This window comes from Myotis daubentonii, chromosome 10, assembly GCF_963259705.1.
Source record: "Myotis daubentonii chromosome 10, mMyoDau2.1, whole genome shotgun sequence".
In the NCBI taxonomy this organism is placed as follows: Eukaryota; Metazoa; Chordata; class Mammalia; order Chiroptera; family Vespertilionidae; genus Myotis; species Myotis daubentonii.
Window position 1 is genome coordinate 80,566,228 of NC_081849.1, and position 141,531 is coordinate 80,707,758.

The window sequence follows — 141,531 nt, forward strand, 5'->3', positions numbered from 1 at the left end:
GACCCCCAAAAGAATTGGGGAAAGGTCTCAAAGAGGAAATTGTGCAGCTATGCTCATAGCAGCATTATTCAAATAGCCCCATAGTGGGTGCCATGTAAGCGTCCATCTGTGGATGGATGAACATGTGATCTGTACATACAGGGGAATATTGCTCAGCTGTAAAAAGGAAGTTTGACACATGGTGCTACCTGGATGGACCTTGGAGATGTTGTCTAACCGAAATAAGCCAGTCACAAAAGGACAGATCCTGTGTTTCCTCATCTAGGAGGTCCCTAGAGGAGCCACATTCACAGAGACAGGAAGTAGAATGGAGGATGCCAGGGGCCGGGAGGAGGGGAGGGGTGGGGAGTTAATGTTTAAGGGGACAGAGTTTCAGTTTTGGAAGATAAAGAGAAAGGTCTGGGGTGATGGTGCTGATGGTTGCACAACAGCGTGAATGCACTTCATGCCAATGACCTGGACACCTAACCCAGTCAACATGGTACATTTTATGTTATGTGTATTTTACCATAATTTTAAAAAAGAAGTTAGGCACTTTTACTAACCAAGGTTGGAGCCCCTCTCAGGTGGCTCAGGTCGTGTGGGTGGGGGCACCAAGGAAGACAGGGCCTCCCAGAATCCTGAGCAAGGATGGCTGTGGGTCAGGGGGGTGCTGCCTGCTGTCTGTTTGTCCTGGTCTCTCCTGTGCCCACTCTGTCCCAGGCCCCACAGGTCTGCCCTCCACACTGCTACTCCTGGCTACCCCCTGCCCCCCACCCTCCCATGCCCTCCCTACCCCACACTCTCTCCTCAGATGTTCCATTGTCTTCAGTCTCCCAGCCCACTGCCTTTTCTATCGTCCCCAGTTCCAATTTGAAGGAATCGGATCGGTCATCCAATTTTGGGAGAGCAGGTGTATTGTAAGTGTCTTGCAGTTCGCCGGCTGGTACCCCTGACCCATCAGCTCAGCCAGGTTAGCGGGTGGCCCGGGGCAGCCGGGCTCTGGCTGCCACCTCTCTGTAGGGGCTGTGCGTGGCGGGGACAATGGGTTCCGATGATGGGACTTCCTAGAACAGCAGTAACCTAATCGGAAACCACCAGACTGGCTGGTTCTATATTCATCCCAGTCAGCTGCTCCCTCCCTCCCTCGCCACAACCTTTCCACCGTTTGCTATTCTGTTGCTCATTTATTCCAGAAATAGCAAATGACGTGCAAGGTAAGGCCTGCCTTCTTTATTTTTATATTCCCGCATCCCCACATGGTCCCACTCAAATGTTTATTAATAAACTAATTAATGGGAAAGTGAAAATGTAGGAAGAGCACAGGGTTTGGGGCCTGAACATCCCAGTCCAGGCACACAAGGTCACTTTCTGTCTGGGCAACTTTTGACAGGGCATCTAATTTCTCGGGCCTCAGCCTCACAGTCTACAAAACAGACAGGCCAGAATGCATCCGTATCCTGAGGTACATTGCATTGCATCCCCCCAAAGGCCTTGAATGGGTGTCTTTCCAGCAGAATTTCTCAGTCTTCAAAACATTTTTTTAATATTTTTTTATATATCTATATATATAAAAGCCTAACTGTTACAACCAGTCGACTGAATGACCGGTCGACTTGTCGCTATGAAATGCACTGACCACCAGGGGGCAGACGCTCAACGCAGGAGCTTCCCTCTGGTGGTCAGTGCGCTCAGCCAGAAGCCAGGCTCATGGCTGGCAAGCACAGCGGCAGCAGGAGCAGTGGGGCCAGGATGAGCGGGAGTGGCATGGCGCCCGGCCCCGGCTTGGGCTCCTCCCCAGCTGCCTGCCACTTCGAGCACTGCTACATCCCCAGAGGGGTCCCAGGTTGCAAGCGGGCGCAGGCCAGGCTGAGGGACCTGCCGGTGCATGAATTTCATGCACCGGGCCTCTAGTAATTATATAATTGATTTCAGAGATGAAGAAAGAGAGAAATAGAAACATCAATGATAAGAGAGAATCATTGATTGACTGCCTCCTGCACGCCCCCTACTGGGGATCAAGCCTGCAACCCGGGAACGTGCTCTGACCAGGAATTGGTTTGCATGGCTCCCACTATGGGGCTATTTGAATAATGTTGCTATGAGCATAGCTGCACAATTTCCTCTTTGAGACCTTTTCCCAGTTCTTTTGGGGGTCAAGACACCAAGAACCCTGACCTCCTGGTTCACAGGCCGAAGCTCAACCACTGAGCTACCCTGGCCGAGGTCAAAGTCTTTAATACGGTCCTGGGCCTTATGAACTCTCCAGAGGGAGATTATACAGGCGCACACTCCCCAGGTCTGCTTGTCCACACAATCCTTAAACTTGGATCCCACTCTGTGGCGTGGCTGGGCCAGGTGACAGGCCTGTTTGGGATACACCCAGCTTCTCAGGGCTGCTTTAGCCGCGAAGCATCGCAGTGTACATGTGAGGGCACTTGCTGCTACCAGTTTCCTCGCCTGGGACAAGTGGCTTTGGGGTTTAGGTTCTCAGTGACCGTGGCTGGCTTTGTCTGCTTCCTGTCTAGTGTCCATTTCCTCGTGGTTGGCTGGGGTTCATGTCCCTCCATCTGCTTATCTGTGACCTGCAGGTAACCCCGGCCACTGCGTCAGATTCTACGAAGTCGCTCCTCCTTATCTCAGGACGATATGGTACCTCCTGTTACCAAGAAAGATAAGGCACCGCCCCACCGTGTCCCTGCTGCTGCCAATCCGTGGGAAGGCGTCCCTGTGGGCAGCCGCTGTCCAGGAGGTCCCCGAGTCGCCATTCCGCCACCAGATCAATATCTCAGCCACGCGATGACGGGGAGGCACAATCTAACTTGTGAGTTTATTGTCGGAAAGTTAAATATCTTTCCTGACTTTGATTAATGGCCAGATATTCTAACTGACTGGGGAGCAAGGAGCACTGTCAAGTCAGAATTTGGGGTGCTCGGGGCAACCAGAGGACAAGGGGAATACTCCCCTGCAGTGGTTTCCTGGCTAAAATCACAGGAATGTTTTCGCTTCCCCGTCCACAGGCCCAAGGCCTGAAATCAAGGTGTGGACAGGGCCTCTGAGGGCGGGCCCTTCCTCACTCTCTCTCTTCTGGACGCTCCAAGCGCTTCTTGGCTTGTGGCAGCATCACTCCCATCTCTGCCCCACCTTCCCGTGGCCGCCTTCCTGCTGAATGTGTCCGAGATTTCCTGGTGTATAAGTCGTACCGGGACAGGGGCCCATCTTAATGACTCCATCTTAACTCAGTTATGCAGGCAATGGGCCCGTTTCCAAAAAAGATCCATTCACAGGGAGCAGAGCCAGGACTTCAGCATATCCTTGGGGGACATGATTCCAACCATAACACCCTCCTGTCAAGGAGGAGCATGTGCGGTGCCAGAGGCGTGTAGCGTGTTGCCCGTGGCCTCGGAGCCCTGTCTGTGAGCAGTGATGACCGAATCTCGCCTTTCGGCGCCCATTCTTGGCTTTCAGAGACGAGTCCAGAGTTCAGGCACCTTTGGCACAAAAGGCAGAGTTTAGGGCCAGATGTCAAAGGCATTTGAGGCTCTATTTGCAGAGGAGAGGACACCCTTGAGTCAGCAGAATGCGGGGCTTAGAGCCAGCCGGACTTCCTGGAATCGTGCCCCCACCACTTGGTAGCTGCGTGATCCCGAGCCAAGCCCTCCGCCACTCTGAATTCTGGCTTTCTCACGCGTAGATGGGAAAGACACCAATCCCATCCCCGGGGTTCACACCTGGGGGAGGCTTTGACCCATTACCTCCCCCCTCCCCCTGTGAAGGTAGGTGGCAATTTCAGCAGATATTTTTGGTTTTTACAACTGAGGGGGTGCTCCTGGCCTGTGGCGGGTGCAGGCCATGGGTGCTGCTAAACATCTTATGATTCACAAGACAGTCCCACACCACCCAGAATGCTCTGGCCACAGAGGTCCACAGGGCCAAGTGTGAGGAACCCTGCCCAGCCTTAGGGAGTTGTCCTTATGGGGTTGATAATTAGCTTTGGAAAAGAGGCAGGCTCGGTGCCCTGACATTGAGTCTGCCCAATAAATGGAAAAGTAGGGAGATGGTGACAAGCCCATAAAAATATTCGAACACACTAGAATCTTCAGGGTGTGAAGAGGAGAAAGACTTGATGGATTCTGAGTGACCGAGAAACAGAAAGAATATGGAAATATAATTAGCAAATGCAGACAGTGAGGCATACAGAAGGGATAAAAATATTAATGAAAGCGCCTGTCATGTCACAGGCTGGACACTTTTACCAACTCACTTCATTTAATCTTCTTAGCGATGTTCTGAGATGAGGCTTTTTATTCCCATTTTATAGATGAGGAAACTGAGGCTCACAAGAGTTCAGTGTCTTGTCCCGGGGTTACGCACCTGTAAGTGGTAGAGCTGGTATTTGAGCCCAGGTCTCCCTGTCACTCCACCCTACTCACATGCAATTCCTGCAGCTGACAGACTTATTAGTCATGAACCAGCACGGGGTGTGGATCCGAGGGAGGCAGCCAGGAGTCAGGAACCTGGCGGAGGTGCCTCGGGCATGCCTACGGACAGGACCCCTACCCTCCCGAGGTCTGCTGTGCCCTTCACATTCCCTCTGGAGAGCCCGACAGCTGGGCCAGGCCTGCCCTCCAGGAACAATGCAAAATGTGGAAGAATGAGCCCAAGTACGTTCCTTCTTCTAGCTTCCCAGGGCAAGGCCTACCCTTCTGGGTAGCAGAGCACAGGAAACTGCACAGAAGAGAGCATCTAATTTAACCAGCGACCTGACGACACCAGCACGAAAGGGCAGCGGATAAACAGGTGTGCACCTTTGGAAGGTTCTTGCACATACACGAGGTGGGATGACCTCACGTGAAGGTTGATGGTGCTAAGTGAAGGATGTACATGAACCTACAACAACCACTAAAATAACGATACAAGATTTACAGCAAATAAGCCACCAAGGAGATAAAGTAGAATCATAAACAGAAACCAGTTCACCAAAGAAGATACACAAACGGCCAGTAGGCAGGGGACAAGGCAGCGCCTCCTTTCTGCCCTCCTGCTTCATCTCTCTCTCTCTCTCTCTCTCTCTCTCTCTCTCTCTCTCTCTCTCTCTCTCTCTTCCTTGGCTGCATTCGAACCTCAGGCCCTTCAATCCCCAGGCCGAAACTCTCTCCACTGAGCCAAACCAATCTGCACTCTCCTACTCTCTTTTTTTTTAGGGCCTAAAGTAGAGGGTTGCAATCACCTTCTTTTTCCTGCTAGACTAAGGGTTTCAATCACCTTCTTTTTTCTGGGAGATTCAACTAAGACCACTTGAGGTTGAAGCACTCACATTTGCCTCTGGTTGATCACTGAGAGAGAAAGAATGCTACAGGGCCCCTGTAGTTAAATTGTGAAATCCCTACATAAGGAGAGAGAAAAGGAGAATATGTCGTTTTTTCCCATGTCTCTAATATTCAGAAATATTCCCCGAGAAAATTAGGGAGAAGAGACAGGGGATGAGGTTATGTGTGCCTAGCTCCTGAGAAGCCTTCTCAAACTCTGAAAGAATCACAGGAGAACTCCCTGTGGACTAAAAGGCATCTCTGGTCACCCTTGGTCTTGAAGAAAGTCTTGGCTTAATAGTCCTTTTCCAGAGAGCAGGTTGCCTAACTTAGTGAAGAGGTTGCACCATGTGTATGTTTTTAAATCCATTCCTCTAACCTCATCCTCTTACATTTCTTCTCTGCAAAGCCAATTGAACAGTTGTATCTCGGACTCAGGCTCAAAAACCTCTCGGATGACTTGTCACACCTGCATACTACTATCACCGCACCCTAGCATAACCATGTGTACATATTTATCTAGATTAAAAGGTGGTGAGAACATCAAGAGAGCATATTTGGAGAGCTGTGGGTATACTGACTACTTATTATCTCATCCTAATCTCTAATTTATTATTGCAGTTCTTCCAGAGCAGTCCAAATAAGACCAGGTGGTGGTGATAGGTAAGAGAGATCATGGTGAACTGAAGTGGTGGGAGCAATAAGATAGAAGGAGTAGTGCACAGGTGTGGAAAGTACTTCTAAGGTAGAATTGATAGGTCTTGCTGATGGGTTGAATGATCTTTTACCCTCTCTGCATCCACCCCCTTGGGCATTTAACTTTGAAGTGTCCTCTGCCTCTGTCTCTGGACTTGACCATGTGCCTGGCTTTGGGTAATAGAATGAAGCAGAAGTGCAAGTATGTTGCTTGTAAGTCTACAACTCAAGAGGCCTTGCTCTTTCTTGTGTTTCTGTCATCTCCATGAGGACATTCCTGAGGTAGCTACTGGCATGGAACAAAAATGTGGCAGAGTCTTGAAGTGCCCAGTCAACCCAGTTGAGACTTGTCTAGAATCTCGCCGCTAACGCATCTTCAAACAGACAAACAGAACCTTAATGGGGATTTATTTTTTTTAACAATTCTTTGTATTTACTTTATTGTCACAGAATTGTTGTGGGTTGTTTTTTTTTTAACTCACTTTAAAAACATCATTAAGGGGGCGGGGAGCTTATGCATTTGACAGTTTGAATAGGCCTATGTCTCTTAAAGAAGTTGAATAAGTATGAATAACCTTCCAAAACAGAAGGCACCAGGCCCAGATGGCTTTACCGGTGAATTCTAAGGAAGAAAATAATACCAATTCTTGACAATTTCTTCCAGAAGAGAGAAGGAGAACGAATACTTCCTTAACTCATTCTATGAGACCAGCATTACCCTAATACCAAAACCAGACAAAAACATTATATTGTGTTATGCAAAGGAACATTTCTTTATAGTATGATGATGTCTGGTAAGTTGCAGTATCATTTTGAGACCAATCACTCAGAGTTGAAAGAAGAAAGAATTGAATATTCAAAGTGTTGACGTTACAAGCTTTTTAAGTCAAAATTATTATTACTTTTCAAACTAGGAATACAAGCCCACCAGAGCATCCTGTTTTTTTTTTAATTGTTTTATTGCTTAAAGTATTACAAAGAGTATTACATATGTCTCCTTTTTTTTTCTCCCCTTGACCCTCCCCTAGCCTCCCATGCCCCCCAGTGTCTTGTGTTCATTGGTTATGCTTATATGCATGCATACAAGTCCTTTGGTTGATCTCTTACCCACCCCCCTCCCACCCCCCAACCCTCCCCAGCCTTCCTGCTATAGTTTGACAGTCTGTTCAATGTTGTTCTGCCTCTGTATCTATTTTTGCTCATAAGTTTATAATGGTCTTTATTATCCATAAATGAGTGAGATCATGTGGTATTTTTCTTTCATTGACTGGCTTATTTCACTCAGCATAATGCTCTCCAGTTCCATCCATGCTGTCGCAAATGGTAAGAATTCCTTCTTTTTTACAGCAGTGTAGTATTCCATCGTGTAGATGTACCACAGTTTTCTAATCCATTTATCAGTTGATGGGCACTTAGGCTGTTTCCAGATCTTAGCTATGGTGAATTGTGCTGCTATGAACATAGGGGTGCATATATCCTTTCTGATTGGTGTTTCTGGTTTCTTGGGATATATTCCTAGAAGTGGGATCACTGGGTCGAATGGGAGTTCCATTTTTAGTTTTTTGAGGAAACTCCATACTGTCTTCCATAGTGGCTGCACCAGTCTGCATTCCCACCAGCAGTGCACAAGGGTTCCTTTTTCTCCACATCCTCTCCAGCACTTGTCGTTTGTTGATTTGTTGATGATAGCCAGTCTGACAGGTGCGAGATGGTACCTCATTGTTGTTTTGATTTGCATTTCTCGGATGATTAGTGACTTTGAGCATGTTTTCATATGTCTCTTGGCTTTCTGAATGTCCTCTTTTGAAAAGTGTCTATTTAGGTCCTTTGCCCATTTTTTGATTGGATTGTTTATCTACCTTTTGTTAAATTGTATGAGTTCCCTAAAAATGTTGGAGATTAAACCCTTATTGGTGATAACATTGGCAAATATATTCTCCCATGCAGTGGGCTTTCTTGTTGTTTTGTTGATGGTTTCTTTTGCTGTGCAGAAGCTTTTTATTTTGATGTAGTCCCATTTGTTTATTTTCTCTTTAGACTCCAATGCCCTAGGAGCTGTATCGGTGAAGAATTTGCTTCAACATATGTCTGAGATTTTGTTGCCTTTGGATTCCTCTAGTATTTTTATGGTTTCCCATCGTACATTTAAGTCCTTTATCCATTTTGAGTTTATTTTTGTGTATGGTGTAAGTTGGTGGTCTAGTTTCATTTTTTTGCATGTATCTGTCCAATTTTCCCAACACCATTTATTGAAGAGACTATCTTGACTCCATTGTATGTTCTTGCCTCCTTTGTCAAATATTAATTGAGCATATTGGTTCGGGTCGATTTCTGGGCTCTCTATTCTGTTCCATTGATCTATATGTCTGTTTTTGTGCCAGTACCAGGCACTTTTGAGAACAGCGGCTTTGTAATACAGCTTGATATCTGGTATTGAGGTCCCACCTATTTGGTTCTTCTTTCTCAGGATTGCTGCAGCTATTCAGGGTCTTTTTTTATTCCAGATGAATTTTTGGAGAGTTCGTTCTAGATCTGTGAAATATGCCGTTGGTATTTTAATGGGAAGTGCGTTGAATTTATAGATTGCTTTGGGTAGTATGGACATTTTAATGATGTTGATTCTACCAATCCATGAACATGGTATGTTCTTCCATCTGTTTATGTCTTCCTCTTTCTCTTTTTTCAACGTCCTGTAGTTTTCTGAGTAGAGGTCTTTTACCTCTTTAGTTAAGTTTATTCCTAGGTATCTTAATTTTTTTGGTGCAATGGTAAATAGGATTGATTTTTAGTCTCTCTTTCTGTAAGTTCACTATTGGTGTATAGAAATGCCATAGATTTCTTGACATTAATTTTGTATCCTGCTACATTGCCAAATTCATTTATTAAGTCTAATAGTTTTTTTTTTAATGGAGTCTTTAGGGTTTTTATGTATAATATCATGTCATCAGCGAATAAGGACAGTTTTACTTCTTCTTTTCCAATTTGGATGCCTCTTATTTCTTCTTCTTGCCTAATTGCAATGGCTAACACTTCCAGTACTATGTTGAACAGGAGTGGAGAGAGTGGGCATCCCTGTCTTATACCTATTCTTAGGGAAAAAGTTTTTAGTCTTTGTCCATTGAGTATGATGTTGGCTGTGGGCCTGTCATATATGGCTTTTATTATGTTGAGGTATGATCCTTCTATTCCCACCTTGCTGAGAGTTTTGATCAGAAATGGGTGTTGGATTTTGTCAAATGCTTTTTCTGCATCAATTGATATGACCATGTGTTTTTGTTCTTTCAATTTGTTTATGTGATTTATCACATTTATTGATTTGCGGATATTGTACCATCCTTGCATCCCTGGGATAAATCCTACTTGGTCATGGTGTATGATCTTTCTGATGTACTGCTGGATCCGATTTGCTAAGATTTTGTTGAGGATTTTGGCATCTATGTTCATGAGGGATATTGGCCTGTAATTCTCTTTCATTGTGTTGTCTTTGTCTGGTTTTGGTATTAGGGTGATGCTGGCTTCATAGAATGAGCTTGGAAGTGTTTCTTCCTCTTGAATTTTTTGTAGTAGTCTGAGGAGGATAGGTTTTAGTTCTTCCTTGAATGTTTGGTAAAACTTCCCTGTGAAGCCGTCTGGTCCTGGGCTTTTGTTTGCTGGAAGCTTTTTGATGACTGTTTCCATTTCTTCCATAGTTATTGGCCTGTTGAGATTTTTAGATTCTTCCTGATTGAGTTTTGGAATGTTGTATTTTTCTAGGAACATGTTTATTTCCTCCACGTTGTCTAGTTTGTTGGAATAGAGTTGTTTATAGTATTTTTTAATAATCATTTGTATTTCTGTGGGGCCTGTTGTTATTTCGCCTCTATCGTTTCTGATTTTGTTTATTTGGGTCCTCTCTCTTTGCTTCTTGGTGAGCCTGGCTAGAGGTTCATCAATCTTGTTTATCCTTTCAAAGAACCAGCTCTTGGTTTTGTTGATTTTATGTATTGTTTTTTTTGGTCTCTATGTCATTTATGTCTGCTCTGATCTTTATTATCCCCTTCCTTCTGCTCACTCTGGGCTTTTCTTGTTGCTCTCTTTCTAATTCTTTGAGATGTAGAGTTAGATGATTTACTACCATTTTTTCTTGTTTTTTGAGGTAGGCCTGCAGGGCTATAAATTTCCCTCTCAGGACTGCTTTCATTGTGTCCCATAGGTTTTGGATTGTTGTGTTTTCATTCTCATTAGTTTCCAGGATGTTTTAAATTTCTTCTTTGATCTCATTGGTAACCCAATCAATATTTAATAACATGCTATTCAGCTTCCAAATGTTTGAGTATTTTGGGTTGTTTTTATTGTAGTTCATTTCTAATATTATGCCATTGTGATCTGAGAAGATGCTTGATATGATTTCAATCTTCTTGAATTTGGGGATACTTTGCTTGTGACCCAATATGTGGTCTATTTTTGAAAATGTCCCATGTGCACTTGAGAAAAACATATATTCCGTGGCTTTGGGGTGAAATGTTCTGAAGATGTCAATTAAGTCCATCTGATCTAGTGAGTCATTTAGGATTGCTGTTTCTTTGCTGATCTAGAGGATTTATCCAGTGATGTCAGTGGCGTATTAAAGTCCCCTACTATGATTGTATTGTTGTCGATCTCTCCCTTGATATCTTCCAGGAGTTTTTTTATGTATTTGGGTGCTCCTGCATTGGGTGCATATATGTTTATCAGGGTTATATCTTCTTGTTGTATCGATCCCTTTTGTATTATGAAGTGGCCTTTTTTATCTCTTGTTATGGCCTTCACTTTGAGGTCTATTTTGTCTGATATAAGTATTGCTACCCCAGCTTTCTTTTTTATTTCTATTTGCCTGAAAGATAGTTTTCCATCCCTTCACTTTCAGTCTGTGTGAGTCCCTTAGTCTGAGGTGGGTCTCTTGTAGACAGCAAATATATGGGTCATGTTGTTTTATTCATTCAGCCACCCGATGTCTTTTGATTGGAGCATTTAGTCCATTTACATTTAAAGTTATTATTGAAAGGTACTTGTTTTAGCCATTTCTATATTTTGTGCCTGTTTTCTTTCTTAGCTTTTTATTTCTTCTTTTTACACCAGTCCCTTTAGCATTTCTTGCATTGCTGACTTGGTGGTGATAAACTCCCTTAACTTTTTTGTCTGTGGAGCTTCTTATTTCCCCTTCAATTTTGAATGATAGCCTTGCTGGATAGAGTATTCTTGGATTCAGTCCTTTGCTTTGCATCATTTTGTAAATTTCTGTCCATTCTTTTCTGGCCTGATGTGTTTCTGTTGAGGAATCATTTGATAATCTAATGGGAGATCCCTTGTATGTAACTTTCCGTCTCTCTCTTGCAGCCTTTAAGATTCTCTCTTTGTCCTGAACACTTGCCATGGTAATTATGATGTGTCTTGGCGTGGGTCTTTTCGGGTTCATCTTGTTTGGGACTCTCTGTGCTTGTGTGACTTTTTTCTTCCCCACCTCAGGGAAGTTTTCTGATATTATTTCTTCCAATAGGTTTTCTAACCCTTGTTCCTCTTTCTGTTGTTCTGGCACCCCTATTATTTGTATGTTATTTCGTTTCATGTTGTCCCATAGCTCCCTGAGGCTCTCCTCCTGTCTTTTAATTTTTTTCTCCAATTGCAGTACAGTTTGGGTGTGTTTTGTTTCCCTGTCTTCTAATTCGCTAATTCGGTCCTCCGCTTCTCCTAGTCTATTGTTGAAACTTTCAATGGTGTTTTTTATTGCAGCTATATCGCTCTTCATTTCTTCTTGGTTTTTGCATAAGTTTTTGATTTTTTCATTCATTTCTTTTTGATTCTTATATAAGTTGTTGATTTTTTTATCTGTTTCTTCTTGATTCTTGCATAACTTGTTGATTTTTTCCTCCATCTGGTTTATGCACTCTAGGACTGTTAATCTGAATTCTTTTTTTTTAAATTAAATCTTTATTGTTCAGATTATTACATTAGTTACTCTTTTTTCCCACCATAACTCCCCTCCACCCAGTTCCCACCCCACCCTACGCCCTCACTCCCCACCCACTATCCTCATCCATAGGTGCACGATTATTGTCCAATCTCTTCCCTCACCCCACACCCCTCCCCCCCCAAGAGTAGTCCATTCCCTTTCTATGTCCCTGATTCTATTACAATCGCCAGTTCATACTGTTCATCAGATTATTTATTCCCTTGATTTTTAGATTCACTTGTTAATAGATATGTATTTGTTATTCATAATTTGTATCTTTACCTTTTTCTTCTTCTTCCTCTTCTTAAAGGATACCTTTCAGCATTTCATATAATACTGGTTTGGTGGTGATAAACTCCTTTAGCTTTTTCTTATCTGTGAAGCTCTTTATCTGGCCTTCACTTCTGAATGATAGTTTTGCTGGATAAAGTAGTCTTGGTTGTAGGTTCTTGGTATTCATCACTTTGAATATTTCTTGCCACTCCCTTCTGGCCTGCAAAGTTTCTGTTGAGAAATCAGCTGACAGTCGTATGGGTACTCCCTTGTAGGTAACTGATTTTCTTTCTCTTGCTGCTTTTAAGATTCTCTCTTTGTCTTTTGCTCTTGGCATTTTAATTATGATGTGTCTTGGTGTGGTCCTCTTTGGATTCCTTTTGTTTGGGGTTCTCTGCACTTCCTGGACTTGTAAGTCTATTTCTTTCATCAGGTAGGGGAAGTTTTCTGTCATTGTTTCTTCAAATAGGTTTTCAGTATCTTGCTCTCTCTCTTCTTCTGGCACCCCTATAATTCGGATGTTGGAATGCTTGAAGCTGTCCCAGAGGCTCCTTACACTATCTTCGTATTTTTGGATTCTTTTTTCATTTTGCTTTTCCGGTTGGGTGTTTTTTGTTTCTTTGTATTTCAAATCTTTGACTTGATTCTTGCGATCCTCTGGTCTGTTGTTGGGAGTCTGTATAATGTTCTTTATTTCAGTCAGTGTATGCTTAATTTCTAGTTGGTCCTTTATCACAACATCGAGAGTCTCATTAGATTTCTTGAGGATCTCACTACATTTATTGGCGGTCTCACCAGTCTTTTCTAGGGCCTCATTAAGTTTATCGGCGGCTTCTAGACAGTTCTTTAAAGACCTTAAAAGTGTGATTTTGAACTCTATATCCAGCAGTTTGCTTTCCTCCAATTCTGTCGTTTGTGTCCTGTTTCTTTGTCTCAGCATTTTTCATGCTTTGTTGTGTCGATAGAGTTCCTTTCTGTGCTAAGTGTCCCAATTACCTGAGGTAGACACTCTTGGTGCACCCCCTTGTGGGCTTTGTGCACAGTCTTGTTGTAATTAAGCCTTGATTGTTGTAGTTTTCACTGTAAGGAATTGACCTCCAGGCCAATTGGCTGTGAGAATCAGCTGTGTCTGCAGTAGGAGAACTTCTGTGCTGGAGACATCCCTCTGGGGCTAGACTTGCTTCAATGGGGCTTTGGTGTTCACTGAGTCTTCCCCCTGAGTGTGTCTTTTACAGTTCCACAGAGCTGCAAACTGGATGGTCCCACTCTGACCTCTGGGCTTCCTGGCTCCTGGATCTCTAGGGAGGTGCTAATCTAGCCTTTGCCTGAGGCTATCCAGCAAAAGTCTCCCTGCAGGGCTTGGGCGGGGCAGGTCCCATGGGATCAACAGGGCGGGGTTAGCAATTATGGCTGCTCTCAGTCTTTCCCTCAGAGGCTCTGCTTCTCAGTGTCCCAGTAATTGCTGCACACCCCACGGAGAGAAAGCTGCCCTAGGGTTCTGAACGATGCCAGACAGTCCCGCTTCTCCCGTATGATTCTGGGTCCCTAGAGACTCGCCCGGAGCTGGAGCTCAGAGTCTGATATCCCTCCCGATTGAAAACAACAACCACGCCCTCAGCCGCCAGCCCGCTCCGCATGCACTCCGCACCTTAGTATTTTACTTCAGCACTGCGCCTCCTCTGAGTCTCGGTATGTTTTACTCTTTTCTCCTAGTTGTAGAACTTCCACTCAGCCAGCCTTCCTGTGGTTCTGGACGATATCCGTTCCGTCTTTTAGTTGTATTTTTGAAGTGGTTGTTCGAGGCAGCAAACTCCAGTGTTTACCTATGCCGCCATCTTGGTTTCTCCTCTTTTTCTGACATGTTGCATCCTCTGTTTCACTTAGCTGCTTTTCTGGTGAGTCCTCAACTTCTTTCCTTTGGGGGTTTCTTTGTCTACCCATGTTTGATCTCACCAACAGATCTAGATGTTGAGTCGTTCAGGGGCTGCCCCTTGGGTGGCTGTGGCTCCTTGGGCTGCAGTTGCTCCTCGGGTGGTTGTGGTAGCAGTTGCTCCTCAGTTGGCAGCAGCTCCTCTGGTGGGTGCTGTTCACAGCCATGGTGGCTCCTCTGGCTGGTGGGGGGAGGCTTCTCACACAGCTGCTGTTCCTCAGACAGAGGGTGTGCTGATCACGAGGCTGCTGTTCCTTGGATGGGGGCAGGCTACACACGCAGCTGCTACTCCTTGAACTGGGGCGGACTGCTCACATGGCTGCTGTTCCTTGAATGGGGACTGGCTGCATGCTGCTGTTGTTCCTCTGATGTGGTGGGCTGCTTGTGGGGCTACTGCTCCTTGGACTTGGACAGGTTGATTGCAAGTCTGCTGCTCCTTGGATTGGGGTGGGCTGCTTGCACGGCTGCTGCTCTTTGGACAGGAGTGAGCTGCACGTGTCGTTGCTCCTCCTCTCCAGGTGTCTGGTTATGTGGCTTGCTCTCTATCACTTTAGCCAGACAGGATAAAATTTACCTTAACAAGACATGACTGAAGGGGAACAAAGCATCAATCCTATGGTTTTAATTGCTAATAAGGAAAATATCGGTTTCTATAATCCACTGCAACACTGTGCTTTATAAAATATTTGGTTTTCATCCATAGTTGCTGGCTCACAACTCCCCAAACACTTGGAGTTTATGTGTTGAGAGTGATAAAGGTGTCTTTTATGTTAATGAGATGACTGTTGGACCCTTGTTAGCTCCAGACTCAACTTCTTGGGCATCCTTTGCTCCCTGTCAACCCCTCCTCTCCACTCTCAGTCACCTACTCCTCTCCAAAATAAATACATCTCTTTTTTTTTAGGCTCAAAGAGAATTCCTTTTTACTTTTTGAAGATTTTCCCCAACTTTATTGAGGTAAATTGAAGTATACCAAACCTCACATATTTAAGTGTACAATTCTATCAGTTTTGACATACTTATACCCATGAAACCATGACCTTGGAAACATTTCCATCTCCACCTCCCCTCCCCCAAATTTCCCATGTTCCTTTTCATCCAAGCCTCCCTCCATCACATCTCCAACCATCTGCTGATCTTCCTCTCTCTGCAGATTAGCTTGTATTTTCTGGAGTTTTGTATAAATGGAATCACACATTATGTTCTTTCTCTTTTCTCTTGGCCTGTCTTCTTTGACTCAGTATGATTTTGAGATTCTTCAGTGTTGTCTATATTAATAGTCTTCTTTATTGCTCCGTTGTACTCCATTGTACAGTGTTACCACAATTTGTGGTGGATTGGGGTTGTTTCTGGATTTTACCTCTAACAAGTAAATCTCCTAGGAACAGTCACGTACAAGTCTTTGAATTTCATGCTTTCCTTCCTCTTTGGCTAAGTATCTAGGAATGGAATGGTTGGATTGAATGGCGAATATATGTTTAACTTTTTAAGAAACTGCCAAACTGATTTCCAAAGTGGCTGTACCATCTTACACCCCCACTAGCAACGCATGAGAGTTTCAACTGCTCCACAACACTCGCTATGGCGTTTAAAATTTAACCCCTCATTGGGTTTTGTTTATTTGAATGCACAACAGTGGAGTTACCTCTTGGTTTCATTTCTACCAAAGGGAGTGAATGCTCAGCTTTACGGGGAATGTGACCAGACCATGCCTGTTGTGCCAGTGAAGTTAACAGTGGCCTTCTTACCCTGCAAAGCGTCCTGGTTTGGACATAAAATATGTGGTTTCTCTACTTCTAATCCAACTAGCCATGACCCCAGGCTGCCCACCCACAGCCACAAAAGCTCAGCACGGCATTCTGTTCCACAAAGACTTTTCCCTCCCCTAAAAGGGATTCTCCTGCTTGTCTTAATTTTTTTCTTACTTCAACCGAATTACAGGAGGAAGGGAGGGGCACCATGTAGTGTAGCATGGGGTGGGGTGGGGTGGGGCAAGTGGAAATTGATAGATGGAGGGGGTGGGAGCAGGTCCTGACGGCATCATTTGAGCTGGGTGCAGCCATGCTTGAGGAGGGATCTACTCCTTAACTTTTCCACGCAAGAACCAGGACACCCGCCTTTTGTGTCTAAGGTAGTGTGACTGGGATTTCTGTCACTTGCAGTTTAGAGTCCCTGCTAGTACGCACATTAGGGGACTGTACCTCAAAGGCAGTAGCATTTTGCCAGCCTTGGCTGCCTCTCCTTTCACATGTCTCCCTGAGGGTGACTGTTTCTGCTGACCTGGCCCTGGGACTTGAAAGCAGTGACACTGGTTGCGGATGAGACCGCCGAGAGCATTAAAGGACCAGGGTCAACGTTTTTAACGGCCACCACGCGGTTTGTTTAATTGAATACTCTAGTTTGGTGTGTCCAGTGTAATACAGCAGGACCTTTACTCTCTAACTCGCTGTCGTTTTGTGGTATGACCCCAAAACTTGTGAATTTTGGGAAGCAGCCTTCATTTCCAACGAGCATTTTCTTTCTAGCGGAAGAAAAGAGGCCGAAAGTGAGGGGACAGAAGTTAAAAAGATCACATCTAGCCCTAATCAGTTTGGCTCAGTGGATAGAATGTCGGCCTGCGGACTGAAGGGTCCCAGGTTCGATTCCAGTCAAGGGCATGTACCTTGGTTGCAGGCACATCCCCAGTAGGAGGTGTGCAGGAGGCAGCCGATCGATGTTTCTCTCTCATCGATGTTTCTAACTCTCTATCCCTCTCCCTTCCTCTCGGTGAAAAATCAATAAAATAAAATTTAAAAATCCCATCCAGTCCCCTCTGGAACATCCTCAGGTTTAACTGCAGGGAGTGCCCTGGCTCTGCCCCAAGCCCCAGAGAGAGCCGAACTCGGCAGGAGGCCAGGTAGTGTCCGTCCCTGGGCGCCCCTCTCCTTTGTGGGGCTCCGTCCGCCAAAAGCAGCCGCGGAGGCCTCACCTCGGGGAAGAGACTAAGCCTCCAACCCGCACAGCAGCCCTCGGACTAGGGTGGCAACCCCAAGTCAGGATCAGGAACTCCCCCTCTGCCCTCAGGTGACTCTTTGCAAACCACAGGGCGTAGGCCACGCCCCTCAGGCCCTAAGTCCCGCCCCGAGGCCCGCCCCTCTCGCCATAGCTCCGCCTCCGCACTCCGGAGTCCGGTCTCTAACCCCACACACGCTCGGCCAGCCCCCTCGCCCGTGGCCCCGCCCCCGCACTCAGAGCCCCGCCTCTCTCACTCCCGGGCTGCGCCCCGGGGTTCCGCGCTCCCCGCCCCCGCCGCGCGCGCTGGCCCCGCCCCCACGTGCCCTGGGAGTCCCGGGGAGGAGTTGCCGCGCGCGGGGAGGCGTGGCCGTGGTGCCGGCGGAGGCGCGGGCGGCGGGGCCCGGACTTTGGCTTTGACAAGGGCGGCGAGCGGAACCGGGCGCTGGTGCGGGACGCTGGATGCGGTTCTGGCGGATCCTGCGGGCGAGTGGAGCGCAGGACTTTTTTCTGGGATCAACGCAACTGCGGTGACGCCGCCAGCCCGGGTGCAGCCGCGAGACGGTGCAGCCGCGGGCGGCGGGCGGCGGGCGGATTTCGCTGCCTTCGCTGCCTCCCCGCAGCCCTGCATCTCCGCCGGCCCTAGGAGAGCGACTCGGAGAGTTTCTCCCGCAGAAGGAGCCGGGGCGCACGGCCCGCGGCGGCGTGGGAGGGATCCCGTGGCCCGGCCCCGAGTCGCACCCGCGCGGACGCCAGGGCTGAGGCAGGGCCCCAGCGCGGTCCGGGGCTGGGCTCCGGCCGTGGAGCCGCAGGTGGAAGAAGGACGCCCCAGGGGAGCGCCGAGAGGTGGGGCGCGGGGTAGGCGGCGGGTCTGGTGGGAGCCGATGAGCACCCCCGCGCCGCACGCACTAGTGCGGACGGAATTCAGGCAGGAGCAGGAGGTGTGGGCGGGCGGGATAGGTCTCTTCCCAAGAGAAAAGACTGGTGGCGTTTTGGGGTCCCAATGTGATAAAACCGGACCTCTCCAGAGGCAAACCCACGGCGGCCAGCCTCCGTGCGGGTTCGGGGTCCAAGGGCAGCCGGCAGCTGGGGCTCCTGGTGAAGACCTTCAGCTCTGGGTAGGGGAGCGAGTGCGCAAGGATGAACCGGTTCCGTTGACTTGTGTTGATGCATTTGTCTCCAGGTGGCCACGGGGCAGCTGCTGTTGGACGCCCTTCTGTGCCTGCCAGGTCTACTGGGCTTCCTTCCCGGGCAGAGAGTCCCTCTGCGGCGGCGGGGCGGCCTCCCGGGGCCCCTGGGCCGGGCCGGTCATGGGCAGTACCCTGGGCTGCCACCGCTCCATTCCCCGGGACCCCTCGGACCTGTCCCACAGCCGCAAGTTCAGCGCAGCCTGCAACTTCAGCAACATCCTGGTGAACCAGGAGCGGCTGAACATCAACACAGCCACGGAGGAGGAGCTGATGACCCTGCCGGGGGTGACTAGGGCCGTGGCGCGCAGCATCGTGGAGTACCGCGAGTACATCGGCGGCTTCAAGAAGGTGGAGGACTTGGCCCTGGTCAGCGGCGTGGGCGCCACCAAGCTCGAGCAGGTCAAGTTCGAGATCTGCGTGAGCAGCAAGGGCAGCTCGGCGCAGCACTCTCCCAGCTCCACGCGGCGGGACCTGCTGGCCGAGCAGCAGCCTCACCACCTGGCCACGGCCATGCCCCTCACCCCGCGCGTCAACATCAACACGGCCACCCCGGCTCAGCTCCTGAGCGTCCGAGGCCTCACGGAGAAGATGGCCGCCAGCATCGTGGACTACCGCCGGGAGCACGGGCCCTTCCGCAGCGTGGAGGACCTGGTGAAGACGGACGGCATCAACGCCGCCTTCCTGGACAGGATCCGGCACCAGGTGTTCGCGGAGCGGTCCCGGCCCCCGTCCACCCACACCAACGGGGGCCTGACCTTCACCGCCAAGCCTCACCCCAGCCCCACCTCCCTGAGCCTGCAGAGTGAGGACCTGGACCTGCCGCCCGGCGGGCCCACTCAGATCATCTCCATGCGGCCTTCGGTGGAGGCCTTTGGAGGCACCAGGGGCGGCCGGCCTGTGCTGAGGCTGGCTACGTGGAACTTGCAGGGCTGTTCCCTGGAAAAGGCCGACAACCCCGGGGTGCGAGAGGTGGTGTGCATGACGCTCCTGGAGAACAGGTGAGGGCCAGAACCGCACAGGTGCTGGGGTGCGTGCAGAGTGGACTTTGGGGGAGGGGGGTAGGAAGAGGGCAAGGGTATTTCATCAGTGACCTCGAGGCCCCAGACAGTATTGTTACCTGCCGTTGAGGTCTCCTTCTGCTCCATAGTTTTCAGAATACAGCTGCCTGGGCTTGTGGCGGGTTTCATGAATGTGGTATAGCTGAGGTCAATTCGTAGTTTGTGGGTGAGTGGAGGTCGTATTGGTGTTACTGCTTTGGAGTTTGACTCAAGTCTTCGTGGGTGTATGCCCACCAGGCCCTCAGAGCCTGGGGACGACAGCTCAGTTTTGCATGTGAGAAAGAGCTAGTTGGATTTTTTTTGTGTGTGTGTGAGCGGGAAAGCCATTTGTTTCCCTAAATAGGCCTATTTGTGTGCACAAAATCAGCTTAAACACCAGGTATTTGCAAACACATGCGTGATGTATATTTACCAAAATGCCATGAATGAATCACTCTTCATTCTTTCTCCTTATTTAGCCTGAAGCTGGCTTTCAGGCCCACAGTGGCGGCCCCAAACGTCTGCAACCTCTTCTGTCCCATAGTCGGCAGAGGTCACACGGACGTGGGGTGAATAGTTGCCACATTTTCCCACTTGACCCGCAGGAGAGGCTGGGGGGCGGGCTCTTGTCACAGAGCTGGCGGTATTCCCAGCAGAGTTCTCTGTAGGAACTTCCGCTAAGCCCCCATAAAACGAAACAATATTATTGTAGCAGTAACTCCTGCTGTTAATAAAATAGTGAACTGTATAATGCAATCAGCTTTGGGAAGGAAAGAGATGTTTTTAGGGTCCCTTCCAGGTCAGGACTCCTCCGGAGGTGGTGGCTGCTGGTGGGGGCTCGCTGCTCTCCTTTGCGCCGGTTGTGGGCGAGGCTGGCCCAGGACCGTTTGGTGACACGAAGTGAGTTGGGGCTGGGGGATGGGGATCACAGCGCACGGTGACAGAGTGTCAGGATACACGGGTGAGGAGAAACCAGGTCACAGCGTCTCACTGGCCCCGTCCCAGGGGCCCTCTCGCCACTGAGGATGGAGGGACCGTGCGCCGGCTCAGAGGCCTGGACCCCGGAGCCCCGAGCCGTCTTCCTGCGCCGCCCTGTCCTTGGCTTTGCAGCACGACTCACTCCTTTGGCAAAATCATCTTGTGCACAGGTGAGAGCCGGACTCGGTCCCGGGAAATATTTATCCGGCGTGGCTTGCTGTCGTCATCCACAGCAGCACGGATGTGTGGACGGGGCGGGAGCGGCGGAGGGCAGGTGGCAGCTCAGTTCCCATCAAGAGTTTCCCGAAGGCTCATGTTGGGGGTGGGGGGGTGGGGGAATCAGGATCTGAAGTCGCCCCAGTGAGAATGACAGCCTGGCAGCTCTGGCTCGTTTACCATGACAGTGATTTTTCAACTGCACGGGCACGGACCAGCGCTGGCATCCGAGACCGAATCGAAACCCTGGTGTCTGTGTTTTCTCACGCACTCCGGCCGGTTCTGGCGCACACTCAAGGCTGAGCCCGTTGGACCGTGTGCCCCGGGGGTGTGCTCTGTATAGCGCCTTCCCCGGTGCTGGCTCTTCTGACAAGAGCTTTCTCGGTACTGGTTTTATGTGTTATTATCTGTGGTTGTTCTGATCATCCCTGTATTTATCCACCCATATGATGGCCTTTGGTCAGAATGTGAAGGCGCTTCTCAGGCTTCTAGAATAGATGAATGTCAGGGTGGAAAATGGGAGGGAGCGCAGGGGACAGCCAGCCGGCCTCAGGGGGCTCCTCCCCACAGCGCAGACCTGGGCGCCGGCGCGTGAAGAGGAGCGTCAGCAGCTCTTGTCCGCGTGGCCGTGGCCGCATCTCTCATTTCTCACACCTGCCACACCTGCTGTCCTGTGGGGACGTGGTTCCTTTTGTCTCTTCACAATGTGTTCAGTGTTCTGGGCTCGCCAAGCACCTTGTTAGGGTCTGGTAAACATGAGGCAATAGTGTTAGGGCCTGTGTGACTGTCCTAGGGCACCGAGAGGGCTGACGGACCGCCAGTCACCTGTCATCAGACCAGCAGTGCGCATTCTGCTAGAGCTGATTCACAAAAATCCCTCGCATTCCAGCGGATCCTCTTCTTAGTAAGAGGAAATAGGGTTAGTGTGAGCAAGGGTAGCTGCAGGTAGGTTCCCGGGCGGCGCTTTTTCTCAGACACGTGTACGTACAAGGGCCACCTGGCTTCTGGATCGACTCTCCTGGTTTCCTACAGCTTCCCCGTTCGCCCGACTTCCCCAGTAGTTCTGAGAAGAAGGCAAGGCTTGCTTTGATTAATGATCTCCATCTCTGGGTGAGGAAACTAAAAGCAAAGAAGTTCCGTGATGAGCTCATCAGTGACTCAGCTGGGCTCGGACCCAGACCTTCCGACGGTAGACCTGTGTTCTTCGCACGCATGCCATGTTTGGTAAGCAAGTCACCTTTATCCACCTCTTGCTCAGGCATCCTACACTCTGCCTATTCAAGGACATGTGCCAAATTGTGTGCCAGTCACATTTTCTTACATTAAGTCCATTGTAGATACATTTAACACAAACAAACAAAAAACACCCTGGCTTCACCGCTTCTGTGTTAAATTGGTGACATTCCTTAAGCTCTCCAGGTCTCAGTTTTCCCATCTGTTAAATGGAGTGCAAGAAAAAATGAGGCACTTCTTCTGCAAAGGAAATAGCTAGCCCCTTCTTGTCCTTTCTGAGGGTTCGCTTTAGGAGGCCTTTTCTTAGATTAAAGGCACCCGGGTGGGACTCCACAGGTAGAGCCTTCCTTGCCCTGAGGTGTTGCCCCAGCGGAGAGGGGGCGGGGGGAGGGGGCGGGGAGCTCCAGGAAACCATGCTTTGCCTGCAAAGGCTGAGGCAGGACAGCAGAGAACTAGAGACTCACAGTCACCAGGAGCCTCCAGGGACACGCGACGCAGAACTGACAGGTTTCCTCAGATTCCGCTGCCAGGTCTGTCTTAGGCAATGCTTTTCCTCGCTCAGTTTTTATGGAGCAAGACTGACAGAGGAGTGCTTCTGCCAAATATCCTTGCAGAAATTTGGTGACAGCCAACATATGGAATGAAGATTGTTCAGTTGGGTTTTTTTTTTTTTTTTTCCTGAGGAGGAGTTCTTGTTTGAAAGAATGAGCCCCGGGAAACGGACAGATAATCTCCAAAAAACATTTAAAGAGGTTTAATGTTCCACTTACCCAGACCCCCCCATGGCCTCCCTCAGAAGGAGCCGTGTCGAAGTCCTGAGCTTGACAATGGTCTAAACGTGTGTTCTTGCCACATGTCTGTCTGTGGTATCAAAGGACAAAGGGAATGTGTGCCTGGCGATGCGTCCCAATTGCTAAACAAGGTTTTCGTTTATCCGACTTGATCGCTAGGATCACTATAGACACAACTCATCTTGTCATTTGATTCATTCATTGAAAAACTGTGTATTGAATGGCTGCCGTGGACGTGCGCTCGCTAAACTCCAGAGTCAGCGTGGCCCTGCACTTGCCAGAGTGAAGTGCATGCGAATCAGCTGGCACGGCCCAGCCTCAGAACCGTCCGGGAAACCCAGATGTATTTATTTATTTATTTATTTATTTATTTATTTATTTATTTATTTATTCATTCATTCATTTATTTTTAGAAAGCCACTGACTGTGACTGATATCTGGCTGGATTTTCCCCATATGAATATGGGGTTCCTTCATCCTAGGCCAGTGGTCAGCAAACGCATTAGTCAACAGAGCCAAATATCAACAGTACGATGATTGAAATTTCTTTTGAGAGCCAAATTTTTTAAACTTAAACTATATAGGTAGGTACATTGTTATTAACTTAATTAGGGTACTCCTAAGGCTTAGGAAGAGCCACACTCAAGGGGCCAAAGAGCCGCATGTGGCCTGCGAGCCGCAGTTTGCCGACCACGGTCCTAGGCGAATGGAGTGTGGGTAGATGTAGCCAGACATGGCAGCTGTGACATTTGTTCTGATAGCTGTGGACACGGAGGCTCAGACTGGTAGCAGCCCTGTGGCCTTCTGAGATAGAGATGTGGGAGTCAGGGTTTGAAGCCAGGCCGCTGTCTGATTGCAGAGCCAGGGAGCAGAGCTGTCTTTTCCCAAACTCCCTGTCCTTGGACTGACCCCTGGCCCACCTGCTGCTTCCTCCCTGTGCTGGGTCTCTGGCTGGACAGGCCTCACCTAGGCTCCTGGGCCCGCGGCAAGGCCCCGGAGGCCTCTGCTCTCTTCCTGTTTTTGTTCTGAAGGACCAGGCTGATGGCCAGAGGTAGAGCCATGCTGAGGGCTCAGGGTCCCTCCACCCGGCCCCTGAAATGTGAGGCTGTGACCTTGCTCGCCTCCAGGGTGGAGCTCTGGTTTTCTGAGCCAAGGAGCGCTGGGTCATTTCCAGAGAGAAAGGTGGTCAGGACTGAGACCTCCTGGCTGGGGCAGCAGGAGGAGGGGGTGTGGACGGAGAGAAGTCCTGGTGTGGGCATGACGTGGGGGTTGTTTCACTCGGGGGAAGGATGCTCCTTTTGTCTCTCAAGAGAGCTGGGCCCACTTGGGAGCTGGTTTGGGAGGTCTGATAGCACAGATGGTCCCGGGGATGTTCGTTGCTTTATTATTTACTCATTCATTCAACCGATGGTTTGGAGCTCTCACCAGGTGCCAGGTGCTGTGTCCAGCTCTGGTAATAAAGCAGAGAACAGGCCACAGTCCCTGCCCTCAGGGGACTTCCATGTTAGGCGGAGAGATAAACACGTCAGCATGTGGATATACAATTACAGACAGTGGCTGATGCTGAGGAGGATGGAGGGGAGGTGAAAAGAAGCCTGGAGGTCGATGGGGTCAGGGAGGCCCCAGCTAAAGGCTGATGGAGGAGCAGGGCCAGGCATGGAAACAGTGGGGGAAAGGGTGCCCCACTAGAGGAACCAGCAAGGGCCAAGGCCCTGGGTCTGTTCCGGACAGAAAGCCAGAGGTCGGGAGTGGCAGGTGGCCATGGTTGCAGGGAGAGGCAGGGCCAGTGGGTGGGGCCTCCAGGGCTCTCTGTTAACCACACATGGAAGCCACAGAGGATTAGCAGCAGAGGTGGATGAATTACCTGTTACCAGGTGGCTCTGGCTGCTGGGGCCCTGGGCGTGGGTCCTGGGAGTTGGTAGAGAGGCTGTTGCAGAGGAAAGGCTGAAGGCGATAGTGGCCGGGAGCTGGGGAAGTGGGTGGAGAAGAGAGGATCTTTCAGAGGTGAAAACTGCCAGGACGTGCCCATGTTTTGGACATGGCGGGGATTAACTGCTGGATTTCTAGGAGACAGGCTCAGAGGCGGTTAAGAATTCCCGGGGCGACTAGCGTGCCTCTGTGCTGTGTGGACACGATGCAGCTTGCCGACCTCACCCCTCCGCTCTGCTGTTGTCTAGCTCGGGACAGGCGTGGATCCTGGGCCATTGGGGGTGGAGGAAGAGCTACGCTCTCTGCAGGCTGGCGTCTGACTTTCTCTTTGGCATCAGTTCCCTAGAGAACAGGGCATATTTGGGAGGGGGCAGGACCTTAGTGACTATTTACATATATTTACATATATTTAATTCAGCGTTGGTTGAGCACCTACGCTGTGCCCACTGCCTGGTGAGGTCAGGGACACAGGGAGAAGGTACAGCTGAAGCACAGAGACCTGCTACCTGCCTGCCAGGTTCTGGAAGTGTGTGACCTCAGTGTCGGGAAGGTGAGGGACAGGACCAACTCAGGTGGCTGGGAGCGAGTTGGTCTGGAGGGGAGCCTGGTGGCCATCGGTGTGACAGCCACCCCCTGCCTCGCACAGCTGAGGAGTAGGACGCTGCAGTCAGTTCCCAGCACTGGGGGCCAGTGTGCCCACCGCCCAGGCTTATAGTGTGGGATGTTCCGACAGGGACCTGCAGGCTCCCACGCTCGGTGCCTCCCAGTAGAGAACAGCAGCGAGGTGTGTGCTATTCTTAATTCTAAATTGCCCCGCCTTACCGGAGATTTTATCCTAGATAGAATTCCTTAATAACGAACTCCGCCAGCACCAAGTCAAAGGATGCATTTCGCTAAAATGTTGTGTGCTCATCACTGACACGTGGTCTGTGAGGAGGCATGGACGGCTGACTGGAAATTCCCCACCAGTGACTTCTGGCGCCCAAACACCCAGGAGGGGCCACAGGGGTGCCTGGCCCCGCCTGCAGCTGCCAGCCCTCAGCAAAGATTTAGGGATCTCAGAAGCATCCTGACCCTGTGCCTCGTACACGGGCCTGGTCCCAACAACAGGTTTTAGTGTCATGGTTTGATTGACAGCTGTCAAACAGCTGGATTCCAGCAGCTGGGAACCCTGGGGCTCAGAGCAGGCATTTCCTTAGAAAGGAAAGCCCCGAATCCTCCGACGAAGCTCCTGATGAAGAAGCCCTGGGTTTTCTTCCCTGCGTACAGCTCCCGCACCCTGTTGCTTTGTTGTTTGCTTCCCACGAGCCCCTGTTTCCTGCGGATTCTATTTTGGTTCAGCCGTTACCTGATTAAGCTGTTCAGGGAGGCCTTCAATTGTTTTTCTCTCGAGGCCGCTGTCAACTCCAGAAATGCCGTGCTCTGCCCGGAGAATGTTGTTCCCCGTGTACACACTTAGGGTTGCGTGCGCTCGGGGTGTGGCTGTATCGCCTCTGGGGACCTGGATCCTGTTTGCTCACAAAAGCCGGAGGGTGAAATTGGGACTTTGTCTTCCTTGCCTTGGGCCGACAGGGAGGTCTTGGGTGATGGTGCTTTTACAAATACTGAGCCAGTCTTCTACTAAAACAAAACAAAACAAAAAGCAAACACCCAGAACTCCAGAATGCATTTTCTTTCTTTCCGCTTCCTTAGAATGTGATTTCAGGAAGCGCATCCAGTCTGCGCGCGGTGCTTTTGCGTCTCCCTTTTCTAAAATGGGGGCGAGTATACGTTTTGGGGGCCTCCGCGTGCAGATGATCGCCGCTGGGCCTCGGACCCTGTGGTGGGCGCTGGGCTTCCTCGCTTCGAGGGGAGGGGCCTCTGCAGCTTCAGGTCACTGTGTCGCTTTCTTGGTCCTTTTCAAAGGCGTCCCCAGTCATTTTTAATGGGAGGCATTGTATTTTCAGCGTCTAGTGGTTGTAGCTGTGCTGAGAACAAGAGCAGTCGTTAACACTGATAATGACCGTGGCTGAGGCCCAGAGCTCAGCAAGCAGGCTTACGGGTGGGGAGCGTTACTCGCCCTTTTACAGGTGCTGCCCCGGGGACAGATCCGGGCCCAGCGGCGGGGGTAAACTTCCCCAGGTCACACAGCCGTGAGTGCTCGACTGATCGCCCAGGCTCCCTGCGCTCACTACTCTCTCCACCTGTTTGTGTTTTATTCACACCCCAGCCTGCATGTTAGGCTAGCTTTCTCTCCACAGCTTGTTTTGCGTTCCCTAAGTCATGACTTTTCATAGGCATGCTGGTATGTCACAATGTGTGTGTGTGTGTGTGTGTGTGTTCTCATATTTGTCTCTTCAAAGTGGAGCAAGGATGTTTGCTGAGTGCAGTCATATTTTTATGACTATTCATTCTTTTACGACCCTCTTGCCCACAGCTATTTTGATAGCAGTTTCTGTAAACAACTTGCTTTTATAGGAGCTGCCAATTTTCATAGAAACAGCTTCTCCTGCTCACTCCTGGTTCTTCAGTTGAGGGCCTGTTTAGGAGACCAAAGTCATATGTACGTCTGGCATGAACAGGTCGGGCCACCGACGCAGGCGACCTGGCAAGCACATGGTGGGGGCCCCTGGAGGGTGGCAGTGCACCGCTGTCCGGCTGGGGGTGCTCGTGACCAGGGATTCCACCCCCCAGCAGGCTTTACGGAGACATGGGGGGCAGTCTGGTGGGCCCCTTGAGCAGAGGTTGGTTAGGAGAACATCTATCATGTTTGTAAATGAGCACATGGGCCTAAGTTATAGTGTTGATTCGTCTGGAGACAGCATTGCCGTCTGTGTGTATCGCACACCCGCAGTGACTGGAGGTGGTTACTGACCCACTGTTTTCTCCAGAAAATCGACTCAGAAATGGAACCATGTTGCGATAAGGCTAAGAGTTCATTGTCCCAATTACCCCTCCAGAAATTTCTTGCAAATGTTAGCGGTAGAGGAGGTGAAGGAGCAATGTTTGTTGCTTGTTCTGAGACCTGTGCTGGTCAGCGTTTCCTTCAGTGGCAGATGGAGAGCTTGCAGACTCCTGAACTGCAAGCTGGGGGAGGTGGGCAGGTGCACTGGCCTGGGTGGCCAATTAAAACCGTTCCAAGTCTGTGACTCTGCACCGTCTTTTTGAACTGTTCTGAGTTTGATTTTCAGGTTTGGATTTTGTTCATGTGAACTACATGGCCACACGTGTGAGATGTGCAGGAGACTGCTGTGTAGCTGTACCTATAAACTAAACTCAGTTAAGTTCAGGCAAGCCCTAGCTGGTTTGGCACAGTGGTTAGAGCATTGGCCTGTGGACTGAAGGGTTCTGGGTTCGATTCCAGTCAAGAGCATGTACCTCAGTTGCACGCTCCTTCCCGGCCTGGTCAGGGCTCGCGCAGGAGGCAACCAATTGATGTGTTTCTCTCACATTGATATGTTTGTCTCTGTTTTTCCCTTTCTTTTCACTCTCTAAAAATCAATGGAAAAATATCCTCAGGTGAGGGTTAAAAAAGAAAAAAATCCAGGCAAGACTGTTAGGAGTTGATGTTAACCTCAAATGAGGTTCGTTTTGATGCCTCCAACATTGATAATTATGTGAGTCGTTAGATATTGATCAACTTAGAACTAAAAGGTGCTTCTGCTTTTTTAAGCGTTGGGGTAAAGTTAATTGACGGGCATCGGAGATGATCTGATGGTGCTCACTGCGTTACCATTAGCAACCATTCGTGTGACCCTTGCAGTTAAGGAATGTCTCCTCATTGGTGGACAAAGCCAGGAGTAGCCATAAACGGGATGGTGAGTGAGAGCTCAGACCGCAGACACCCACGACCCCTGGTTTCAAATACAGTATTTGTGTTTGTCGAAATAGCTCTGGTATTTTTATTGATTGATGTGTTAGTAAAGGCTGGGTATTTAAATGTATACATTTCTTCTAAATCATAAAGGTCCCTTCCAACCCCGAAGCTTGTTCCACAGAGAGGGGAAATGACCACTATTTCCACCAAAAAGCCTTCGTTCTGCGAAGGGAAAGTGCTTGTTCCTAGAGGTAGGAGGTGTGTTAGTTTCCTAGGTGGCCATAGCCAAGTACCATAGCCTGGGTGGCTTACACCACAGAAATTTACTTCTCACGGCCTGGAGGCTGGAAGTCCAAGATCAAGGTGTCTGCAGAGCGGGTGCCTTCTGAGGCCTCTCTCCCTGGCTTGTCGATGGCCGCCTTCTCCCTGTTTTCCCATATGTCCCTCTGCCCCTCTGTCCTAATCTCTTCTTTTTTAAAAAATATATTTTATTAATTTTTTACAGAGAGGAAGGGATAGAGAGTTAGAAACATCGATGAGAGAGAAACATCGATCAGCTGCCTCCTGCACACCTCCTACTGGTGATGTGCCCGCAACCAAGGTACATGCCCTCGACCAGAATTGAACCTGGGACCTTTCAGTCCGCAGGCTGACGCTCTATCCACTGAGCCAAACCGATTAGGGCCTAATCTCTTCTTCTTATAAGGACACCAGCCATCGTGGACTGGGGCTACTCTCATGGCCTCCTTTTACCTTAATTACCCCTTTAAAGATGTTGTTTCAGCCCTAGCCGGTTTGGCTCAGTGGATAGAACGTCAGCCTGTGGACTGAAGGTTCCTGGTTCGATTCCGGTCAAGGGCACATGCCTGGGTTGCAGGCTCGATCCCCAGTAGGGGGTGTGCAGGAGGCAGCCAATTTATAATTCCCTCTCATCTTTAATCCCTCTCTCTCTCTCTCTCTCTCTCTCTCTCTCTCTCTCTCTCTTCTTCTCTGAAATCAAATGTATTTAAAAATAAATAAATAAAGATGCTGTTTCAAATACAGTCACATCCGGAGGGACTGGGGGTTAAGACCTCAACATATGAATTGGGGGTGAGGGTAGGAGTCACGATTCAACCCATAACCAGATGGTGTAAGAGAAACTGCCCTGGGACTTCCTTTGTGGCCGTGTGTGAAGCACCTACTCCTTCAGGTGTTTCCTGGAGAGACGATGATGCTTCACAGTGTAAATGCTAGAGAAACCCATGTCCGAGCTGGGGAGTGACAGTCTGCAGGCAAGAGGCATGGCTTTATGCGGGCCCCATCGAGTGTGGACTGGCTCTTAGGAGCTGGTTTTGCTTCCCTTGAACTTCTCTCCTGCCAACGTGCCAGCCCTTGGTGTTCTCCTGAAACCTCCGACCCGCCCCCACCAGGCAGCAGCTCCGCCCTGCCAAGCACCGCGCGTGCCCTTGGCCCCAGTAATGGTGACACATGATGTTTGTCTGCCCTTTAGAGTTCAGTGCCCTTTAGAGTTGCTGAGGAAGGTGAAGCTCAGAGGGACCCCTCAGAACTCACTCTGGCTCGGCTCCCCGGCTTCTTTGTGGGGCGCCCCAGCAGCCGTTCTGCAGTACCGGCCCGTGCGATGAGTCTGTACCCCTAGAGCCTAGACTACACTGATTAGCTATTTCCTTTGCCCCAAGTGCCGTGGCTAAGATTTTTATATTCATTAACTAACTTAATCTTCACCCCATCCCAGTGCGGCAGCTAAAATATCCCCACCTTACACATATTCATTCCTGCCCTCAAAAGGTGAGGAATAACATGGTAAAGGACACAGACGAGAAGCCCGACTGCTGTGGCTCAATGGTTGAGCGTTGACCTATGAACCAGGAGGCCATGGTTCTATCCTGGTCAGGGTGCATGCCTGGGTTGTGGGCTCGGTCCCCAGTCGGGGGTGTGCAGGACGCGGCCGATCAAGAATTCTCTCTCATTGTTGATGTTTCTCTCTCTCTCCCCCTCTCCCCTTTTCTCTGAAATCAATAAAAATATATTTAAAAAAAGAAAAAAAGAATGTGTAGTAAACTTGTCAGAAGTCCCAGCGTTGGCGAGTAGGGAACAGAGTCAGTGCCAGGCAGAATTACTCAGAGCCCAGACTCTCAGTTCAGAGGCAGCCCGTCCACGCCCCTGGAGAGGACCAGGAGGTTAAGAAGGGAGGGACAGTGTGGGCTAGCCTTTTCATATCTAGAACGTGTGAAAAGACCAGTTTTTTAAAGGGGGCACTCCCTGGAGTGGGCCCATCTGATAACCAGGACAGCTGCTAAATGACCAGTGGACAGGTCGAGTATGACCCTTTGCCTGTGATACGCTTTCTACAAGAGAAATTCTTGATTTTTGTTACAATCCAATTGATTAATTTCCCTTAGGTACTGCTTTGCAAATTTCATCTTACTCCAAGTTCACCCTTACCTTTTCTTCTTGGTTTTACATTTTCCTCTTAGCTTCTTATGTTTTTAACCTCTCTGGAGTCTACCTTTGTGTAGGAGCCAAGGGTACGATTTTATTTTTTTTGGAATTTTCACAGTATCATCTGTGAACAACTTATCTTTTCCCCACTGGTTGGGGCCGCCTCCTTTATCGTATGTGTCCATCAGGTTTAATGTTTTCCTGTGCCTTTTCCGTGTCTAATACCATGGCATCTGGTCAGGTGAGTCTCCTTCCTGTTCTTATGAAAAATCGTTTAACCGCGCACATTTTAGGCTCAGGTTGCATTTCTCAAACATCCTGCTGGAATTGTGATTGGAATTGCATTGACTTTACAGATGGAGCTTGGGAAAAGTTGACATCACTGCAGCGTCACCTCATCCTTTCCTTGAACATCCATAGCTCTTCATTGAGTTAAGCTTCTTTGGGAACTTTTAATAGAGCTCAACATGAAGGTTCTGTGCATTCTTTCTCGGGTTAAATCTTAGATCCTTTGTGTCCCTATGTTTAAAAATCCCCAGAAAATGAAGTTCCACAGTTTTGCTGTACTCACTTCAATGCGTGCCTGTCCCTATCACTCTGAGGCTCTTTCTCCACCCGCTGTATGTCTTTATTTGTCATTTGGGCCCGTGGTTCTCAATTGTTCCTCATAGAAGTAACAGTCAGCCTTCACAGCCTCTCTGTGTACTGGGGGCCGCAAGTTTAATCTCCTGCCATCTGCTAGTCTCACCCTGAGTAACTTTAGTTCACTTTGCTTTTCTCCATGATTCGTATTTTTCCAGCATAAATCATTTCCCTGGCTATACTCTCAGCCACAGACAGTCCTTCTTGTCTGAGTGGGTATACAAATATGAGTGGACCTAGTGGAAAAGCCTGAACAACAAAACCAAAAAAAAAAAAAAAATGTAGGGACCTCCAATGATAAATGTTTAAAATTAAAATTAATTTTTTGTGTGCAGAACAACTCTAGCCGCGAGTCAGACTTGATTGTAGGTCAAATTTGAGGTCACAGACCTTGGAATTATCATGTATAGTTTAGGCATCAGATCTTGAGTCTGGTTTTTTTTTAAATCTATTTTGTTTCTCATGAGTCCGTGGATTCCTGTGTGTGTGGCCACAGACATAGGTCTGAACATGCTTCCACCCCCAGAGTGTCGGGTTCTGCGTGCGTTATAAATATACCACGTTTTTAAATAGATCTTTATCTTTAGTGTCAGTTACTTCTCTGCTGCTCCCACCTTCTCCGTGCCCGGGCGGCTGTGGGAGGACTGGATGCAGTTGGCTGTACACGTCTCCTGAGCATGTATGAGCTCTCTCTCTGCTGTAGTTCCTTCCAGCCAAGCCCAACGGGACCAGGTGAATATTAGAAGTTTCTTTTTCTAGAACTGGTTTCCCAATGACCTGGTGCTGCTCAAGTCAGGGCCAGATGCCATGACCTCGCTCTTTTCAAGGGCTGGCTGTGGAGTTTGTTTTTGGTGTCCAAGTCAGGGCCTTTCATTTTGATGTGAAACATTTAAAACATACAAAGTGTATAAACCATACTTGGGCCCTCTCTTCCCTCTTGTCAGTGCGTTTTCCTTTCTTGAGGACCCAGAGCCCTCATGTCCACTGTCATTCTGTAGGCCCCTCCCACCCATCCCTCTGTGCCAGAGTCCACCACCCATGGGGACGCAGGAAATGCAAAAGCTCACTTTCCCAGCATCCTTTGCAGCTAGGGCCTGGGCTCTGCTGCTTGGTGGGTTTGTTCTACCCGCTGAGTTGGGTAGCAGTGACTGCACAGGGGCTCTGAGGAGCTCACTCCAGCCTGGGGACAGTTTACCCAGGACCAGGTCCCTGGGACAGAGGCAGTGTGGCTGGTGGCCACTTCCAAGAGCCTGACCTTCTCCACCTTTCCGATCACTTTCCGCAGGGAAGTGGCCATACACCTGGCCCTTGCCAGACCCTGCACAAGCGTGGACACCTGGACCAAGGGACATTTGTTACATGTCTCAGGGTCTTCCTCAAACACAATCCATTTTTAAGACAAAAAACATACCAGTCCATAAGCAGGAAGGGCTGAAATTGACCCTCACATGGAAAGGTGGGGGTCTCTCAACATTGGCAATTTTGACTTAAAAAAAAATTTGCACTTTTGAGATTATTATAGATTCACATTCTGTTGACATTTGGGGCCAGATAATGGGGCCAGGGCTGGCCTGTGCGTTGTAGGATGTTTAGCGACATCTCTGGCCTCTATGCACGTGACGCCAGGAGCACCCCCTCCCCCAGGTGTGACAGCCAAACATGTCTCCAGGCATCGCCAGGTGAGTGTGCCCAGGAGGCAGTATTGTCCCTGGCTGAGAGTCACTGCTCTGGAACCACTCATCAGAGAGGCGCAGAGCGTGTTGGCCACGATGGGGACCTGGCTCAGGTAGGAGAGTTTCTGTGGCTTCAGGAGAGGGCTGGACCCCGGGCCCGGGCTGGACAGGAAGGACGGAGCCATGGGGCTGACAGGGAGACCCCTTGGGCCGGTGAGGTTGAAGAGGAGCTGTGGGTGACTTCTTGCATCTGGTGGGGGGGGTGGATGGAGGCTGGCAGGCACTGTTTTAGCCATAGAGCGTGTGGGACGGATGGAGCTGGTGGGAACATGCGGAGTAGGAGGCAAGGCGGAGGAGGTGAGGCCCAGGGGCCCTCTGCGCCCCGCCCCTCTGTGGGACAACCAAGTGAAGGAGGAACTTGGGAGCCCGGATCTGCTCCACCGCCCTGATGAAGGTGAGCCTGGGAGGGGGCAGGGTTCAGATGCAGGAAGGGCAGGGTGCCAAGCCAAGCAAAGGCGCCGTGGAAGGAAAAGGCTTGGAGGGAGGAGGTGTCCACGCTTCCTGGGTGGCAGGTTGCTTTAGGAGCAGCCTGGACAGCATCCCCTCCTCACACAGCCGGGGCAGAGTGGAAATCTGGAAGGAGGGAGAGAGGGGTTAGTTATTCCTGGGCCTTGTTTTATGGTAGAAAAACCGGGTCTCATGGGAGCCTGGCGGATCCTACCAGTTCTGTTATGCGATGGCTATTTGGGTAAAATTATTTCCGTTCACATGCTAGGAGGTGCCATATATAGTGGCAAGCCTGCAGGTACAGTATTAGCAGGGCTCAGCATTCAGGGTATTAGGGTTCCTCCTTCTGTTGGGGAGACCCTGACACTTCCTTAGTAATGACCCCTTAAAATAAGAGGAAAACTTAGTCAAAGTAAAATAATAGTGTTGTACACAGAAGAACCTCTCAAATTAGAAAAAATAATTGCATTTGAGAAGTAAAATGTTTTTTTGTACAAAGAGAAACATCTCAAATTGGAAAATAGTTGTATTTTACTTTCGATCACAGTTTCTTGATATGTGCTCGACTCTATTATAAATCCTATCCTAAATAAACTGTTAATGCCCAAAAGCAGAATAAATCCTTTGCAGCGAGGAAAAGAAGTGGGAGGGGAAAGAGCATATGGTATACATTCTATATATAGGTGGAACCTAAAAATAAAGCCCCCTGGTTCTCCTCAAGTAGCTCATAGGTACTGTGAATGTCTTCAGGGGAAAGAGAAAGAATAAGAACAGAAATAATTAAATGTGCTTTGACTTAGAATGCTGTCGCCTAAATTTTTAGAGACAGAAAGTGGGTTGGTGGCTGGGGCCGGGGTGGGAGCAGGGATTGGCTGCAAATGGGCACCAGGAAATTTGGGGAGGCCTGAGTGTTCAGAAACGGGGCTGTGGTGATGATGGCCCCACGAGAAAGTTCCTAAAAAGTCACTGAACTGTGCACGTGCCAGGGGCGGCGTTTATGGTGTGTGAGTCTTACCTCACTGAAGCCATCAGCGTTGTTGCTCTGCGCCTTGGATGGTGTCTCATTGGACGTCTCAGTAGTGTTTATGTCTCTTTCTTTCATTTGTTCTTTCAACAAGTGTCTGACCTCCGGGGAATCATTTAAACTCTCCGGTCCTCGTATGCCTACACAGGTTGTTGGGACCAGCAACTGAATTAAGTGTAAAGCACTGACAACAGCCCTGGTTCCTCGTCTCGTGGTCACCACCACCATCATCGTCATCATATTCTTGGTTATTGTCATTTTCTTCTCTGTCTTGGCCTTGGCCTCTCTCTGGCCCAGGTCCTGCCTCTCCACGCTGCAGTTTATTTTTCTAAAAGAAAAACTTAATGTTCTGCCCTAACCGGTTTGGCTCAGTGGATAGAGCGTCGGCCTGTGGACTGCAGGGTCCCAGGTTCGATTCCGGTCAAGGGCATGTACCTTGGTTGTGGGCACATCCCCAGAGGGGGGTGTGCAGGAGGCAACTGATCGATATTTCTCTCTCATCGATGTTTCTAACTCTCTATTCCTCTCCCTTCCTCTCTATATAAAAAGCAATAAAATATATTTAAAAAAAAACACCTAATGTTCTGAAAATGCTGCTTACAGGTGGTTCCCTGTAGCACTTTAGATGGAATCCAGACCATCCTGTTCAAACAGAGAGCCCCCGTTACCCACACCCCCCACACACTCACACACTCTCACATTCACACACATATCACATACTCACACACACTCACATTTTCACATATACACTCACACACACTCACTCATACACTCTCACATTCACGCACATACTCTCATGCACTCACACACCCTCACTTACATTCTCACATATACACTCACACACACTCACACACCTCACACACACTCGCACACTTACACATACACTCACACTCTCACACACAGTCACACACATACACTGGGGCCTCTTTTGCTCCCCATCTGAAGCTCTCCAGCCACCGCCCAGCCCTCAATACTCGATGCTCCTTCCAGTGGGGATCCTCCCAGCTCCCCTCTGGGCTCCTCCTGACGGCCCCCTTCCCTTCTCCTCCTCCTCCTGTAGATGCCAGTGTCCAGTGATACCTGGGGCAGGTGCCCCTGTGAGGCCCTCAATTTGGTGTCCCCCACAGTCTCTCTGAATTGCCATTGCCGTAATTCCTCCTGCCCCCAGCACAAGCCCTTGGGTGGAGCGTGGCCTCCTGCTCCATGCTGGTCGCAGCCCCAGCAGTGCCTGCTCATGGTCCGCGGTCCCTGCAGACCCACTGGGCCTCTGAGTGCTGACTGACCTCTGTTTAATCACCCAGGGAACCAACTTGATCCAAGAGCGCATTCTGTTCACCTCAAAGAGCCTTCGGCCTGCACCTTGCCTCTCCCTGGGTTTTTATCCAACAGGAAGGTCTGTGTTGTCGTCCAGAGGTCTGACCTAAAGCAGAGAGGAGGTCATGGCCTTGGCATTCTGGGGTGGCACGTTCCCACGGGGGCACTCTTCCTCCCCCCAGCCTCTGATCCTACAGCCCTGGAGCTGGGAAGGCTTTCTCTGCGCAGGGTCAAAGGGTTACCCGTTACCCATCTGTCAATCTGCCGACCAACCTTAATCACACATTTTTTTTTAATTAAATCTTTATTGTTCAGATTATTACAGTTGTTCCTCTTTTCCCCCCCATAGCTCCCCTCCATCCGGTTCCCACCCCCCCTCCGCCTTCACCCTCCCCAACTGTCCTCATCCATAGGTGCACGATTTTTGTCCAGTCTCTTCCCGCATCCCCCACGCCCCTTTCCCCGCAAGAATAGTCAGTCCACTCCCTTTCAGTGTCCCTGATTCTATTATAATCACCAGTTCATTCTGTTCATCAGATTATTTATTCACTTGATTCTTAGATTCACTTGTTGATAGATGTGTATTTGTTGTTCATAATTTGTATCTTTACCTTTTTCTTCTTCTTCCTCTTCTTAAAGGATACCTTTCAGCATTTCCTATAATACTGGTTTAGTGGTGATGAACTCCTTTAGCTTTTCTTTATCTGTGAAGCTCTTTATCTGACCTTCAATTCTGAATGATAGTTTTGCTGGATAAAGTAATCTTGGTTGTAGGTTCTTGGCATTCATCACTTTGAATATTTCTTGCCACTCCCTTCTGGCCTGCAAAGTTTCTGTTGAGAAATCAGCTGACATTCGTATGGGTACTCCCTTGTAGGTAACTGACTGTCTTTCTCTTGCTGCTTTTAAGATTCTCTCTTTGTCTTTTGCTCTTGGCATTTTAATGATGATGTGTCTTGGTGTGGTCCTCTTTGGATTCCTTTTGTTTGGGGTTCTCTGCGCTTCCTGGACTTGTAAGTCTATTTCTTTCACCAGGAAGGGGAAGTTTTCTGTCATTATTTCTTCAAATAGGTTTTCAATATCTTGCTTTCTCTCTTCTTTTGGCACCCCTATAATTTGGATGTTGGTACATTTCAAGCTGTCCCAGAGGCTCCTTACACTATCTTTGTATTTTTGGATTCTTTTTTCTTCTTGTATTTCCGGTTGGGTGTTTTTTGCTTCTTCACATTTCAAATCTTTGACTTGATTCTTGTGATCCTCTAGTCTTCTGTAGGAACTCTGCATAATATCCTTTATTTCAGTCAGTGTATGCTTAAGTTCTTTATCATAACCTCGAGGGTTTCACTAGATTTCTTGAGGGTCTCACTACATTTATCGGCGGTCTTACCAGTCTTTTTGAGTGTCTTACTAAATTTATCAGCGGTTTCTAGAAAGTTCTTGAAAAACCTTAAAAGTGTGGTTTTGAACTCTATATCCAGTCGTTTGCTTTCCTCCATTTCTGTCATTTGTGACCTGTTTCTTTGTCTCCGCATTTTTTATGCTTCCCTGTGTTGGTAGAGTGGCTTTGTGTGCTAGGTGTCCTATAGGGCCCAATGGCTCAGCCTCCCCAATTACCTGAGGTGGACACTCTTGGTGCACCCCTTTGTGGGCTTTGTGCACAGTCTTGTTGTAGTTATGCCTTGATTGTTGTAGGTATCACTGGGAGGAATTGACCTCCAGGCCAATTGGCAGTGAGAATCAGCAGTGTCTACGGTGGGAGAACTACTGTACTGAGGACACCCTTATGAGGCAAGACTTGCTTCAGTGGGGCTTTGGTGCTCACTGAGTCGGCCCCCTGAGTGTGTCCCGTATGGATCTGAGGAGTTGTAATCTGGATGGTCCCACTCTGACCACTGGGTACACTGGCTCTTGGATGTAAGGAGGTGCTTATTTAGCCTCTGCCTGAGGCTACCCAGCAGGAGCTATGGAGAGATCTGCAGATTCCCCTTCCTTGTTTGGTGTTTGGAGGTGCCCAAATGAGGCCCAGCTGTGAAGCAATGCAAGCTGCTGTGGGGCCTTGGGCCTTCTCTTGGAAGTTCTGGGTCTGTCTGGCCCAGCTGCAGTTTATTAGGTAATTTTTAGATTGCAAAGGGCCAGGGCATTCATATGCAAAAGCCTCTGCTGCAGCTTGGGTGGGGCGGGGTCTCAGGGAATCAATAGGGTGGAGAAAGCAGCTATGGCTGATCCTCAGCCCTGCCCCCCCTCCCCTCCCCCCCTCCCCTCCCCACCTCTCCCCCTCTCCCCTACCCTTCCCTCCCCCTCTCTCTCTCTTCCTTGACTGGAATCTAACGTGAGACCCTTCAATCCACAGGCCAATGCTCTATCCACTGAGCCAAACCAATCTGCGCTCTTCTCCTCTCTTCTTTTTCCCGAGGCTTTGACTGAGGGGTTATTTTAAAGCAAATAGGTGAACCTGGTGAAAGGGGAAAAAAGAGTGAAGAGGGAGTGGGGAAAAGAGAGGCTTTGTAATGACTTCCATGTGAGGACAGCCCGGGACCCCTTTCTCCAACTTCATCTCCTTCCATTCTTTCTTTCACTTTATGGTTGGAACACATCATAATTCCCCAACTTGTACACTATTTCAAGCCTCTGGGGTCTTACTTGGACTGCTCTGTGTCCAAGTACAGTTCTTTATCCCTTCTTTTGGTACGGATTCAAAACCCTCTGGATAGAGCGTCGGCCTGCGGACTGAAGGGTCTCAGGTTCGGGCTGTCCTCACATGGAAGTCATTACAAAGCCTCTCTTTCCCACACTCCCTCTTCACTCTCTTTCTCCCTTTCACCAGGTCACCTATTTGCTTTAAAATAACCCCTCAATTGAAAATTGAAAACAATTCAGGCCTTCGTCAGGATTTTCACCTTTATCCTGAGAACAGTAGGGAACCATTTGGCAGACTTAATGAAATGAGTGGTAGCAGGTTTTCTTTTTTTAGTTTATTCTCGTTGCTGCATTGAGAATGGTCTGGGAAGGAATGGACAAGAAAGATTTGGACAGAGCAGTCAGGTGGTGATAGGTAAGAGAGATCATGGTGAACTGAAGTGGTGGGAGCAATAAGATAGAAGGAGTAGTGGACAGGTGTGGAAAGTACTTCTAAGGTAGAATTGATAGGTCTTGCTGATGGGTTGAATGATCTTTTACCCTCTCGGCATCCACCCCCTTGGGCATTTAACTTTGAAGTGTCCTCTGCCTCTGTCTCTGGACTTGACCATGTGCCTGGCTTTGGGTAAGAGAATGAAGCAGAAGTACAAGTATGCTGCTTGTAAGTCTACACATCAAGAGGCCTTGCTCTTTCTTGTGTTTCTGTCATCTCCATGAGGACATTCCTGAGGTAGCTACTGGCATGGAACAGAAATGTGGCAGAGTCTTGAAGTGCCCAGTCAGCCCAGTTGAGGTGCTTCTAGAATCTAGTGGTTGGCAAACTCATTAGTCAACAGAGCCAAATATCAACAGTGCAATGATTGAAATTTCTTTTGAGAGCCACATTTTTTAAACTTAAACTATATAGGTAGGTACATTGTTATTAACTTAATTAGGGTACTCCTAAGGCTTAGGAAGAGCCACACTCAAGGGGCCAAAGAGCCACATGTGGCTCGTGAGCCACAGTTTGCTGACCATAGGTCTAAGGGAAAGAGAATGATTTGAGGCAAGCAGTTAAAAGTCACTCAAAATACATGTGCAGTTTAGGACACATGGGTGTGCATTTGTGTGGGTGGAGGGGTAGGCAGGGTCATCGCCGTCGCTGGGGTGTATGCAAAATCTGGATTGTTTAAAATTTAGTTAAGCAAATCATTCTTTCAGTCATCTCAGGAACTATTGTTGGAAACGCTGAACACCAAACAGTTTTTGCTACAACACGTGAGTCGCACGGGGTCGGTCGGAGGCTGTGGTGACTGTCCCTGTGGGCAGATGCTGTATACCGTGAAGTCTGTGGTTGCTGCATATTCATCTTGGCAGTGGTGCGCCCATCCAGCTGGACTCTGCCAGCCATAGCCGAGCACAGGCCCGCTGCCCTTATTCCTAATGTGTTTGCTGCGTGCTCTGTTTCGGAGGAGGTTTTGCACGCTTCTCAGCTCTGTCATTGCAGGCCACCAGCCTGACCCCTCCCTCCACACTGCCTCCTCAGTCAGGCCACCATAGGTTTTAGAATTTTCTGTGAAGTCTTCTTTAAAAAAAAAAAATTTAAAATTGTGGTGTAACATACATAACATAAAACTTACCATTTTAACCACTTTTGAGTATATAGTTCGTTGGCATTAGGAACATTTACATTGGCCCGGCTAGCGTGGCTCAGTGGTTGAGCATCAACCTCTGAACTAGGAGGTCACGGTTCGATTCCCGGTCAGGGCACATGCCCAGGTTTCGGCTCAATCCCCAGTGTCGGTGTGTAGGAGGCAACCGATCAATGATTCTCTCTCATCATTGATATTTCTCTCTCTCCCTCTCCCTTCCTCTCTGAAACCAATAGAAATATATTTTAAAAAGAGAAAGAAAACTAATTAGTTAAAAAAAAATGCAAAAATAATTTACATTGCTGTGCAACCATCACCACCCGGCATCTCTAGAAGTTCTTTCATCTTCCCCAATTCAGACTCCATCCCCATTAAACACGAACTCCCATCCCCCTCTTTCCCCAGCTCCTGGCACCACCTTTACTTTCTGTCTCTGTGGTGTGACTACAAGACCCTCATGTAAGCGGGATTATACAGCCTTTGGCCTTTGAGACTGGCTGTCTCACTTCACATCATAGCCTCGGGCTCACCCATGCTGTGGCCCGTGTCCACAGTCCCTTCCTGTTTAAGGCTGAACAGTGCACCCCGTTTTGCTCCCCGTCCATCTGCCTGTAGGCACGTGGTTTCCGCCACTTGGCGGTTGCGAGTACTGCTGCTGTGAAGACAGGCATTTAAATATCTATCTGCCAGTCCCATTTCTCCGCTTGTTAGCAATTTAACTCGCTTTTAACTGTGCGGGTCGTTTTTAAAATTGTAATTGTTACTTGCTTTGTTAATCCGCTGGGTACAAATTTGTATCCGTTTCGTATGGTCTGTCGCTCCAATTTCTAAATAAGCCCTGTTATTTTTACCACAGGATGCGGACAGCTTCTTGATAATCATTTGGGCAATAACGATTGTGTTGGGTGACGAGGCCGGGAGGGGGCAGGAAGAGGCATTTTCTGTTCTCCCCACGTCAGTCATAAGGGTGTCATCTTATCGGTCCTTCCGTGTGTCTGGCACCTGCCCGCACAGCGTTGGGGTCAGCCTAGGGGGTGTAGTAATGGCCTTCGATTCCCCTGACACTGTTGACAGGTAGGACATTGCAGCTGGCAGCGTTGTGACTGCAGCTGAGATGGGGAGGCTGGGCAGCTGTCCTCCAGCCCTGTGGGAGGGAGGGAGGGAGCACCTGGCGATGCCACGGGCTGTGGCCAGTGATCAGTGTCAATAAAAACCAAAACATGCCTGGGCGGTGCGGCTCAATGGATTGAGCGTCATCACATCCACCAAGAGGGTTCAATTCCCGGTCAGGACACACCCCCGATTGTTGGCTCTATTCACAGTAGGGGGCATGCAGGAGGCAGTGGATCGATGTTTCTCTCTCATCGATGTTTCTGCCTCTCTTTCTCTCTCCCTCTCCCTTCTTCTCTGACTAAAATCAATAAAAACATATTTAAAAAATAAATAAATAAATAAATAAAAGGCAAAACTTCAACCGGGCCCTTCCCTCCCTCAGGTGAGATCTGCAGCCAACTGGTGGTGAGAGTTAAGGCCGTATTTTTCCTTGGCTGAAATGAGTGGTTTGCACTAAACACACACACACACACACACACACACACACACACACACACACACCGAGCTCTGAAATATGTAACTGGCTAATTACACATATTTATTTTTAAATATGTTTGGAAAATGAGATGAATGCCTAGGAGGCCCAGTGGTGACTTCCGATGTTTTATTATGCATGTTCCATGTTGTCGGGAGTTTCTGTAATTTCATATTTGGAAATGCTTTATAACAACTCGTTAGCAAATGCCGATTTCTGCATTGAGAAACTTTCCGTTGAATGCATGGCAGACAGAGTGTCATTCAGTGGCCTCAGCTGGACAGATGGTGTGGGAACCCTGGGCTGGCTGTTACGGTAACCGGTGCCCTGGCGGTACGCGCCCTCCTCCCGCCTCTGGGGTTGATGTGCGTAGGTGTCAGACCGTTTCCATCCTATCCGTCCCCAAGGGACGTGAGATGCAGCGGAGACAGCCAGGGGCTGAGGGGGAGGGACCTAGCCCAGTGCCTGGCACTGTGTGGTCCTCAAAAATATATGTACTGATCGGCCCACCCCACCTATGGAATCTCAAAGTGAGAGACTCTGAATTCTGAAGGATGGAACGCTTGTCTGGTTGAAAAGTAGGGATTTTTTTTAAATGCCAAGTCCTTGAAAAACATCAGTGGATGGTTCCTTTAGTCTTGAAATCCTAGTGCTGGTGTTGTTAACACGTTGTATGCGGAAGACGTATTTCTACGTTTTACGTTGACTGGTAGTAGAGCGCGGGACACGTATTAATACGTTTTTTATAGACCAGCGGTAGAATGCGGGTAACGTATAAATACGTTTATTTTTATACTTTTTTACTGCTCTAAAGGGATGCTAACATGCAGATATACGAATTCCAAAGGACAAAATTTGGGTCTCTAACACATACAATGGTGAATTATGTATGTACTTCCAAGTATAATGGTAATCAATCTATTCAACTGCAAAAATGGCCCACTCCACCTGTTAGCGCATGATAAAAACTACCCGCAAACAATGTGTTAAATGTGCAGGGACCATGGCCTCATGTCACACTTCTCTGTGTCATCAGTGGACACTGGTTTGGCTCAATGTTTTTGAAGTTCCCGGCTGTGTTATCTGCTTTGGAACGTGAGGATCTTGCTGTCGGTCGGTGTTTGTTGAGTCCCTGCGGTGGGTAGGGCTCCAGTTGGCTCAGTGCTTCGGGGAGAGAAGAAGGTGCTCGCCCTCCTGCTACCCCAGCTGACGGAGAGGCCGGGCTTCCGGGAATGAATGGCTCACCTTTCTTCCTGAGGCTGTTTACCTCACTGAGGCTCGGAGCAGAGGTCCTCAAGTGGACTTGGTTCAAATCCTGTGCCCTGTCCCTCGGTGTCAGGATTCACATCAGCTCCCTGTGCCTCAGTTTCCCCACTTATAAACTAAGAAAGGAACAGGAGCCTCTCAGACGTGGGTGAGATGCAGGTGAGAAATGCAGGCAGGGCTCCTGGGGTGGATGGAAAACGTGCAGCCAGCACCACCCTCTGTGTCCAGCTCAGCGACTCATGGCTTGGCCCCGGCTCTCTCTCCACCTTCAAGTCCCGTGACACCATGAGACAAGAATCAGTGTGCGCCTGACCAAGCAATGGTTCCTGCTTGGCTTTCCAAAGGCCGCGTGTCTCATTCATTCTTCGGCCCCAGCCCCACGTGGGGGGACCTGGGAGCAGGACCCAGCCCCCGGGTTGGCCTGCGTGGACTTGTGAGAACTTAGGACGCCTTCCACCTGCTTCCCCGTGCCTGAGGGTTCAGTTTGCTTCTCCGGTCTGATACCTGCAGGGAGCCTGGCACACAAACTAGCCCTGATCCCAGCCCAGATGTGAAGCAACTGCTCTGAGAGCACGGGTGGAGGGGGGGTGCCTGGCACTCCATCATCGGGTTATTTTTAGAGAGGAGAAGCCCACCCCCACGTCACCACATATCCTTCCTGGCCTCCGCCTTCTGGCGCTGGACCTGCTGGCTGAGCGTGACTTCCACCCACCACACCCAGAGGCCGGCTTCCTCATTCTGGTGTCCTGCCAGCCGTCCTCCCTGAAGTCACTGCCGGTCATTGACCTCTTCCCCAGAAAAATGCTCGGAGGGTTTGAACTTGAAACAGGTTCCCGTTCGCTTTGACTCAGAAACTTGACCCGGAGGCCTAACCTCGGGCGAGGCTGGAAGGACCAGGTGGGTGTCGGTAATGAAGTGCCAGTGGTCACCTGGGGCCGCTTGGGGAGGGTCCTAACATTAAACCCGTGCTGGGACCCGTGGATGAGTGAAGAGGACCAGGACCAGGACCTGGACCCGGGCTCAGCCACTGGGATGGCATTACTTCAGAACTGAAATCGAGGTTCCAGCCCCGACCCCCCAGCTGCATAGGTGAGCGTGGGAGAGGGTGGGAGAGCGTGCGGCACCGGGAGATGGGGACGGGCACTGGGCTAGCCCAGAAGCAGCTGCCGCCGGCCTGCTGAGTCCTCCGTCATGGCCGAGACCTAGGGTGGCGTCCGAGAGGCTGACGGCCACTCGCTTCCCACAGTGAGACCTTGGGCCCACACTCGGGAAGACTCTCAGCTGGGGATGCTCAGTGATGCCTCCAGGTCCCTGGGCCGTGGGAGCCATCCAAGGAGGGGGGACCTGGGCCCTCTGCTGAAACCAGACCCCGAGGCCCTGTCCATCCCAATGGCCACGCAGGCACGGACCACCCACGCTTCATTCTGGTCTTCACCGTGGGACTCAAGGTTGCTCTTTTTTTCTTTTTTTCTTTTTAAAATATATTTGTATTGATTTCAGAGAGGAAGGGGGAGAGGGAGAGAGAGAGAGACACATCAGTGATGAGAGAGAATCACTGATCGGCTACCTCCCAAACACCCCCTCCCTAAATCAAGCCCGCAGCCCAGACATGTGCCCTGACTGGGAATCGAACCAGGACCTCCTGGATCATAGTCGATGCTCAACCACTGAGCCACACCTGCTGGGCAAGGTTGCCCTTTTCTGTTAGTCGGGGGAGGGGGGGCTTCTCCTGATGACAGTGTGTAGCCAGAGGGCGCAGCCTCTTCTGGTTTGAGATCCTGAGGCTGTCGTGACCCCTGTCCCGTGCCCTGGAGAAGGCTGCCCTGGCAGCTGTGGGAGATCCAGGCTGGGGGCACCGAGACTCTCCCAGGTGTCGCAATCCTGCGGTTAGAGGGCCTCACCTGTGCCAGCTCCGCACAGCCCCAGGGGCACTGGGCACTGCCTTCCCGTCTCTGAAAGCGGGCGGGAGCTTTGCATTGCAGATGTGATGTTTATTTTTAAATGCAGGGACTGATGGTGTGCGAGCAATGACGCTTCAGCAGCCAGCTAATCTGTATTGTGTAAAAACACACAAACCACAGATTATTTTTAAAGAGGAAGAAAGCACACACGCAGATGCAGCTAACTCCTCGTGAGACGTGAATTGAGGGGAAACTCAGCCCTCGGCATCTCTGAGCAGCGGGGGGAGGTGGCGCGAGCAGACGAAGGGGCAGGGAATTCTGTCCTCTCCGGGGTTGCTGACACCTTCCCTTGTCTCTGATTTCCGGGGCACGGATGAAGTTCACCTGTAGGTGTGTGTATTCCTTCTCTCTCTTTTCTTTAAACGAATCTGAATAATTTCGTGTCCATCCCGAGAAGCACAGAAAACTGAATTACGGAGTTTGCGTCTGATCCCAGAGTGAATCAGCTGGGACTCGAGCCGTGGAACCTAACCCATCGCAGGCTGCATCCCAGCACAGGAGGGACAGCAGACCTGGCTTACCTGGTACCAACGTCCTGGGCTGTCAGGGAGCCCAGCTGCGGGGATGTGCACAGGGTTTCTCCTTTCACGGCCCAGCCCCAGCACGAGGGGCAGGTGGCAGCCTTTGTCTCTGGTGGGAACTGGAAAGCTGCACTGCCGACGGGAAGCCGGGACTGTGATCCCCACCCCGAGTGAGGTGGTGTCGGTTTTGAATTATGTATCTAACTTTTGAAAATGGGAACACATTCCCTCTGTGCGTAGGCCGCCCCGTCGGGGTGGGGAGTGAGCTGCACGCAGACACGCACTCTCTGGCTGCTAAGTATAAAGTTTCAGTGCCTCTGAGAAGGGGTGTTTTCTGCAAAGAGGGGACAGGGTAGCAAAGAGCGGCAAAGACAGAACCCATGGCTCTCTCTCTCTCTCTCTCTCTCTCTCTCTCTCTCTCTCTCGGGCACCGGGTAATGGGGCCACTGACCTAAATAAGGGCAGGAATCCGCCAGCACAATGAGCTCCTGTTGCCAGGATGGCGGAATCGAGGCCACGGTGCCCCGCGTTCACACGCTGGCCCTGTGTGCATTCAGGCCCAGACGACAGGCAGGCTGCTCTCCCAAGACGGCCGGCCACCCCCACCCGCCCACAGAGGGTTTCCTGGCACCAGGCGCCTGCTCGAAGGCTGGGTGGGTGGGAACCGGGCTAAATCCCTGGACAGAGCCACAGACAATGGAGTAGGATTTCATGGGGAGAATCCCAAGACGTGGAAACAACCCAAGTGTCCTTTGATGGGCGGCTGGATAAAGAAGATGTGCTAAATATATACAGTGGAATGTGCTCAGTCATAAGAAAGGATGGAATACCACCATTTGCGACAACATGGATGCATCTTAAGACTATGTCATGCTAAGCAAAAATAAGTCAGATGGGGAAAGTCAAGAACCATATGATTTCACTCATGTGTGGGATAGAAAACAGACAGCAACAAATGAATGAACAAAACACACTCATAGACACAGACAGCAGGACGGTGGTTACCGGAGGGAAGAAGGATAGGGTGGGGGATGGAGAGGGGGAAGGGGACCAAATACCTGGTGACAGGAAACGACTGGACTCGGGGTGGCGAGCACACAATGCCATATACAGAGGATGGGTCACAGAACGGTGCACCTGAAACTTATATAACCTCGTTAACCAATGTCACCCCAATTAATTTAACTTTTAAAAAGAAAAAAGCCAGATCCCAAGAAATGAGCAGACCTTGGCATTCATTTTTTTTTAAAATATCTGTTTGTTGATGTCAGAGCGGAAGGGAGAGGGAGAGAGAAACATCATGGATGAGAGAGAATCATGGATTGCTGCCTCCTGCATGCCCCACACTGGGGATGGAGCCCACAACCTGGGCATGTGCCTTTGACCAGAATTGAACCCGGGACCCTTCAGTCCACAGGCTGACGCTCTATCCACTGAGCCAAACCAGCTGGGGCTCATTTTAATATTGTTTACTTAACCCAATAGATCCAAAACACTAAGATTCACCATTTGATGCACATCATCAATATAGAAATTACTAATGAAACGTGTTACGTTCATTTTGGGTATTCTTCGAAATCCAGGGCGGGTTTCACCCTCCACAGCACCTCTCAGCTTGCACCCCTCACCGTGCAAGCGCCCCGTCACCGGGCGTGCCCAGGGCTGTGGTATCGGCGAGGGCAGGCCCAGCAGCTGGCTCCCTGGCGCCTCGTGGAGTCAGCCGGGAAGATGCCCGGGTGCTGTTTGGGCTCCTGGGATCGCTATAGGGCAGTGGTTCTCAACCTTGGCTGCACGTTAGAATCACCTGGGAATCTTTTTAAAATCCATTTCTGAAATCAGGATTTTAAAAAGATTCCCAGGTGATTCTAATGTGCAGCCAAGGTGGAGAACCACTGCTGTAGGGTCTTTAGAGCATTCTTCTGCTATTAAAGAAAAAGCTTCCAGCCTTCATAAATTATCAATAGTAGCTCTTCACACTCCCGTAGGGCTTTTCCGTGACAGGCTACTTTCAGGGTGTTGTTTTCCACACCTATAGCTGCGAGGGAGGCAGCAGGTCCCATCCCTTCGGCAGAAGTTAATCCAGGGTCTGCTGGGTGCCAGATCCTGGAGCTCAGATTCCAGCGGAGGAGAAAGCAAGTCCTGCGCCCACGTGGTCAGGACTGTAGCATGAGCAGGGGCTGCGGACACACATGAGAACGCCTCCCTCTGCCCCGGCGTCAGGGGACTCTCCCAAGGGGGGTCTCTGAGTGGACAGACGCGGAATGAGGGGACCTCTGCCAGGCAGATGGCCAGGGCGACGGGGAGACGCATTCCTAACCGGACGCGTTGGGTCAGAACTCGGGGCCTGGTTGTCCACTTCACAGCCCAGCCGGGCGAGGCCGCCTGCTTGAACCCTTCCCGGGTGCACAGGAGCAGGGCCCGAGCCCAGGAGCTGGGGTTGCTGTGCCCAGAGCAGCTCTTCATCTGGAAAGCGAGGGCCCGGGCAAGGTCTGTGGGAGACGGTGTGGGAGGGCGCTGCCCTGACACTGGGTGACCTGTGACCTCCGCTCCAGGCCCTGGCCTGCGACTCCGGTTTCCGTTTTGAGATCTGAAATAAGAGTGTTCTGCGTTCGGGCCTGTGTTGTCTCTGCGGGAAAGTCCCGTCGGCTGTGCTGTAAGTGCCGTGTGTGTGTCTCTGTTGTCGTATCAGGGAACCTGGGGGAGAAATCACCTTCCGGGTTTCCAGCCGCCCATCCGGAATCTCCATTCAGGACTTGAACCCGGACAGGGAGCGTCTCGCCCTTGTCCACACAGGGCCCTCGGCCATGGCTGGGCAGGACAGGCAGTGCCACACGCCCTCCAGGAATGGCGAGCCTGCTCTGCACTCAGCAGTTTGCATTTTGATCTCATCAGCGTGTTCCTCTTTATAAAGTGTGAATCCTAGTGACCCGAATGCGCTGTCGGCTGGGCCTGGACCAGCGGGACCGGGTTACTCCAGTTCAGAGAGGCCCCGGGCTGGGGTGGCAGCGACGGGGTTCCCTGTGTGGCTGCGTGGGGGCAGATGGGGCTTGCTCACCCTGGCCAGGGGCAGAAGGGCCCGCCAGACTGACAGGTTCTCAGACTGAGAAAGCATTATGCCTCAGGTGGACTGGGCCTGTATCCCTCCCTTACCCTCTTCCTAGCAGCCCTTTAATTTTTATTTATTTCTTTATTTTAGTTAATCCTCACCTGAGGATATTTTTCCATTGATTTTTAGAGAGAGTGGAAGAGAGGGGGAGAGACAGAGAGAAACACCAATTGGTTGCCTCCTGCACACGCCTGGAGCGGGACTGGGGATCGAGCCGGCCACCGAGGTACGTGCCCTTGACCGGAATTGATCCCCAGAACCCTTCAGTCTGTGGGCCGACACTCTATCCACTGAGCCAAACCAGCGAGGGCCCTAGCAGCCCTTCTAAAAGAACAAGCAGAGTTTGCAGAATTCGGATGTTAGTATTTAGAAACACAAATGCAGCGTGTGTAGCTCTCAGCATTTGGCTGGTGACAGAGTTCAGGCCCTCGGCTTTGGCGTCCACGCATGTTAGCTCCACTGAGGTTTTATCTGCGCTGGTGAGTGGGAGCAGCAGGTTTCACGCTCTGAGGCTGGGCTCCGGCGTGGGGTGTGCTCTTCCCCTGGAATTGAGTGGTCAGCGGCGGCTGCCCAGGCTCTAGTCTAGGGGATGACATGGTAGAGTTTTAGAAACAGACAGGCAGACCACCTGCCGGACCCTGTGGCCCCTACGCTGTGCCAGAGCCCGTGTTAAGCACGGTTCCTCGGTAGGTGTTTCCCACGTGGCTGAGGGAGCTTATCCTTGAAGCATTTTTCCTTCCTTAGGGAAGCGGTTCTCCAAGTATGGTCCCCCGACCAGCAGCAGCACCTGAGAGCCTATTAGAAATGCAGATGCTCGCCCTGGTCGGTGTGGCTCAGTGGATAGAGCGTCCCTCCATGGACTGAAGGGTCTCTGGTTTGATTCCCGTCCAGGGCACAGTTCTTGGTTGCAGGCTCAACCCCTGGCCCCGGTCGGGGCACATGCAGGAGGCAACCAATCGATGTGTCTCTCTCACATCGATGTTTCTCTTTGTGTGTCTCTCCCTTCATCCCTTCCACTCTCTCTTTAAAAAAAAAAAAAAATCAATGGAAAAATATCCTCAAGTAAAGAGGAACAAAAATGGAAAAAGAAGTGCAGATTCTCAGGCCACGCCCAGGAGCTCCGGCATGAGGACCTGGAGAGGGGCCATCTCTGTTTTCAAAGCCCCCCAGGCACCCAGACACACCCCGGCGCTTGGGAACCCCTCCTGAGAGGTGAGGGCACGGAGCTGCCCCGGCATAGGACGGGCAGATTGGACAGCCACTCTGTGCCTCAGTGTGCCCGTCTGCAGAGTGGGGTGCTAACAGGACCTGCTGCATGGGCCGTGTGGATTGCATTAGGTAACGAATGTCAAAACCGGGAGGCACACCCTAAGTGTTTGCTCTAGCTCGCTCAAGGTCTGCTGGCTTTGATCCCCGTCTGTTTGACCCCAAGGCCACTTCCTCATTTTACTGTAGAGCTGTCCCTTAGAAATCTAATTCATTCAGTTGTTAAACCATCTCATTCTGCAAAAAAATGTGGGCTGCTCCCTAGGTCCAGGCTAGCAAGGAGGGTTTCCTCCTCATCGCCAGCTCTGGTTCCTTCGTGGGAGTGGAGCTGCTCGGAGCCCAAGAGGGATTTTAAGGCCAACTCTGAGCTGGGCATGTGCATGCCATTATCGATTAGCGATGTCTGTCCGGATGCTGGGGGCGGGGGGCGGGGGTTCTTTCCTCCTGTTGGGGGTGGTTGTCAGGCAACTCAGTGAGGATTTCTGATGCTTTCCTACCACTGGGTTTCTGGGGAGGCTGAGTCACCACTGAAAACCGCAGGCCAGGGGTTGTGTGGGCTGCGTGATCAGGGCGGTTTGTGGGCCGAGCCTGCCCAGGAGGTAACGTGCCCCTGGCCTAGGGTGTCTCTTCTGGGACTTGGGGTGGCTGTGGCCATGGGGAAGGGCTGGTTAGGACCCGGACGGTCTGAACTCTGGTCACATGGCTTCCCGTCCATCATCACGACTAATAGGAGTTTTAGCCCCATTTGCAGTTCATGGAAAGGGCGGCCACACAACAGAAGTGTATCTTCTCAGAGTTTGGGGACCGGGAGTCTGAAGGCAAGGGGTCTGCAGGGTGGGTTTGTCCCGGGGCCTCCGTCCTTGGCTTGCAGAAGGCCGTCTTGTCCCTGTGTCTTCCCATGGTCTTCTCCTGTGCACGTCCGTATCCTGATCGCCTCTTACAAGGCCCCCTCATTGGGTTGGGCCACTCCAGTGGCCCGATTTTAACTTAATTACCTTTAACTCAATTACCAGGTCTCGATTACAGTCACACTTGGAGGTTCTGGGGGGTTAGGACTTCCACATGTGGATTTTAGGGGGGACACCATCTAGAGCAGCGGTTTTCAACCTGTGCATCGCGACCCCTTTGGCGGTCAAATGACCCTTTCACAGGGGTCGCCTAAGACCATCCTGCATATCAGATATTTACATTACAATGCATAACAGTAGCAACATTACAGTTATGATATAGCAACGAAAATAATTTTATGGTTGGGTCACAACATGAGGAACTGTATTTAAAGGGCCAGAAGGTTGAGAACCACTGATCTAGAGGTTCAGGAGAAGAGCCCAAGGGGGCAGCAGGCCCAGCACCAGTTTACTTGTGTGTGTGTGTGTGTGTGTGTGAATCCTCACCGAGAATATGTTTCCATCGGTTTTTAGCGAGAGTGGAAGGGAAAGGGAGAGACGGAGAGAGAAAAACATGGATGTGAGAGAGACACATCGATTGGTTGGCTCTAAAGTCTGCAACCGGGGTGCATGCCCTTGACCAGAAACAAGCCCGGGACCCCTCAATCCACAGGCCAACGTTCTGTCCACTGAGCCAAACCGGCCAGGCCCCAGCACCAGTCTGAATGGTTGGAGGTCGGGAAGGATGGGCCCGGGGAAGAGCAGTGGAGAGCAGTGTCAGCGGGGCGAGGAGAGGGGCGGGGTGTCTTTAAGAGGGGACTTGGCCTCAGGTCCTGGAGAGAGAGGAGCTCCGCCGAGCGGTAGGGACGCGCGAGCGTGGCACAGACGTGTCAGAGGGAGATGGACGCGTGGCTCAGGTCAGCTGGGCTGAGGCCTCTCGGTTGGTGACACTTGACCTTTGGCACAGAGTTTCCGCAGGAATCGATGTCTGGTTTGGGAAAGGCAAGTGGTACTGTCACCTGGCATCCCCACCAAGCCTCCAGAGTCTCCCCACCGAGCCCTGACCTGCAGGTCCGCTCGAGGAATTCCCCGACGTGTCCCATGTGAAGGTGGCCGGGGGTCAGTCTTCATGGACCTGGCACCTTAGTTAGCGGTCATACCCTCAGCCGGTGGTCGCAGAGTGGGGGTCCCGGGCTGGCCGCCTCTGCCGTCCTGGGAACGTGTTGGAAATGCCAGTTCTCAGGCCCGTGGCAGCCCTGCCTCAGGAGAAAACTCAGGGGTGGGTCACCCAGGTGATGCTCACTGACCCCCAGCCCAGAGCCAGTGTCCTCAGTCCAAAACACAGGCAGATGGTTGTGGGACAGGAACACGAGAGCCCCAGGCAGCCGCGTCCTTGCCTCCCGCCTGCTTCCCCGAAGGGCCTGTGTGGTTGTCACCTGGAGCCCTGAGCATGGAGAGCTGGCTGGCAGAGTTAGAGGTTCCCAGGCAGCTTGTGCTGGGGAGGCTGGGGGCGGGGACTGGGAAGGCAGGGGCCTCCTGGGTCCTGAATCAGTGTCTTAAATTGAAGAGAAGCCGGGGAAGGAGCAGAGGGGCCTGGCTTGCAGGCCGGAGGGTAAGGTTTCGCACACAGCAGCTGGAACTCATAGCAGTGGCGTCGGGGAACCTCTGGCTTTGAAGACCGAGATGCTGCCGCTTAACAAAAACCAGCCGCGGCCCACCCGCCACCGTCCGGGTCACCGAGCCCTCGTGCCCCTTGGGTGCCCCGGAGATCAAAGCGTGGCGGCGGCGGCTGCTGCTGCTTGTTGGGGGCTTGGCCCTGCGCTGCAGCTCGCGGTGTGCACACAGCAGCCAGCGTGCATGCTGCAGAGGCCAGGCTTTCTCCCCCTGGGAATTCGAGGGACAGACAGACATCCAGAGACCAGCCAGGTCCCCCATGTCTGGAGCTGACTCAAAAGCCTGAGGCTCTGGGCACAGAGCGGTGCCCGTTTGCCCCGCAGTGGGACCTCACTCACCTTCTGAGAGCCGTACTCACGGCGCTCGGGGGCCTTGCTGCCCGGGTCCGTGTTCGTCTGTTCTGTGCTGCTGAGCAGAACAGATCCTGGGCTGTGGGTGGCTGGGCCACAGGAGAAGTCTGGTCGAGGATCTGGACGTCGTGTCCTAGGGACCCAGGGCCGGCACTGTGCCCTGATGCTGGTCCTTCTGCCCTCGGGGAGAACCTCTGGGCCTCCTGGCAGACCGCAGTCCCGCGTCCGATAGACCGGGATTCCTTCGCAGTTCGCGTACCTGTGCAGGTGAGCCTTCCCGTGCTGCCCAAACCACAGGGAAGATGGAAACCTCGGCTCTGGCTCTGGTGCCCCCAAATGATTTGAGCCAATTGGTAAAGCTTCCCAGACACTCTTGGTTGTTTTTAATTTTTCTCTCCGGTGAGTAGCCTCTAATCATACTTCTTCCAGCTGGCAGGCCCCTACACAAAACTTTTTTGGGCAAAATATTGATAATTGTTATTTATCAAGACTGCGATAATGTAAAATTCCCATGCATACTGATCCAGTGTTTCCAGCGAATTCTATCCAATTAACAAAGGAGAGGGCCCTGCCAGTATTCTCGGTGGTTAGAGCGCAGCCCACGCACTGAAGAGTCAAGGGTTTGATTCCTGGTCAAGGGCATGTACCTGGATTGCAGGTTCGATCCCCAGCCCGTCTGGGGCTCGTGGGGGAGACAACCAATTGATGTGTCTCTCTCACGTCAATGTTTCTCTCTCTCTCTTCTCACTCTCTCGCTTTCTCTCTCTCTCTCTCTCTCCCTCTGTCCCTCCCTTTTTCCACTCTCTCCAAAAATCAGTGAAAAACATATCCTCTGATGAGGATTAACCAAAAAAGGGGGGGCGGGGAACGAAGGAGAGGAATGAGTAGCATGGTTGCAGAATGTCAGCTACGTCGCTGAGGTCCTGTTGGTCACTGCCCCGCCCCAGGCCACTTCCCTCCCCACCACCCACCCGCTCTGATGAAAGGATTGAAATTGGCCAATAAAAGTCCAGTTTCTCTAGTGGTCAAGTACATGTAAATTTAAACTGCATAATAATACCTTTCCACCCTTTGGGTTAGGGAGGATTAACAAAAATTACGCAGCTCGATCCCCAGCAGGGGGGCGTGCATGTAAGGGAGCCGGTCAGAGTGTCCAACGGCTGGTGGAAGTCCACTTCTACAAAGCAATTTTGCAAAAGTTCCTTAAAATCTTCAAAACGCACATTGCCGTGGCTGCCCGGAAATTCATTGTTTGAGACAATTAAAGGTATTCGAAAAGTAGTACATGCAGAGTTTTCCACTAAAGCAGTGGTTCTCAACCTTCCTAATGCTGCGACCCTTTCATACAGCTCTTCATGTTGTGGTGACCCCCAACCATAAAATTATTTTCGTTGCTACTTCATAACTGTAATGTTGCTACTGTTATGAATCATACTGTAAATATCTGATATGCAGGATGTATTATCATTGTTACAAATTGAACATAATTGAAGCATAGTGATTAATCACAAAAGCAATATGTAATTATATATGTGTTTTCCGATGGTCTTAGGTGACCCCTGTGAAAGGGTCGTTCGACCCCCGAAGGGTCTCGACCCACAGGTTGAGAACCGCTGCACTAAAGTGATCATTAGTGAAAAATTTCAAACAGCCTTAATGTCCGACAGATTATTCTAGCCTATAGTGATGCTTTTATCTACATATATATCTCCATTCAATTACATAAAAATACTTAATGAGATGGAATCGTGTCAATAATGACAATAATTTATAATTTAATGGCAGTTAAAATAATAGCATGAACAATATGAATTCAGTTTTATAAAGTGGATATATTTATTTTTATAGAGTCTAAAAGGATAGATATCAAAATGTTAATGGTATTTCTAGGCAGCAAGATTGTGCTAACGTTTCTTTCATTTCTGTGTGTGTGTGTGTGTGTGTGTGTGTTCTAAATTTTCTGCAGTGGCGGGTGCTCTGTGAAGACCTTCTTATGATAACTTAAAGGAGAGATTCCTGTGAAATGTGCCCTCTGGCTTGGGCCTTTAAACAGCTCCAGCCGGAGAGCCTCGCTGGCTGCTCTGTATTACAAGCCGGGGCGAATGTTTGCTTTCTGCTGATTAATGAGGCCGCCGCCTCTGACAAAACCCAGAGGTGCATTTCTTCTGGCCCGAAAGGAAGGGCAGCCTCACAAGAGGTGAAAGGTCGGCATCCAAAGCCAGATGAGGAATTCGGGCTGGAGCACGGAGTGGGGGCCGTGCACTGTGCGAGGTAACTGTCTGATTTTCAGCATGTCCTGAGAACAGGAACTTTTTGTCTCTCGCACGTTCAATCAATCGCTCTTACTCTTCCCCAGAAAACGAACATAAGTAAGTTCTTTAGACGGTGGCCATGAGCAGCTGAGAGCAGCAGGAATGGGCCTCGCTGGGCTTCTGGGACTCTCCTTGTTACAGAAAGTTGGGTGGTGGGCGGGAGGGGCCAAGGCAGGGCCAGGTCTCCGGGATCCCAGGCGAAGTTGAGCTTTAGGAATATGCATTTAATGGCGGCTTGACCGGCTTAGGAAACATGAAGGGGTGGGAGAGGAGGAGAGGGGAGCAAGAGGAGGGGAGACTGGTGATTCCATCCAGGTTAGAGGGGCTTCGGTAAGTGAGAGCTTAAGGGGGCGCCTGAGAGAAAGCCCTGGCGGAGAAGCATTTAGGGGGGCGGGAGGGTAGGTTGTAAGTAGCGCTGAGGGCGGGTTTCACGATGGGGTCGGGAATCTGCAGGATGTGGTTCGGTTGAAAAATCAGAGGCAGTGCTTTGAGGCCCGCCTTTGTGTGACGTCTCATCGGAAACCAGGTCTTGGGGCTGCTGCTTGCTTTGCAGCGAGTCCAGAAGATGCTGGGCTGGCGAGTGGCCAGGTGGCGATCGGGTGTGTTATCGCAAATGGGGTGAGATGCCAACAATGATGACGTGTAGGGGGTAGGTGGGGAGCTGTTCCCTGTATCGTTCCCTGCATTTTCCTGGAGGTTTGAAAATGTTCACGATTACAATATTGGGAGCAAAAAGACAGAGCAACTAGATGGCAAATCCTAAACTTGTGGACATTTATAGGGGAAAAAACAGTTGACCAGGAGTCCCCTGTGAATCCCAAAATACAAAAATACGGGGAGCAAAGAAAACCAAACTGCAACCCCAAACCCTTAATTATTGACTTGATAGCTGGTCAGCGTGCATAAAAACAAACAAAACAAAACGTGTGTTGCTTACTTTCATTCTCCCAGGATTTGATGCTCATAAAGAATTTTTACATAATGCAAAAGATTAGGATGTTGGAAGGAAGCCTGGTGAGTGGAATGGGAAGAAAAGACAAGGTCACCCCTGGAAGATCGCATCCCCCAGGGCTCTGAGCACCTTCCTACGGGAGGACCAGGGGCAAGTGGAGGTGCAGAGCGGATGGGGTCAGCCACAGTCTTCACCTGCGACCAGGTGAGGTCGTGCAGGAGGTGACACTGTCCCTGCAGTAGACGCAAAAGCTCATTTGACCTGGTGGTTTCTTCCACTTCCCCCAGGAAAGCCCCGGAGCAGCCAAAGAGGAGTCAGTGAAAGCCAGCGTGGCTCAGTGGTTGAGCATCAGCTCATGAACCAGGAGGTGAGGGTTTGATTCCGGGCAGGGCACATGCCCAGGTTGTGGGCTCGATCCCCAGTGTGGGGCGTGCAGGAGGCAGCCGGCAATGATTTTCTCTCATCATGGATGTTTCTATCTCCCTCTCCCTCTCTGAAATCAATAAAGATATATTTTTTTAAAAGTGGCACCAGGTGAGGAGTGTGTTGCTGACAAAGGGCGTGCAGTGTGGGGAAGTGTTCTCAGCCTCCAGCAGGAGCCAGGCTCACGTCCACATGGGGTCTGACCATCTTCTGCTGTTTCCTGTTAGTGTGGCCTTGTCACCTCTGACCAGTGGTTTGTGCTTGAAGAGATTTCCAGAAGAGGCTGCCCTGGTCCCACACGGAGGGTCTCCCTGGGAGCCGGGAGCTGGGGCGCCTGCCAGGGTCTCTGGAGCCTGGAGGCCGGCACTGTGGGGCCTGGAGGAGCAGGACCTGACTTGGAAACGGGTTCTCTTTGGGGTGCTTTTCCCACGTGCACAATGAAGAGTCTGCAGTGAGAGGAGGAGCCAGCCTTTCCATCTGTGCACAAGCCGCTGCTGAGAACAGCTCCTGCTCTTCCTCCCGCCCACCCTGCGCCTGCACCCCCGTACCTGTCCACTGAGGCCCCTTTCCAGGGAGCCTCTCCGCTTGGTGCAGAGGCTCACAGCACCTGCCTCCACCTCCTGGAGCGCCCTCGCCTGGCTGAGGCTGGGTTTGCTCCCACTGAATCCCCAGCGCCCACTTGTGCCTGTACATACCCTTACATACTAGTATTTTATCTGTGCGGTGACTGGACGGCTCCACATTGCATTGTCTGTGCAATTACTGTCGAATCTCATCCTCTAAAATGCATCACTTTGTAAATCAGTGACACTCAACGTGCCAGACAAGGGAGTAGAGATTGATCCTGACTCGGAGAGCGTGGGTGCAGGGGGGCGTGTCACCCTGTGGACATGTTTGCGGTACTCACAGGGCTACCTCCGCCTGCCTGGTCAGGGCCAGTGAGGTTCATTCAGCCTGGCCCCCGAAGCCCCCTTTGTCTTCTGCATCTTCGGCCTTACGGTGTTTCCTCCTGCCGTCGGGGTCGGGGCCTGCCACTTCTCCTTCTGTGTAGGCCTCACTGTGGCAGATGCCGCCCGCTGAGCAAGACCTCTGCCCTCAGTGCCTTTCCTCCTGTGGCTTGTCTAGCAGCCGTGACTGCACACCTTCTAGGTCTTTCTAAGCGATGCCCGTCTTGACTTTAGGACTGGCCCTGCCGTCGCCATCTTTCTAAGTAAATCACTGCTTCTGTGGGATTTGCCTCTCTTCTCAAAGTCCAGTGCAGACAAAGGCATTGCAACGCCATGCAGGAGCTGGGCTGTTCTCAGAGCGCGCTGGCCAAGCCCAGGGCACCGGCTGACATGCCCCGTGTCTCCCGGCTCTGCTGGTCTACGTGGGGACCCGGAGGGTCTCAGGGAGACAGGCCTCCCGGGCCAGGGCCCAGGCAGCATCCCGGCTCTGGCAGCCCTGTGGGAGCCCGGACCATGCGGTGCTCATCTTGGCCCCCCTGGCACCCGGCACCGTTTCTGACACTTAGTAGGACTCAGTGTGTTTGTGGAGTTAGCGAGAGGAGGGAGGAAGGAGAGGAGGAGCCGGATTGAAATGAGAGATGAGCTTCCTTTCCAGGGCGGGACATTAGAGGTGTCGAATGGCGTGTTTGGTGAATGGGTTTGCTGCTCCTTCACGTGTGAACTCCCTCCCAGGGGGTATCCGATGTGCTAGAAGAATCTGGTACCAGAGACGTGAAATAAAGACTCCCCGCTCGGATAGTCTCTAACCGGGTAAGAAATAACGTCAGGATATCATGTAACAGGACCCATCCGGACACATCTTCGCACTGCAGCTGCTGCGAGGAGGGAGAAAGCCGAAGCAAGCATGGCTGGGAGGGAGGGAGGGGAGGTCCGTGTGACCGAGCAGAGGGAGTGCCCTGCCAGGAGCCCTGAGGTCTGTGAACTGTTGCTGCTGCTAGTGGTGGTGACTTGAAACTTCCATTGCACTTCCTGGAGTTGCTCTTAAGTAACTCATTGCATTTGCTTGGCTGGTGCTTGCTGAGTTGTGCAGAGAGATCATTGTGCAGAGTCCTGTCAATTAAGGTGAATCTTATCGTGGATAGAACCCCTTGGGAGGGAGGCACGGGGTCCAGGAGGCTCCTTTCTTTCTGCTGCAGAGAGCCTGTGCAGAGAGCCCATTGGGGGTTGCGGGGGTGCGGCACAGGGACCAGCGACCATAAGCAGATGAGCAGGGGGAAGAGGGAGCTGGTGACACCATCAACAGCTGACCCCTCCCTCAGCACCCCGCCGAGCTCGCTGCGTCCTCCCTGCGTGGATCATGGCTGCCTGCTCACTGACCTGACCACTGCAGAAGCCACTCGACACAGAAGGGGAAGTACCTCCCCGATAAACCCCCATCCACTTCCGAAGTCTCTCACCGAGGTGCTGCCTGCGGCCTGGGCTCTGGCCCTGGACTGGAAACGGGTGGGCTGTGTCCCCCCTGCCCTCTCTCTCCCCTTGGCACCTGTGCCTTGGCTGGCCCTCTGTGGGGCGCCTTCGTCCCCGGCCCCTCCACCAGGAAGCCTTCCCTGACCTCAGCTGGGCCGGCTCCTCTCTGAGCCTCGGCCGTCCCCTTGGTGCACTGTACGTCATATTCTGTTCTGACTAAGGCCTCCCAGGGGCCATGAGCGCCTTGTGGGCGGGGAGCAAGTCAGAGTCAGCGTGTACCCCGGTTACCCCGCACAGTGGGGCTCGATCCAGGTGCAGTGAGCCAGCGGGCCCTGAGCAGGCCTCTGTAAGCAGTGGCCTCACTCTTTCTTGTCATCCTCCGAGGGCCGTCGGGGAAGATGGCCACTGATCATGGCCCCGGTGTCCTTTTCTGTATTCCTCCGACTTTATTCAGGTTCCTCACAGGAGGCGGCTGTCAGTTCCTTTCAGAATTTTTGGGGGTGAAATGTGCATGACATAAACTTCACTCTAACTGGCTCCGAATACGTGTACAGCTCAGCGGCATGAAGTGCACTCGCTTTGTTGTGCTCCCATCACACCATCCATCTTCAGGGCTGTGTCCTCATCTCAAACCAAGACTCGGTCCCCATGAACCACTAACTCCCACCCCCCACCCCCGCCCAGGGCCTGGGAACCTCCTCCACTTTCTGTCTCTGTGAATGTGACACTCTAGCCCAGTGGTCGGCGAACTCATTAATCCACAGAGCCAAATATCAACAGGACAACGACTGAAATTTCTTTTGAGAGCCAAATTTTTTAAACTTAAACTATATAGGTAGGTACACTGTTATTAACTTAATTAGGGTACTCCTAAGGCTTAGGAAGAGCCACACTCAAGGGGCCAAAGAGCCGCATGTGGCTCGAGAGCCGCAGTTTGCCGACCACGGCTCTAGGCACCTCGGAGGCGTGGGATCACCCGGGATTTGTCTTTTGTGTCTATGTAGCTCATTTCACCTCATAATGTCCTCAAGGTTCATCCATGTAGCACAGGCCAGAGTGTCCTTCCTGTTTTTGTTTTTGGGTGTTTTTTTCTGTTAATCCTCACCCGAGCGTATTTTTCCATTGATTTTGAGAGAGAGTGGAAGGGAGGGGGAGAGACAGAGAAAGAGAAACATCGATGTGAGAGAGACACATCGAGTGGTTGGTTGCCTCCCACACGTGCCAAGACTGGGGCTGGGATGGAGCCTGCCACCGAGGTATGTGCCCTTGACTGGCATCGAACCCGGGACTCTCAGTCCATGGGCCGACGCTCTATCCACTGAGCCAACCCGGCGAGGGCCCGAGTTGCCGTCTTTGTAAAGCTGAACGATATTCCACTGCGTATGTGCCCCCCGGATGGACGTTTGGTTGTTCCCGCCTGTTGACTGCTGTGAAAGGGGGTGCAGACACCTGCTCGAGTCCCGGCTTTCAGCCCTTCTGGGTACCTGCCAGAAGCGGAATTGCTGGATCCGACCGTAAAGTCGCTTCCCACCATTTAGAAACATGCTTAACAGCTCTGTAATGGTCATTTCAGTTCAAGCCCAAGGCCACCGTACGAGGGGAGGTGACGTAGAAATGCGGCTGAAATTTCAGCCTTTTGCCCTGTGACCTGCCTGATGCCCGCTGACATGAAATGGTTTGTTTTCAAGTGTGGTTTTAATTTTCTTACAGCATCAAGCTTCTCGCTGTGCAAGAACTCCTTGACAGAGAGGCCCTGGAAAAGGTAAATGTTTTGTTCTTCCTACCCCACACCCACACCAAAAAAACAAACCTGCAACTCCCTGTCATCAGAGAGGGAGTTGGCTGCAAGGCTGGGCTGTTACTTGTATCCTAACAGTCAGTGCATCACGAAAAATTGTAGTCAAAACCCCCCATGTTGCTCCTCTGCTGCTAACATGTGCTGACCGCGCCTTCGGGGCTGTGTGAGGGCAGAGGCTCCCGCGTGGGCCGTGCTCTGGGGCAGCCGCCGTGCTCCGGACCCCACCCGAGTGCCAGGGTCCGTGACAGCCACTCCCCTGCATCTCTGCTGTGCGTCATCCTCTGGGCTAGTGGATGACAAAACCGAGGCCCCGCGAGGCGACGAGCTGAGTGGCGGAGGAAGGAATTGAATCCTGTGGTTCCATTTCGAAAGCTGATGCTTTTTCTAATTCCTAGACCAGTTCGTGAGTTCGAGGCCCTTCTAAGGAATGGGGAACCCCCTCCCTGCCTCAAATCAAGGTTTGCACTATGCCCTGGAAGAGATACCCATGTACCTCGGCTTTTAGGTTTGTCAAGGCACAGCTGGGACCCTGGGCCGGTTGGGGGTTTGAGGTCTGTGTGTGAGGTGGGTGGGGCTCCCAAAAGCAGGCTGGGCAGGTGCCAAGGGGGTCAGGCTCTCCAGTGCCACTCACAGACCCCAGACACACACCCCGCTGCTCCCCTCGGGAGCTTAGGCCTCTTCTAACTATGTGATTACAGGTAGTAATTAGAAGACATAATGTCAACAGAAGAGGAAGTGGTTAGAGCCCAGCCAGCGTGGCTCGGTGGTTGGCGTCGACCTATGAACCAGGAGGTCATGGTTCGATTCCCAGTCAGGGCCCATGCAGGCTTGATCCCCAGTGGTGGGTGTGCGGGAAGCAGCCGATCAATGATTCTCTCCATCATTGATGTTTCTCTCTCTCTCTCTCCCTCTCCCTTCCTCTTTGAAAACAATAAAATTATTTTTTAAAGTGGTTAGAGAGATAAGCACTGAAGTGATATTTTATTCATAGAATTGTTTGGATTAGTGGTTGGATGGCAGGTTGACACTGAAGCAAATTAAGTTTTTAGGCATCAAGCCATGATGTGAGGGAGAGGGTGGGGGACCTGGGCTCAGGCTCTGAATCTCACGTCCCATCAGCCTCGTTTCCATTCTGGGTAGAGCAAGGAGCGTGCTGCCTGCCCGCGCTCAGAGGCGGCAGGACACCCGGATGAGTGGGTGTAGCGGAAGGGCTTTCTGGCTGCCAAGGCACTCAGGCTGTATTAATTCTTAATTACATATGAATTCTTAATGTGCACCCAGCCGTAAAGTGCACTAGGTCCAGGAGTGCATGAAGCCTCTCTGGGTGGGCTTGAAACTTTGAAAAAGTTACCTCTCCTAAAACAAGCCTCTTCTCAGTAGTCACTGCACTTCCTGGTTTTACTTCTGACTAAAAGCAAAAAAACACAACAACAGACTAAGCTGGTAAACACGCGGAGGCCGGAAAACACCGGCCAGGTCTTTGGAGCTGCGTTACTATCTGATCTGGGGGGCCGCACAGAGAAGCCCATCTGGGGAGCCAAGGGCTGCGGGGTCCGGCCAGGAGGGGGCTGCTTGGGGCGGGGCGCACAGTGTGGCTCAGACAGGCTCCTTCCTCACTGTGTTATTTTGGGGTTGCTAATCCTCTCTGTGCTTCGGTTTCCCAGTCTGTAGAGTGGAAATCCTTGTAATCCCCAGCCCACGGAGTCTTGAAAAGGCTAAGTAGACAGTCGACATGATCCCCCCTGGCGCTGACTGACCCCCCAAAGTTAGCTGCTCCTGTTGTGCCTTCTCCTTCCTCCTCCCCCTCCTCCCTCTTCCTCACCAGGTCTGGCCGTGGCTTTGTACTGTTCCCTGTCTCCATACGTGACCGGCAGACAGCTTTCCACGACGGTCTGAATGGGCACGGGCCCGCTTCCTTCTTCCTTCTTTTGTGTTGTGCGCGTCAGTTCAGTCGCGCGCACTGCTGGCCTCTGTGGCGCTCTCTGCGTGCCAGGCAGGTAGCAGACCCTTCAGAGAAGTCCAGAGGCAGCCAGTGGACATGCGGGCCGTGGCCAGCTGCATGTGAGTGGCAGGTGGAAGATGACAGGAACCTCAGGACTTACAGGTGCTTATCCACCTGGGCAAGTGGGGACCCACCAGGAAAAGCTCTTGGTAACTCGGAGAGCGTTGCTACCGGAGCCTGGCCTGCAGACCAGCAACCTCGGAAGCAGTTAGAAATGCAGACTCTCGGGCCCCGCCCAGACCCCCGCCTAGGAACCAGGAGGTCACAGTTCACTTCTCGGTCAGGGCACATGCCCAGGCTGCGGGCTTGATCCCCAGCAGGGAGCGTGCAGGAGGCAGCTGATCCATGATTCTTTCTCATCATTGATGTTTCTATCTCTTTCTCTCCTGCTCCCTTCCTCCCTGAAATCAATGAAAATATTTTAACAATAAGCTATAAACCCTGCAGCTAATCATCTTAAGTCTGTCTACCAATTTCTTGTTTAAAAAAATAAAACTTTTATTTTATTTTATTTTTTTTTAAATATATATTTTATTGATTTTTGTACAGAGAGGAAGGGAGAGGGATAGAGAGAAACATCGATCAGCTGCCTCCTGCACACCTCCCACTGGGGATGTGCCCACAACCAAGGTACATGCCCTTGACTGGAATCGAACCTGGGACCCTTCAGTCCGCAGGCCGACGCTCTATCCACTGAGCCAAACCAGTCAGGGCAAAAAAATAAAACTTTTAGACCCACAAGAGGGCGGTTTAAATTGCATAAATGTCAGGCCCCGTGGCATCCTCTGAGGAGGCCTTTTGGATCCGAAGGGCTTTTGTCAAACATCCCTCAGGTGCCGAGAGCAAGGACCTGCTCTGAGAAGGAAACTGCCCTCCGGCCGTTCTCTCTGCTTTAAGGGCAAGACGCTTTTGTTTTCCTGAACTGAAGTCACACAGACTTCGTTCCCAGGCTTTATAAACAGGCCCACCTAATGCCTTTCAAACAGGGCATTGCATGAAAGGAAATAAAAATATTGGTACAGCTTGATTTAGTAAGATCATTTTTCAACGGCCCTTTCAACCCTCTTCCTGCAAGCTGCAAACAATAGCTTGGCCGTGGCCTCCAGCTGGAGGCCACCCTCCCCCGAAGGGCCAGAGGGCAGAGCACTGGCCCACCCAGCCCTCAACCTGCCCGACTCATGGCCATTGCCTGTGCCACTCCCACCCCCAACCCCTCCAGGCTCCCCGGCCTCTGCAGGCCACTACTCAGCCGTCCATCAAAGCTGACCGCGTCCATCTCCGTCCTCTAGAACCCGGGCTCTGAGGCTGCACAGAGCAGGGTGAGGCCACTCTGCGGTCTCCTAGCTGTGGGACTTCCTCGGCGGGTTATTGCCAAGCCTCCGTTTCTTTATAGCATGGGGGTGGGAGGTGTCATAATGATACCTACTTCATGAGAATTAAGTGAGATAATGTATGAGCTAGAAGGGATTATGTATATGGTAAGCACCAGACCAATGGTGGCTAATTCTATTCCTACTACTGCTAATTTGCTGTGGTCATTGATCTCTTATATCATCATCATCACCATTGATAACTTCCTCCTCCTTCTCGCTTGAGGAGCCCAACTTGAGATTGATTTGTCGCCATTAGTGGATGTTAAAAAGGAGTCCCCCGCCCACCCCTCTTGCCAAATTGTCTAGGACAAATGCCTGCCGGTCTTTCATGCCTGCTGCCGCCAGATGTTTCTCCCAGACTTTCAGCTTTGATGTCTGGCTCTTAGTCTAGCCGTTCTGCAGGTGGAGCAGGGAATTAATTGCTAAGTCTTCTGGGGGCTTCATGCGTGAGATAAAGTGTGTGCACTTCACCAGCGAGCTGGACTGGACCCACTGAACTTGGTACTTGCACCCAGGAGCTGTGGTTCACTCAGTGGAGTTAGAAGTTAATAGATTTGAGGGTTTTGCAGAAGGAAACCGGAGGTACATAATTGTCATGTAGATGCGTGTGAAGAACCTAAAGATGCTTGTACCTGCGGTTGGTGATGGTGTTTCTGAGCATACACACCTGTACATACATGAGCACTGGCTCTGTGGTTGCGGTACACGCTTCCAGAATGTTTCCCGTGATTTGGACTCCATTTAACTTAGCCTGTGTGATGGTTGAATGCTGACTCTGGGCCTAAATTGCACTGCACACCAAGGGGGTGAAGCGATGGAGATGCATTTGAGTGGCATGGACAGGATCCCAGGATGTCGGAGCTGAGGGGACCGCCCAGACCATCCCATCAGAACTGTCATTTGCGTCCAGAAGGCAGAGGCCGGAGGAGTGGAAGTGTCCCCCTTGCCCAACCAGCTGAGCCGCCTGCCAGGGGAGTTCACATGTTCCGGAAGCTTCTCCATGGAGCTCTCAGGTTCCCAGCTCTGGGCACTGGTGGAGGTAGGATTCATTTCTCCACCCAGGAAAGCTGTCATAGCTTCAGTCCTCTACAGAACGTAGCCCCGTGCAGAAACATTCCTCAGAGAGGGACAGAGAGCCCAGGGACACCAGGAGTGCTCTGTGTGTGGTCAGGCCCAGTCGGTGTGAGACAACGCCACGCACGCCCCAGTGGTGCAGAAACCACAGCCCTCAGTTCCATTCTGTGACTGGGGTTTGATCCCATAGTGGCTGTTCCGAGGGGACATCTGGTGGGTAGAAGGTCTGCACCCCCGTTCTTCCAGCATCAGATCCTCCACTGGTGACTTCGGACGCATTTAGCCCAGAACCTGGAATGTGTCGCTACTTGTCCTACTTTCTCCTGTTGTGCTCTTTCTCTTCTCTCCAGAGCTTGTAGTTCTCTGAATGTGAATTCTCACCCTGCACGGCTGCCTGTAACTCCTGGGAGCTTGAAGTCGTCTGACTCCAATAAATCCTGGTTTACCTGAGCTGACCTCCAACCAAGCCCCAAACATTGTCATTGAAAAAAAATGTTGGCTTTCTATCATTAGAAATTATCATTAAATAATTTTACCTAGAAGTGAAAATTTATATGATGTAATTGCTCATTTTTTGTGTAATTGTTGTGTATTTGTTTTTATGATGAATACTTAATGAATTTAGGTTGGAAATATTTTTTAAAAATTTTTTGGAGGCGTTTAGAGACAATGCTGTGAATTTAGGAGTAGCCAGGAAAGAACTCACGCCTGGAACTTGTTTCATCCAGGTCTCTGCTGCACTCGGAGAGTCTGAATTGAGTGCCGTCTTCTCCATGGGAGGCCGTCGTTGGTGGTTTCATAACTTTGTCTTTGTTCTCTGAAAGTTCTGAGCGCTTTACTTTCTCAGTGGTTGCTCTAGAGTTTAACATATGCATCTTCACTCATCAGATTTACTCTCACTTATTTCAGTGAGCTATAGACACATGACTCCTAAGTGGTTCTATTCCCGCTTCCCCTTTTTCTGCTGTTGGTGCACATATTACATCTAAATATGCTACAGGCCTGACGATACATTGTTCTAGCCATTGCTTTACGTATCCTCCCGCCTTGTAAAGAAGGTGAGAGGAGAAAGGAGCACACATATATTTATAGAGTTGTCTGCATTAACCTTCTCATTTTCCATTTCTGGCTTTCCTTCTTTCTTTCTGTGGATTCCCGTTACCGTCTGGCATCACTTCCTTATTCTAATCCAGTTTTGCTCCTCCCCATCTCCTGTGGGCTGTTGTCCACTATATTCCATTTCTGTATGTTACATACCCAGTCATACAACGTGTGCATGTTGTTTATACAACACGAGGAAAGGAGGAAATATGCACGTATACTGCCTTGTATAATTGCATAATGACCTTTCCTGGTTCTCGTCATTTTTTCATGAGGATTTGAGTTGGTCCGGGGTTGCTTGCTTTCAGTCTAAAGAATGTTAATATTTCTTATAAGGAAGGTCTGCTAGCAACTAATTCTTACAGTTTTGTTCGTCTGGGAGTGCATTGCATCTTCCTTTTTGAAAGGTGGTTTTTCTGAACTTAACACATTGCGGACCAGTAGTTTTATTGCTAGCTTTACCCAGTAGCTAGATAAGTTTCTATTGAACGAGTACAAAAAACGTTTCACATAAATGTTAAAGACATGCTTTAAAATTAAACACCCATTGCATTTTGAAGTTATTTATTACATGTTCTTACAAGCTAATACCTTTTAAAAGAATTCTCATGATTGTCCACAAGCCTTAGAACAGAAAACACGTGAAGTCCCGTGATCCATCCGCCATGTATTCAGATTCTTGGGTGACAGCACTTTGAATATGTCATTCCACTGCCTTCTGGCCAATGTTGTGGATGCACGTTCAGCTGTTAATCGCATTGGGAGCAGGTGACTGGCAGGCTGGATGTATGCCTCGGCACCGTGTTTACTAAAGGGGTATTTTGTTTACTGGGTTTCTGAAGAGTGACTCACACTTACTCCATGTCCCAAAGCTGGTTTGAGGAAACTTTGAAGGCTTTTTCTACATAAAGTCCAACAAAACATTTCACATAATCTGGCAAAGAGAGAATGAAAAGGAGAGAGCATCATGTTATTCTTGTAAGACCAAGGACTTTGTACTAAGAAATACCGGATTTTGATTCTGAAATTATATGTTATTAAATCAATTCAGTAAATTGCAACTAGCATTTGTTTCATTATACATGTTTACGAATGGATGGGTGCATAGATGGATGCATGGATGGATGGATGAGTGGATAGATGGATGGGTAGGTAGATTGATATATATATGTATGTATGTATATCACACATATATACACACACACTAGAGGCCTGGTGCATGAAATCCTTGCATGGGTAGGGTCCCTAGGCCTGGCTGGCAATCAGGGCCAATTGGGGCCTTCCTTCCCCGGCTGCTGGCTGCTAGCCAGGGCCTTCCTTCATTCCGCGCTACCCCCTGGTGGTCAGCACATGTCATAGCAAGAAGTCGAATTCCGAGGGGATAATTTGCATATTAGCCTTTTATTATATAGGATACATACACACACATAGTTGGCAGGCAGACAGTTAACCAGATTGCCATATAAAAACTTTTTATTTCCATGAGTCATGGTCAAAATGTTTGAAAACTGCTGTCCTAGACTATTTATTGGCTTGGAAGAGGGGAAGGAGGGCTTGCCCTGGGTTTTTTCCAGTCCTGGACAGGCCCTGCTTGGCCATGGGTATATCCTAAGCACTTCTCCCTCCTGCCTTGTTAGTCTCTTGACTCTGTTTTGCTTTTCAACAGAAAGAAAATCTGTCCAACTCATTGCATTCCCTTTCAAAGTGCTGCATGTGGCCACCACCTCATGGAAATACCCACATTGCCATGGTGACAAGAGTTATTTGCAATTTCCTGTCTTGTTCGGTCCACCCTTAAATGCTTCTCTTATCAGGAAATGCTAACAATGAGTTGGTATGAGAGAACTTTCAATTCATTTTTTGACAGAATGCTGAGACTTTTCATGAATGATTCATTCATTTCTTGAGAGCACATCTTTGTGTTCAGCCAAGTGCGGGCTAATTTGTCATTTTAAACGACACAGAAGGGCAGGCAGGTACAACTGTTTGGCTCTATGACTGAAAACATTTATGCTGATGTTCTTTGCAGGTAAGATGACTGAGCTGGTCAGGAAGGCTTGCTTTGACAAAATTGATTCCATGGAGAGATCTATCAAATCGTTAGCTACCCATTTAGCATGCGTGATTCCTCCAGGTGATAAAAGACGGTGTGGGTGGCATTGAAAGGGTGAGTTGAGGCCTTAATGAGATTTGAAACTCCTGGGAAAGCATCCAACCTGCTTTCCGAGATTTTGATCTGTCTGCCTAGAAGTGCTGAAGTGTACTGACGCCCCTTGCGAACAGAATCCAAGACTCGTTTCGAGATCCTGGACGTGGTTTCCCTACAACACTCTGCCCTGGGCTACCTCCCTACTCCTTCCCTTGCCCTAAGCCTGTCCCATCGAACTCTTGTCATGAAATACAGACTGACTTTCCCATGCAGAATTAATGAGGTGGGGAAGGACAGCCAGGGACAGCAAAGCCGCTCCCCGTTTGTGAGTCCCTCCGGAATTACCTGCCTTCCCGGTTGCCTGTCCTGGCTTCCGACACCCCGGGCCAAGCAAGAGATTTGTCTAAGTGGCGGTATAGAAGCGCGATGAGTCACAAAGCACCCCTCTGATGTGTTCGGCTCCTGGAATCCACAGGGACGAGTGCCTGGGACTAAAGCAAGATCCTCAGCATTTGCCAGCTGAAGGGCTGGACCTGGAAAGAAAGGGACACGTTCTGGGGTTCTGCCTGAACCCCACCATTAACACCAGCTCTTGGGGGATCAGTAAAACCTTTACCCCAGATGATAAGGGTGTGAGACTGTAGTTTGTGTTAGTGCTCATCGTTTCTACCCAGCAAGCTTGGCCTGCCCCCCTGTCTCCACCTGGCCAGCACCCCGCTGAGGAATAGATTGCTGCATATCGATTGTTCATTTCGTGTCTTGTTATCCAGACACGCGTGTGGTGCAGTCAGTTTGAGTGGCTGCATTTGAGAATAAGAGGGGACGAAGAATCAAGTATTTTTAGGCATCGGTTCAAGATGTGGCAGGGACATTTTTTAATGTTGTTTTGGTCCTTAATCTATTTATGAGCAGCACTTAATCAGCTTTTACTTACGAAAAAGAATTAACTGTGTGTGTGTGCATGCACAAATGCATGTCTTCTACATGGATAAACTTCAAGCCAATTAATCAGTATTTATATTACAGCCAGAAAAGTGAAATTTCTAGAAAATGTGAAGGCAGAAAGAAAAATGAAATTACTATTTGGTCTCTGTGATTTACTTTTTTAAAAATGTATTTTTATTGATTTCAGAGAGGAAGGGAGAGGGAGAGAGAGACAGAAACATCAATGATGAAAGAGAATCATCGATCAGCTGCCTCCTGCACGCCCCCTACTGGGGATCACTCCCAAAACCCGGGCATGTGCCCTGACCAGGAATCGAACCATGACCTCCTGGTTCATAGGTCTACACTCAACCACTGAGCCACACCAGCTGGGCTCTGTGATTTACTTTTGTTGTCCAGTCCCTCCTTTATATCATGGCCAGAGTAACTCTTCTAAAACACAAGTCTGATCATATTGCTCCGTCACCTGGTGGGAATCTGAGTGGCAGAATGGAGTCAGATAGATTTGGGATTGGGGTCCTGGCTCGGCCACTTGGCTCTGGCTGATCTTAATCCCTCCGGCCCCGTGTTCCTCGTTTCTCCGGTGGGAATAATGCCTCCGTGGCAGGGCCCAGTGTGTGAGTCTCAGCAGCGACCTGTGTAAGAAGCGTGCACTAGTGCCTGGCATGCGGCCAGCCTCCTAGCGGACAGATAAACACTCTTGATCTGATTCATTCGTAATTTCTCATCCACTTGGTTTTGTGATACGTCCCTTCTTTCTGTCCTGTTTGCTTTCGTGCCACCTACTCCCAGAATGTTGGAAGGAGCCGGGAAAGCCTGTGAAACTAAGGTCAGGCAGGTTGGCTATTTTTAAATGCCTCTGGCAGAAATGTAATGGGAGAGGGCGGCTGCGGGAAGATAGCTGGGGGCTGGCTCTCCTTCTGCCGTCCGCACGGGATGTGTCCGCACACCCCGGGAAGAGGGCGCTGTTTCATGGCTGTCACTCCTGCCGCCATCAGGTGTCTGGGACAAAAAATCACAGTCCCCCCCTCCCCCCCAAATCCCTGGCTGCCTGCACAGAAAAGAACAACCAAGTCTGCTTGGTTTACTCCGAGATAAAGTAGGAAATCGCAGGCTTTCAAGACTAGGGTGTGGCATCATGCAACTCAAAATAAAACAAGGCATGAGTCCCTAACCCAGGCTCTGCAGGCGCTGTGTGCATGATGGTTGCCTCCGAGGAAGGCAGGCTGCGAAAGCGCCATTTAGAAGAGCCGACGGCGGGCAAACAGCCAGTTCCCGAGGGTCTGTACGCACCAGCTGTTCCATGGGACGGCTCCTAAGGAATTCGGGGTTCTTCGCAGAAACGCGGGGGAAATGCTGGGAGTCTTGCATTTGACGTGAGTCTGAGAGTGACCTCGTGTTTATGGGCTGAGAAGATCTGTGTCTGGGGTTTAAAACTATGCGGGTGTCCCCGTGGGAGGGGAGGGGCAGCTGATGGAAACGGCTGGCTTTGTTCTGCTCCTGCGTTGTTCTCTCCGAGACGTTTCCTACCCGAATGTGTTGGCCTCTCTCTCTCCTCCCGGTCCTCACCCTTTCTGTTGCCTCATCTGAAACCTCAGGGTCGAAATGCTCTGATTGATCACTGGCCCCGTGGGAGGCTTCATGTGGGGTCAGAGGCCCTTTCCCCTGTCTGCACCCACCTTACCTGTGCGTCAGCCTGCTCCCCTGGCGTTGTCAAAGAGGGAGAAGACTCTAGAAAAGCGAGCGTACGGTTGGCACAATCACTGCGGTTTGTCTCAGGAAATGAGTTACCGTCATCTGACGAGCGGGGTGACATGGGACATCTGCTTGCAGGTAAATGTGGCGTCCGTGCTTGGGTTCCCTGTGGGGTGTGTGAGCGTGTCATTAGGAAGAACCAATGAGAATCCGGCCCCTCTGCCTTCGCTGTTGGCACATTTCTCAAGCGACGTGAAAACATCGGCACCCGTGGAATGGCACGTGCGGCACCCCGGGGCCTCTGCTGGGATCGGGGCGCTGGGCTCTGCCTGCAGCTTTCCTACGCTCGCCGAAAATAGCCCCGAACCCTCCAAAACGCGCGGCTATTTTCAGACTTGCCTCCCCTTGGAATAATTAGTTTCAGTCATTACTCACAAGTTTATGCCTAATTTGGGAAGAAGCGCTTGTTTTATTTGTCCCCAAACTGTCTTTTTTGAGCTCTGAAAAGCCTACGTTCCAGAAATGACTGGGCTGCACATTCCCCTCCCAGGTGCTCGGTGACCGAGCGGAGGGAACGCTGGAATAAAGTGCCGGTGGCAGGTCCCCGAGGGAGTGGCACCGGCCCCTGCTCCCCGCCTGGCCCCGGGCCCCACGGCTGGAGCACCTGGAGTCTGTGTGTTGGATGGAAGGAGTGGCTCCTTTGCTTCGGCTTAAACATCGGGGCCATTGCCCAAGTCAGTTTTTTTGTTACTCTTCACTGGGGGTATTTTTTCCATTGGTTTTTAGAGAGAGTGGAAGAGAAGGAGGAAGAGAGAGAGAGAAAACCATGTGAGAGAGGCACATCGATGGGTTGCCTCCTGCACATGCCCCGACCAGGGCCAGGGATCAAGACTACAACCCAGGACGTGCAAAGGGCCTGTGCACCGAAGGGTCGCTAGTTCGATTCCCAGTCAGGGCACATGCCAGGTTTGTGGCTCGATCCCCAATCCGGGGCGTGCAGGCGGCAGCTGATTGATGTTTCTCTCTCATTGATGTTTCTCTCTCTCTCTTCCTCTCCCTTCTTCCCTCTCTAAAATCAATTTTAAAAACCATGTTTTTAAAAATAGGCTAAAAAGAATAAAGAGAAGGGGGAAAAGAGCACAACATTATCGTCACAGTCTTAACTCCCATCGAAGATTCAGCGTCTTAACATCCAAGGACTCAGAGAAGGAGAGCGACTGTGGGCACGTCCCTGGAGGGATGGCCAGGGTGGTGGCCACGTGGAGTGAATGTCACACGGCGTTCCGTGGCTCGTGCACCTCCGTCCCTGCTCTAACTTTCATCTCCACGGAATCTCTAACTTCCCCTTACTCTCCAGTGAGCAGTAGCCCTTGCGAAAGAAATGTTTTATTGCCCTTGAAAGTTCCCTCCCCCCACCCCCACCCCCCACCCCTGGCTTATTTCTAACCACCTCGTTCAGAAAACATAGGATGAGCGAGTCTGGGAAACACCAGCCCGTCTGTCGACAGGAGGGCCTGTGGTGTCACCACCTTGTCTGTAAAAGCAGCTACTGGTCAGCTGGCGGTGGTGGCCGAGGAAATGTCTCCTTGTTTGCTTTCCTTCTTCCTTGCACGATAAGAAGGCTTGGGCAAGGATACGTCACCCAGCTCCTTCTAGGTCCCCGTGGAAAGAGCGTGTTCTCGGAGCTGACCTCGAAGGGGGTGGTGGGCAGGGGCTTGAGGGGCTGCGAGCTCATCACTGCTCCCCAGGGATGAAAGCGGGCCTGGGCTTGGAGAGCAGGAGCTGCCCTACGAATCTGCAAACCCTTGGCTGTGTGCTCAGGCGCCCGGTCCTCACCAGGGGACATGCTAGAGGCAGTGCCACAGGCTGTAGTCCGCCGTGCTGGCCTCCCTGGGAGAGCTGTGTCCCCAGGACCTTGCAGCCGACACACCGATGAAGAAACTGACTCTGGCAGGTGATGGGTTCGCTCCAGAGAACCTAAAACATGTGATGCGGGTGGTGCAGTGACATCGGCTTGGTCGTGGGTTTGACTTGTGTTTCCTGAGCCAGAGTCTCTCCTAAGTGCACTGAGCATTAGACTTGGCCAAGCCTGGGCTTGCACCCTGCCTGGCCCACCTGCTGGCAGGGAGCGAGCTTGGCCTGTGACCTCTCAGGTCGTCATTAGGGTCGCCTGTGACCGGCTATGAGCCGTGCCTGGCACTCAATAGATGCTGGTTCCCCTCCCCCACCTCCCGCTCCGATCCTGTCGTTTAAAGATTCAGAAGCGAACCTGGTCATAGGTTGGCCACCAGTGTTTTCTGACTATTTTTGGATTTACCCAAACTTAATGGATTAATTTACTAGATCTTAAAAGTAAACTTGCCCTGGCCGGGTGGCTCAGTTGCTTGGGGGTTCAAGTCCCTGTCAGGGTGCATACGGGAGGCAGCTGATCCATGTTGTCTCTTATATGATGTTTCTCTCTTCCTCCCTTCTTCTCTCTCTCTCTCTCTCTCTCTCTCTCTCTCTCTCTCTCTCTCTCTCTCTCTCTCTCTCTCTCTCTCTCTCTCTCTCTCAAAAACCTTTTATTCCAGGCAGTTTTGCAAGAGTTCCTTCAGATGGAATCCTTCCTCATAGAGTTCACACAGCAATCATGACAGAGGAAGAGGGAGGAAAGATTTTAATGTTTGTGAGAATCTTGTATTTCCTTCCCCATTTTCCCACTTCTCCCACTCCTGACTTGGAGGCCCCTATGGCCACCCCAAAGGGTTGGGGGATTGGGTTCTGCCGTCTGCCCAGCTGGTTGTGGGCCAGGTGCTGTCACCCTCTCACGTCTAGCCCGTGGTCCTTCCTGTCACTTGTCCTGGGAGAGAGAAGCCGTGGAGAGGGACGCCCCTTTGAGTCATCTGTCTGCAGGTATCTGCGGCAGGCCTGCTGTGAGCCATCCGTGCCGGCTCCCTGACGCCTTACCGCACAGGTTGTCTTCGAAGAGCCAGAGGCAGAGTGTCTCGGGGTGCGGGGTGGGGCCAAGAGGTATTTGCTTGTGTTGAATAACCCAGGCTGTCTGTGCAGACCGCACACCAGCGGTCAGACAGCCGAGTCTAAGTCCGCGATGTCTGGCCTGGTCTGCAGCTCCTCCAACCCCAAAGGGCTGCTTGGGGAACCGTCATAGTGCACACCTTGGCTGGGCCCTCAGAGATTCCGGTTCTGTCAGGGACGGGCCCACAAACCTGTGGGTTTACCAACAAGAACCAGCGAGATTCTGCCGTTGTGGCGGCGGCAGGGAGTGGGTTAGCCGCCGGGGTTTTAGAGGCACAGCTGGTGTGGGGGGAGGGGGAGCGTCGGCGCGCTCAGGTGTGCAGGCCCCGGTTACCTGGGAGACTGTTTGCGGCCACACACGCCTCCCCCTTCCCATCTCCACCGCCTGCCCTGGTGAGCAGCCCAACTTCTAGAGCAGCATTTCTTCCCCTGCTGAGTGGGCGGGGAACCAGCTGTTCTGAATAAAGCCCGGGCGGCGGGGTTCAGATGGGGGGGCGCTCGGTGCCTTTGTTTTCCTTGGAGGTTCCAGCAGGAAGGACTGGGGACTGGTACAGGCCGGCTGGCCCACCCCTGTGAGGCAGAGGGCAGGAGGCGCACCTGGCTTCATCCCTCCCTCTGACTTCCAGCTGCGTGACCTTGACCTTAAACTCACACTTGGTCTTGGCTGTTCCCAGCGGCACTTGGCTCAGGGTGCTGGGCCCCACCCAGAGACCCTGTGGATTCCGTGGGTCCGGGCGGGGCCTGGGAATCTGCATGTCCCGTAAGTTCCCAGATGATCCTGACTGTACTCCAACCGGCCCCACCTGAGTTCCCCAAGACTGTCTTTGGGGGTGAACATGGGAAGCTGTGAGCCGGGGTCACCTCTCTCGTGGCCGCCCTCCGATCAAAGTGGCATCCCTGCGAAGGGGACTGTGGGTTGGGCTCGGGTATCCGGTGTGAACAGGGGAGCCACCTGTTGTCAGGTGTCCGCAGGTCCTGGCACGAAGCCGCCCACAACAGCAGGGCTTTCTCCGACGAAACCAGGGTGAACGGTGTGGTGGTCGGGAGGGAGCTGGGGTCGGTGTTTGCACCTCCTAGCCAAGCCTGGGAGAAAAGGCCACCGCGCAGCCACCCGCTCTCCCTGCATGGGTGCCGACCCGAGCCCTCCTGGGACCTCGGCTGCACTAGTTTTGCAAGGACACAAAGGCTGTGACGACGCGTTCTGCACTGTGTGTGCCCGAAGGCTACAAAAGACTCCCCTGGGGATCACTGCCTTCATAGACACACGGTCTGCTTTTCGAGGTGCGGTGCCTGGGTGTCGCCACCCGGGTCCTTGCACCGCGATGGAGCCCGCGTGGGGACGCTGCGTCAGACCCCGCACCGCTGGCTCCAGGCCCCCCGCCTCACTGACCGCTCTGCTCTGTCTTTGCAGTTCTGTGCGGAGCTCAACCAGCCGGTCCTGCCCAACATCCGCAGGTGGACGGGGCCGCGGGGATGCTGGAAGGCCGTGGTCGCCGACACGCCCTCGACTCAGCTCCAGAAGGTACCCTCCTCCCCCAAGCGGGCCTTTTCTTCGCATTGAACGGAAACGTCCTTTTCCCCTCATCACAGACCTTTAGTAATTTCCTTGGCCATCGTCCTGGATGTCGCTTTGTCTTTCTGCCTACTTTTCCCACTCATTTCTAAACGCCCGGTTCTAAGTCTGTGCTGAGATCAGAACGGACGGCTCCCCAGGCAGAAATGGAGTTTGGGGCGCTGGGAGGGGGCAGAAACCCTGTCTGGAGCTGAGGCACCAAATGGGGGGTTTCTGCCCTTTGTCCTCTGCTGAGCTTACGGAGAGCCGACTGCTCTGGACTAAAAACTTGGGAGCCACTTAATTCACTCGCCAAGGGCGCGCTCTGGGTGCTGGAAACTGAAAATGGTGGCAGCGCTCAGCGGGCTTTAATTTCCCATTGTCTTTCATTAGCGTCACCCACGTGGCTGTCTGTATACATCAGCACTCTTACACATCACATAGACGACCAGTTTTTGCTCACTTGGAAGGTTCGATATCTGTGGAGCTTTAGATTTTAACATAGACTTTTGTTAGTTAATCGTGGCTTGGAAACTGTGTCATCACATACTTTCCCTATAAATGCAGATGTTACCATGTTATCTCCAATAGAGCAAATGTGCTTATAAAGGACATAGGCATCGTCCTCCTGCGAGTGGCATTGAGATTCGGGGCTTTTGCATGATAACTGTGTGCTGGGTTACAGTTCCCAGCCTTTGCTGGCCATCAGCTCTCTTTTTAGCTACTACTTAAACACGTGCCATAAACCTCATTTCTCTGGGTTTTCTGTGTTGGGGTGGAGATGGTTACTGTGGGAGGCAGCCCTGTACGCTCACCGTAGGCTGGGAATAGCGCTGAATTGGATGGACTAGGTCTCGATTTTACCACTCTGGCCCATGGGTCTCCCTCCTCAGTCCACATAGAGATCATAGCACCTTGCTTTGTTGTTGTTGCTAATAGCACTTTACAGATATGCAGGTTCATGATGCTCTTACAGTCCCTTTAACACTCGGTAGTCATCCCTTCAACAAGTACCCCTCCCCGCCTACTGCCAGGGGTGACAAGGGCAGCCCCGAACACCGCATGCTGCCAACACGGCCCTGTCTGCCTGCCCCTTCCGGCCCTCACAGCGCCTGCTCCCGGCTGCAGACCCCGGGGTCCTGTCCACCTGTGAGGGCTTGACCGGTTCCTGCATTGGCACTGTTAGCCCCGACCCCCACTCACCTGTAAATATTTAGGGAGCGTCTACCAGGCGCCAGGCCCCGTGTGTTGTGAGCAGCAGGTAACCGGTCAGCACGCCCAGCCCTTGGAGTCTTCCTGTTTGGGTTCTCAGCATTGCCATCTACCAGCCGTGGGGTCTCGGGGAGTTACCCTCTCTGAGCAGCCTAGTCTGGCCTCCTCTGGCCCGTGGGGGAGGGAGTAGCCACCTCGCAGGATGGGGTGATTAGAAAGGCACCCCACCCACACCAGAGAAGCGCCCAGGCACTGGGCTGTCTGGAAAGCCCTGGGGATTAGGATATTGGTGGTATGAGACGCCTGGAGGGTAAGATTTGCTTCAGGAACAGCCCCTGAGTGTGTAACCCAGGACTTCCGACCTCGTCCCCCGGGTCCCCAGCCCCGAGACCCACCTCTCCAAACTAACGCCTCTCTTCTCCGCAGGGGGCCGGCTTCTCGGGGTTCCTGTGGGACGCGGGGGCCGGGGTGGAGCTGAGAGACGCCGCCTCGCAGGAGAGCTCTCCGGGCAATGGGCACGGGAAGCCCGCAGGCCCCAGCCCGTACCTGGCGCGCTTCAAGGTACCCGCTCCGCGTCACCGCGAAGGCCGCTTCTCCTAAAGGGGAATGTCCCTGTGAGTGGGAGCCAGGGAAGCCCGGCTGGCTGGCCTCCTGGGTTTCACTTGGCAGTGACCTTGCCCAGGGCAGGAATGGGGGGTTCGGGGGCACCCGGGCTCTGAGAATCCCCACATCTGGGCAGGAGGGATGGCAGGCGCTGGCCCCCAAACCTGACACACCAAATCCCCTGGGGAGACTTCCTCACACTCGGGGACTCCTGGACCCCGAGCCTTATGGGGTTTCCCTCCAGGACAGGGCCCAGGACTGGCCAGCTTCTCAAGCACCTCCCCGCCCCCCCCGCCCCCCCCCCCTCCCACACACACACAGAGCGCTGGGTCAGGGGCCGGCAGCCGAGGCCCTCCTCCTCCTTACCAGGCAGAAGGGGGCCCTCGGGGGATCATTTGGGTTTGGAGGGGGCTTGGGAGGGGCCTCTGGGGTGTGGGCCCAGGACAGCTGCAGATGCGCCCTCACCTGTGCGAGTGTCTGTCCCACCAGAGGCAAGAGCAGCCAGCAGACCTGGCGGAGCTGCCTCGCAGGTCCCGGATGCCGGGGCAGAGTTGATGGACGGCAGGCGGTCAGGTGCTGGGCGGCGGGGGGAGGAGAGGCCATCGGCCAGGACAGACCACGGAGTTGGCAGTCCATTGACCTGACCCCCACGGCACTGACCTGTGACTCACAGGGTCCAGCAGGTGGGGTCCCTCACTCAGAGCTGGCAGGACGCCTGCTGGGCGTCAGGGCCGCCCCTTCCATGGGCTGCAGAGCAGGTCCAGAGCCTGAGAGCTGCCCCACCCAGCAGTTTCTCCCTGGGCCCCGGGTCCACTGGCGGGTGGGCAGCCCTGCGTTGGGGGTGGGCTGCCCTGCGTTGGGGGTGGGCTGCCCTGCGTTGGGGGTGGGCAGCCCTGCATTGGGGGTGGGCTGCCCTGCAGTGGGGGTGGGCTGCCTGAGTTGGGGCTCATGCCCTTCTCCCACCTGTGGCTGTAGAGTTGCAGGGATTCCTGAGCACACACTTGGGGGTGCCTGGTGGGGTGCTGCTCATGGTACCGATGTGGAGATCAGCTGGTATCATCTTTAAACCCTCCTCACAACAGCAGATCCCTTTTCACGTTCAGTGGTTGTACCAGCTTCGGCCATGCGGGCGACACCAGCGCCCGCGGTGTCTGTGAGAGGCGGCCGTCCTTAATGGCCAGTGAGAAAATGCCCGCCTGTCGGAGCGATCGGCCCACATTCTCCAGATGGAGCGGCCCCAGTCAGCCGCTTCGGGCCCCATTCCAGGCCGGGCAGGCGCACGGGACAGAGGCGTGGCTTCTCTCCCCCCAGGCGGGGTTTCCCTGCCCACATGAAGAGGGGCCCCTGCGGTCAGAGCCACAGCTGCAGAAAGCTCCCGGCTGGGGGTGGGGGCAGGCCGGGCTCACATCTGTGAAACTGCCAGCCGTCACTTCCCGGGGCCCCAGCACACCCTCCCTTCCGATCAGTGTGTAGTGTGGTTGCCGTGACAGACGGAAGTCAGGATTGCCAAGCCCTAGCAGCCAAGCAACAGTGCGAGCTCAGGGACCAGCCCCACCTGCACCCCACGGCCCCTCCTGGGGACGCAGGACGGGGCAGAGCCTGTGCGGCAGGTGAAAGCGAACATCGGGGCGCGGGGCCTCCAGGGGGAAGAAGGCTCCTCGGTGGGGGATGCGTGGGGGAGGGGAAGGGGGGCCCACAGTGGGCCTGCAGAGGATCCAGGCAGCCCCCACCCGGAGGGGTGCCCTGCAGGGGGTGGGCGAGAGAACATACAGGGCTCACCCTGCAGGTGCTTCTGACCCGTCTCACAGGGACGCCTGCCTCGCCTCCTGCTGTCCACGTGGTGTATGAACTACGGCGAGTCGGTCCTCACGGGAACCGGGAATAGAAGCATCTAAGCCTGTCCTGTTGCTTTGTCTCCTCCTGTCCAGGTGGGAAGTCATGACTTGACTCTCGTGAACCTTCACCTGGCGACCCTGCCCCTCCCGGCGGGGGAGAACCCCAGCAGGAATCACAGCGACGGCCCCCGCGGGGCTGGCTTCGCCCAGGCCTTGCAGGAAACCCTGAGAGGTGGGAACTGCTCTTTCTCTGGGGCGCGGCCGAGGCTCCGGCTTCTGCGGGGCGGGCGGGGCGGGCTCTGCCAGCACCTCTGTCCTGCGGGCTGGTCCTTGGATGGGCAGGGTGCGTGGTGAGGGCACAGGAGGTGCACAAGGAGGTGGCCACGCCTGCACCTTCTGCAGCCGGCGCCCGTGCACAGGGACCTCCTTGTCTCTGCGTATCTAGCATGCGGGACCCACAGCATCGGGTGTGGCTCCGCCTGTCGGTGCTGGAAAGGGTTGGGGGGATCGATGACGCCGCTCGGCTGTGCCACCTGCTGGTGCCACCTGGGTCTCTACACCCGCTCATCTTGTGAAGGAGAGACGGCTGAGGGCCAGAGCTCTCGGAAAAGCTGCTTTTCATCTCAGTCCTTCAGCAGCTGCAGGGCCTCAGACACCTCGTCACACATCACCCGATGGGGACCCACAGTGCCGCCCTCAGTGCCTGGGGGCTCGCTGACTGTGAGAACCAAGCCCATCGGTGCTGGTGGACGGGAGTTGCCTCGGAAGATTCCAGAGGGATTGAAGCACATGAAGAGGCAGATCTGTGTGCGCTTTGCCGGGCGGCGAAGCCGGGATGTTTCAGCTGGGCTCGGGTTTTCGGGGTCGCTGGGCTCGGGTTTTCTGGGCGCTGGGCTCGGGTTTTCGGGGCGCCGGCCTTCTCTGGTGAGAGCTCGCAGTCTGGAATTCTCTTTCACGTTTTTGAGTTCTGACCAATATCCTCTAGCTTTCTCAGCATTTTTCTTGTTACTTTGGCCCCTCACAATGTAGTCAATTAATGAAGAAGCGACTACAAAAATAATTTGGCCAAACTCTACAGTCTTACATAGAGATTGTTTTGTTGCAGTAAAATGCACATAACATAAAATGTACCATCCTAGCCATTTTTAAGTGCGAGTGTCAGTGGCGTGAAGTACTTTCACTCGGTTGTGCGACCATCACCGCCCTCTGTCTGCAGAACTGTGTCATCATCCCAAACTGAGATTCTGTCCCCTGAACCACTAACTCTCCCTGCTCCCCTTACACCCCCCCTCCGCCCCCGCCCCAATGCCTGGGAACCTCCATCCATTTCTGTCTCTATTAGCTTTTCATCTTCATTAGTTTTGGATCTTTTTATGCATCTGGTGAAAGTGACTGCTCTAGGGACCTCTTAGAAGTAGAGTCTTAAAGTCTTTGCCCTTTTGTGTCTGGCTTATTTCATTCAGCCCAATGTCCTCAAGTTTCCTTTATGTTGTAGCACGTGCCAGGATTTCCTTCTTTTTAAAGCCAGATGCCATACCGTTGCATATAAGGTGAAGCAAAAGTAGGCTTATAGTTGTGGGTATTCGAAACACAGTTTATCCCTGTATGATTATGTGTTACTGAATTATTTCCCACACAAACAACTGTACACCTACTGCTGCCCCACCCTGGACATTTACTGCCTGCCCATCCCCCAGTTTGGTTTACCTGTCCATCCGCCAGTGGGCACGTGGGTTGTTTCCGTCTTCCGGCTACTATGAACATCAAAATGCGGCTTCCGTCCGGGGCCAGGATGTGCTGGGACCTGCGTTCTCCTGAAAAGATGAGTCTCTGGGCTGAGAAGGGAGCAGCTAGGTGGGAAACTGTTCGCCTATAGCTAGTCTGTGACCTATTCACAAGGATGGCTGGATGGCTTTTAGAATCTGTGGCCATTCCTATTGTTCTTGATCTCAAGCTTTTCCCTTTTTTTTTTAACGTGGAAACAGAGGAAACCCGCCAGGTCTCTGCTGCTCTGATAACCGCAGGCACTCCCCGTTTCTCTCTGGCACCAGGGAGTGGTCAGGTTTGCATCAGAAAGCCTGGGTGGGTTCATGCTCCAAGTCCCCAGCGGGCCGCTGACCCACAGCAGCGCGGCCTTGACGTGTCCGGGTGCGGGCGGTGACTCACGCTGCCGGTGTCCCCCCAGGACTCGGCCACCCGAGGACTCAGGAAGTGCCCCTGCCACGGGCGCAGCGGGCAAATACAGGCCCAGGCAGCTCAGCTGAAACAAAGGCCAGGCCTGGCTCCACAGGCTGTCAGAGCAAACAGCCATGGGTTAGCGGGCTCGGCCTTCCTGCCGATGTTGGAGGCTGTGCCAGGCTGGCATCAGTGGGGGCTGTGCCCGTCATCCGGTGGCATCTTCTCTCAGACCCTCCGGGGCAAGACCAAAGCCGGCACAGAGTAGCGTCCGGCATCTGCGTGGACGGCCCCGCCGCGGGGACCGGCACCTGCCATGTCACTGACGTTTTACATGCCTCGGGGCCGTCTAGGAAATCCGCCCGAGCATCCTCCCTTCCCTCCTGGGAGCCAAGGACGTGACCGGGGAGCCCAGCCGAGGCGATGCTCTCTGGGAGAATCCAGGCCTCTGCACCCTGAGATTCTCAGCGACAAGCAGTGTCTCGATGGCTTCCCCGCCGCCGTCACCTAAAGGAGAGGAGCCGTGAGGATCCCGGCGGGCGGCGCCTATGCGGAAAGAGCTGTGGCCTCCTACACGGAAGACAGAAGAGCGTGCCTTCCATCCTGCGGTCACAGAGCTGGGCCTGTGGAGCCTGCACACCCTGCACATCCAGCATCCCTCCTGGTCGAGAAGGGTCTTCCAGCCCCCTCTTCCTCAGGTCTGCCCCTCAGGGACACCTCTCACTGTGGGAACCTTCTGCCTCAGCCTGTTAGCACCTTTATTTTTCCTCCATCGTCAATACAGGCAGCCACCCCCTCTCCCTTCCTTTCCAACCTGAGCGGCACCTTAGTTCTGAGGGCTTCTCAGCCTTTCCCCTGTGTAGTCCATGTGCGTGTACTGAGGGTCTGCGTGCAGCAGGCCCTGTTCCAGGCACCGGGGGCTTGCGATGAGCCCCCACCCATGTCCACGTGGCTGTGTCACCCCAGCTCTATGGACGATCCTGGACTGGAGCGCTGGCTCAGTGCCTCACCTGCAGAGAGGGCCTGGCACAGGGCCAGGGCTCAGTGGATGGCTAACTGGCCAGGTTTGACTTGTTGTGAACATCGTCCTCAGGTCAGCTTTCCCACTGGAAGACAGGTCACTTCGATGGAGGCTGAGGGGCCATCTCTGCTTCCCTCTCATCCCCTTTTTGTCCCTCTTGCTCCTAGAGGAGGGTCCCCTGCGGTGCACGCGTGCCCTCTGCTGGTGGCTTGTGCCATTTCACTTTCGAGTCTTCCCCTAACAATGGTTATGAAGCAGATTTGGGTCAAGGAAAAGGATTTGGTGGGTATCCGGTACAGTGGGCTCTCGGCTACGAACTGCTTTCTTCAAAGCCTCAGTGATTGAGCATCAACCTATGAGCCAGGAGGTCACGGTTCGATTCCCAGTCAGGGCACATACCCGGATTGTGGGCTCCATCCCCAGTAGAGGTGTAAGTCATTGATGTTTCTATTCCTCTCTCTGAAATCAATAAAACATTTGTTAAAAGAAAGGTGTGACAGAAACACTGCGCCCTGAGAAGTCATGGCTCCCTGAAGGGAACCGGAGACAGGCGGCGATGGTCAGGCTGTCCATGAGACTCGCTGAGCCCAGCGGGGCCCACTGCCCTTTCAGAACGTCTGCTCACTTTGGACAGTTCTTCATAACTGTCCCACTCACTAGTATACATCAAACCGTGGGGGGAACGTTGAAAATGCTTTAGAGAGAAAAGCTCTCCAGGGCGGCTCTGTATTCGTCTGCTGGGGCTGCCGTAACAGAACACCACCGATGGCGGCTTGCACAACACATGCATTTTCTCCCAGTTCTGAGGCCAGAAGCCCAAGGCCAAGGTGTCAGCAGGGCTGGTTTCCCCTGAGGCCTCTGTCCTTGGCTTTCAGACGGCCATCTTCTCCCTGTATCTTCACATGGGCTTCTCCTCTGTCTTCAGGAAATGTTTCTTTGAACTTTTGTAAAATCTCTGGGCGAGACCCTTAGGCCTGCTTCTGCTGTGAGATTTGGAACACGAGCTGGACTAGGGGTGACCTCAGCACACACGGCCCCCCCCATTACCAAGTGTGTTACTAACCTCCTCTTGAAGGTTTGGGGGTTTTCGCACAAGGAATTTGGGGAAATTGGAAGAATGAGAACCACCGGCAGTCCTAACCCCTGGGGGCATCAAATCAGAGACTCGCGGTCCCACTTACAAATGGGCTGTGGTCAGCGCCCGGTGTCCTTCCCGCCACGACTTCTCCTGCTTTTCTTCCTTCCACTTCCAGGAGAAAAGGACGTGGTTGTCCTGGGGGACTTCGGCCAGGGCCCGGACAGCAGTGACCATGACCTCCTGCGGAAAGAAAGATTCCACCCCCTGGTCCCCGCGCACACCTTCACCAACATCAGCACCAAGAACCCGCAGGGCTCCAAGTCCCTGGACAACATCTGGATCAGTAAGAGCCTGAGGAAGGTTTTCACAGGTAAAGCCCGTCGCACCTCCTCTCCTGCTCGGGAAGGAAGTAAGCGAAAGCCGTCTGAACCGGCAGCGCCCATCCTCTGGGCTGAGCAGGAGGCAGGAGTTACCCACCTCCTCTGGGGGCAGTGATAGGGTTACAGTTCCAGTCACCATATAACTCATTCCAACTGAGCCACTTTTAAGAGTGAAGGTGGGTGTGAAAAAGAATGGAAAGGCATTCACTGACCAACAGCAAGGCACATGGAGTGTGTCCCGGGCAGACCTGGGGATGGGCTAGCAGAGACCGGCTCAGAGATGAACTGACACCTTACCCCAAGTCTAGGACGCCTAGCCACTCAGCCAGCATTTCTCCAGCCTGTCACATCCAGGGCTGTGTGTGGCCTGCGGTTACGCACACGCAATGCCCAGGAGCGCAGTCGGGGTGAGCAGAGTGTTGGGGTGACCGATAAGGCAGGAGAAGCACGTAGACAGGACCCCACCAGGACCAGGGTGTTGTGGGTAATTAGCACTGAAAAGCAGCCCACCCCAAAAACAGGAGCCTGCTGAGATGACTGGGGTCAGAAAACAATGACAAATGTGGAAGCCGTAGGCGCTTCTGCTGAGAGACAGGAACCGGGGTCTCTGTGCTGCCTGGAGGCTTTGGGACCCCAGCGGCTGCACAGAAACGTCAGTGAGACAGTCACAGGTGAGAGGGACCAGGCCTGGGCCGTTGGGGGACGGGGACACGCAGCCGGGCTGAGGTCCTCAGGGCCAGAAAGCCCAGCCTGGACACTGGTTTCCTGGGGGGCTGTGTCCTGAGGGGGAACGTGGGGCTCGGGGGGCCACCGAAGGCACTGTTCTCATCAAGCCAGCCTAGAGCCCAAGAACACAGGACCCTATGAAAGCCACCAGGCAGGTCACCTGTGCTGTGCTGCTCAGGTGTAGAAGCTGAGGCGCAGGGAGGAGATCCCACTGTGGGGAGAGGCCATGGCTCAGACCAGAGCGGCCTGGGCCTCTCACACTGGCCCACGTGGCTCCGCCCCAAGGCCACAGCCTCGCATTCCACTGCTCTGCATCGGCTTTTGGAGCTATTTCATTGTTTTCCTGCTTCATATATTTCTTAATCTTTATTTTTTAAATATTTACTGGCTCCTAAGTCTCTGTAACTTGCCCGTTGTTCCCCTTTTTATGGAACTGACCCCCCAGCAGCCTTGCGTTGGTCATCCCGGGAGACGTCTGTCCCTGTGTCAGACACTCCTGTTCTCAGATTAGAAGTGTGCGTGGCGAGGAGGCGGCCAACCATCGGCCGACGGGTGTGGGTGGGCAGGCGGCCTGGACGGCGGGCTTTCAGGGCCTAAATGACCAGCGTCACCTGTTCAGAATCAGAGTGGCCGGGGCATCTCAGTGGCAGGGCGCTCCAGGTAGCCGTGTGGGCGGGGCAGTTGTCTCCGCCCACCAGTTCGTGCCCCGCCCACCAGCCTGTGGTCCCGCCCACCAGCCTGTTGCCCTGCCAATCAGCCTGGTGCCCACCCATCAGCATGTGGCCCGCCCATCAGCATGTGGCCCCGCCCCACCAGTTCGTGCCCCGCCCACCAGCCTGTGGTCCCGCCCACCAGCCCGGGGCCCCGCCCACCAGCCCTGCGCCCCGCCCTGACTCTGGTCCCGCTCCCCCAGGTCACTGCGCGGTGCTGAGAGAAGGCCTCACGAACCCGTGGATCCCCGACAACTGGTCGTGGGGCGGCGTGGCGTCGGAGCACTGCCCCGTGCTGGCCGAGTTTTTCGTGGAAAAGGACGGGACCAAGAGGGAAGGCCCGCGGAGCGGCAGCGGGGTCGCCTTGGAGCGCAGCGAGGCCAACATCAAGCACGAGCGGTGATGACTCGGCGGTTTCCCGCTGTTCACCGCAGGGGCGCCGGCGGGAGGCAGCCCTTCCCGGGAGAGACGGGGTCGCACTGCCTCGTGGTCTTCGCCCCGCCGTCTGCGCTGGGCCCCGACCTGCCCGCCTTTTCGCGGACCTTTGAGGACCTCTCTGGGGAGGGAGGTGCCAGTGGCCAAACCAGAAACCCAGCGGGGAGCCGGAATGCCTTCTGCTCTCTGGCCCGCCAACCTCTGCAGACGCAGCCGTCCATCCCGCCTGGGTTGCAGCGCAGGGAACAGTCGTGGAGGCAGGAAGGGAGTGTGCAAAGCGTTCTGGGCTGCGAGGCCTGGCTGAGCAATGCCGGGAGCTCTCGTCTCTGACCGCCAGTCTGATGTTCTGGCTGCAAATTACATAAAGCTTCTAACTGTGACTGAGCGTTCTTCTCAAATATTCTGAGGGGTGGTGGTTAGTTTTGTTTTGAAATGTGAACAAATGAGGCTGCCTGGCTTCGGGGAGAGTCGGGGGCTGGGTCCCCAGCTGCGGGTGTTTGGTGCCCACTTTGGATGCCTCTGGGCGTGGTGAAGGGGAGGGGGGCTTGAGGGTCCTAAACACAGAGCAGCCCCTCCAGGGAGCTCCATGCCATCCCCTGCCCCGCTGAACGCCACCCCCTGCCCCAGACTCTCTGAAGTCTGCACGCCATCTCCTCCCTCCCGGCCTGTGCCTCACCATGGGGCCCCCTCTGCTAGGAGGTCTTTCATGATGGAGTGCTCCCCCTCCTCATCCCTCCTCCCCCCAACCCGTGGCAGCCACTGGTCTGTACTCTCTCCGTGGGCTTGCCTTTCCCAGTGTGTCCTATAGTTGGATTCACACTCAGATCGGCTTCTTCCCTAGCAACCCGCGTTTAAGCTCCTCTGGGTCTTGCGTGGCCCCACAGCTCACGCCTTGTCCGCGCTGAGTAATATCCCACCACTTCTATCTGCCCCTCTGTGGGTTGTTTCTAACCCCCACCCTCCTCCAGGTCCCCTGCCACCCGACCCCCCTGTCCATAGTGTGGCCTTTCTGCCGATTCCTCCCGCCCCTGCTGTCCTTCCTGCACCTGCCTCCCAGGACTGTAGATGGAAAGCACCAGAGAGAAGAGAAGAAAGGTGTGTTTCTACCCATTCAGCACACACTGTGCACCCGCCAGGCTAGGCCCTGGGGAAGGGCAGGGCCGAGGGCTCGCTCCAACGTGGTCCTGGACCTGGGTGGTGTCTGTCAGCAGCTGCAGGCCCCGGATGTGTGGGTCTCCTGTGCCCTCCGAGGGAGCCTGGGAGAAGGGGCTGCAGGGTCTCTGAAGAGGTGGCTGCAGGGATCCGAGTGCCAGGCCATTGGAAACCTTGCCTCTCCCTCCTGCCTCTGCAGCGCCTCCCGCAGCGGCCAGGCAACTCGATTCGATTGGTTCCTGCCTCTCCCATCCCCTGGGAGAAAACCCAGGCCCAGCTGGCGTGGCTCAGTGGCTGAGCATAGACATGTGAAGTCACTGTTTGATTCCCAGTCTGGGTACATGGCTGGATTGTGTTTTCAGCCCCAGTAGGGGCGTGCAGGAGGCAGCCAATCAGTGATTCTCTCTCATCATTGATGTTTCTATATCGCTCTCCCTTCCTTTCTAAGAAACACACACACAGGCCACCTAATGAAATCAAACCCGGAGACCTCAGGCTGGTGATCCCTGAGATGGTGTCCCGGCTAGAACACCCACCCACCCTCACCCCTGTTAGCTCTCCACCGGAGCCCCTCCCTGCTGCTGGCAACTGCCCCCTCATGGCTCCCACCCACCGCCCAGCTGAGCCTAGGCTGGGACAGGGAGGGGCAGCCTTCACCAAAGGCTTACGGAGGGAAGGAACCACCAGGGAGTCACGCAGCTGATTTATGTGGCCTGAAGGAGGACCCTCCTCATCTTCAGCTCATGGGGCAGACGGGGGTCTCCTGCCTGCCTCCTCCCCTCCCAGAGGCCAGCAGCCCTGCCTGTTGGGAAGGCCCTGGGGCAGGTCTGCACTAGCAGGAAGGGCAGCGAGAGGACATGACAGGGGAGCTCCCTGCCGGGCTGGGACTATCATATCAGCGGAGTTCACCTGCGGCACCTGCTCCCTTTCCCAGCAGCAAGGCCTCTGGCGTCTGTGTGCCCAGGAAGCGCCCGCCCCCACAGGTGCACGCCTACAGGTGGGCATCCTTAGCCTAAGGGGTCTTGGGAGCCCTGGTGCGGGGGGGTGGGGGGGGACGGATGCTGCCTGCCCGGAGTGCCCCGCCTGGGACTCACACAGCTGACCTGAGGACATTCTTTGAGGATTCGAGGCTGATGCATCGCCCCCATTTGACAGTAAGTGACCGCTGGTGAGTGACAAGGTCGGGATTCTGACAGCTCTGGTCCGAAGGCCATGGTTGAAATGCTCTTGAGGGGCCGGGCGCCGGTGAGGAGTGGACACGGGAATGCTTGTGGCTCGGAGGAGGGAGAGGGTGTTTCCCCGGGCAGATCCGAGGCGGCTTCATGGGGGAGGTGTCTCTGGAGCTGGGACTTGAGGTAGGACGAGGGGATGCGTGGCCGAGGGGGGATGTCATCGGGTCAGGGGAACGTGAGGGCAGGGGTGTGGGGGGAGGTAAGTGTCCAGCAGAGTTCCCTGTGGTGAAGGCTGACGGTGTGTTTTGGGGGAAAGACTAGTCGGAGCCAAAGGCCCGATCTTCAAAGTCAACAGGCTAAGGAAGAGGGAGGCTGTTCCGGCTGGGGGGGCGGGGGCCTTTCAGTGAGAGGAAGAGGCTGCAGCAGGGGCTCGGGGAGCCTGGCCCAGGAGGGCGGGTGGTGGGGTTTGCAGTGTCACTGTTGCTACCTGCGCCCTCCACTCAGGGGTCACAGAGCGGCGGGGGGGGGGGGGGGGGGAGCAGGCCCACCTGGGACAGCGGGAGCGAGTGCAGTGGGTTCCAGTGCCCACTGCCCTGACCAGCTGGGGCAGCCACTGAGGTGCGTGGCTCCCCCAGGCTCAGCTCCGCGGAGCTGGAGCCACGTGTGTGGGGTGATGCTGGTGGGCTGACTTGTCTGGAAGGGGGTCCGTTTATCAGCCTCAGGGATGCCCTGAGAAAATGGAGGTCACCCTTCAAAGCACCCGCGGGCTGAGCCAGCTGGCTTCTCTGCGTGGCCCGCGCTTCCACAGGTAGCACGGAGGTTTCCAGAACTCCATGTGTGTTAGGGCAGGAAGGCAGGAAGAGGGCTGGGCTTGGCATCTGGGCTGGACGGTGGCACCAGGCGGCTGCAGGACTGGTGTCCGGAGGCTGAGTCGGGCAGGGCCACCGGGATCCCTTCCAACAGGGCCGAGAGGAGGGGGGCGTCCTACTGTCTGGGCCAGTGATGGCGAACCTATGACACGCATGTCAGAGGTGACACGCGAACTCATTTCTTTGGTTGATTTTTCTTTGTTAAATGGCATTTAAATATATAAAATATCAAAAATATGTCTTTGTTTTACTATGATTGCAAAGATCAAAAAATTCCTATATGTGACCCGGCACCAGAGTTAAGTTAGGGTTTTTCAAAATGCTGACACACCGAGCCCAAAAGGTTCGCCATCGCCGGTCTGGGCGATGCCACTGAGTGGGCTGCTGTCCCACTGAGCGTGGCCAGTGGTGGCCCAGGTGCGCAACAGTCCCCGGCTCGGCTCAAGGAGTTCTGTGACGAACTCGTCAGGCGGAGACTGAAATCGGACCGAAGAGCAAACAGCTTTTGCCGCGGGCATGCAGGAGGCTTCAGGACCCCTTCTCTCCAGCCCGTTCAGGCGATGTCTTCCCCAGAAGAGCCGTGCTTGCTGAAAGGCAGGGTGCGGGTTTGGGACTGGCTCTGAGGTCAGCCAGCAGGATTGACCCGCTCCCAGGGCCTCCAGCCGAAAACAGAGGCAGAGCAGCCAGAATGAGGAAAGGGCTGGTGGTCCCTCTAGTGGGCGGTTGTGGAGCGGCACCAGCCGCTCACCCAGGCTGGCTGGAGCTCACAGGAAATCAGAGCTTCTGGCTGGAGGAGGGATCAGTCTTCCTAAATCCAGGAAGCCCGTTTACCTGGGAGAGCCAAGCTACTTGCTTTTCTTGGACATAATACAGTTATAAACTATAAATATTATTAGGGTTATTTTTAAAAGGCAAGAGAACCAAATATCTGGTTTATCTACATTTGAGATAGTAACACTTAGGTCCTTACATATGTGCTGCGCCTCAGGACTTAGATATATATGGTGATAGGGTTTTCTCAGGTTTAACTCATCCCCATTTGGGAAGGAAAACGGCTCCCGAGCCTCACAATCTCTTGAAATTGACAGCCACTGAAATTCCACCTGTTAGTTTTTTTTTAAGGACCCCCATAACTTTAAAGAGTTCATGTCATAGAATCATCTCCAAGATTAAATGTAAAATTCAAAATACGGAATAACGTGTAGCAATCTATCATTTGTGCTGGAAGTACAGCAGAGTCTTTGCATAAGCTATATCTGGAAGGACACACAACACACACACACAACTAGTGAAGTTGGTTGTCTTGTTTCCCCCCAGCTTTATTGAGCTACGGCTCACATATAACGCTGTTTAAGCTAAGGTGTGCGTGTGGTGATTTGATTCACGTATATTATGAAATAATTACCACCATAGTATTAGCTAATACATCTGTCACATCATATAATTACTACTTCTTTATTGTGGTCAGAACGTTTAAGATCCACTCCCTTGGCAATTTTCAATCTATAATACAGTATTGTTCACTCTATTCCCCATGCTGTCCATTAGATCTTCAAGAACTGAAAGTTTGTACCTTTTGACCATCTCCCCAGCCTCCCTGACCCCAGCCCCTGGCAACCATCATTCTCTCCTGTTTCTATGAGTTCATCCTTTTTAGATTCCCCATATAAGTGATGTCATACAATATTTGTCTTTCTCCGATTATCTCACTTAGTGTAGGGCCCTCGCGGCTCATCCACGTTGTCCAAACTGACAGGGTTCCCTTCCTTCTCAGGGCTTAATTCTGTTTCATTGTAGATACATACCACTTCTTCATCCATTCATCTGGTGACGAATGCTTAGGTTGTTTGCATGTCTTGGCTATTGTCATGCTTCAATAAATATGGGACTGTAGATATCAATTCGATATCCTGTTTTCATTTCCTTTGAATATATACCCAGTAGAATCGCTGGATCATATGGTAGTTCTATTTTTAATTTTTGGGGGATGTTCCATATTTTTCCCATACTTACTATAGCTACCTACATTCCCACCAACCGTGTACAAGGGTTTCCTTTTCTCCACATCCTCACCAACACTCAGTCTCATCTTTTTTATAATGGCCTCTCTCAGCTATTATACAATCTCATAGTTTTGATTTCCACTTATCTGTTTAGTGATTTTGAGCATCTTTTCATCTACATGTTGGCAATTTGTCTAATTTGGGAAAATATCTACTCAATTCTGCTCATTTTAAAATCAGATTGTTTTTTATGCTATTGAGTTTTAGGAGTTCCTTACATATTTTGGATATTAACTAATCAGATATATGATTTGTAAATATTTTCTTGCATTCCTTAGGTTGTCTTTTTGTGTTTTCTTTTGCTGTGTAGCAACTTCGTTGTTGTTGTTGTTGTTAATCCTCACCTGAGGATATATTTCCATTGATTTTTAGGGAGAATAGAAGAGAGAGGGAAAGACAGAGAGAAACATGGATGTGAGAGAAACACATTGATTGGTTGCCTCCTGTATGAGTCCTGACCAGGCCTGGGCTGGGGAGGAGCCTGCAACCAAGGTGTATGCCCTTGACCAGAATTGAACCTGGGACCCTTTGGTCCGCAGGCCGATGCTCTATCCACTGAGCCAAACTGGCTAGAGCTGATTCTCTCTCATTGATGTTTCTATCTCTCTCTCCCTTCTCTCTTCCTCTATCAATAAAAATTTAAACAAAATTTACTCAGTGAACAGGGCAGTAAATAAAGACAGAATGATCCCTCTCTCCTTTCCCAAGAGAATACAAGCTGCACTAACTGGGGCGAGGTGGAGGGTGGCAAATGTAACCTTTCTCTATAAATAAGGCTCAACGTGATCCACGCTCCTCTCAATAATCACCACACAGCAACCCAGAAATTCCACAGGAAAAATATAATTAGGTTCCAAAGGACAGAAGTTTGCATGCACATATAGTCACATACTCCACGAAGAACCTCAGTGCTCTTGTTTCTGTTATATCTAGACACAAAATGCCCAAAGATTTACAAAACCAGCCATACAAATTTTAAACATGTTTACAAAGGTGAAAATATAGAGAAATGAAGACTATGGAATTTTGCCAACAATTTCACTTTGAATCCTGTCTTGTGTGAAAACCAGACAGTGCATCAGAAAGTGTATTTGATACTATCTGCTAGAATTTCAGTAGACAACACTGATGAAATCCTAAGCATCAATAGTCTAGGACAAATAACTATTACAATTCTAAAATGTGATCTTCAATTATTCCCCTAGGTACTGCTGCTATAATTTTCTATTTATTAAACCTTTATTTAGGGAATAAAACTGACATTAGAATTCCATCTCAGGAAAGAGAATTACCTTAATTAAATCTCCAATCCCAACTTTTAAAGCTTAGCTTTTCTGCGCATCTGAAACTACTTTTGGTTCGCTAGCTTTTAAAATGTCCAAGACAGTCGGTGTGATTTAAAGTCGTTTTTGTCTGGATGGTGCTCATGTTTCTTGCTTTTATTGGAAGCCATAAGGCAGGAACATCTCCCTTCCCCAAACCAGACAGAGAATGTCACCCACTGAACACTCAGGCCGCCCACCCAGGAGCCGAGGGCTGCTGGGCCTTCCCCTGCAGCGGAATCGTCCGCAGGGGGAGCCGTGTCACTGCCCACAGATGCTCAGCTCACGAGCATTGAGCTGAAGTCGCAGGACACAGATCCTGCCGTTTCTGCCTATGCTTCTATTCCAGCTAATCAGACACTTTCCACAGTCACCTTGGAGAATTTTGACGATGAAATCAGAGACAAGACATGCAGCTGAGCCTGGAGGGCTCCGCTACAAGGGAGCAGTGCAGTGGGTCCACAGTGGTGCTGCCGTGTGTGTGAGGCCAGCGCACGGCCAGCCACGGAGATGTGCAGCCCCACCCCAGGCCGAGGGCTGGCCCCCGGCCCCCGAGGGGGAAGCAGGGCTCTGCGGGGCGCCAGGCACCAGCCACACCCTGCCTGCTGCAGCGATCTCCTTTAAGGCAAGCCCTCGTGGCCACGTGAAGGAGAACGATCACACACCAGCCTGCGGCCTGCGGGAGGGTGCCCAGTCTTTGCCAGCATGACGCCAGGCTGTCAGTGGGCACCCACCCATCGTAGCACCATATTTACGCCTGAAGTGAGGTAAACATAAACTCTCAGGTAGCTTTAGGAGAAATTTCAGTAGCAATTTTGTGTGGGTTACTTTTTTTGTGGGGTGGGGGGTCTTTATTCTTCAATTTTGTTACAATAGCAATTCTGAATGGGCTATCTACAGCAGTATTCTTTCTGATCATTAAAATAAGTTGTTTGAAGAGCCATTTGATCCCAAGTATGTATATGCAAGTATATATCAAAATAAATTACAAAGCCAGGTGGGTAAGCTTTTGGCAGGAGAAATGTAGCCAATTAGAACTCTCATTTTTGAAATTTAAACTATGTCACTGTTGGGTTCGGGGAAGCCAAAGGTTTTGATCAAGGACACAAGCCAATCACAGGGACGGTTCAGCCGATGGCAGGGCCCGGCAATGCCAGTTCTCAGAGCAAGGTCAGGTGCACTGTAGACGCTACCTGTCGACATCTGGCTCCGATGGGAAGTGGGTCAGCCTACCTGTCCTGTTTGTTGCTCCATTTAATGAGAAGGTGAGTAGCTTCTCTCTTCCCCAACTATTCCAATGTACGTAGACAAACCTCTCTGGAACCTGTACTTACCATTTCTATAAAGGAATAGAGAGGGGGAGACCCTAAACCTTGGTTAAAATTTACAAGGGGTATAATATGTTTCAGCAAATGAAAACAGAGTTTAGATAAGGGATAACTGGACACAATTCTCTAATTGAGTTCCTACAAACTGGTAAGGTGAAAAAATAAGATGTAAAGAAGTAATGAAACTTTTCAAATTGTCCCCACCCCCTTAACATTACTTAACATATAAGAGAAATAAGAAACCTTAGGTGGAGCTGTTCGGGGCATAAAAAACTAACTCTTCAGAGGAGAATAACGACCATCCTCGGAAAAGAAAGCGTCACCGCGGCGTGTGAACAGCCGGGGGCAGGCTCTGGCCGAAGCTGGTCTTGGTGCTCAGGCAGAAGCTCACCGCTCGGTCTGACCAAGATTCTCCAAAACGCTCATCAGTAGTGTTTTCATCTGACTCAGTGCATTGAGAATCGGATGGAATCAGATGAAAACAGGTCACTTCCCTTGCAGCCTGTAGAACCCGTTTTAGGAAACAGTTTCAGGTTTGTACTTATCCTAAACACTCCGCTGAATACTGCCGACCAGTCTGCAGAAACTCATGTAAACAGTCCTTTCTTTACAAATCCGCCAGTGCTGAGGCACCAAACGGGAAGATAGGGTACACTTTCGCGCTGCTCGCAAGGACACTAGTTAACAGATAAGGTCTCTGAGCTCCCGGTCGCTCAGCTCATTCACTTCCATGATCTTCTCCAAGTGCTCCATGTACCGCTCCTGGTCCAGCAGGAACTGCGGGACCCTCATGTTCTCAGTGACGCCCAGTCCCTTCAGGCGATCCACGTCTTCATAGGAGACCTGAGGAACGGAGGCGGGTCAGTTTTAAGTGTAACTATCAGTCACATTTAAAGAGCAATTTCTTCCCTGGGTAGTAAGTAAACTTTAAGTATGTGGACTATTTTTTTTTTAAAATATATTTTATTGATTTTTTACAGAAAGGAAGGGAGAGAGATAGAGAGTTAGAAACATCGATGAGAGAGAAACATCGATCAGCTGCCTCCTGCACATCTCCTACTGGGGATATGCTCGCAACCCAGGTACATGCCCTTGACCGGAATTGAACCTGGGACCTTTCAGTCCCCAGGCCGACGCTCTATCCACTGAGCCAAACCGGTTTCGGCAGGACTATTTTTTAAAAAATACATTTTTATTGATTTCAGAGAGGAAGGGAGAGGGAGAGATAGAAACATCAATGATGAGAGAGAATCATTGATTGGCTGCCTCCTGCACGCCCCCTACTGGGGACCTAGCCTGGAACCCAGGCATGTGCCCTTGACCGGAATCGAGCCCAGGACCCTTTTATTTGAGTTTAGAGAGAAAGAGGAAAGAGAAGAGGGAGGGAGGGAGAGGGAGAAAGAGAAGCATCGGTTTGTTGTTCACTTATTCATGCATTCATTGGTTCCTTCTTGTATGTGTGCCCAGGTGCAGGCTTAGTCCTCAGTGTGGGGCTTGTAGGAGGCAGCCAATCAATGATTCTCTCTCATCATTGATGTTTCTATCTCTCTCTCCCTCTCCCTACCTCTCTGTAATTAATAAAAATATATTTTAAAAGGGGGGGGGCGGTAGTGTTATACCTACAGACTGCTTTCAAATGTTTTAGAAAAAGATGTTATAGCCCTGATTGGTTTGGCCCAGTGGATAGAGCATCGGCCTGCGGACTGGAGGGTCCCGGGTTCGATTCCGGTCGAGGGCACGTACCTTGGTGCCGGGAGCCGGTCCATCCTTGCTGTTTCAAGGGACCTGGCATATATAGCATACGGTTCTTAATATGTTTGCTCCCCTTAGTGCTGTGTGTTTTAACCAAGGTCACCTCTCCGAGAAAGGTTGTTTCCCCACGTAGGAATTTTTCCCTGAAGTCAGGGAGGGGATGCCTCTCCTAGAAAGGTTGTTTCCCCAGGTAGGAATTTTTCCCTGAAGTCAGGGAGGGGATGAAACTCCTTAACTAAGTGCCAGGCGGGTAGTTAATCACTACAAACAATCATGCTTAAGCTACATAATCTTTACTCCCTGGAATGGAGATAAGAAACGCCCTAACCTTTGTAATAGAGATTGATAGGATTGAATCAACTGGTATAAATACAGATGTAACAAGACAGAAAGACACAGAACTCAGGAGACAGAATTCAGAAGACAGAACCTACACGGAGCCTGGAGACAGAAGAACTTCGCTGGAGAGAACATGGCAATAGATCCTGGACTGAACCTGACTATAGAACATGGCAAGAGAACCTGACTACAACCTGGTGACTGAACCTGGCTGGAGATCTGAAGCAGAACCTCTCTGGAGATCCAGACCAGAACTTGGCTAGAGATCCTGGCTAGGCTGCTGATCAACTGAACGCTGTCTCCGTGTCCTTCCTTCTTCGCCGACTCCGTTTACACCTTTGGGAACCCCTGGACCCACTGGGGTTGGACCCCGGCACCTTGGTTGCGGGCACATCCCCAGTGGGAGGCGTGCAGGAGGCAGCTGATCGATGTTTCTCTCTCATCGATGTTTCTAGCTCTCTATCCCTCTCCCTTCCTCTCTGTAAAAGATCAATAAAATATATTTAAAAAAGATATTTATAAATGAAACCGCATCCCCACATTTCCTATTCCCTTCTTTATCTCTTGTTGTCCACAAAGAAATTTTGCCGTTCGGTTCTGTGACAGAACACATTTCTTCCCTCCGGTATCACGCTGAGGAAGCTAATTCCGAGCACAGATAAAAGCAGTCTGAACCTGCGCCTGGTGTCATCACAAAGCGGCGGGCGGAAGTGCTGCGCGTTGCGCGGGGGGCCTGGCGCCTTCCCTGTCACTCACCTTGCCCAAGGCGGTCAGCAGGGGGAAGTCGATGGAGGCCCGGTGCCGCAGCAGCTGCAGGATGCCGTCCAGGTACACCTGGTCCTTACTGAAGCAGCCTGCGGGGACCACAGCGTGTTACCCCCTGTCCGAGACAGCGCCCAGGAATGAGGTGCTGACCATCCCGTCTAGGAACCGGCCTGTACAGAAGGCTTTGCTAAGGTGCCGCGTGTCCTTGTGTGTAACTGCTCTGTCTCTGAAACATCCAGTGTAAGGTCTCTGCAAGACCAGGATCACACGGAGACCAGCAGCTCCCTTCTACGAATCTCTCCTCCCCAGGTCCCCATCCCCATAATTAAAATAGCATTTCCCCTAATTATAAAGAAACACTGGTAACTTAAATGGTATGACTCCTATAAATAATTATCCCACCCTCACCCCCACCCCACCCTCCGACTGCAGCCTTAACTCCCATGATGCAATGCAGGTGTCCAGTGGGGAGGGCGGAGGACGGCTTATGGCATTAGGTCTCATGTGGGCAATGTGGAAGCAAAGGATGTCTGAACTACTAGTTTAAAAACACACACCATTAAAATAACTGTAGGTGCTTCTGATACTGTTCTTCCCTAAGAAATCCAGAATTAGGACTGGGCTTTAAAGAATATGGGGTTTATAAATAGAAAAAATGTGGATGAAGACATGATGAGCAGAAACAGCTCATGAGATCTGATCCTTAAAAAAAAAAAGTGTTCATTTACAAAGAAAACGCTCCTCCCACCATGACATAACGTGTGACTTGGTTAAATGCTGCTGTTAAGTGGACTGAAACCCACCATACGGGAGTGGGAGTCCTATGCTCTGACGGTGTGGATTTGGTTAGCTATGCTAATAGCCCGGGGGTTGTGAACAAGTTGTCCGTATCGGTTAGGGACCCGTACAGCGTATCTGCAGGTAAAAGGACAGATGTCTGGAATTGGTTTCAAATACTCTAGGGACAACTGGTGAACCACAGAGAGTGGTTCCTAATCATTAAGCCTGCGTCGTGTTTAACGAGGGTTCAGTGGGCACATTCATCACTCCTGTTTTTTCTGTTAATCCTCACCCCAAGTCAGAGGACCTAGGGCCCGGGGCCACCCACCTGGCTGGGCCGTGTCGGTGCAGCCCCTCTTGGCCCGCACGCAGTAGTCCCACCGCGTGTTGGGGTCCTTGACAAACTTCCCGATGTCCTGGAAGAGCTGGCAGAAGGACAGGCGGCTGGCCTGGAACACGGTGTAGTAGAGCAGCGCCGCCCGCCACAGGAAGGGGTCTTTCCGGAACAGGACGCTGTGGATGCTCGCCAGCCCCTCCTCCGTGGGGTTGTTGGGCTTCAGCTCGTGCTTCCTGCGGCCCGTCCAGCTGCCCCAGGGCTGCTGCAGGTTGTTGATGCCCCGGAAGTAATGTGTGCCTGCGGGAGGGGCCGGGGACACAGGAAACGCCAGTCTGTACTTCCTCCCCCAAGACCCTGCCGGCCGGCCGTTCTCAGCCCAAATCAACCCCAACAGCAGAAGCCAGCCGCCCGAAGCCTCTGGTGGGAAGGAGCACACTGCCCCCTCCCCTCCCGCCCCCCAGGCTCCCCGGGCTCCTCGGAAGAGGTTATTTTTCTAAAGGGAAGAATCATAGACTTGGTATTGGAAAAGAATCTCAGAGATCAGGCCATTCAGTTCCTTCAGTTTAAGGTCAAGGAACCGAAATCCTGGGGTCAGTGACGTTTTAAGCTTAATGCTGCTGACAGGCCCCGAGGAGCTGACTTGAAATGGGACGTTAATCAGCGAGGCTGGAGTTCAAGTGAAGCCTAATAACTAACTCCATGGCCTTTTGCCAAATACAACAGCGAACGCCCCATTACAAAGGGCGTGTCTGTGGGGCTCATTCGGGACGACGCGGGCGGAGCAGGGGCCGCCTTACCGATTTCGTGCCTCAGCATCCCCTCCAGCCAGTGCTCACGGGCCGTGGACACATTGATGGTCAGCGTGGGGCAGCCGTTGACCACCGTCATGGAGGCGCGGGAGAGCAGGTCCTCGGTGAGGTGGACGACGACCTGAGGGCCACAGGGAGGGTACGGAGACATCAGCAAACGTGAAGGTGGGGGAACAGCCCAGGAACACCCTGGTGCTCCCAGAACCAAGAGGATGAACTGAGGGCCGGTCCCTTCGCCCTTCCAATGCTGAGCCTGCGGGACCTCAGGGCCCTCCCTGGACTGGAAGGCAGGCAAGGGCTCTGCGGGGAAGGGCCCTGTCCCGCTGCGCTCAGCCCGGCTGCAGACGCAGGGCGGGTGCAGGCGGAGGCCTGCTCACTGCGGCCAGAGCTATGTCCACACTCAATACCAGGACCTGGCTTCCAATGGGAGGGGCCACCAGGGCAATCCCTTCATTGACCGTTTTCATGAAACCGCTCACCTGTTCCCACAAGCGATACAGAAATGGCGGTAAGTAAAGAAACTAAACACAACTCCATGCAATGGGAAATCAGACTTACAGTATTTAGTCAGAAATCTGCATGACTAATTTAAGGAGCTAGACAGGGTTGGAGAGAGACAGCCTGCAGCCAGCGCCGCAGGCCCTGAGGGCTACGTGCCCACGGCGCTCGCGCCAGGACTCACCTCCCCCAGGCAGCCTTCCTTCATCATGTACTTCCTGACGTGGCTCCAGATCCGACTCTTGGACAGCAGGCTCCCGCCCGTGGCCTGCTCGAACTTCTCGTAGCTTCCGTATTTCTGCAAGGTCAGCTCCATGATATTGATGGACTGGAGAAGAAAGAGATCGCGGAAGCGAACAGCCTCCCGTTACTTCGAGGGGAGTAATAAGCCAGCAATACTCTCATTTATCGTGACTGTGTCTGTGTTTATTGATCCCAAATGAAAATACAACTGAGGCACCACCTCTTTCTAATCCTAAGCAGCTTTCACGCCCTTGCACATACTTTCACAAACATCTGTAGTTACAAATACTACTCTCTTTCTGTACTCACTTCTCTCTTTTAAAAATCTTTATTGTTGAAAATAATTAAATATGTCCCCCTTTTTCCCCCATTAACCCCCTCCAACCCACCCCCGTCCTCTGCCCCAGGCCTTCACCACCCTATTGTCTGTGTCCATGGGTTATGCATATATGCATACAAGTTCTTTGATTGATAACCTCCCACCCACCCTCCCCTGCCTTCCCTCCGAGATTCCAATGTGTTCGCTTCTCTTTAACACAAATGACTCACTACTACACAATCTACCACCATATGACCAACTACACATGACCCACTATCAGGTGTACACCTAAGATAACTTAAAACATAGGTCCACACAAATATGTGCACACATATTCATAGCAGCATTATTCATAATAGCCAAAAAGCAGAAACAACCCAAATGTCTATCAACTGATGAATGGATACATAAAATGTGAGATACATACTTGGGTATTACTCAACAATAAAGTCCTGATACAAGCTACGACACGGATGAATCTTGACAACATTATGCTAAGTAAAAGAAGCTTGTTACAAAGGACCACATACTGAATGATTCCATTTATATGAAATCTCCAGAATAGGCAAATCCATAGAAAAAGAGAGAGTAGACTGGCGTTGGCCTAGGGCTGAGAGGTTGGTGGCAAATGGTGAGTCATTTCTAATGGGTGCAGGGTTTCTTTTGGAGGAGGTGGTGAAATGTCCTTGAATTGGATAGCGGTGATGTTGCATAATTCTAAGCATACTGAAAATCACTGACTGTACACTGTAGGTGGGTGAACTGCATGGCATGTGACTTTTACCTTAAGCTGTCATTTAAAAAGGAATAGTCCAGTCCTAGCTGGATTGGCTCAGTAGATAGAGCATCGCCTGGGGACTAAAGGGTCATTAGTTCAATTCCGGTCAAGGGCATATGCCCAGGTTACAGGCTCAATCCCCAGTGGCGGGGGGCGGGGGGGGCATGCAGAAGGCAGCCGATCCATGATTCTCTCTCATCATTGATGTTTCTCTCTCCCTCTCCCTTCCTCTCTGAAATCAATAAAAATCTATTTTAAAAAGTAACATAAAAATAATAATAAAAAGGAATAGTGCATCAAATGGCACTGTGTAACTTTTAAACCACTACCCCAGGAAATGAAAAATCCGTACAATCTGTGCAGCAGCGTCTCGGGTACAACCAGCTTCTGACACGTTCTGTGAGGGACCTGCTGCTGGCTGGCCTGCTGGTTCTGTCCACGGCTCAGCAAGCTGGAAATCTGACCATCCGTCACGAGCCACCTCACCAGTCATGTGCTTAAAGCTATCTCCCTGCTCAGCTGCCGTGTCGCTTGGTGCAATAGGGACACGGGTGCGACGGGGCAGGAGACAGGCGGCCAGCCGGCTGTTCACCTGGCGCCTGCCCTTCACGGGCTGTGACAGCCCAGGCATGTCATTCCTCCCTCTCAGGCTGAGTTTCTCCACTGGCAAATGGAGATGAAAATGTTTGCCCTACTTACTTCACAGGGTTGTTGTGAGGACAAAGTTAGAGAGAAAAAGAGGCAACAGGAAGAGAGACTGAATGGGTTTGTTGTCTATTCCCCATATGACTGTGTATCGTATTTAAGTTTTAACAGAATTAAAGGCTGGGTTTTAATTTTAGAATTTAAGGTCATTGGTTTGACCTCCACTCAATTCCAACCCTCCCTTCACTTCCCCCCTTTTATAAACTCTACCATCTAGAGCCCCCCCAATCCTGAATCACCCCAGGAGGTCACCCCCGGAAGTCACAGTCCTCTTTCCTAGGCCAGTGCTGACCAAACTGTTTCTATGGAAAAGTGGTGGACAAAGTAACATTTTAAAAAGGGCTCCGTGGCCAAATGTGGCTGGAAAACACTGGATTAAACAACAATGAGTCACCTGTTCCTCTTATACTCTAAACTCTAAAAGCAAGACATTGCTTTCCGGGGCCATATTTAAAGTCACATAGCTCTGCTCCTGGACAGATCGTTTCGTAAGAAATGAAGCCTGTGTCACTGGCTGTAACATCTGTCTTCACCTCAATACTTAGTCCCTCGCCTTTCCTCACTGCATCTCTCCCCCCACAGGTTACCATGCAAGATGCCTGGGACCAAATCAAAGGTTCAAACGCCTTCTTCTTTGTAAGTCAATTCAGGGGTGTATTCTCGCTGAGGTGTTTGTTTTTAAGCATCACCTCCTCCTACACGCTCCTTCTCACATCACCATTGGTGGCTCCTTCCATGACTGCATCTCCTCCTCTGACGGCGCTTGCTCCCTGTACTGACCCTCCTGCAGACCTGCGGCCCGGTGGCATTGTTACCGCAGGAGAGCAAGGGGGCTGCCCTGGCGACAGCTGTTCCAGGGAGGGAGCAGGGAATGATCTTTCCACCTGAGCTAATCCATATAAAGGTTTCCTTCCAGTAATATGTGTAATCAAAAACGTAATGTATTTGCAAATAACAGTTATTTTGAGAAATATAATCTAAGGAATAGGATAACATGGGAATTGGGTGAAAGCACAGATTGTGGAGCCACAGGCCAAGTCATGTCAGCTCTCAGTCAGTGCGGCTGCGGCTGCTCCCTCACCGCCTCCCACAGAAATGAGAGCACATTCGCTTGGATTTAGTGGCGGGAAACCTCTCCCGACTGGCAGGGGTTGGGGTGGGACTCCAAATTAGAAAGTGTTGGCGAATAAATCTCAGCCCTTCCTCTCAGCACTAAGGAGGGGAAAGCAAACAGCTTTTTAATAATTATCATAAATTTAAAATGTGATATCCCCACATTCAACCAATTGCAATTTCCAACAAAAAAATCACAAAGTGATTGCCAAAATAGGGATAAAAGCAACAGCTGACTTTTTAAATTAATGTTTGGCACAATCTCAGCACATTTAACAGCAGTCCATCGCCTTAACCACTCGGCCACCTCATCCGCTATCTCAGCACATTTAAATAAAAAGTGACTACCCTCTAAAAAAACAGAGGTGTGGTAGAAAAGGTTTCTTCTAGCAAAGGAAATTAGATAGCAATATTACAATTATTTTAATCTTAAAATGAGCTCTCCCCAATGGCTTAAATGATTGGTCAGACTGCATGTCAGTTGTAACACCACCAAACCTGCTGGCACAAACCCAAAGAACCGCATGCGGCAGAAACGCTACCACAGGGCACGCGGCCCAGGCCGGTGGAGCCATGCGTGCTACCCAGCCTGCCAACGCCGAGCCTGCTGCGCCAGAACAGCCGGGGCAAGGTTAATTTCACCAAACGTCTGCCTTTGCTGGTCGCACCGTGCCCTGCAGGTGAAGCTCAGGTACCTGAGAAGTTTAGCCCTAACAGGCATGCCACGGAGCTATGGGCTGCATGTCTGAACGGGACTCTGGAAAGTGCTGCTCATGCCAGTCACATAGGATTGGCGAACCTTGAAGATAACTTTTATACTTTCATCCTTTTCTTTTTTAAATGAGCGCCTACATATTGACTTGATGGTGATAAACTAGGTGAGCAAAGCACTAGGAAGCTCATGGCCCCCATGTGTGGTGGGGCCTGAGCCAGCTGGGGGTGGGATCCGACCAGGAGAACCGGAGACTGCGGTCCAGAGCCAAGCAGAACCAGTCAGCCCATTTCCTCCGCTCAAATGGAAAGGGCTGCACTTGCCTGTGGGCTCACTAACGGCCCAGGCCTATAACTCCCACAGGAAAGCCGGGAGCCAGATCTGAAGCTTTCTTCCTCATATAGAGTCTTCCTGCCCTGGCCAGTGTGGCTCAGTGGATAGAGCATTGGCCTGCGGCCCAAAGGGTCCCAGGTTCGATTCCGGTCAAGGGCACATACTTTGGTTGCAGGCTCCTCCACAGCCCGGGCCCTGGTCAGGGCTCGTACAGAAAGCAACCAATGGATGTGTTTCTCTCACTTCGGTGTTTCTCTCTGTCTTTCCCTCTCTCTTCCACTCCCTCAAAAAACCAATGGGAAAATATCCTCGGGAGAGGATTAACAACAACAACAAAAATCTAATAAAGAGTCCTCCTGCCACAGAGTCGATGAAACAGATTCTTTATGGGGCGTGAAGGAGTTTACATAGAGGCTGTGCCGCTTACCTGGAAATTTCTTGTCACGTGTCCAGGTGGACAGGATGGGGATTGACTATAACATGTAAACACCTGCAATACTTTTCAAGTCTTTTTTCGTTTTATAAGACAGCAAATAACTGTTCAGCTATGTAACCATGTAACCGCTCCTGCAGGGGCGCTTTACCTGCTTAAGGAACCGGTCCGACGCGTGGCTGTGCTTGGCCAGCACGCTGGGCAGAGAGGGGTTCGAGTACTCAAACTGCGGGTTGTAGGTGTAGTCGGACTTGAAGAACCTGAGCTTCTCCCTCTCCAGGTTGGTGGGCTTTATGGCCGTCAGAATACAAAACTTCTTCCCAGAAGAATCATCTTTCTCAAAACTCCGACACAGCTGGGGCGGGGGCTGCGGCTTCGGCTTGGGGAGAGGGGAGAAATGGTGCTGCTTGACCTTGTGTTTGGATTTGGGTGTCAGGGCTATGCCGCTCCCTGTAACAGAGATACCATGTGTAAAGGCCACAGGACTCGACAGGGCGCTCGTGATGAGGGCAGCGGACTGCTTGTCGAGGCAGCACCAGGCGCCGCTGCTCAGCCCCGGCACCAGGGCCTTCGTCTTGCGAAGCTCCTTGCTGTGCGGCGAGCAGGGAGACTTGCCGGGCTTCCGACATCTTCTGGGCTGGGCGGAGGATGCCCGCCGTTGCGACGGATGCCTCTTCTCCTCTCTGCTCTGGAGGAGGACATTGTAGCTGCTGGTGCCGGTGGTGAAAATGTCCTTCAGGACCCCAGGCGGTAGCTGGGGGGCGCTCTGGCGGCGGTCCGCGGCCACGGCCTCTTCCGCGTGCAGCACGGACTTCTGGGCCAGCTCCTGCTCGGGCCAGTGAAGCTTTTCTGTGTCCGTAAACAAATCAAACACAAGAAATAACAGACACCACATGAAGCGAGTTGCTGATGACATGGGAAGGGTGCTGAAGGTTCTGCAGACTTTATAACTGTGCAACCATCTTTAGAAAAGACCTTTTAAGCATTAAAAGGAGACGTGACTAAACTGTGGTCATGCTAAACACTGTCGCTTCTGAGTTATCTATAGAGGTCCACAGCTCCAAACCATCTCGATGATCAAGGTTTAATATAGATGTGAGATGGCACATGTAACTAATCTGAATACTCAACTCTACCAAAGAACGGGGATTTCATAAGTCCGAGTCACCTTCAAAGCCAATACAAGCTTGAAATCAGAGTATTTATACAAAGGTAGCCATCGGTAAAGGAAGAATAACACTGCCTTATTGACCTTGAAAACCACTTTTAAGATTAAAAATGATATGCTTATGTTCAAGCATGTTTTAGTAATGTCACTCAATATTAGCTGGTTGGTTTTCTTAATTCTAGGCTATAGATTAAGATGAAAGAAAATCAAGGATTTTTCTTGCCATGTCTGAAAAAAAATTGTAATGACTATTACATAGACACCAGCATATCAAATGGCAAATTAAGGAGAAGTCAACTTTGTCTTTAAACCTCCCAAGTGGCTTAAAGAGACAAGAATCACTTGATATATTGCTGCTCAGGTGCTGCTGTAAGACTGGATTTGCACCCCTTCTTTCCACAAATACTCAGAATGCGACTAAGTATTCTTACAATACATCTGCACAAATGCATGGTTCCTGCCTTCAACCAGCTTCTAATCTGGCTCTGAAGGCGAGGCAGTCCTAGGAAGACCTGCATAGTAACACAAGGGAGTAGAAGCTTAAACGTGAAAAGCAGGAGCTATAACCTAGACTTGAGAGAGGAGGAGAGCAACGTGAAGAGAAATGGATGAGGGGGTTTCAGCAGAGCCGCAGGGCTTTCAGCTTCAGTCTACACTGACAGCGGCTGCGTTTGCCTTCATCCTGCTTGTCTGAACGAGGCTCCAGCTAACGTCCTACCTGTACATCTGGCATAGTCCAGTCACTATCCTGTTCTAACTCCTTTCTGCAGATGGGACGCATTGTGGTTCTCAACCAGGCCTCGCTCTCAGGTCTCCTGGACCGTGGTGCCTCTAGCCCTCAATCCTGGGACCCTCCCACTGAGGCAAGTTCAATGCTGGCTGACGTGGACGAGTGCTTGCCTTGCCAAGAAAGACACGCTTTATTTCATTTTCATTTTTTAAAAAATTATTTATCCACACACATCTGTCATTCACCCATTCAAGATGAGGCGTTCAAGGATCCTTTCCACAATAAGTAGGAATAAATAATAACAACAATAGCGCCATCATCTGCCATACTCATGTGAGTTTGGGATTTCACACCGAAACTTTACGTTATATCATGCCTCGGCAATGTTAAGTAATTGGCTCAAGGTTATAGGACACGAGAGTAATAAACAGCAAAGTGTGTTTTGAATGCAGGTGTGTCTGGTCACAGGCTCCATGCTCATTCTCTCGTGTAGGGTCACTCATTCAGTTATCCACAGACACTCAGGATTAACTCGGCTGCATGCACAACACGCATCACTTCTCTGCAGAGAACACGGCTCCCAGGAAGACGTGGTAATGTGGATACTGATGTACTAAGACAGGTACCAGGACTGTCTTAGTCTTCTCTTTCTTTCCAACATCTAGCCTGGGATCTGGCAGACATTCCGTAAATGTATACTGAATGGACAGCATGACCTTGAACATGCCACTCTCCAACCATGGTGGGTCAGCAGGTGTTAGTAGTTCTGGGAGCATTCTGTATTTACATGAGGAGACACCGCACCAGCGGAAATATAACGAGGAATTGGCAATGTCTGGAGACATGCTGCTGTCACACTATGGGGAGGAGCTACTGGCATCTTGTGGGTAGAGGCCAGAGATGATGCTAAACATCCTTCCATGCACAGGACAGCTCCTGCAACAAAATATTCATCCGAAGACAGTGCCAAGGTAGAGACATTTGCTCTCAATGTGTACTTAAAGTCCAGAAATTCATAGGGTTGAGAGTAAAGAAACAGTACCAGGTCGAAAGTGGATAATAATCCAAACATGTAAGGTACTTAAAAGTCCTACTTAACATTTTCTAGGCCAACATGTGAAGTTTGAATTCTGGTGTCTAGACAATAACATGAAAGTATGAACTTGCGGGGGTTCATTGTCTACTGCATGTCCAAGCTGAGATGTGAGAGGCAGGAGCGAGACTGCACAGGTCAAGTTGAAGGTTGACTGCATAAAGAAGCCATTCAATCAATGCTAACGACCAGCCAAAAATCAACGGGACAAACAAACTCTCATGGCGGTGGGTGGGTCCCGGTTCCTCGGGTTTCGGACGTAAGTGTTGCGGACTGGTACTCTGAGCTGGGCAGGCCGGGCAAACGTGGGCTAAGGAACACCAGGTCACAGGCTGCAGCCCCAATGCCCACGGGCAAGGTCAGTTTCTCCAAAGACACCAGGAGTTCAGGAGGTAAGAAAGGAAGACTGAAATGGACACTAAAAGGGAAAGAGCAAGAGAACCGAGATAAGAACAGGGATCGCACACCTAGAAAAGTCAGGTGAGGACTGGGCACGGCCAGGGAGGTCGAGGGAGGTAACGGGGCTCTCGCTTGAAAAGAGGGGAAGTTGCCCAATGAAAGTCAATGCAGAAAACTACTCTGAGGAATTTCTAACTTTGACAGTTATTACATTGATGTTGTGTTGATTTTTTTTAAATGAACATTCAAGGAAAAGTGCTCTCTTTGGTTCCTAAGACTCAGTAGCTCTGTGACCAAAGCGGGAGCTCACAGAGCTCTTCTGTTTTGTCATAGAGCGTCGGTGACCTGTTCCTCCGTAATTCTGTCCCACCTCCAACAGCCTGCACACTCCGGGTACCTTAACGAAGTCCGGAACCATCTGCCAAACCCTCCAGGAGGAGCGGGGCGAAGAGGCGGCAGCGTGCGGCAGCCTGTGACACATCCCCTCCCAGCAGGTGCAGCATCTCCCTTCACGTGCTAATGCCTCAGCCTCGGCCCTTTCTCAACCCTATCTGCTGAGTCAAGTCTGGGAGTGCCCCCGGGGTTTTGATTTAGTAAATGCCAATCCTGCCAAATGCTGACATCCCACGAAGTTCATGAACGTGGGCAGGTGGCCCGTCACTCCCACAAGAAGGATATAAATTAATTCCTCACAGTAGGCACACGAACCTTGTTTTCAGTTGCATGAAAAGTATTAGAGAACCTGAAAGTTTTTTGTAATTTTAAATACTATTGTTTAAGAAAAATGACCTTTAAACCTGCAGAAGGACATAGTAAAAGCCCAATCAGGAGTTTCACTGAAGACCATCCTATTCTAACTCCTCTTTCCCGAAAAATTTAAACTTTGGGGGAAGTGTAACTCATTTTCCCTCTGAAGCGTAATAAGGTAATTAAAAAATCAAACGTTCTCATATTAAAAGTCACTAAAGTGGCATTTGAGCCATTCAAAATCTGCTGCACTAGAACGGGGGGGGGGGGGTTAATGAACATCATTTGTTGATCAAAGAAATCATTCATCCCAACCTGATTACTCAAACTGAGGCAAAAGGGAAATATTGCATTAGAAGTGATACTCAGTATATTCACACAACTAGGTGAGTGCGCTGAGATTACCAACACAATGAAAGCTCCGTTTGTATCTAGAACGGGAGCAAAGGTACCAGGAGCCCTGGCGTCCACTCCCAGCGCTTTCAATTGCCTCTCTGTAACATCAGTCTAATCACCAAGCCCATCAGTGCCTCTCATTCCTCTTCTAGAGGAGCGGGGGGCGGGGAGCACTGCCCACTGGCTCTCAGTGTTTCTGGGTTGTGAGGAGGTGAGGTTTCACAGTAATTAGGAGGCCCCAGGCTGAAAGGAAGATTACATCACCAGAAACAAAGCCTAGTGGAAAACTACCATTCAACCGATTTTGACCCACAAGACGGCAATTTTATATGGTTCACTAATACTTATGAAACCTGAGAACCTGGGGTAATTTCACCACAAAACAACAGGTTGCTTGATGACAAACGGAAGAAAAGGCTAAGCCAAACAAAATAATCCCCAAATAAGATCAAGTGTTTATCCTATTTGGGGATTAAATTAATTAAACCTCAAAAGATATCATCTCTGTGGACAGTAGAGATGACCAAGCTGTGGTAAATTCATACAATAGAATAGTATATTGCAATGGAAAAAACAAACTGGTTGCAAGCAACAATATAGATGAAGCTTACAGGCAATACTGAGCAGATGTAACCAGATCAAGAGCACATGCCATATAAGTCCATTTATATCTAGTTCAAAACCAGAAGTTAGCACAGTGGTTAGCTCTGAGGGAGGGGTTATAACTAGGAGGAGGTACCAGGGTAATGAGTGCAAGAAATGTTAGACATCTTGTTCTGGGTAGTGGTTACATATGTGCAAATTCATCAGGCGACACACTTAAGACTTGTGAACCTTAATGAATGTAAGTTACACCTTAATGTTTTAAAATGATTTATGAAACATCCGTATCTTTGAAAACACATTTGTTCCCCAACAGTCTGCATTATAATAGAAAAGCTATCCTGTATAATAAGAGCTAATATACTAATTAGACCGGATGGCAGAACGACCTTCCGGAATGACCAGTGGGCAGGGCCACAGGGCCCCGAGGCAGAATTTCATGCACCGGGCCTCTAGTTAATTATATCATCTCTAAATCCAACAGCACCCACTATAGTTTCTCAACTGTAAGGTGAAAAATGAGATGAAAAGATCCTACTATTACAATTCCAGGAACTGAGGAACACAACTGTATTCCAGGATTCCTAAAAATGCCACCGTCCCAGCTAGGAGCACCTCATGTTACTCTGTTAGTGGCCATGATTCTTTATAACGTTGACACTTGTTTTTTGGTCAGAAACTGTTGTGGTGTTATTGTTTTACAGTTGAAAGTACCCAGTGTTCTATAATGCCAGAAATAATGATTGTGGTGAGAGAAGCATTAAACACCATCTAGAACAGCGGCGAACTTCCCCCTGGTTTCCACTTAGGACGAACACAAAACCCCTCACCATGGCACACGTGGTCACTCGTGGTCAGTTCTGCCGCGGCCGCGCCCTGCACAGTTCCCGAACTCAGTCCACTGGAGCTTCCTTTCATGCATCAGCCCCACGCTCACCTCTCCCTCCAGACCCAGCACCTCCTCACACTGTCCCTGTGTTTGGTGAGTTCTTCCCTCCCCTCTGTTGGATACACTTCTCCTCATCCTTCACTTCACCACTTGCTCAGGAGCCTCTGGGGGGGGGGGTGGTCTTCAAAGCACGTGCTATGGCTGCGGCCTTACGTTTGTTATATGATGGCCTCCCCTACACTGAAACTGTATGATCCCTTACGGAGACATTGTGTTCGTCTTTGCTCGCTGCTCTGATCATGCAAGGATGTAGCGAAGGGAAGAGAATATCTGAGAGGCGAGAAAAAATATAAGATTTGAATGCCTGATGGTTGAGAAAAAGTCATACCAGTCCAGCATAAGAAAATGAAACAACTAGTTGCCCTGCCGGCGTGGCTCAGGTGGTTGAGTGTCCTGCCATGCCCCGAGAGGTCACCCATTTGCCCGTTCGATGCCAGGTCTGGGCACATGCCCAGGTTGTGGGCTCAATCCCCAGTAGGGGGTGTGTGTGGGGTGTGGGGAGGGCAGCCCATTGATGTTTCTCGCTCATGGATGTTTCTCTTTCTCTCCCCCTCTCTTTCTCTCTCAAATCAATTAAAAATATTTTTAAAAGAGAAACAACTAGTGGTGTTGAAGACAAGTGTTAATGGCAGGTGCCTACCACTGCTGCGGGACACACGGGAGCACCGTGCCTAAGTGTTTCAGCCCATAAGTCCACACATTGAGCTCAAGACGACGTTGGTCTCCGGTATTTTAAACATTCACTTTTGTTACAAAGGAGCTTCATTTCCAGATGACGCATCGATCACATCTATGTCACATACAAAATAGGGGCAGTAAGAAGCCATAAGCTGACAGTCGTATATGGGTTCTGACAGCACTTGCTACTCACTGAATGAGCTCGATGTCTTATTTTTTTTATTTTTGAACAATTTTTTAGTAAAATATGGTCTTTTCAGACCAAAATTTACAGACTTGTCTGTGATAAAAACTTAAAAAACTTGAGAGAGCTACCAGATGATGTGCCACTGCTGTTAAATGAGATCTTCATGTTGAATTTGTGTCGTATAGTCTTTGTAACAGTGTCGTGCCTTTCCTAGTGGTTGGGAACGTGGACTTTGGGATGGAGCTCAGCTGAATTGAATCTTTATCAGTAGCTGTGACCTTGACCAAGTCACTGAACTTTGTGCTGTGTTTCTTATCTGTAAAAAGGGATAATAAGCTACATACGTTATAGTATTGGTGTGAGGAACAACACAGTTAATCTTTTAAGTGCTGAGACCAGTGCAGCCGGTGTTAATGATCAGTATCATTATTTTATTCAATTATTTTATTCAGGTCCTATAGAAATACTCCATGAAATAACATAAATGGGAAAATACTTAGAATCTTTAAATTTGGATTTCCCAGGTAAATTTAACATTAAGCAATTAATTCTGCATTCTACCACCAACATTTTCGTGGCTTTAGTATAATCAACTATCTTCTTTAAAAAGCTGTGGGAAGGCACAGAAACCTTTTCTGACGTGATTTCACTTCACACAGCATATAGAGCATACACAGCACACACAACTTTGTTACTATAGTTCTCCTAATCGGCAGTTACACCACAATGTTGTATTTAGGTTATATGAAATCATGACGAATAAGTCAAAAGTGCGTAAGATATCACATAGGGAGTGACTTCAGAAACATTTAATTGCTCAGTCCTGAAATAGACACCAATCAGTTTGTCCTAACTTTAAGGCGCTTCTAGAGCTGAAAAATCAAACGCACGCACATTTCCATCAGTACTCTCACCCCAAATAACTAAGTTCTCCTGCTAGCCAGGACCGGGCCTTCTGGGCATGAGCGAAGAGTGAGGGGATAGTGAGGGGGAGGGGGCATGTTCTCGGCTAAATGCCCCCCATAAAGCGTCTGGCCATCCTAGTTGGGCATTCTGTATGGCCATGAAAGCTGGGCTAGGGCTCCGGAGCTATCATCCTAACTGGTCAAGCACTATGTCAAAGAAATGGGGAAACTATTCTGAAAAATGACCTGGTCAATTCTTTTTAAAGAGGCTGTAAATGTGAGGCCTGAGTTGTCTCAAATGGCTGTTTGAATTTTTAATAAACTATAGAAATTTACTGCCAAATTCTCTCTCTCAAGGTATTCAACATGAAGCGCTAGATTGATACATGCACTGCATTAAGTTACAGGAAGAGAGTTGAGGCAAGAGGTCTGTGTCTACTGTTTTATAAAGCTCTCTTCAGACTTCCAACTCTGCATATAAAAAAAAATCACTGACTAGCTGGTCAGAACATCTGCTTTCTAATACTATCATACTCTCTCTGCAAGGATTGTTATGCCTTGGGGAAGTTATTTTAATTGATTTTACTTCTAAATTGTTACCTAATAACTATCACTCTGACAGAACCTAACTGTATAAGGCAGTGGCCCTCAAATGGGGGTGGGGGGGCGGAATTTTGCCCTCCAGGGGACACTTGGCAATGTCTGGGGACATTTCTGGCTGTCACCACTGGGTAAGGGAGGGTGTTGCTCCTGGCACCTGTGGATAGAGGCAGGGGATGCTGCTAAACATGCCACCATGCACAGAACAGCCCCACAACCAACCGTTCTCTATCAATTCAATGTTACAGAGCCATGGCTGGGAGCCCTGCTCCAAGAAAAAAGATGGGATGGCATTTTTAAGTCACTTTCAACATTTTCATTGTCTTTTAAGATGCAAACAGCATCTACATCACGTCACATTTTTAAAAATCTAATGCCAATTTAAGTAGCCTCTTAGATCTTAGATCCTGTAACTGTCTGTGCCTCCTGTCAACATAGCAATGAGATAAACCCCAGCAGTGGCATGGCCGAGCAAAATCTGCCCCCTAGTTTATACTACGGAACTGAAATAAAATAGTGCAAAATCAAGACCATGGATATATGGAAAGGAATTTAGTTTTACACTTAAAATATTCAGAGAAAAGGTGGTTTATTAGCTACTGCAATGCCTTGAAGTGATGCCTAGTGTTAGAATTTGGCATTTCCTCTTACTCTGTTCTTCCTCAGAACACCGGACTACCACCAGCCCTGTCTCGCAGAAACGTTATACAGAACCATGCTGGGAACGTGGCTAGAGAATTACCCTAGTATTATGTGAGATAATTTTTAAATGATTAATATCCATAGTTATTTAAAAAAATAATGAAGTCAGTAAACTTTCTGACCTAGGTATAGTACATACTTAAGTGACCTTTTAAAAACATCATCTCAAAACGCCTTACTGACCTAATAGAAGCAAGCATACAAATAAGCAGTATAAATACGGACACAGAAATGTGTTCTTCTGGTTAGCTGTGATTTTTATGAGCAGTCTAGACAATTATGCCTACTGACATACATACTGTGTTTTGAAATAGAATTTAACAATGCGTGTTTAGACTGTGCATTTGTAGGGCCAGTAATCTGTGCATGATAATAAGTGACAAAAGGAAAAGGGACCGTTTTTCGTCCCCCTCCGCACATCGCCCTCCCGTCCCCCTCCCCCCGCAACATCTCCTGGTCCCGCATCTCCGCCCGCATCTCCCGTTACCTGGGCCTCGGGGCTGTCAGGACCGCGCCAGCGGGGGGACAGACAGCGGCGCCCGGCCAGCCCAGCGGCCTGCCCTTTCCGCACTCACCCGTCACGCGAATGGACTCCAGCATCGTCCGGCCGAGGTCGCGGGCGGTGGGCTCCGCGGGCGCGGGGGACGAGAGCCGGGCTGGCCGGCCGGGGCCTCAGAGACGAGGTCGCGGGGGAGGTTGCGGTCAGCAACCTGGGGCAGGATAGGCGGGTAAGGACAGACAGACACGGGGCTGTGAGCAGTGCTCCCTGCAGCACGCAGGTGACTGAAGGTTCACACCGCGGCCCAACCGAGGGTAGCAGCGTTTAGAACCCGCGCTGTGACGTGGCCGCTCCCCCGTTGCTAGGAAACGCTCCTGGCGTCCGCAGGAGCTGCGCTTCCCGGAGCCTGCGCGCCGCTGGGGGCGCTCGCGGGTCCGGGCCGGGCTCGCAGCACGAGACGGGGAGGAACTACAACTCCCGGCGTGCACAGCTCGCGTCTCCTGCGACGCACGCGTTTTGACTGATAACCCGCACCGGCGTTTGTGCGATGTTCAAATGGACTTAACTGGGCAGTAGCTTCACAAGGGAGGAGGTTGTGACGTGAAACTCAGCCCCAGCTGCGAATTGCAAAGCCAGTCTTCTCCGCCCTTCAGTTAACTTAGAAGATGCGGAAAAGCTAAAAACCTGAGGTTGAGCTGGGTAATATGAGCACCTTTTATTACTTGAGGAAGCCCAGATACATTTACCATTTGAGTACCCCTGCATGATATCCTCAATGCTACAATACAAATTGTATTGATAGGACTGGTGATCAGTGTGATCCCGTGGCCGGGAGATAATGTCACTCCCCTAAGTAAAACACGCCAATGGCTTCCTTTCTTACCTATGAGGTCCTTTATGTCCTGGTCTGCTGCCACCCCTTTGATCTCATCTCCCTCTACTCTCGCCTCCTTGGTGCCCTCGGGGCACCCTCAATGCTCTACAACTATGACAAGCACTTTCACCTCACAGCCTTTGCCGGTTGGGATTTCCCCTGCTTGGAAGGCTCTCCCCCCAGATGCCCACGACCAGTTCCTTCAATTCTTTCAGAACTTAGTCCAAATGCCACGCCTCAGTGAGGACTTACCTGGCCACTCAATTTAAAATTCCACTCCTTTCTCAGATTTCTTATCCCCCTTCTCTGCTTCATTTTTTCCCTTAACACTTAACATTATTCATTTTATTATATCTTTTCTGATTTGTCTTGTCTGTCCTTAGAATAAAATTTCTGTAAGTGCAAAAATTGGGGGGGGGGGGGGTTCATTGCAATATTTCCAGCATCTAGGATAGTGCCTGGCATGCTGTAGGTACTCAATAAATTGTGAGTTAATGAATAAGTAGACAATAGAAAGTATGCATTTTCAATGATAACTTAGAGAAAATAGAATGATATAAAATGGGTATATAAGAAAACTCTCTAGGTTAAAGCACTTGATATTGTAATGAGCACTGAATCCTTTGCATTCATAAGAGCAATTATCCTTGCAAAACATGTCCTAAGGAAAGAGGCTGTAAATGAATCGTACATACCAAGCTTCCTTATATGCCTCCCTTAGCTTCTTTATATACCTAAAACTCTGAAACCCACTTTCCAAGTTTGCTATTAATGCATCTATTACTCCTCATATTTCTAGTTTTTAAAGTCACTGTTTCTCAAAATATAAAGACTCCTGATTTTTCCGAGTCATATGTCACCATCCATTTAAACAACTAACTCTGAATGTTTTTACTAAAGCATGCTTAATCAGAATGTCCATCTTCGTTATGTTTTGAAGAAACCAAAATGTATTATTTCACTCATTCCATTTATTTATACACAGTCACTGGGACTTGTACTTTTAGAGTACATAAAAGACATGAAACTTATCCTCAAGAGCCTTGCTGGTTATAGGGAAGGTTTTATACATCCATCACACACACATTAGGAAATGATGCGCACTAAAGGGGCTCCTTCAATAGTTCATTTAACTTACGAATTCCACAAAACAGTCGGATGCCCCTAGAATATTATTTCATTCTTTACTTTCAAAATTATTTTTATGTTCACTCTACATTTTCTTGTGTCTGACTGATTTGTAAATATCTTTACTGATAAGTATTATATAAAGTTGCATTTCAATGTACTCAAAGCATTTTAAAAGATCTTCCTGTGCTATTAGGCATTGAAGTGCTCTTGCTAACAAATCCATGAGCACAAAGAGCTTATCTAACTTCTTACAAAACTAGTACTGTTATCGGCTCCTTTTACCGTTACTGTCTATGCAATTATTCATCCTCGTCAGCTCTGCATCTGCTCTGTTAATTACTGCTTCGAGCTATGCCTGCCTAGTATTTCCATTTGCAGCTGCCCGCTTGGCTGCTTTTGAGTCAGCATTGTCTCTGCATATGTGCCAGAACAATGAACAGTTCCATTTTTCTGAGACCATTATATCTTTATACCTGATTCTATATAAACCATTAATTTCAAGAGAATTGATGTGATTACCCATTTCAAAGCACTGAATGTAAAATAAAATTAAAATATATTAAAACTGACTTTAGTAAGTTATGTTTATCTTTAAAGATGCACCTTTTCCCCTCTTTAAAGTTTTACTAAACTTAAGTTTTCCAATACTAGCCAAGAATACTATTGTAGTTAGTTATCCTACTGTACTTCCCTTTTATGCTCAGCTCCCTGTGCACTACCAGCATTACATTGTGGATTATTTTAATTTAATGATGACTTCCATTCAATTTAAATACAAAAATGATAGGGAAATGGGTACATTAATAGAAATATTATTCTTTTATGTGGGATTTTTATTTATGAATAAAGAGCTTAAAGTTTTCTTATTTTATCAGTAACTTTTGTTTAGTTAACTCATATGTTAATCTGTATATTCCATGCTACATGGCAAACTATTCAGTTGATGGAGTTTGGGGATAATAAAAATCCCATCTAAAAATCTCTGTGATAAGAGAGGATTTTTTTTTAAAAGGAAAAAGATTAACATCCTCCTTTTGAAAGACGTAGAACACATCTGATCATTTACCATCAACAGAGGCGCAGGTAATAAAGACCAAGAAAGAGGAAGAGGGATGGTGGAGACTGGAGAAGGCTGCTCACAAGTATTGCTAGTGGCAGCAAGAGACAAATAACTACAAGGGTTCACTTTCCAGCAAAAGTTCATTTCGTTGAGAACAGATCAAGTGTATGTTAGGCTGGGAACTGAGAAAAGTTTAATTTCTTACGGAGAAGTTAGCTTAGTAACTTTAAAAAATTAGAACATTAAAATATAAATTTCACATGCGAATTTAAAAGACTGGGGGAGGGGAAGCTTCAAGAAAAGACTTTCTTTTCTGTTCTATTGGAATCAATTTATGACATTCTATGTTATGGAAATGCATGACTTGAGGAGAGTCGGTCTGCAGCTTCTGCTGTGAAACAACGGGGCAACTCAGCTGCGACACCCAGATTCTAACCCAGATTCTAACCGGCATTAACAGAAGCCCTAGGGCAGGCTGGCAACAACGTTCCTTCATTTATCTTAGACCAAAATCCACGGAATCGTTGGTTTTGTGGCTTTAAAAAAAATTGTCGGCGAAGCTTGAGAGCTTTCAGGATGCCTGTCCTGAGAATGGGATGTTTTCAGTATGTCTTTTTCAGGAGAATGAACAGCATTACGTGGAAGGCCAATAAGAGAATGCTTTGTGAAACCGCCTCCGCCTTTGCACGTCAATGAAAATGGTCAGAACAGCACAAAAATCCTGGGAAAGTGATTTTTAAAAATAGGACGTTTTGTTGTAAGTGATTGGGTGGACAGATATTTTTTAATCAGACAAAAATACTGCCCATCTTAATCGTATTTGGAAGAAAATAGGATGCACATTAATTACTCCACAGATATTTATTAAGTGCCTACTATGTGCAAGACAAAAAGAGGAAAAAGACACAATCCTGCCCTCAGAAGTTACCGATAGCCCCCACACACCTATGTATGTAAACATGATGTACATATATCAACCAGTCCTTGACACATACATCAGGGATGCTCTGGTGAGTAAACCAGATAGTTCTCTTGGAACTTATGTTACAGTTGGAGAAACCACCTGACATGAACTTCACAAACGTTGTAATTTCTGGTACAGACAGGTGCTATGAAGCACAGTGAGTCAGGGAAGTATGCTAGGGGGTGATGTGGATAAGGGTGTGTGTGTGTGTCAGAAAATGCCGCTGAGGAGGTAACTTTTGAGCTGAGAGTTGAAGGAAAAGAGCCAGCCGTAGGAAATCTGGGAGCACACGCATCCTAGGTAGAGGGAATTGCAAAGGTAAAAGCCCTGAGATGGGAATGATCTTGACATAATCCCTGCGGCTGCATGAAGGTCGGCACGGTTGGAGTCCAGGGAGCTGGGGAAAAGTGAGAGAAGAAAGATCTCAGAGGCGGGCAGGGGCCGGGGGAAGGGATTTGTCTTTCAGTCTAAGTGCGATCGGAAACCACTGGTGGATTTTAAAGAGAGCAGTGACATAATTGGTTTTTTTTTTTTCTTCTTAAGATTGCATTGACAACTGGAAGAGGTTAATGGGGGAAAAGGAGGACCTATGTAGTACTTTCAACAATAAAGATTAAAATTTAAAAGAAAAAAAAAGATTGCATTGACTGCTCTGAGGACAGGGCCTAAGAGGGTGGCGTGGAAGCAGGGAAACCAGATAGGAGACTCTTGCAGGGGGCCAAGTGAGGTGACGATGGCTGAGAAGGAAAAGGAAGCTGTGAGAGGGAGCGAAGAAGACCCAGGATATAGCTGCAGGTTGGACATGTGGATAGAGTGGGAGGAATGGAAGAAGGAAATTGACATGACCCCTAGGTTTCTGGCTTGAGCAACTGGGTAGCTAGTGGTGCTATTCAAAGAAATGGAGAAGATTGAAGAAGAACAGGCTTGGTGGGGAAATCCTACTTTAGAAATGTTAAGTTCAAGCTGGCAATTAGGAGGAGAACCAAGATGGCGGCATAGGTTAACGCCGGAGTTTGCTGCTTTGAACAACTACTTCAAAAGTGAAACTAAAACACGGAACGGACATCACCCAGAACCACAGGAACGCTGGCTGAGTGGAAGTCCTACAACTAGGAGGAAAGAGAAACGCACATGGACACTCAGAGGAGGCGCAGTGCTGAAGTCAAATTCTGAGGTGCGGAGTGCGTGGAGCGGGCTGGCGGCGGAGGGCGCGGTTGGCGTTTTCAATCCGGAGGGAGTCGCAGACTCTGAGCTCCAGATCCGGGCAAGTCTTTAGGGACCCAGACTCAAACGGGAGAAGCGGGACTGTCTGGCTTCGGTCAGAGCGAGTGCAGCTTTCTCTCCGAGCTTTGCAGCGGGTGCTGGGACTCAGAGAGGCAGAGCCCCTGGGGACAGGACTGAGAGCCGCCATAACTGCTCTCTCTGGCCCACCCTGTTGATCCTGTGCGACCCGCCCTGCCCACGCCCTGCACAGAGGCATTTGCCGGATAGCCTCAGGCAAAGGCTAGATTAGCACCTCCCTAGAGGACAGAAGTTCTCTCACTGCTGACACAGCTGATTCTCATAGCCACTTGGCCTGGAGGTCAAACCCTCCCTGGAATTAGCTACAACAATCAAGATTTATCTATAAGACTTCGAACAAAGACCACTAGGGGGTGCACCAAGGAAGCATAACAAAATGCAGAGACAAAGAAACAGGACAAAATTGTCAATGGAAGAAATAGAGTTCAGAACCACACTTTTAAGGTCTCTCAAGAACTGTTTAGAAGCTGCCGATAAACTTAATGAGATCTACACGAAAACTAATAAGACCCTCGATCTTATATTGGGGAACCAACTAGAAATTAAGCACACACGGACTGAAATAACGAATATTATACAGACGCCCGACAGCAGACCAGAGGAGCGCAAGAATCAAGTCAATGATTTGAAATGCGAGGAAGCAAAAAACATCCAACCGGAAAAGCAAAATGAAAAAAGAATCCAAAAATGCGAGGATAGTGTAAGGAGCCTCTGGGACAGCTTCAAGCGTACCAACATCAGAATTATAGGGGTGCCAGAAGATGAGAGAGAGCAAGATATTGAAAACCTATTTGAAGAAATAATGACAGAAAACTTCCCCCACCTGGTGAAAGAAATGGACTTACAGGTCCAAGAAGCGCGGAGAACCCCAAACAAAAGGAATCCAAAGAGGACCACACCAAGACACATCATAATTAAAATGCCAAGAGCAAAAGATAAAGAGAGAATCTTAAAAACAGCAAGAGAAAGAAACTCAGTTACCTACAAGGGAATACCCATACGACTGTCAGCTGATTTCTCAACAGAAACTTTGCAGGCCAGAAGGGAGTGGCAAGAAATATTCAAAGTGATGAATACCAAGAACCTACAACCAAGATTACTTTATCCAGCAAAGCTATCATTCAGAAGTGAAGGTCAGATAAAGAGCTTCACAGATAAGGAAAAGCTAAAGGAGTTCATCACCACCAAACCAGGATTATATGAAATGCTGAAAGGTATCCTTTAAGAAGAGGAAGAAGAAAAAAAAGGTAAAGATACAAATTATGAACAACAAATATGCATCTATCAACAAGTGAATCTAAGAATCAAGTGAATAAATAATCTGATGAAAAGAATGAACTGTTGATTATAATAGAATCAGGGACATAGAAAGGGAATGGACTGACTATTCTTGGGGGGGAAAGGGGTGTGGGAGATGTGGGAAGAGACTGGACAATAATCGTGCACCTATGGATGAGGACAGTGGGTGGGGAGTGAGGGCGGAGGGTGGGGCGGGAACTGGGAGGAGGGGAGTTATGGGGGGGGAAAAAAAGGGAACAAATGTAATAATCTGAACAATAAAGATTTAATTTAAAAAAAAAAAAAAAAAGCTGGCAATTAGGGTACAAGATTTCAAATAGGTGGTTGGATATTAGAGTTTGGAGCTCAGGGAAGAGATCATGTAAAGAAATAAATTTGGGAGCCATCAGTATACGGTGGCACTTTAAGGCAATAGGACCGAGAGATCACCTAGGGAGTGTGTGTAAAGGTAGACAAGAGTAGAATTTTGAGTTTAGTCATTTAGTGGTGAAGCACAGGAAGAGGAGCCAACAAAGGTTTACACACACACACACACACACACACACACACACACACACACACACAGAGCAATAGATACATAACTATATAACTCTCTCTCTCTCTTTTCTGAACTGTTTAAGAGTACTTTGCAAACATGATGCCCCTTTACTCCTAAATACATCACAGTATGTATATTCAGGGTGGGGTAAGAGTAGTTTTACAGTTGTTTGTATGGAAAATAATGTTAATAAATAATAATACACGAATAAACTATTTCAAACTGTTAGCCTACTTTTGCTCCACCATGTATATACATACTGTGATGTATTTAAGAGTAAATACATGTATATATGTGTGTATATGTGTGTGTGTGCATGGAGAGAGAGAGAGAGAGAGAGAGAGAGAGAGAGAGAGAGAGAGAGAGAATATGAGAGAATGTGGATGTTATGAACACCAGAAATTTGGAAGGGTTAAAGAGAGAGGAGAACGATGGTCTAGAACTAGTGTGTAAGGAGAGAGATTTTTTGTTTATTGACAGAGCAAGCTCCTATTCCGTCTCCCCGTTCCAAAAATCCATCCAATATGTGGCCCACAGATAAAGGATGTATCAGATGTTAAACTGATTAAAACAGAATACCTACTCTTGATCTTAGCCAAAAGGCCAAGAAGCAATAAGGAGAAACTTTTGAAATGCTTGAAAAATAAAGGTCACAACAGACATCAATGGAGTACAATGAACCTTTTTCTTATATCAAACTTAAGGAGATTTTTATTTCTGCTGTTCAATAAAGGAAATTTGATGTTTAAGAAACATTTGCTTCCGCCCTAACCGGTTTAGCTCAGTGGATAGAGCATCGGCCTGCGGACTCAAGGGTCCCGGGTTCAATTCCCGTCAAGGGCATGTACCTTGGTTGCGGGCACATCCCCAGTGGAGAGTGTGCAGGAGGCAGCTGATCCATGTTTCTCTCTTATCAATGTTTCTAACTCTCTATCCTTCTCCCTTCCTCTCTGTAAAAAATCAATAAAATATATTTTAAAAAAAGAAACATTTGCTTCTGCTATTTTAAAATATTTAAGAGCTACTTTAATATGGGATTGCTAAAATTTTAAAAATAGGATCTGTGGATATAGCTTTAAGAAATTTAGATATGGAAAAGTAATGTTATCAATATATGAATTACAGTGTGATAAGTACGTAAAAGAATTCTTCCTCTTTATGAAAGGATTTACTGTGGTCCGTTAATATGAATTCCCTAGCCCGGCTCAGTGGATTGAGCGTCATCCCCTGCACCAAGAGGTCACTGGTTTGATTCCAGGTCTGGGCACATGCCCGGGTGCAGGCTGGATCCCCTGTGGGGAGCATGTAGGAAGCAGTCCATTGATGTTTCTATCTCTCTCTCCCTCTCCCTTCTTCTCTCTCTCTAAAATCAATAAAAAAACATTAAAAAGTGAATTCCCTAATACCCTTATTGACCACTTGAAAAAAGAAACTAAAGCTGTACAAATTTTGAGCCTATTGAAGTGTTTGGAAGATAAAGGAAATCTGCCTGTAGTTCCATTGTTTTTTAGAAACAATACATGTACTATGTTCAGCAAACACAATCTGTTTTCTCTCACTGTGGAATATGAAACTTTAAGTCAATGGTTCAATTAGAGAGAAAAAGTCTGGTGCTAAGGACCGATAAAATGTAATGCTTAGTACCATTAATAGCAGAGATTATAACAAATAAAATGGCCCTTTTCTGTAACATGTATACAACATCCTTTGATGGTTCTTATTTTTTCATTATAATAACTGTATAAAAGAAGTGGCCCTTCGGCCAGATAACCTGAAGTAGAGGACTTGGCTTGAATCTTTCTTGCCACTGCCTTATGGATAGATCTTGGTCTTTGCACGCTCTGTAAAAATAAGAATATTTATGGCATTGTAATTATTTTGTGAGTGAAATGAGAATGTGTAAATATATTTTGAAAATTAACTGTAAATATATTCCATTTGGAGTGTCTTTACTGAAGTAAATACTTTTGAATTTTGTATTTTTCATCCCTCCATTAATTTTGTCTGTGAAAGATATGATTACTATTTCCTTTGTTGAAAAGGAAGAATCAATACTCATTTACAAGGCCACCTTTAACCTCTCATTATCTCTGCTTCAGGGGCTTTGAATTTATCCTTAAATTAACATAATAACCTGTGGTCTTTACCTAAATAACGTTGAAGGTTGTGGTTTTTATTTAAATAACTAGGGAAGACACTTTTGATGACTTTTAGAATACTAACATAATTTAGGTCAAACTGTATAGCTAATAATCATGCAAATATAGCACACATTTATTTTCTCTCCTAAATTAATAATTAAAATTTTTTTTTAGAAGCAATTCCAAGAAAAAACAAACATGGTTGGTATTTATTTAGCACTTTAGCTATAGCTCAAGGGAACACATAGCAGTATTATATCTTTGGTGATCAAAATAAATAAACTGAAATGTTAAGAGTATAAAGAATTGGATTTGAAATCAGGTAGATCTGGTTCAAATTATATACTGATGGTCTTAGACCATCATTCAGCCTCTTTGCATCTCAGTTTCCACATCTCTAAAACAGGAATAATAGTTACCTTATATTCATTCCTTCAACATATATTGTGAGCCCCCAAAATGCTCAGTTACAGCTATAAACAAGACAAGCTCCTGCCATTCCATAGTTTACAGTATAGTAGGAGGGGTAAATAAGAAACAAAAACACAGCACTAAAATAATTCCATATAAGTGGTGAATGCAATAAAGGAAATAAATCAGAGTAACAGGATGAAAAGTGATGGGGGAGCATAGAGAAGGGGTGTGGCCATCGGACCAGGGAAGTCTTCTTTGAGGAGGTAGAGATTTCAAGCTTAGACCCAACTAATGAGGCCAGAGACATGGGTATATCTAGAGGAGCAGTATCCAGGAAGTGGAAAGTTCTTGAGGCAGGAAAGAATTTAGCATTTTTTAATGACCAGATTAAAGGCCTATGTAGTTAGAAACTAGTGGGGGGAAAAGGGGAGTGTGTTATGATATTCAGAGGATATTAGGAGGAGTAGGTAGACAGGGTTGAGGTCACGTATAATAAAGAATGTGGATATTATTCTAATTGCAATGGAAGACATAAGCTGACCCTAAACAAGAAATTGACACTGCATAATTTACATTTTAAAAAGATCCCTAAAAAAATCAATGGAAAAAAGATCCCTCATAATTCATAAGTTTGCAATGATTACTTATGTTCCTTTATACCAGTAATAGATAGTTTAAAAATATATCTTAAAAGATACAATTTATACATTTTAGGATCAGATTGTTAAGCTTCATAAAGGAAAACAAATCCTCTTGAGATTTTTAATTGAAATCATACTGAATTTATCACATAACTTGGAGAAAATTTATATCTTTGTGAAATCAAGACTTTGCATTCATGAACATGATATATCTTCACTAATTTAGGCCTACTTTAAATTTTTTTCCTGTTAATCCTCACCTGAGGATACTTTTTCCATTGATTTTTAGAGAGTGGCAGAGAGAGGCAAAAACAGAGAGAAATTTCAGTGTGAGAGAGACACATTGATTGGTTGCCTCTCACAGGCACCCTGACCAGGGCCAGGGATGGAACCTGCAACTGAGGTCTGTGCCCTTGACCGGAATCGAACCCGGGACCCTTCATTCCATAGGCCAATGCTCTGAGACACCAGCTAGGGCAGGTGTACTTTATATTTTCCAAAAATGTTTATTTATAGAGTGCCTCCATGAAGATCTTTAAATTCTTTAACTTATTCCTATTACCACTTTTGTTGTTGCTTTTATTTTTAGCTTCTGGCAATAATATTGAAATATATTGATTGAAATGATCCTCTAAGTCCTATGTTATTTTAGAGAAAATTTTGCTTATGTGTATAAGGAGACATCGAAATATTCATGGCATCATGGAATCTTGGAGTTACAAGTATACAGCAGTAAAAAATGAAAGAAATGCAGCTGGAGCTACTAATGAGGTTGACTCTCATAAAGAGAATATTGAGGGGAAAACTGCAGAAAGGTATGTATACTGATAATAAAATTTATGTAAAACAACATATTGTTATGACTGTATATGTAGATATAATAAAAGTACATACATGTTATGGGAAGGATAAACATGAAAATCAGGACAGTTTTACTCCTGGGGAGTGGAAGGTATTAAGGAAGGACATGGGAGACTTCAATTATGAGATTCCATATTTCATAAGCTAGGTGTTAGGTACATGATTATTTTATACACTATGTTTTTGTAAACTGGACATATTTTTAAAAAATATCGATTTTTTACAGAGAGGAAGGGAGAGGGATAGAGAGTTAGAAACATCCATCAGCTGCCTCCTGCACACCCCCTACTGGGGATGTGCCTGCACCAAGGTACATGCCCTTACTGGCATCGAACCCAGGACCCTTCAGTCCACAGGCCAACACTCTATCCACTGAGCCAAACTGGTTAAGTGGACATATTTTATAACAACTTTGAAAAGGAGAAAAGTAATTCTAGCTGATGAACTGAAGCATGAACTACCGAGGGCTAAGAGAGGGAGAGAGGAGGCAGGTTAGGGACACTCGCTGTGCTCCTGAAGGGTGGAATTGGGTATCTAGCAGTTTCTGGCACAGTCCGTGTTTAATAAATGGTAGTTATTGCTGATGTGGTTGCTATCATCATCATCATCAACATCAGGGCAAAGATCAAAGACATTGGGGGGACTGTGAAAAAAGAGAAACTAAAATGTTTCCAGTAGCTATGTTGTACTAGGTGCTTTATTTATCCTTTGGTCCTACCTAGAATCTAGTTATAAAGAATCTAAGGCTCAGAGAAAGGCAGAAGGCTCAAGGCTACATACATGTCTAATGACTCATTTTTCAATATTGTTTAAAACATACACTCTCTCCCGCCAAGATACACACCCTTTCCCTGTCTAGCATTTGAAAAAAATTCAAACATCTTTTCTCTTTGGTTCTTAGGTAGCATATTTTGAGTTAAAGTTTAATAGCTCGATCCACCGAACACTTGGACTAGTGCCTTGTTACTTATCACAGAATACTTTTGGATCGCTCTCAATTTTTCACTTGACCCTCCAAACAGCTCCGCGGAAGGGCGGTTGATCATTCCTGTTTTACAGATGCGTAAACTAAAACCCAAAGAGGCCACCTCAGAAATCCTTAGCCCCTGGGACCATGAACTTCATGAGTTCCTCTGTTAAATAGCTTATGACTGAATGAGCACTTTTCTAGGTTGAGGTTAACGTTAATTGTAAAGGAGTTCACGACTCCCCCAGAAGGTTTAGGAAACAGTGGGTTAAGCAGGGTCCTGGTGCAGCCAAGACCCCAAGCCATTTCCTCCGACCTCACACCCTGCCTTCTTCTCATTACAACTCACAGCATCAACCTTCCAACTGGAGCTATTACTGGTGGAATACGATTTGTACTGTTTACCCACCGCCAGGGCGCCAGTGTTATTCAATATACGGAAACATCTTACCTGGGGAGTTTGTCCAGCTGCCGGGCCCTCTAATCTACAGGGTGTTATTTTTAAAACGAACAAGTCAAGAGCTGTTCCTACAAGCCCCAGCACAAACTTGCTAAGAAAAGGAATCTGACGCAGTGGCTATGTAACGTATTTTACAATTGCGAGTAATCTATAAACAATAATCACGGAAAAAATTAAAATCCTGAGACATAGCTTCTCGATCTGGAGGCGGGAAGCAGACCATGCGCTGGGAGCGGATTTTCACTTCTGGTTACCGCATGTCTCAGGGTCCCCCTTCCTCCCAGATGGAAAAGGAAGGATTGAGGCGGATCGCTCTCTCCGAGCCCTTCCCACTCCACCTTTGCAGCTTGGACAGGACTGAGGAGCGCCAATGGGTGTAAGCTCGTGGCACAGCCTGTGAATGTCGGCCGCATTTTCCCCATGAGAAAGGCCTCCAGCGTCCAAGGGGGGCTAGCGGTCATGAACCCCAAGTGTCCGGGGGACGCACTAGACCTGCCCCTTAGGAAGGCCCAGCCTGCAGCCCCCTTTGGGTCATGTCAGGGTGGGCGGAGAGGATGCCTGGCAAGGTCCGGGGGGATTTCACAGGAACCCAGGGCTCTCAATCCCGCCCTGAGGAATGCAGGCAGGGGAACGCCCCAGCCCAGCCCGCGGGAAGGGAGCGGGTGGGGTGTGCGAACGTTGCAGGCGGGGCTTCGGCCCGAGGCGGTTCCTGTACCCGCAGCACCGCACCCCCCGCGGAGCCCGGGCGCCCCGCTACAGGCCCGGGCTGAGCTGGGGGAGCGGAGCCGCCCTGGGAACCTCCCGGCCGCCGCGGCCACGTGACCCCAGTGCGGGGGCGGGGACAGGCGCGCCCCGCCCCGCCCCCCACGCATGCGCGCGGCTCCCGGCGCTGAAATTCAAATTTGAACGGCAGCCGGAGCCCGAGTCCCACACTGGAGGCTGCGGGGGGCAGGAGCGCAGGCTGGGAAGAGTGTCCCGGCCCTGGACTCCTCGTTCTCTCCCGGCGACACGCCGAACTGGGACTCACTTCTTTCCTTTTCCGGAATTTGAACCACCGCCTCCGTCGTCTCGCAATCGACACGCGAAGCCCGGGGCGATGGACCCGTTTACGGAGGTGAGGGAACCTGGGGGCGCCGCCGGGCATGACCCTTCTCGGCCCCCACCCGCCCTGCCCACCTCCTGTCAACCTCCGGGACCCCCGGGCGGAGGGCGCGTGCGCGCGCGTGCGCAGAGCCTGCGTGCGGGGTCCCGCGGGGGCCGCCGGGAGGGGCCGCGGGGCGCCCACCTCGGCGGCCGGTCCGCGCTCTCTCGCCGGGGAAACCTGGGGAGGGGCGTGTAGAGTCTGTCCCAAAAGGTAGTGAAAGACGTCCGGTCGGCCCGGTTGTTAAGGGGATGCCCCCGTGGAGTGGGACCCTGTCCCCCCGAGAGGGAGGGTGGGGTCCGACGGAACCGGTCCCGCTGGGAGCGCCCGCGGCGCGCCGGCTCGGGCGGAGGCCGGTGCCCGGGTGACTCACCGTTGCCTGTGCAACCGCCGCCGGGATATGGAATGGGATCTGCGGGATCCGTGCGGCCTGCCGGGAGCTGCGGGTGCCTTTGAGGCTGCGGTTCCCGAGGTAACAGCCGAGCGTGGGAATAAGCTGGCGCCTGGGACCGTCGCCGCCGCTCCCGGAAGGTCAGACGGTTCTGCAGATCCCGCCGCTCGGCCGGCCAGGCTGAAGGTTCATCCCGCTTGGCCGCACATTGAAAGGGAAAGCAGTAGCTGGACGTGTACAAATCAAGTTTATGAGCCCACGGCCCAGAGTAAAGAAATAAACCTTTTTATGTGTGTTTATGGGTGACATCGCCGCAGGGTTCCACTCCCCTTTCGGTCCGGGGAACTGGATGCGGGTAATTACATTCTCACTGTGTGATTAATCCTCCGGCTCCGACCCGTGCGGCATGGGCGGTTCAGGGGTTGCGTGTTGCCAGCTGTGTCCACTCTCTTCCTCTTTTTAAGGTGGTTGCACAAGCTTCAAACTGTTGTTTTTTGAGTTTCTGCAAAGGGAACCTAAACGTCTCTACATCAGATTAAAAAACTTAAATGCTTTGGAGAGTAATACTTTTTTTTTTTTTGAAATGTAGTTACAATTCCATAAAGTGTAAGGTATTTAAAAGTTTCAACAGTTAGACCTTACTTGTTTTCAGACACAACAGTATTTGTTATTATTTTTTAAAAACATTTTTATTGATTTCAGAGTAGAAGGGTAAGGGAGAGAGATAGAAACATCAATGATGAGAGAGAATCATGGATCGGCTGCCTCCTGCACGCCCCCACTGGGGATGGAGCCCACAACCTGGGCATGTGCCCTTGACTGGAATGGAACCCGGGACCCTTCAGTCCACAGGCCGAGGCTCTATCCACTGAGCCAAACCGGCTAGGGCATATTATTATTATTTTTAATTCTCACCCAAGGATGTTTTTCCATTGATTTTTAAGGAGAGTGGAAGAGAGAGGGAAAGACAGAAATATCGATGTGAGAGAAACACATTGATCGGTTGGTTGCCTCCTGCAGGCCCAACCAGGGCCCGGGCAGGGTGGAGCCTGTATCTGAGGTAGGTGCCCTTGATAGGAATTGAACCCAGGACCCTTTGGTCTGCAGGCTGACTCTCTATCCACGGAGCCACACCAGCTGGGGCAACAGTATTTTTGTTTCAAGTTCTCAATCATCTTGGGAGAAAACACCAGTTTGCTTACCTTTTTATTTTTATTTTATGTTATTTAAATCCTCACCCGAGGATATTTTTTACCATTGATTTTTTTTAGCGAGAATGGAAGAGAGAGGGGCTGTTTACTTTACTTTTAAAAATTCTCACAAAAATCCAGAACATTTTTTTTTCCCCCAGAACACATCTTTGTATCAGCTTTAAAGAATAGGCCTGGTCATGCACCATATTTTTCACTTAATTGAAATTCTCATGGATATTTTTTTAATGTTACTAACTTAGAATAGGATTCCTTAAAACATTAGTCCTCTGTGTTCTGAATAGTTTTTTATTTTATTCTCCCAAGTAGCTAACAGGAACAAAGCATTTTGAATGTTGGCTGAAAATGTTAAAAATGTCATTCTGAAGCAGTACAAATCTCAATTGAAAGAAACTTTATTTGAAAGAAACCTTTCATTTTAGCATGTGCTCAGAAATATGTATTGTTTAATATGTATGGTTTGTATTATGAAAAGTTAGGTCCGTTGCAGTTGGAATAAATGGCTTTGACATCTTTCCCTTAATTGGTAGTGAGTGAACTGTTTGCATTGGTTCCCACCAGTAGGTGCTTAATTACAGCATTCATAACATTTTTGCACAGTGAAGTGAACTGGCACAGTTCCTTGTCTGAAAGGACTGAAAGTCAGTTGAAATGACTTTCTCAATGAGCATTTCTCATCAGAACCATAGAGCACAGGAGATGGAGAGACCGTTTTCTCAGTTTTCCCGTGCCCTCCTCCAAGCATAGCAGATATTTTATTGGTCACATTGATGTCAGGGAGCCAGGGCTTACTTCTCCAGGTAACTGGTTGAGAAAGGCTGCAGCCCCCTAACCTCCGTTTTCCTGGGTTCTCCCTGCTGCCGCTGGTGCTCTCTGGTACACTCTTCTCCCTGCTCTTCTGCCTGGCAAACTCTGGTTTAACCTCTTGCCACACTGATCTCCCTGCTTCAGAGGAGAGGACACCTTTCACAGTGCCCAGCTCACTTGCATTTACCTCTTGAGCATGTTACTTGCTGGATGTAAGCTTCTCGAAGGTAGGCCTGTTTTTTCTATTCAGAGAGAGGTTTCCCTCACCTCAAGCACACCCAGTAACAGTGCTGAATTAATATAGGAGAGAGCCATTCCGTGCTGTTACTTTACAGTCAAGTAATTACACACCACAGTAGCTGTTAGGACATTTTAGCAGTGTTTTTAAAGTGTAGAACATTTCGAATGACACAGGCATGATAACCTCTCATGCACCCATCACCCAGCAGCACAGGCCAGTGTTTCACTGAATTATTTGAAAGCAAATCCTAGAGGTCATATAATTTCATGCTTAAGTATTTCAGTGTTTACCACTAAATGCTAAGGACTTTAAAAGCAAAACATCAATATGCCATCACACCTAAATAGTAACAGTTCCTTAATATCAGGTATCCCGCGAATCTTCAGATTTCCCTAAGCGTCTAATGCTTTTGCAGTTTACATGAATCGGGATGTAGACAGGGTCTTTAAAGTTTTACATGGACCAACCGGAAGTAATGACTGCATCTCGGTTCATGCGCGAACAAGCAGTTTCAGCAGATGTTTATTATGATGATCTGATATGAGCTGATAGCATTAAAAAAGTTATGTTGATGATATGAAGTTAGTTCTCTGACGAAAGTTCTTAAAGTGAGCAATTGGATTTTGTCAAAAGACAAGTTTATAGCAAAGTAAGATCCCCGACTCAGGAGCCCTTGTTTGAATTCTGCCTCGCCTTTCCTTAGCTCTGTGACCTATGGCTTGTTATGCAACCCATGCCTGGATTTCTTCATCTCTAAACAGCAGTAAAAAGAGAGCGTCCCACATAAGGTGGTTTTTGTTTTTGTTTCTAGGCTTTGAAAATGAAATGAGTTAATGTGTGCAAACACTGAAAGTACTTTATATTAAATCCTACACAGTGTTAGTGATTGTTGTACTGTTAGGTGAATTTACACTTACACATAACATTGGTGTTAGCCTCTTAATTTAAAGATCCGCCCATGGGCAATGGTCACCCCAGTCCAAGACGAGCATAGGGAAACCAGGGCTAGGTGTGCCAAGTCAGAACTTTCTATGGAGAAACCCTAAAAGAGAAAAGGCTACAATGAACGTACTTTATAAAACATCTTTCCTTGTGATAAAAACAAACAAACATGCTGTTACTGTTTTGAAGGGAGTCTTTCTCATTTTCCAGAATTGTGACAATCTCTATTGACCCAGGAGGGAATGCTACTGGAGTACACTGAGAATAATAAGTTAATTTCTGCCCTAGCTGATTTGGCTCAGTAGATAGAGCGTTGGCTTATGAACTGAAGGGTCTCAGGTTGGATTCCGGTCAAGGGCACATGCCTGGGTTGCAGGCTTGATCCCCAGTAGGGGGCGTGCAGGAGGTAGCGAATCAATGATTCTCTCTCATTGAAGTTTCTATCTCTCCCTCTCCCTTCTTCTCTGAAATCAATAAAAATATATTTAAAAAATAAGTTAATTTCTATTGAATCTACTCTGTTTAAGAAGGCAGGGAGTCAGTAATCCTTCCTAGAAAATTTTTGTCACAAATGATTCAAAGTGTGTGTGGCAGAAATTGCTTAGGGACTATATGCTTCAGTTGTCTTAGATTCATCCATGTGGAGTATTTTATGTCCTAATTCTGTTAGTTATTGCAATGTTTTATTTTTTTATTCCTCTACTCTTTGAAGGAATGTACGTTATAAACAAAAGAATCTTTAACTTCCTGATACACCATCATAAGGAAGGGTGACTTACATTTACTGAGCTGTTGTTTTTATATGTATATCATTTCTTTTAAATTAATAACCTTTGGTATTTATTAGTTTTTATTTTACAGAGTAGGGAACGTGTTTTTTTGTTTGTTTGTTTTGTTTTTTCTCTTTTTACTTGTCTATTTTTAATTTGGAAAAATTTGGATCCAGAGTAGACAATAGGACAGTTGTGTCAGTTAGAATGACACACCACATTCTTTTGTTGTGACCCATTGCTCATAGTAACTGAAGATACACTGACAAGTATTCTAACAGACTGGCATGGGATGTGGGCATGCCCATGAGTAAATATAATTAGGCTAGTTTTGTCCGGGGAGTGATTTTATTGCTGGAGAAATGATCAGGCATAAATTTGTCTATCACCTTTGAGTTTATGCAAGACTTTTATTTAAAGGGGAAAGGTTTTGTGTTTTGGAAGGCACTTGGTTCATAAATCATCCTGTCAGTGCCAGAGCATTTAGACTTTGTGTCACTTTTTTCAACCAACTTTAAAAATTTTTTTTTATTGATTTTAGAGGTGGGGGAAGAGACAGAGAAATAGAAACATCAATCTACTGCCTCCAGTACATCCCCTACTGGTGATCCAACCCATAACCCCGGGCATGTGCCCTGACAGGGAATCGAACCCTTGGCCTCTCTGTGCACAAGGTAACGCTCAACCAACAGAGCCATCCTGGCCCGGGCTCAATGGACTGTAAGTTAGAAATCATCCTAAGGAGAAGGGAGAGTTGAGCTTTCTTCCCAATTTAGCTCATGCTTCAGAGGATTAAAAAAAAAAAAGTTATTTTAATTAAGGAAGGAAAAGGCCAGATGGAGTTTAATTTCTTAGTCTGCCAAGTACTATACCTGTGCTTCAGGGCAGTACATAAACTCCAGCCAGTAATCTGCCCCTCCCTCAGTTGCGTGCATTTGGCAGAGAATGAGCTGTTTTATGGATCTCGTGTTTGTCTTACCACAATTCAAACAGGAGCATCAGAGTTCATAAAAGTATTGATAACTTTATGAAATGGCTCAGATTTCAACATAAAACTTTTATATTGACATTTAATTAAGTAAAACATTAAGATTGTTTAGTGTATTTTTTTCCTCTTAGGAAGTGTCTTATGTTTTCAGTTATCTCTTGCTGTTTACCACCCCAGATCTCAGTGGCTGTATTCGTGCTGCTGCTGTACCAAACGACCACAGACTTGGTGGCTCAGAATCACACCTTCGCTTCGTAGGTCAGAAGTCGGATGGGTTTTACTGGGTTAAAATCAGGGTGCAGACAGGATTGGGTTCCTTTGGAGATTCTAGGGGAGAATTTATTTCCTAACCTTCTCCAGCTTCTGGCGCCTCCTGCACTTCTAGGGTCCTGTCCCCCTTCATCCACCTTCACAGCCACCAGTCACGTCACTCTGACCTCTGCTTCCCCTGCCACCTCTTCTCTGCCTCTGAGTTTCCTGCCCCTCTTTTCCCTTATAAGGGCCATTGTGATTACATCGGTCCAGATTCTCAACTTAGTCACACCAGCAAGCTTCCTTTGGCCATGCAACAGATTCATAGTTTCAGGACAGTAGGATATGAGAATCTTTGGAGACCATTATTCTGCCCACCTACCTTAGTGCTTAAAACAATGACCACACTATTTCTTTTTTAAAAAATTTGTTTCTACTGATTTTTAGAGAGAGGAAGGGAGAGGGATGAGAGAGGAGCATCCTTAATCGGCTGCCTCCTGTACATCCCCTACCGGGGATGGAGCCCACAACACAGGCATGTGCCCTGACTGGTAATCGAACCGGTGACCTCTTGGTGCATGGGTTCCCCTGTTTGCTTACCACTCAGTCCACCGAGCCACACCAGCCGGGCTTTACTCCCCCTTTAATGTTCATATTACATCAGGTGTAATTTTGACATTGGGGTGCTCATTTAGTGGATCTTGAATGCCTTGGGATTTCACTTTTGAAATGCATTTAACTCTTTTTCTGCATGGCAATTGGTGGTTTTAGAAGTTATCTGAAGTTTAGTGAGCCTTTGACTAAACCGTATTTTAAATATTATCTATGTAGAAACTACTCGAACGAACCCGTGCCAGGCGAGAAAATCTCCAGAGGAAGATGGCCGAGAGGCCCACGGCAGCACCGAGGTCTGTGCCTCTCGCCAAGCGCGCCAGAGAGCCGCTCGCAGAAGCCAGTAACCAGCAACCCCTGTCCGGGGTGCAAGGTAGGACTGTGAGGTGATGGAAGGAGAGGAGCCCCAAACATTTCCTCGTGCATGTGCGAGAATCAGCACCTGGGGGAGGCAAACGTAGCAGCCCCTGGGGAGCGACCAGCCTTCTCCCTCTGTGCCAGGATTATGTTTTATGTTAGGCCTAGGCAGCCCTGGGCAAACTACGGCCCGTTTGAAATGAATAAAACTAAAAAAAAAAAAAAGACCGTACCCTTTTGTGTAATGATGTTTACTTTGAATTTATATTAGTTCACACAAACACTCCATCCATGCTTTTGTTCCGGCCTCCGGTCCAGTTTAAGAACCCACTGTGGCCCTCGAGTCAAAAAGTTTGCCCACCCCTGGCTAGACCCTACTGGGCCATAGCAGAGTTTCCTTTAACAAATAGTTCAAATTAATCAGTTGAACTTTATTTTCCCCAATGCAAACTTATTCTGAGTGTGGAATAGTCTGGAGATAATCCTTGGTATAACTTTAAAGCACACGTAGAAAAAGAGGTTACAGAGATAAGGGCTTGGGGCTGGCTTACAGTTATTTTGGAAACTAACCATAGAATGATAATTTATTTTCACATATTTATGTTGAGGGAAGGGAAGGGAATACGTTACATATAGATGGTATTCGGCCAGGGAAATAGAGGCCTGGCTCAGTCCAGGATCTTCTGCTTTCGCTCTGACATGGGTTTGTACAATCACATAGTGAGTGCTGTGTGCTTGAAAACCAGAGGTTGGGACTACATTTTGATGCTAAAATGTAGGTATTTACTGTTGTTCACAAGAACTGTAAATGTAAAGGACTCTGTTTTTCCAGGTGGTATTGCATGTTAAAATAGAAACATGTTAAAAATGATCAGCTAGGTCAATGGAAAATGAGTTACAGAAGAGTAGAAAATTTCATGCTGTATTTTACTTAGATGGATGTTGATAAGGGCAGTCATAGCCTCTTAGTAATACAACTTTGGTCACTGCCAGAACAAGAATACTTGGTTAGACAACTGGTGAAACTGACCTCTTAGGAAATTTACATCCTGACTTTTTAAAAATATTAACTTCCCAGGAGCTATATTAAAACTCATTCCTGGGTTGAAATCATACGCCTTTCATTTTAGGACTTGGAATTTGTTTTCTAGGTGTTTGTGGAAGTTTAAAATGTGAAGTGTGGTTAAGCACTTGTGCTGATGAATTTGTTTGGTATTGACTAGATTATTCAGTCACATTTTTGGTTCCCTGTCTCTTTTCCTAAACCTCAAGCCAGGTGCCCTGGTATCCTTGACTTATTGTCTGTGAAAGACTGTTTTAAAAACAGAAAGTCTGGTTCCTACCCTTAGCTCAGCTGTGTCCCTCTAGGCAGGGAGCTAAATTCCTCCAGCTTGATTTTTCTTGTCTGAAAGTAAGGTGATCAGGCTGTGACCTTTAACAGGCTCCGGAACATTTGCGCATTCTGTGTGTGCACTTTTAATTTCCTGCTGTTGTAAACTGTGTAAAGTATTGTGTGTATATATTGAGAATGTTACTTGAATTTATTTTCATTCAGGTTTTTTAAATCATAAATTATTATTTTAAATCTCTCATCAGCTCTTTGTAATACTTTAAGCAATAAAAACAAAACAAACAAAAATCTCTCATCAGATTTCTAAGTTATTGAAAGCAGAATTTTACATATTTCTTGTAAGTAAAATCATTGAAAGGATTAGAGCAGTGGTTCTCAACCTTCCTAATGCTGCGACCCTTTAATTCAGTTCCTCATGTTGTGGTGACCTCCAATTTCATTGTTACAAATTGAACATAATTAAAGCATAGTGATTAATCACTAAAACAAGATGTAATTATATATGTGTTTTCCGACGGTCTTAGGCGACCCCTGTGAAAGGGTCGTTCTGCCCCCAAAGGGGTTGAGAATCGCTGGACTAAAGAAACATGTTTTTTATTAAGTTGTGAAGTCCCTATGGCAGTTGTTTGTGCTGTGAGGAAGTATGGAAGTTTGAAATTTTCCCCTTTTTAATCTAGAGAAATCTTGTACAAAACCATCGCCATCAAAAAAACGCTGTTCTGACAACACTGAAGAGGAAGTTTCCAACTTGGAAAATGCACAACCGGTTGAGTCAGCTTCTGCCAAACCTTGTTCTCCAAGTCCTGTGTCCCCTCAGGCACGGCCACAGGCACCGGCTCCGGCCAGTGATTCCCTGCCCGCCACCCAGGCATCGCTGCTGGGCCCGCAGAGCGCGCTGCACGCCAGGCCCGAGGCCTCTGCAGCCTCCTCTGTTAAAACACGGATGCAGAAGCTGGCAGCCCAGCGGCGCCACTGGGATAATGATGAGGTGACAGGTATGCATGACATGGACGGGATGGCCCTTAAATCTGTCAGTAAGATTCACATTGTATGTTGAAAATCGTATTTATCAGTTAACACATGAAGGTAACTGCTTTTGCTTCATCTGTATCCCCGAACAGTCACTTGCACATAGTTCTCTTATCAGTAGTATATTTATCAGGTGTGGGGCGTGCAGGAGGCACCACACTGAGGAGGGACATGTTTTTGCAATTTCAACTTCAGGTGTGTTATCTGCAGTGTCTGGGGTTTAGCCAAAAGGAGGGAGGCAGTTGGTTAAGAAAGTTTTGTTTTTCTTTCTTTCTTTTTTTTAAAAAATATATTTTATTGATTTTTTACAGAGAGGAAGGGAGAGAGATAGAGAGCTAGAAACATCGATGAGAGAGAAACATCGATCAGCTGCCTCCTGCACATCCCCCACTGGGGAAGTGCCCGCAACCCAGGTACATGCCCTTGACCGGAATCGAACCCGGGAACCTTCAGTCCGCAGGCCGACGCTCTATCCACTGAGCCAAACCGGTTTCGGCAATGTTTTTCTTTTTTTAATTTGGATTAAGTATCATCTGATTTGAAAAGATATTGTCACATTTAAACAGCTCGGTGCTCTCATGCATACGAGAGCTCCGGACTAGCTCTAAGCCTGTTAACCTCGTTAAAAATCCCCAGTGGAGTGGTGCTGGTATTTGCACGTGCCGTACATGCATCTCCTGAGCATGGTCGTGAATTCTTTTTCTGAAAACATTTTCAGATGATACCCCTGAAAGCTCACTCATCCCAGCGATGCCAGCGGAGGACAAGGCGGCCTCCCCTCCCAAACCAGCAGAAGCCTCGGCCACTCCCGTGGGGAGGCGGGGCCGTCTGGCCAACCTTGCTGCCACTATCTGCTCCTGGGAAGATGATGTCAGTGTCTCATCGGCAAAGCAGAACAGTGCCCCAGGACAGCCTGGCACCACTTGTTTGTCCAAAGCTTCCTCTGCCAGCGGAGCATCTGCCGGCATCAATGGCCGCAGTGTTGCGCAGGAAGCCGCATGCTGCTCCCCGAGGGGTGGCCATGCCTCTCTGAGCAAAGCCCCGGCCTCGAGAGCCGCGGCCGCCTCCTTGCCTACAGGTGCCGTTTCCAGCGCTGCGGTGAGTACACACACCTTTCAATACAGAAGCCTTTCTTCTTCGTTAGGAGAGATAATGTACATTTACGTGTAGGTCTGTCTTTTTATAACATAGTTGCAGTGTTTTATATTACTTTTAGAATATTGGTTTCATAGAAAGTAAAAGTCATAAATTTGGTACCCCCACCCCAAGATAAGTGAGCAGTTAAGAACTAGTGCAACTCCAAAGTGTGCACCATGATATGACAGAGCCTCTTCGTCAGGGAGAGCCTGAAAATGACTTTCTCCGTCAGGGTGCGCATTTCTGACAACTAGGAGCCATAGTGACCAGGTGGCAGTTGTCAGCGGTGGGTACGGTGCTTTCATGTACGTCTTTTTGAAAGGTTCCCTTGTGCATGTGCTACCTCAACATTTTAAAAAAATATCTTTTAAAAAAACAAAAAAGAAAAAGAATGTTGTGTACGGGGCATCGCCGTTGAGTGTAGCGCTGGGATCTGGAATTAGCCTGCATGCAGTCCCAGCCCGGCCACATCGTTCGAAGTGTGGCCTTGGACAAGGCTTTGTCTTGCAGGACCTAGGAAAGGGTTCTGGGGAGGGTGAAGCGAGGTGATGTGCACAGAGCACTTAGCATAGGGCTTGGCAGGAGTGAGTACTTCCTTTATTATCATTAGTCATCAAGTACATGATGCAATAAAAATACATATATGTTTTCATTTATTGTAAAGGGAGAGAGAAACATGAATTGGTTGCCTCCCGTAGCACCCCGACCAGGGACTGAACCCACAAGCCGGACATGTGTCCTGACTGGGAATCGAACCGGCGACCTTTCAGTGCACAGGACGGTGCTCAACCAGCCAGCCAGCTGAGCCACACTGGCCAGGGCTGTGATACGATTATGTTAAAATAATACTGACTTAATTAAAATACAAAAATATGTAATTTGGTTTAACATAGTTAAAATCCATAAATGTAATAGTGTGATACTATTAAGAAATTTTTTTTTAAAATAGTGACTCTGCCCCTCATACTAAATTACCCATCGATCTAGTATACAGCCTGAACTATACAGCATAATTCGAATTACAGTATTTTCCAAGTTGATTTTTTTTCTCAAACCTTTCACATTGGCTTGATCTATTAGATAACAACATTTTTTCATGCGTTTACATAGGCTACCAAGCAAATAGAATTTGCGTTGTTGTTATGGGACTATCTCTAGGTATTATGAGTGCTGTATTTATCCTAAGTGTTTTCATGTTTCAGAAAGCTGCTGCTTCTCCTGTGAAAGCTTCTATATCTGTCACCAGTGCTAAAAATTGTGAGGTACGAAAACCTGAGCGACTTCAAAAAGCTCCTGCTAGTCCTTTGAAAACTGAGGTATCGAAACCAGTCGGGAAATCAGCTGAATCCCAGACAGTTCGACCCAAAGAAGTAAATAGAGAAACTTGTCTGCAGTCTCACTCTAAAGACAAATCTACAACACCAGGTTATGTATTTTTTTAAAAAATCTAAAGTTTTCAGGGTTTCTGTTCTCAGCATTTTAAATACCCAGTTTGAATGGCACAGGGTTGGTTTGCCAGGGCAAGTGCTGAATGCTCGGATGAGACGTCTTCAAATTCAGCTTTAATTGGTAGAGTGACTGTTTATTAGTGTAGATCAGTCCAGTTACTGGTCAAAGCAGTTTAAACATGCTTTTTCCTTAGAATGACTGTGCTAGATACTTTCCCCTGTACTTTTTTAAAATATTTTTTTTTATTGATTTCAGAGAGGAAGGGAGAGATAGAAACATCACACCCCCTACTAGGGATCAAGCCCACAACCCCCGCATGTGTCCTGACTGGGAATCGAACCCATGACCTCCTGGTTCATGGGTTGATGCTCAACCACTGAGCAACACCACCTGGGCATATATGGTTTACTTTCTGAATGAATAATCCTGGTAGAGTCAAAGCACTTTGGAACTGTACAGGCATTGGAACCTCCCCGTAGAAATGATAATGGTGCTTATTCTGAATAGCCTCCAATAATGTGGTGTTTTCTGTAGGAGCTGGAGTCAAGCCGTTTCTGGAGCGCTTCGGCGAGCGCTGTCTAGAACGCAGCAAAGACAGCCCCACGCAGAGCACACCCCACAGGACTCCCGTGGTCACTCCAAACACCAGGGCCATCCAGGAAAGACTGTTAAAGCAAAACACATCTTCATCTACTACCCACGTAGCCCAGAGGCTCAAGCAGGTGCGTACATCCTACTGCCTTCACATTACCCATGCCACAGTCTCAGCATAGAACGTACAGACATCAAGTCGTGTATTCCCATACCATTCCTTTTGACTGAATAAATAGCATCTTGGTTCTCTGTATTGTGTATTTCAAATTAGAAATACAATTGTTCTGTATTCCTTTATATTGTGACTTCTTTCCTCTTAAAACTGAAGACAAGCAAAGTTAGTAGTGTTTGGATATTATTCTTAAACCTACTATTGGCTTTTGTGTAAAATAGAGCTTTTGATGATTTTTAGGAACGTGAAAAAGAACTAGCATGTCTTCGTGGCCGATTTGACAAGGGCAATTTATGGAGTGCAGAAAAAGGCGAAAACTCCAGGAGCAAACAACTAGAAACCAAACAGGTAATGTAGACAGATAGGCGAGTGATGATGAAAGGAGGAAGGACAGCCCTGGCTCTCCATGCCAGGCCTCTGGTGGGCGCCAATCAAGTGCATGGTATCATCTAATCCCCACACTCACCCTGGAAGGTAACACTCCCCCCTTTCTGGGTGAGGACTAAGCCCCAGGAGGCAAATCACTTGTGCAAGTGGCACAGCTGGTATGTGGGAACCAGGGCTTCTGACCAGCCCTCTGACCTTGGCCTCCTCCTTTACCCCCACGTTTATTCTTGGGCCCCGTCCACAATGGAAGGATGCGGCTTAGTGAGTTTGTCTGGCGCTGTTTTCAAAGCCATGATTTACACCTTTGAGAATGAATGCCATTGCTTTTCATTACCACCACTCATTCTTTCAGTTATTCAGCTAATGTCTGGGTGCCCATTGTATACAAACCCGAAGCTTTTTACTCTCCAGGTGCGCTCCGCCCATTGTTCTCACTTCTGAAATGCACCTGCCCTGCCTGCCCCTTCTCAAACTTCTTGCTTACCCTTAAGACAGTCTGCAGCACAGTATCTGATAATGTGCTGTGTGTTTGTACATCAGGCTACTAGCTGAGTATGCAAGTTACTTAACTCTCCTGTGTCTCAGTTTTCTCATCTGTAAAATGGAGGCATTAGTACCGATCCTAGAGAGTTATTGGGGGGATCTGATGAGGCGATGATGTGAAGTGTGTAGAATAGAAAGATGACTGACACATGTGAAGCTCTATGGAAGTATTCGCTGCTGTTCTTATTTCTTCTCTTGCTTTAATCACAACCTTTTCAAAAGCAAACAAGCAATGAATGCTTCTTTTGCATAGCCTTATAAATATTTTAAAAAATGACTCAGATAAAGGAATTTTTTTCTTTTTCCTTTTCTTTTTTTAAAAAATATGTTTTTATTGATTTTAGAGAGAGGAAGGGAGAGGGATAGAGAGATAGAAATATCAATAAGAGAGAAACATGTATAGGCTGCCTCCTGCACACCCCCTCCCCTCCCCCATACACACACACTTGGAATTGAACCAACCACTCTGGGCATGTGCCCTGACTGGGAATCGATCCAGTGACCTTTTGGTTCATGGGTTGACACTAAGCCACTGAGCCACGTTGGGTAGACCTCTTTTTTCCTTTTCTTATGATCTGTTTTTGTCCTTTGCTGTTTTCTTTGCATTTTACCCACAGAGTAACTGGTAAGTGGAATCTGGAGGTAGGAACTGTCCCTAATTGTTGTTTTTTGTTAATCCTTACCTAAGGGTATTTTTCCCCCCAATGAGTTTTAGAGAGAGTGGAAGGGATGGCGGGGGGATGGGAGAGACAGAGAAAGAGATTCACCAATTGGTTGCCTCCTGCATGTGCCCCTGGTCAGGGCTGGGACGCGAGCCTGCAACCCAGGTACGTGCCCTTGACTGGAATCAAACCGAGAGCCTTCAGTCTGCGGGCCGAGCAACCGTCCAGGGCGTCCCTAGTTTTACAGATGTGGGCTGTGATGAGTGACACGGGGGAGTTGTTTTCCATACACATGACTTTCACTTGAATGGTTTCTCTGAAGCTGAACCTGATGCAGATTTCCATTCTCCCTTGCCTCCTACTCCCAGTGACTCACATCCTGAGAATCTCCAGAACGGACCTAGCGCCGAGGGCTCATGTTCTGAACGTGGCTTGGCCTTACACACGTTGTCTGTTTTGTTCTGAGGAAGCTTATGTAGAGTAATGACTGTGGTTTGTTTCACTCAGTAACACATAAAAAGACAAAAATCTATCGTTTTGAGAAGTAAAATGTATCTCTTCACTTGCTTTTTGCAGGAAA

At 49.6% G+C, this 141,531-nt stretch overlaps 3 protein-coding genes and 1 pseudogene across 8 annotated transcripts in view; 2 read left to right on the plus strand and 2 right to left on the minus strand.

Moving 5' to 3' along the window:
- The first annotated feature begins 2,707 nt into the window (after nucleotides 1-2,707).
- On the plus strand, nucleotides 2,708-86,165 carry EEPD1 (endonuclease/exonuclease/phosphatase family domain containing 1). Of its 4 annotated transcripts, none has more exons than XM_059655856.1 (8): nucleotides 2,708-2,803; nucleotides 18,330-19,334; nucleotides 60,617-60,668; nucleotides 75,470-75,580; nucleotides 77,249-77,383; nucleotides 79,354-79,492; nucleotides 83,710-83,904; nucleotides 85,554-86,165. In XM_059655856.1, exons 2-8 carry the CDS (start codon nucleotides 18,457-18,459, stop codon nucleotides 85,751-85,753), a joined length of 1,710 nt encoding a protein of 569 aa, XP_059511839.1. In that variant the 5' UTR covers nucleotides 2,708-2,803; nucleotides 18,330-18,456; the 3' UTR covers nucleotides 85,754-86,165. The 4 variants fall into 4 exon arrangements, with proteins under 4 accessions (XP_059511839.1, XP_059511835.1, XP_059511834.1 ...); XM_059655852.1 differs by lacking the exon at nucleotides 2,708-2,803 and adding an exon at nucleotides 17,525-18,004; XM_059655851.1 differs by lacking the exon at nucleotides 2,708-2,803 and adding an exon at nucleotides 17,525-17,992.
- Nucleotides 86,166-91,868: 5,703 nt separating this feature from the next.
- MATCAP2 (microtubule associated tyrosine carboxypeptidase 2) lies at nucleotides 91,869-127,074 on the minus strand. Of its 2 annotated transcripts, XM_059655860.1 has the most exons (8): nucleotides 126,943-127,074; nucleotides 122,203-122,272; nucleotides 103,759-104,456; nucleotides 99,156-99,299; nucleotides 98,462-98,594; nucleotides 97,656-97,961; nucleotides 96,539-96,636; nucleotides 91,869-94,534 (listed from the first exon to the last, which is right to left on the minus strand). In XM_059655860.1, exons 1-8 carry the CDS (start codon nucleotides 127,057-127,059, stop codon nucleotides 94,373-94,375), a joined length of 1,728 nt encoding a protein of 575 aa, XP_059511843.1. In that variant the 5' UTR covers nucleotides 127,060-127,074; the 3' UTR covers nucleotides 91,869-94,372. The 2 variants fall into 2 exon arrangements, with proteins under 2 accessions (XP_059511843.1, XP_059511842.1); XM_059655859.1 differs by lacking the exons at nucleotides 122,203-122,272; nucleotides 126,943-127,074 and adding an exon at nucleotides 113,340-113,757.
- LOC132211635 (U2 spliceosomal RNA) lies at nucleotides 120,876-121,046 on the minus strand (annotated as a pseudogene).
- Nucleotides 126,791-141,531, plus strand: part of ANLN (anillin, actin binding protein) — a 35,450-nt gene continuing 20,709 nt past the window's right edge. For both annotated transcript variants that reach the window (XM_059655857.1, XM_059655858.1), the window contains exons 1-8: nucleotides 126,791-127,029; nucleotides 133,490-133,643; nucleotides 135,656-135,973; nucleotides 136,726-137,105; nucleotides 138,347-138,569; nucleotides 139,128-139,315; nucleotides 139,600-139,707; nucleotides 141,528-141,531. The exon at nucleotides 141,528-141,531 is cut by the window's right edge and continues 129 nt beyond it. In XM_059655857.1, coding sequence (XP_059511840.1) covers nucleotides 127,012-127,029; nucleotides 133,490-133,643; nucleotides 135,656-135,973; nucleotides 136,726-137,105; nucleotides 138,347-138,569; nucleotides 139,128-139,315; nucleotides 139,600-139,707; nucleotides 141,528-141,531 — 1,393 coding nt within the window. In that variant the 5' untranslated portion in view covers nucleotides 126,791-127,011. The remainder of the gene's footprint in view (nucleotides 127,030-133,489; nucleotides 133,644-135,655; nucleotides 135,974-136,725; nucleotides 137,106-138,346; nucleotides 138,570-139,127; nucleotides 139,316-139,599; nucleotides 139,708-141,527) is intronic.

What these genes read in the sequence shown, in the direction of transcription:
- EEPD1 (XM_059655856.1), top strand. Translation starts at nt 18,457, where the DNA reads ATGGGCAGTACCCTGGGCTGCCACCGCTCCATTCCCCGGGACCCCTCG. An exon ending in ACAGAGAGGCCCTGGAAAAG is followed by an intron (nt 60,669 to 75,469) that starts GTAAATGTTTTG and finishes CTGTCTTTGCAG; the next exon opens with TTCTGTGCGGAGCTCAACCA. An exon ending in CCTGAGGAAGGTTTTCACAG is followed by an intron (nt 83,905 to 85,553) that starts GTAAAGCCCGTC and finishes CCGCTCCCCCAG; the next exon opens with GTCACTGCGCGGTGCTGAGA.
- MATCAP2 (XM_059655860.1), bottom strand. Translation starts at nt 127,059, where the DNA reads ATGCCCGGCGGCGCCCCCAGGTTCCCTCACCTCCGTAAACGGGTCCAT. An exon ending in CACCGACACGGCCCAGCCAG is followed by an intron (nt 96,637 to 97,655) that starts GTGGGTGGCCCC and finishes TGGTCCCCGCAG; the next exon opens with GCTGCTTCAGTAAGGACCAG. An exon ending in TGCTGACCGCCTTGGGCAAG is followed by an intron (nt 94,535 to 96,538) that starts GTGAGTGACAGG and finishes TCCGTTCCTCAG; the next exon opens with GTCTCCTATGAAGACGTGGA.